At 46.9% G+C, this 123,585-nt stretch overlaps 5 protein-coding genes, 1 long non-coding RNA gene and 1 other non-coding gene across 12 annotated transcripts; 4 read left to right on the top strand and 3 right to left on the bottom strand.

Annotated features, from left to right (window-relative positions):
* Positions 1-1,890: 1,890 nt before the first annotated feature.
* Positions 1,891-19,543, top strand: SRSF11 (serine and arginine rich splicing factor 11). Of its 5 annotated transcripts, none has more exons than XM_027651565.1 (13): positions 1,891-1,926; positions 2,051-2,203; positions 6,758-6,891; positions 10,764-10,873; positions 12,321-12,413; positions 13,647-13,696; positions 14,267-14,394; positions 15,331-15,412; positions 15,747-15,878; positions 16,838-16,927; positions 17,475-17,570; positions 18,175-18,313; positions 18,419-19,543. In XM_027651565.1, exons 2-13 carry the CDS (start codon positions 2,076-2,078, stop codon positions 18,611-18,613), a joined length of 1,377 nt encoding a protein of 458 aa, XP_027507366.1. In that variant the 5' UTR covers positions 1,891-1,926; positions 2,051-2,075; the 3' UTR covers positions 18,614-19,543. The 5 variants fall into 5 exon arrangements, with proteins under 5 accessions (XP_027507366.1, XP_027507365.1, XP_027507369.1 ...); XM_027651564.1 differs by having other exon boundaries at positions 18,416-19,543; XM_027651568.1 differs by lacking the exons at positions 1,891-1,926; positions 2,051-2,203; positions 6,758-6,891 and adding an exon at positions 6,898-10,468 and having other exon boundaries at positions 18,416-19,543.
* Positions 19,544-20,545: 1,002 nt separating this feature from the next.
* On the bottom strand, positions 20,546-43,027 carry ANKRD13C (ankyrin repeat domain 13C). Of its 2 annotated transcripts, XM_027651563.1 has the most exons (14): positions 42,663-43,027; positions 38,490-38,531; positions 36,414-36,518; positions 35,276-35,361; positions 34,184-34,229; positions 32,394-32,460; positions 30,988-31,132; positions 30,194-30,325; positions 29,272-29,433; positions 28,501-28,580; positions 26,572-26,670; positions 25,862-25,962; positions 24,830-24,978; positions 20,546-20,766 (listed from the first exon to the last, which is right to left on the bottom strand). In XM_027651563.1, exons 1-13 carry the CDS (start codon positions 42,967-42,969, stop codon positions 24,848-24,850), a joined length of 1,503 nt encoding a protein of 500 aa, XP_027507364.1. In that variant the 5' UTR covers positions 42,970-43,027; the 3' UTR covers positions 20,546-20,766; positions 24,830-24,847. The 2 variants fall into 2 exon arrangements, with proteins under 2 accessions (XP_027507364.1, XP_027507363.1); XM_027651562.1 differs by lacking the exon at positions 20,546-20,766 and having other exon boundaries at positions 20,768-24,978.
* Positions 43,028-47,477: 4,450 nt separating this feature from the next.
* Positions 47,478-60,288, top strand: CTH (cystathionine gamma-lyase). The gene is made up of 12 exons (XM_027651569.1): positions 47,478-47,704; positions 49,390-49,471; positions 50,008-50,103; positions 51,730-51,839; positions 52,405-52,536; positions 54,301-54,358; positions 55,015-55,092; positions 55,758-55,910; positions 56,200-56,321; positions 57,726-57,778; positions 58,885-59,023; positions 59,675-60,288. The coding sequence occupies exons 1-12, from the start codon at positions 47,555-47,557 to the stop codon at positions 59,681-59,683; spliced, it is 1,182 nt and encodes a 393-aa protein (XP_027507370.1). The 5' UTR covers positions 47,478-47,554; the 3' UTR covers positions 59,684-60,288.
* Positions 60,289-69,934: 9,646 nt separating this feature from the next.
* On the top strand, positions 69,935-70,016 carry TRNAL-AAG. Its single transcript has one exon. It is a non-coding gene; the product is annotated as a tRNA-Leu (tRNA).
* A 15,600-nt stretch (positions 70,017-85,616) lies between these two features.
* On the top strand, positions 85,617-87,703 carry LOC113951051. Its single transcript, XR_003529006.1, has 3 exons — positions 85,617-85,775; positions 87,067-87,338; positions 87,445-87,703. It is a non-coding gene; the product is annotated as an uncharacterized LOC113951051 (long non-coding RNA).
* Positions 87,704-94,200: 6,497 nt separating this feature from the next.
* PTGER3 (prostaglandin E receptor 3) lies at positions 94,201-102,478 on the bottom strand. The gene is made up of 2 exons (XM_027651570.1): positions 101,604-102,478; positions 94,201-97,054 (listed from the first exon to the last, which is right to left on the bottom strand). Exons 1-2 carry the CDS (start codon positions 102,435-102,437, stop codon positions 96,770-96,772), a joined length of 1,119 nt encoding a protein of 372 aa, XP_027507371.1. The 5' UTR covers positions 102,438-102,478; the 3' UTR covers positions 94,201-96,769.
* A 1,160-nt stretch (positions 102,479-103,638) lies between these two features.
* On the bottom strand, positions 103,639-115,037 carry ZRANB2 (zinc finger RANBP2-type containing 2). The gene is made up of 10 exons (XM_027651573.1): positions 114,940-115,037; positions 114,367-114,419; positions 114,142-114,250; positions 112,705-112,787; positions 111,136-111,212; positions 110,660-110,797; positions 109,513-109,685; positions 107,614-107,700; positions 105,839-106,003; positions 103,639-105,324 (listed from the first exon to the last, which is right to left on the bottom strand). Exons 1-10 carry the CDS (start codon positions 114,993-114,995, stop codon positions 105,261-105,263), a joined length of 1,005 nt encoding a protein of 334 aa, XP_027507374.1. The 5' UTR covers positions 114,996-115,037; the 3' UTR covers positions 103,639-105,260.
* Positions 115,038-123,585: the final 8,548 nt, after the last annotated feature.

Here is a 123,585-nt window from a genome sequence, read left to right as displayed (position 1 = left end):
CCGCCGCCATCGCCCTGAGCCCCGCGCGGGGCCCGAGCCGGGCTGGGTCCGCCCGCCGAGCAGGCGGGGCCGAGCGGGCCCCTCGAGCGGGCCCGGCCCAACCCCAGCCCCGCCGCCATTTCCCGCCCCGCGGAGCCGAAATGGAGCCCCGGCACGGCCGTGAAGCGGATCGGGTAACGGGGGTGTTCGACACGGACACACGGGAACAGCAGAGGCGCTTTTGACACCCAGCCTCGATAGAATCCCAGAACGGATTGGCTTCGAAGGGATCTCGGAGCTCATCCCGTTCCACCCCCTGCCATGGGCTGGGACACCTTCCACCAGCCCAGGTTGCTCCAAGCCCCGTCCAACTGTGATATATAAAAATATTCCAGATGACAAACCCTGAGCACCAGTACATGAGATTCACTGGGACCAGTCGCCACTGGGGCTATTTAACCCCAGGCAGAGCTGTCTGCTGCTCCTGCCGAGACGGAAATGATGAAAAAAGAGCGAGGTCCGAGTTTTAATTGTAGCTCTTTTCCCTTTCAAACAGCAGGTTTGTGTTTCAAACACTCCCCTCTTTGAAAAATGCTTCTATGAGTAGTTCCATTTAAATTAAAAGTAATTAGTTAAGGTTTAAGTACATTAAGTATGCGATTCAGGAAACTCGCACTTCAGGCACTTGCTCTCAACTAAGGATCTTGGCCTCATTAATTTTTTACCAGTGTTCTTTCATTCTTTAATTCCCCCCCCCTTTTTTTTCAGTCTGTTCTTTCAGTGGAACAACTGATATTAAAAAAAACCAGTGGTGCTTAAAAATGGCTTTTTAGGACTTCAGAGGGCCATTGCTCTGTCCCTCAGGGCCTCGATAAAAATAGTGTAGGTTGGTTTCATCTAAGTTGCATTGTGCTTTTGGAAATTAGTGTAAATTCAACATACGATACTGCTGACAAATTAAAATTTGGAGTTTAAGTACATTTGTGGCAATTCAGTATGAGACATTGCATCTGTGGTATTTCGTAAGTGGAAATGTAGTTATCTGGTAAGGGAGGATAGTGAATGTGTTCTGTTATGAATCAGGTGTGGTAGAATTTCAGCTTCATTAATAAATAAGGCTTGTTTTAAGTTGTTTTCATGCAGTAACGTTTATGGGGAAATACATTTTATCACATTTATAGAAAAGCAGCAAACTCACCAGGAAATAGTGTGGTTTGTATCATATTAACTGCAAGTAATTTTTTTTCCTCTCTAATATTAAAGAGAAATTCCCACCCCAACCTCACACTGCTTGGGCAGTAAACTGTGTGACAGTTTAGTCTCTGAAATGATGAAGTGAGAAGGAGGAAATAACAGCCTCTCACAATCCCTCGGAGACCCTCATGGTCCCTCACACCCCTCACGATCCCACCGACGCTGGACAGCTCCTCAGACCCTTCATGGCCCCTTCATGTGTCTTCACGTCTCCTCAGAGCACTCACAGCCCCTGATGGTTCCTCACGCTCCCTCCAACCCCTCACAGTCCCTTAGAGCCCTCATGGCTCCCTTAGAGCCCTTACAATCCCCTCAGATCCCTCATGGACCCCTCAGCCGCTTCACAGCCCCCCAGACCCCTCTCGGTTCCCCACGCCCCCCGAAAGCCTGTCAGACCCCTCACAGCCCCCTCACGGCCCTTCACACGTGGTTTCCCGCGCGCAGGAGGGCCCGTGTCCCTCCCCCACCCGCGCCCCACAGCACCCCGCGCACGCGCAGCTCGTTCCCCTGCGCGCGCGCTCGGGGCGGGCGGCAGCCTGTGGGGGGCGCCCCTTCCGCGCACGCGCCGCCCCCGCGCGCGCGGGTGTGTGTGCGCGTCGGTGTCGGCGCGGCGCACGCGCGGGGCCGCGTGCTGTGTCGGCGCGCGCAGGCGCGGCGCGGTGCACTGTGGGACACTGCGGCCCGGGCAGGCTGGTGAGGGAGCGGGGCCGGGACGGGACGGGAACGGGGGGAGCGGAACGGGCCCGGGGCTGAGGGGTCCGGGCCAGGGAAACGGGGGTCTGCGCCGCGCCTCATCCGCCCCGTTGTGTCCCCGCAGCACCGGCGGAGCGGGCGGCGGCGCGATGGCCTCCAGCAGCGGCACCGACGTGATCCAGGTCACCAACGTCTCTCCCAGCGCCAGCTCGGAGCAGATGCGGACCCTCTTCGGCTTCCTGGGCAAGATCGAGGAGCTGCGCCTCTTCCCTCCCGAGTGAGTGCGGCCCGGGCCCGCCGCCCCCCCCCCGCGCCCTCCCTGCGGCCCAGCGCCGCCTCCGCCCGCCTGCACCGCCCAGCCTGGACCGGGCCGCCCCCGCTCCCGGCGGATCCTGAGGGATCCCGGCCCGGGTCGGCCCCGCTCCCGCCCGTGTGGATCCCGGGGGATCTCTTCTCGGGCCGTCGCCGCTCCCGAGGGATCCCGGCGGATTCCAGCCCACGGCCCTCGGCGGATCCCGGCCTCGATCGCCCCCGCGGCCCCCGGGGGGTCCCGCCCGGCCGCGGCCCCCCCTTGCGGAAGCGCTTGGGGAATCTGCGCTCCCCCCCCCGGTCGTCTCCGGCGTTCTCAGGCGGAGCCGCCGCGCACCCCAAAGGGTTTGAGTTCTTAGCAGGAATTACGGGGAGACGGCGGTAATTTAGGGCGTGTGGTTACACGTGTGATCCTCCCAGGAAATGCCCGTTTGGCCTGGGGTTGTTCCCAGAGAGCCTCTCTGTCTAGATAATCTCCAGAACTGTGGCAGTTTGTGGATTATGGCCATAAAACTCAAAATTATATACATATATATGCATTCCTTGCAGAGAATTCTGTGCAAAATGGTCAGGTAACCACTAATATACAAATAATACATATTTATTTTGTGTATATAATCTGAAAACTAAGTTTCAGGTACCTCAGTAATGTGGAAGTATCCACAAACAAAAAAAAATCTAAATTAGTTTTTATGTCTTCACTTGCAATTTAATTCTGATGACACTAAGGCTTTCAGGATCCTTTCTGATGCAATATAGAACTTCAGTGTTAACATTGGTGATGGTTGTGTCTGTTTGATTGGATTTATAGATCTGATGTCATTATCTGTTCCTGTTTTGCATATTCATTATGTAAGTTAATGGGTTCAGTTTTACCATGATGAAAAAGGATTGGAGAATAATCAAACAAGAACTCAGTCAATTATTTGTAATGCCCAAAGGTACATGGATTTTTTATTTTAGAGAAAAAAAGCTATCACATTATATTCTTTTTTTGTCTCACTGAGTCTTCAATTCCTGCTAGGACAAACCAAGGGAAACCCAACCATCCTGACAGCTGGATGTGCACTGGTATTCTTGCAGTGTTTTTGGGTGGGATTTTGGCAGTTTCGGGTTGGAATTGGAATGTAACTGTACCCCAAATCCAGGGACAGTTCCAGCCATGAGTTTTCTCATTCCCAGCTGGGATAACTGTAGTGGGATGGGAGAGAACTCACCTGTAAAAGGTGCAGTTGTTTCATGTCTGCTCTGGGTTTTAACACTTGGTCTCGTTTTTCAGGAAGGTTGTTAGAGGTGAATGGTAAAACTTTGTAGCTTTAGATACTCATTAACTGCTCTGTTAAGAGATTCCTTGTATGGTTTGGTGTCCTTCCCTTTGTGTACCAAGGGCTCTGGCACCCCTGGACCCCCTGGGGTGCTCAGGGATCTACTCTTAAGGTGCTTCAGAGACCCCAGTTCCATTTCACCCATTTTCTAATTGTGACAGGTTCTTTTGCTGTTCCTTTTTCTGTCCCTTGTCCTTTAAATTCCAGGTCCTGACATTTCTCTGCCCATGGTGTTCATCCAGTTTTGGGGGGGTACAGGATACAAGTTATTGTCTGTGAGTTCTCTCCATCATCTGAATTCCTTTGTGTCCTGGATCCTACTGGGATTCTTTCTTGCCTGTAGCATTTCTGAGTAACCAATCCCACTTCCCTTGCTCCACCTCCTTGTTTGATCTGTGTCACTCTGACTCTTCTGTCTTCTCTAGAACTTCCTTTTTCTCCTGGGCTGCCAGATCAGACATAACTTCTCAAGCTTCTCTACATTTCTCTTTCTCTCTCCTATCCATCCCCTTATTCCAGTTTATTAATCACCTGTTTCACATTTATCTTTAATCCACAACCAACTTTGTGACTTCTTCTATTCTTCCTCCCCAAACTCTACTTCCCTCTTCCTCCTGCTTTCCCCCAGCTCCATGGCCTGGTTCTCTTCTTTATTGTATTCCATAAAGCTTCATCCAAACTGAAAAGTGGAGGGAATGGATTCCTGAGTCTCTTGTACTCCAGGCCCATTGTTCAGCCCTAGAAAATCCTCGTGTATCCAGGCTGAGAGACAATTACTGAGTGTATCAATCTCTGCTGAATTACAATAATGATGGATGGTGGCTTTTTTTGGAACTGTTGAGAACATTCAGTTCTTGATGGATTTCATTCAGCTTGGATTTTAGAGTGACTGGAAATGCCATTTTTAAAAGTGCAGCACACAGATGTATATGAGATGTCAGGCTGCAGAGGCATTGCCGAACACTGTCAGTTGTTTGTTATATTCATTATTTTAGGAAAAACTCAGCTATCCCAAAGCGTTCCTTGTGGTGCTCCTGGCTGTAAACAAGATCTGCTAAAGACTCAGTAGAGTCTGCTCTGTGTCCTTGATAACATTCCCATGTTATCACAGACATTTTAAGAATGCCTGAAAATGTTGTACTACTTTTATGTAATGAGTTGTATAATTTTTTTACAACTTAGATGAGTGAATCCTACAACTTTGCCATCACTCCTTGATTTACTTTTCTTTGCAATTTTACTATTTTTGTTAAACACCTGCTTCTTTGATTTTACATTTTTATTGATTATTTTGGGGGTTATTATTAATTATGTTTACTTTTATTTCTTAGTTATTTATCTCTTCTTATTAATAATTATTATTAATAATAATTATTTTATTACTTCTTATTGTGGGTTAAAAAGGCACTATTTCAGCTGTGGATTCCTGCGTCCAAAAGGGCCCAGAGTTTCAATATTTCTATCTCTGGGCTGTTTATCACTGCAGTTCCTTCCCAATTTATTCAATCTGCAAGCTGTTGGAGCAAGTGGCTGTTACTAATTTTAATGCTTTAAAAGCTGCAGTGTGCTGGCTCCAATCTAGTTTCTCAGTTGAGGTTAAATTTAAAGTTATTAAAGTGTGATCTGAGGGACGTTGTGGGCAGTAGTTGAGTTGTGCACATTGGGCTGAGGTGGGGGTGAAGGTGAGAGAGGGTTTGGCATTTGCAGAGACCAAAATAGACCCTGGATTTCTGTCTGGGTGTGCCAGAGTTGTTCCCCTGAATTTTGACAACTCCCAGTGCTGAAAGGCTTGATCAGCTTCCAGCAACCCAAATAAAGCTGTGCTGGTGGGGGGATGCACTGGAAGAGCTTGTCTTTGAATTGTCTGAGAATCCAGTAAGGAAGGGTAGATCCTTGTCAGCAATCAGTGAATGTTTTCTGAGCTCTTCAGGCTGATCTGTGCCCCCGATACTTGATGGCAGAATAAACAGCAACTGTGCCCTGGCCTGGGGTAGGAACAAGGGCTTGAGGACTAGCTGCTGCTTCCTGTGCCTTCTGGAGGCAGCTTTTAACTCATCTGTTGCACAGCTCTGTCTGCAGAATAACTTTACTTGCTCTCCTTTATTTTATACATCCAACTAAAGCAAAATCTGCACCACTTTCAGGACATAGGAACTTTTTTAATCCATTCTGGACCTTTACTGAGTTGACTCTGCATCTAGTTTTTGGGAGTTTGTTTTATTTTGGGGAAGGCACAGTTGTAGTTGTACAATTCTTTCCGTAGTTGTAGGAAGTAGATATTTCTGCGGGGTTTGTTTGTTTGTTTGTTTGTTTGTTTTTCAAATGACTCAATGTCTTGATTCTCTTTTGGACTTTCAGTGTCTGGGATTTTTTTTAAGTAGGCTGGTTCTGAGCTGAGGAGTAGCTGTGTTAAGGAGCTTTTCACTCAGCAGAGTGAACTGTAGCATTGCCTGGCTGAGTTCCTTGAACTTGTGTTTTGTTCTTCACTACTGAAGGAGGGGCACAAGCTCAGCACTGTGCATCCCTCAGGATGAACATGGCATTGCTCTGAGTGGGAGAGGCTGAATGGTGAAGTTTGGTCTAGAAGCTTGTATGAAATTGGGTTGATGAATAAAACAGAATCACAGAATGGTGGCCCATCCAGTTCCACCCCTGCCATGGGCAGGGACACCTTCCATTATCCCAGGGTTGCTCCAAGTCCTGTCCAACCTGGCCTTGGACACTTCCAGGGATGGGGCATGCACAGCTTCTCTGGGCAGCCTGTGCCAGGGCCTCACCACCCTCACAGGGAAGAATTCCTTCCCAGTATCCCATCTGACCCCACTCTCTGGCAGCTTAAAGCCATCACCCCACGTGCTGTCCCCACACTGCCCTTGTCACAAGTCACAGTGATCTTTTAATCATCACCCTCTTTATGTTATAATTTACCTTAATTAGCAATTTGGGGCCTAGATCAGGGAGTGTAAAACCCCTGGGTTTAACTGATACATAGTTGGTAACTTTTTCTCAGCAACATTTTCCTTGGCCTCCTTCCCTTCTCCCAGACAAAAATTAAGTTGCATTTAGGTACCTGCTCATGAATCTTTTGAGCCTGACAACTACTGCCCAGTTCAAGTGAGGCAATAAAGGTTATTTATGCAATTTTGACTGGGTGTGGTGTAACCCCTGGTAACTGCTTCCCTGTCTCTCTCCCACAGTGACTCCCCCTTGCCGGTGTCGTCGCGCGTGTGCTTTGTGAAGTTCCACGACCCCGACTCGGCGGTGGTGGCGCAGCACCTGACAAACACCGTGTTCGTGGACAGAGCCCTCATAGTGGTGCCCTATGCAGAAGGTTTGTGACTTGTTTAATGGCCCACGGAGCCACCTTTGGTGGGGTTTCATTCCTGTCTAGTGCAAAAAACCCAGCGTTAGTCCAATGTCAAACACTCAAATATCTCCATCCTGAAACCCTTGGTATGTTGCCTTTGGCCCCTGGGCTCAATGATTTCATTCACCTCATGAAAGTGGGAAGTTTTGTGTGTCTTAAAGTTTAGAATAATAACATTTTAGGCAGAATTGTTTGCAAATTTTGCTCTGTATCTGTCTCAATGAGACATTTCCCAAACAGACTTTAATGCAAACAGGTTAATATTTTAAGCAACTTTTGCCTTAATAATTAAGCATTTACTACTTTCACTCTCTTCATGAGAATGGTTTGTCCCTCCCTGGAGTGCATGGGAGAGGAACTAGCATTCCTCTGGGATATGCTGTCACTGCATTTATTTGGGAACATCCCAAAAAGGCCCTCGCTCTCCTTGTGGAGTCCAATATACCAAGGGTTTGAATAATTATGGTTTAATTCAAAAGTGATATCTTCCAAGAGGTGCCACATGGGCACTGGTCCTAGTTTTTTATTCCAAGTTTTCTTGTTCATCCTTGATATATTTAATAGAATTTTGCTAAATAATAAACTCTTCTCTCTGTTATTTGTGTGTGTGATTTTTGTAGTGGAGAAGGCAAATGCAAAGCCCTTCCAGATGACTGAAAAACAGTGGGTCCTCTGCAGCTACAGGGGATTCTAGCCATTAACTAAAGGCCAGCAAGCACTCAAGTCCCCAAGTGTTTTCCTGGTGTAACCACTTGTTAACTACATTTTCTCTTCTTCTTTTTATTTTTACATTTTAGGGTGTTACAGTAATTTGAAAGGCAATGAGCAGGGTTTTTGGAACTTACCTTAAAAGCAAAGTGCTGAGAAGACACCTCTTCTTACAGAAGTCTTATTAAACTCTTCTAGACTTGCTTTAGAAGTAACTGATTTCCATTGTACTTGTACTTTTCTTGATTTACTTCTGGGAAAGCTTGAATTTAATAAAATCTTGCAGATTAAGTTTGGTACATGACCTGGGGTCAGACCTGTAATCAAGACACTGTAATGCTGTAGCTGTCTCTTAAAGCCTGGGGAGCTGTCTTATCTTATCTTTGTATTCCTGAAGCTTAAAAGATACGAAATTTAAACTTAACAGATGAAACTTAATCCCTGGAGTGTAGGAATGTGCAGCGTGGCCTTTGAGCTGTGCTGCTTTCTGAGGGTACAGAACCCCCCCCTGCAATGGAGTTACTGCTCCTGCTGCCACTAGTTGAGGTGTAATAGCAGAGCTGAAAGGCATCTTGTCCTTGTCTGTGTGTTAAATACAGCACCAGTCCAGCTGAGTTACTGCTGGAATATTCTCCAAGGCCCATGTGAATACTGTCAGTGTTTAACTCTTCCTACAAGGATAAAACCACTTTTCTCTTGGTCAGTCTCACTTTGTCCACTGTGGATAAATCTGGTACACAGAGAAACCTGCCCAGTAGTTTTGCTTGAGATTGTGTAAAGAAAATCAAATTATTAAAGCAGAATATTGTAATGGGCCTGTTAAATCAAGGAGTTCCTCGTGGGCTGTACCTTGTGGTCTTTGAGCAGTTCAGAATTTGATGGTTTTGGCATACCACAAGAGATATGTTCAGCCAATAAAGTATTACCCCTGGTTTGGTAATCCCATGGTTCTGTCCCTGAGCTGGAGAACAGTTTTCCCTTAAAATTCGGACTGCCAGGGTCCCAGTTGAACAAGCTGAGCACCAAACAGCAAGTTTAAAACCCCAGTGACACTGCTCATGTGCTTAGAGCCAGGCATGTGCTGAACTACTGTGAACGGGGCCCTCCTCTCTCAGATTTTTACTGTGCTGATTAATCTGTGTCAATATTGCCTGTCACTAAAGCAAATGTTTATTATCTGTTCAGTGAAATAATTCCCCCCCTGTCCCAAGTTTTAGCTCACACAGACACTTTGGTGGTGGCTGTTGCTTTGTGTTATAGAACTATACACAAAGGCTACGGTAAGGTTTAGTATTTGTCATTTTCTCTGGGCTATTCCTGGATTTGGAAGGAACTCTTAAGGTTAAAGATGGCTGGGGGGGGTGTTTAGGTTCTTTGGTTAATGTTTGTTTCTTTTGTCTGTTTCTTTTTCTTTCATTTCTACACATTCATGCAGTATTTCATGGTTCTAACAAAGCAGCAGTAAAAAAAGCTCTTGAAGCATGAAAATTAACTGGTGAGGGGCCTCATTGCTTTTTTTCAATTGTAGTTTATTTAAATACTTTTTAAAGAAACGATTAGAGGATCAGATGCATGATTTTTTTTAATGGATGCAGATCTTCTATGAGGTGTCTCGAGCTAAGTCTGAGGATTTGTATTTAGATGCCAGAAATGTTGTAGTTGCACTAATTTGAAATGTTTAGCTATAATTGATAAATATCCTCTGAGACATAATTTTGCATGCAAAACGACCCCGTAATCTCTCTGTAGGTATGTTGATATATTTATGCATTACTGCCCTTTGCCTCCATGACCTTTTTCCCCCTGTCCCTCCATAACTTTGGGTATCTAAATTGCTGCCAGCTCAGTGCCACGGGCCAGATAACAGTGCTGTGTATTGTACGTTTATGTAGATTATCGGCACTTCTCAGTATAGGTGGGAGGAACCATTACCTTTATTTAACAGTGGTTTTTCTTTTTTGTTGTTGTGTTTTACAGTTCTTTTCCCTGGTTCAGCCTGAACTATATACCAGGCCCTGCTGAAAATACCACCCAACAGTTTTCTTCTGCAGCTTATCCAGTTTCTCTTAAGTGCCCTGTACATATTGTATGTTTTATGATGAGATGCAGTTTCTTAATGTGTATTACAGAAACACTACTGGTATTTGCAAATATATAGTAAAATTGTTTTATTGAACTCTCATTTTGGGGGCTTGGGCACATTAACAAATTAATCCATCTGTATAGGGCTTTTGCTGTTGGATAGAGTAAAAATACCTACACAATTGTTTCCTAGTAGGGCCCTTAAAATTCCCTGTGCAGAGCAGGCAGAGAAATAAGACATTTGTCTAAGTTGGCTGCAAGATTTTGGGCCAGAAGTCCCCCCTGCCATGGCAGTTTGTAGCAGCATTCTTGGTACACTAAGCGTGGCACATAATGGAACAAATGCATTTTACTGCACAGGTAAGGAATGTGCCACCATTCCCTGTATCCACCAACCACCCCCAGACACACACACAGCCTTCTTGGAGACCTGCAGGGACTTGCATTTCCATGTGACACGTCAGCAAAAGCCCTACGCTTGATTCAACCCCAAATATCCATCCCTTCTCTTTAAGTTTGACAAAATTTGTATGGTAGGTGTAAAAGAAAACAATAGTGAACTGTACCATATTATTAACCCCTAAATCAAACTTTTTTTGTCTTGTGTATCTTGATTTTTCTGTGTGCTTTGTAGTGAAGCAGCCGACACGAGTCGTTGTTCATAAAACAGCTTTTGAAAGTTGAGAGCACACCCCTGGAGAACCGACTGTGCTTGCTTACGTTTGGTTCATGACTTAAAAATCGAGTACAGGTGATGAAACCTTGGCAGTGTTAACAAAAAAGTAGTGTGTATTGTGCTATTTTTTTGCTCTAGAAACTTAACCTTTTGTAGAGAAAAAGGAACAGTCAAATTTTCACCCATTGAAGTTGCATTCTGACAAAAAAGTTAATGCTAAATATTAATAGCCATCAAGCTTTGTATTTTAGCCAACATAAGTACATTCAACAAACTCAGGTGGTGTATCAGGGAGACTTTGCTGGGTGTATTTGTGTATTTTCTGCCTCTGGGATGGGATGCACTCTAATGCCAGGCTGTTTCTCTGCAGGAGTCATTCCTGATGAGACTAAGGCTTTGTCTCTCTTGGCACCAGCTAATGCAGTGGCTGGGCTGCTGCCCGGAGGTGGACTGCTGCCCACTCCCAACCCACTCTCTCAGGTAGGATCTCACCTGGGCTGGGCCAGGGGAGACCATTGGGTGTGTTCTGCTGGGTTCTCACTTCATTCCTGCTCTTTTTTTCAGGCCTGATGTGCTAATGCCAATTCCTAGAATAGTTCCAAACCCTGATGGTTTGTTACAGGGCAAAACAGTGATTAGTTGCTAAATGGGATCTTCTTATTTCCCTGAAATGATGCTTCTGATGTCTCAGGGCCCTGTTTGTTTCTGTCTCCCATCCCTTTTTATCCATTGTACTTGCAGATTTGCCAGCAGTAGAGATCTCATAGGTTTTAAATTCATGGAGTCCAAGGAGCTGCCATGCTGGGAGATTCCTTTCATTAATACTCCAGCTGAGGGGAAAATTGGAGCCTCGTTATCTGAACCCACAAGAATTCGTGTGGAAGATGAACAGTGAGAGTAATACATTGTGGGAACACACATCTCTTACCAGGGAACAGAGAATCAAAGTCAAGAGGCAAATTAATAATAATAAAGCTTCATTAATTCTGCAGTTCTCAAGCCTACTTCAGCTTAGCTGAAGGATCCCCTTGCCATGGAGCTGCTCAGAAGCTTTTAACCCAATGCGGAGGGGAAATCCTGAATTTAAACTTGGAAACGAAGAAAGGGTTGGAAGAACCAAATACAGCCTGAAAGATTCCGTTCACTGAGAACTGTGTATATGAATTCCTGAAGGTGGTGGTTAAGCCACTTTAATTTTAGCTCTGTCACTCTGAATCCCAACCTGGTCCCAGTGCACTTAATGGTGGAATGTATTTAACACGTCCATGTGATGGGAATTCAGTGAAGTCAGTTTTTTCAAACACATCTTGAAAGTGTTTTTGGTTTCAGTGTCTGTTGATCATCTCAGTCAATTTAAATGGCCAAACATGAGCTGCTTTAATGAGGCTTCTGGAGGAATTTAAGGAATTCAGACCTATGTCATTATCCTACTTGCTCTTCCAGTAGCTTTTCAGCCCATTTGCCAGTTTTAACCAGATCTGAGAAATCTGCAAAGATGTAATACTGTTACATTACCTTTTAACATAAAACATTCATTTCAATCCTAAATTGAATTAGAAATGAGGTGGTTGTCTCAGAAACTTATAAGGAATTTTCATTTTAGCACTGGAAAATCATCTCATTTTAAACTATTCCTTGAATTTGGTGGAATGCTTTACTTTTTTGCCTTTTTCCCCCCCCCCCACACCCACCAGGATCCAGAGGAAGCACAATTCCATCCACTTTCATATATAGTAAGCTTTGGAATCCCTGAATAAGGAATCCTGAAACACTCTCTCTGACCTTTGTATAATGTTACCTGTAGCTGGAAGCTGAAGTAAAGCCCAGCTCAGGTTTCTACATGTCTTATGTGTGGGAATGTTGATTTTCTCCTTGCTAACCCAGGTTTTTATTAATGACTGTGCTCTAATTGCTGTCTCTGTCCCAGATTGGTGCTGTCCCTTTAGCTGCTTTAGGAGCTCCTGCTCTTGATCCTGCCCTTGCTGCTCTCGGGCTTCCTGGAGCAAACCTAAACTCTCAGGTATGGCCCAAAATACCCTTCATTGTCCCCCCTCTTTTCTGTTTTAAAAGTAATTTTCATTTATATACTGCCTGGAAACTCCAGTGATTGGTTTCTTTGAGAACCTGCTTGGAATAAAGAGTATCTGCTTGAATATCAAATTAAATGCTGGAAAGGCCTGAGAAATAATTTGGGAATAGTAATGAAATATTTTAAATGTGTCATAATCAGGCCATGAGCCTGTCTTGTACTTAGAGTAAAAAAAATAGTTTGACTTTTTAATCTTTTAGGTGTAGAAAACAGATAGGAGACTTTTTTAGGCTGTTAAAGCTGAATAAAAAGACTTTATGTACTAAGTAATAATAGAATGTTGAATATATTTATATAAATGTATAAAACTATATTAACATATTGAGCATATACATATATTTACAAATAGAATTTTTAACATATAAGAACCAAATACTGTACAGTAGCAATAATTAAATGCACTGCTGACAAACCCAGCATTTAGCACCCTTTTTATGCATTCCATGTGGAGGAAAAGCAAGTCATGGTGAAAATGAAATTACAAATTGAAAAAATAAATATTTTAAATGCATGTTAGAAAAATCTAAAGTTGGTGTGATGGAGAATTGTCTCCTGTGCATTAAACCAGCTGAATGTAACAAACTGTTGCATATATGTAAAAGAAAATGAGTGAGGACTAAACATTTTGTTAATACCTCACTGGTACAGGAAGTGACTAATCCTAATAACACCCAGATTTTCCTAAGAGCTGTAGAATACATGTTTTCATGGAATTTTTAGATGTTTACTGTTCACAAATTGGCATTGAGGCCTTTAGCGGACAGGAAGCTTTGTTCTCTGAGGGCTCTGTTCTCCTGAATTCACAGAGAAATACCCTGGACACCAGGTTATTAAAATATGTGTGTGTGTATATATATGTGTGCACCAGCAGTGTATTTTTATATATTTCTGGTTTTATGCCCTGATTCTGTCCAGGGCAGGGCCTGTGTTTGGTTGCTGTGGAAAATAAAGCCCCTGAGCACCACTGCAGTGTGATGTTCACACCTTCCCACCATCCTCCAGTTAAACCAGATCAATGTGCCTTTTCCTCTTTGTCTGGGGGTGTTCTGGTCTGGTTTTTCCATCTGTGAAGAATTCCTGCCTTAGCCACTGCTGAGGGGACATTCAAGGCAGATAGTCCTGAGTACACATGATTTTAACTTGTTGGTTTTTTTCCCCTCACAGTCTCTTGCAGCAGATCAGCTCCTAAAACTGATGAGCACAGTGGATCCAAAGTAAGCATTAATGTTCACTAATACTTATATTGCACTGCATGAGATCTGGAGAATATCTGTGGGAATTCAATGTCCAATCCTTGTCCTGCTGGAGGCAACTGGGAGCTTGGATGGGGTTTGGAGCACCCTGGTCTGGTAGAAGGTGTCCCTGCCCATGGCAGGGGGTGGAATGAGAATCACAGAATCAGCTGAGTTGGAGAAGTCCAAGTTGCCTTGATCCAACACCGCCGTGGTTACCAGACCATGGCACTAAGTGCCACATCCAGTCTCATCTTAAAAACCTCCAGGGACGGAGAATCAACCACTTCCCTGAGCAGCCCATTCCAATGCCTGATTACCCTCTCTGTAAAGAATTTCTTCCTAATATCTAACCTAAACCTCCCCTGGCACAGCTTAAGACCCTCTTATCTTACTGGTAGTTACCGGGGAGGTTTAAACCTGAGATGAGGTTTAATGTCCCTCCCAACCCAAACCATTCCGGGATTCCCTGATTCTAAGAACAGGCTCAAACAGTGGACACCTGTATCCTTTGGATTCATCAATATGAATTTCTGGAACTCTGTTCCCCAGGTTGAACCACGTGGCTGCAGGTCTTGTCTCCCCGAGTCTGAAATCAGATACCTCCAGTAAAGAAATAGAGGAAGCAATGAAGAGGGTCCGAGAAGCACAGTCCTTAATCTCTGCTGCTATAGAGCCAGGTAATTCCAGACCCTAGGATGAGCCATTCCCTTCAGGATGCACTTTGACGTGGTACATGGTAGAAGCTAATGGGCTGCAGAATACTGGCTTAATGCTTCTGCTTTGTACTGGCTGCATTTATAGCTGGCAGGGTTTTAATTGACCTGCAGTGGATGCTCCATGTGTCCTACAGGATGGGGCAGGGATTAAGCTATTATTTTTCCCAAAATTCACTTATTTGAAGATTGCAAAATGCCCAGTTACTGTTGCTGTCTCTGAGATTTCGTGGGAACAGCAGTGGCCTCACCAGTTGACACCCCAGTGATGCTTGTTCTCAGGGATGGTTTCTTTTATCTCAGTTCCTAATCCGTGCAGGTTTGTAAATAATTCTCTTTTTTGTAGCTTTTTTGCAGCAGATTTTATTTTAGAACAAGCTGCAGCAGTTCTCCCACAAATGTCAGAACTATCAAATCTGAGAGGCAATAGTTTGAAACACTGAAAATACAATTTTGCAACCTCCTGATGATTTTTGGGAAAGAACAGAACTCCTGTTCTTGACTTATATCAGAAAAAATGTGCTGGTTGCTTTTGCTTTTTTGTGGGAAATTCAAAACAATCATTTGACAGGTTCTTTAGCCTCTCACAAAATGGAGATTCTGGAATTTGCACAAGACTTTCCATAGGCCTGCAGCCACCAGCTTTTAACTGACTTTAATTAAGTCTTTTCTATATTTTTACTTCTTCAGTTTTGCATAAAACTGTGTTATTTTATGTCAGATGTCTCTGTCATGTGTTCATTCTTTCTGTCCTCTTGTGAAGAAAATGGTAGATAAGCCCTAATTTCAGATGTCAAAATTAGATTTTCTTTATCTATTTATATGTATTACATGAAACTCCAGGTCCTTTCCTTTATAAAATCCTTTAAAAATAATGCTTGAGTTTTTTTCTTTTTTCAGACAAAAAAGACGAAAAAAGAAGACATTCAAGGTCGAGGTCGCGCTCAAGGAGGAGGAGGACACCTTCTTCATCCAGACACAGGTAAAGGTATCTCATGGGCTTTAAAAAACCCTCCCAGAGCTGAAAGAATTCCTTCAAAAATACTTCTTGAAAGGGCCCCTTTCATTTGGTTTACTGTTCTGAAGATTTATTCTCATTTGAACATGACTTCCCAGAGTTCCTCTGCAATATGACTGATAATTCTGTACAGTGGGTTAGTAAGGGCTGATTGATTTGAGACTTTTCATTGTGTTCTGTATAATTCTCTGCATTTCTATCTGGTTGTGCCTCACAGTGCTGTTACCACTGGCTCCCTGATGGTGACAGGCCTCTCAGAATGTCCTGTGTCTGACCCTGTGTTGTGTGTTCCTGGCAGACGGTCCAGAAGCAGATCAAGGAGAAGGTCCCATTCCAAATCCAGAAGTAGGAGGCGATCCAAAAGCCCCAGGCGGAGGAGATCTCATTCCAGAGAGAGAAGCAGGAGGTCCAGGAGCACATCCAAAACCAGGTAATGTCTTCAGGAAATCTCTCCTGACCAGGAAATTACCCTGACCAGTGCAGTGCCTGTGTGCTGGGCACTGCTGAGGTGCCTCCAGTGCTGGGCAGTTCTGGGCCCCTCAGTTCAGAAAAGACATGGAATGGCTGGAGCATGTCCAGAGAAGGGAACAGAGCTGGGGAAGGGTCTGGAGCACCAGGAGTGACTGAGGGAGCTGGGGAGGCTCAGGCTGGAGAAAAGGAGGCTCAGGGGGGACCTTCTGGCTCTCTGCAACTCCCTGACAGGAGGGTGGAGCCAGGTGGGGGTCAGGCTCTGCTCCCAGGGAACAAGGGACAGCCTCAAGCTGTGCCAGGGGAGGGTCAGGTTGGACCTCAGGAGGAATTTCCTCCTGGAAAGGGTGTTCAGGCATTGGAAGGGGCTGCCCAGGGAGGTGGTGGAGTCCTTATCCCCGGAGGTGTCCAAGGAACGACTGGGCGTGGCACTCAGTGCTCTGGGCTGGGTGATAAGGTGGGGATTGGGCACAGGCTGGACTTGATGGTCTTGGAGGGCTTTTCCAACCTCAGTGATTCTATGATTTGTGTTAGACTATTTGCTAGAAATTAAATTACCACATTTTGGTGCTTGATTTAAACAAAAAAAGAACCCAGGACAAAATGAAGCAGTGGCTCTTTTTAAAGTCACAGTTTCTTGTAACATCACTCAATAGCTGCCTTGGAAAGCAGGAAATGTGAGCACCTAGACTTGCAGATTTGGGACTGTTGGTACAGAGAAAGTGTAAAAGTTGTGCTTTTATTTTTTCTTCAGATAATTCATTACCATTATTATAATGTGCCTGGCCTCAGAAATCCTGAGCAGATTGTGCCACTCTGTCATTACCAGCACTACCTTCTTTTCCCTATGTAGCAAATTAGGAACTGCTGCTTAAATGTTTTGAAAATGACTTAGCCTGACAATCTCTCTTTTACTAAAAGGGATAAAAAGAAGGAAGAGAAAGAAAAGAAACGTTCTAAAACTCCCCCCAAAAGCTACAGCACAACCAGACGATCCAGAAGCACAAGCAGGTATGTGAACAGGGGATTGATTTTCCTTGGTCTCTCTTTCCAGCATGATTTTGATCCACTTTAATATTAAATAGGAAGAATGTTCTTGCAGTTGAGCAACTGGTCTAGTGGAAGGTGTCCCTGCCCATGGCAGGGAGTGGAATGAGATGGGCTTTGAGGTCCTTCCTGAGCCAAGGTACTCCAGGATTCCATTGGGTGATGATTTCTTTGTGGATATATCTGGTACAGGCACAAAAGCACGTGTACTCTCTGTCTATAAGATACTGTATTCTTCCCCTGAAACTGTTATTTTTGAGGTAAATGCTTTGGGCTTTAACAGTTTCTCCTTGCTTTGTATCAGAGTGTGACACTGAGGTCACTGCTGAACTCTTCCTGATTTAGGGACTAAATATATGCAAAAGGTTACTGTTTCAAAAAAACCTCCCAAGTTTAACTTGTAATTTCAGCAACTATTTAGTACCCTTTGAACTGGGCTGGGTTTGGAGAAAGAGATGTATTTGTAGCTTTAATCATAAATTATTAAAAAGCTTCTGTGTCTTTGCTACAGGGAAAGACGGCGCAGGAGGAGCCGGAGTGGAACACGGTCACCCAAAAAGCCCAGATCTCCCAAACGGAAAATGTCCCGGTCCCCATCTCCAAGAAGGTCAGGGAGTGGCTAAAAAAATGAGTCTAGATGGAAAATTCCCAAAATGTCACCTATAGGGAAGATCCTGGGGTGTTGTGTTGAGGATGGAGTGTGTTTGGGTGGATCTCTGCTGCCTGTTAGCCCTTTTAGCATCATTTGATCAGCTCCAAGCTGGAGCTGCTCTGTTGTTGCCTGGGAATGCCAAGGGTGAGCTGTTCCAGGGGTGGTGGGAGTAGGAGATGCCAGAATTCCCATTCCCTTTGGCTCATTACAGTAGGAATCACCTGATTTGGGGTGGCCCTGGGTGTTTGTGACCCTCTCCCAGAACGGGGAACTCAAGGTACTCCTTTGTAGAACGCTGGCACATTGCTGTTCTTACTCTCCAGGAGTTGAACTCCATGATTCTTGTGGGTCCCTTCCAACTCGGAATGTTCCATGTTCTTAGCCTTGGCTTTGTAGTTGTTGTGCTACATCTGGAGCTAAGAAGTTGGGATTTTGGGAGAATGCGCAGGGTGTTCCCTAAATTGCTTGCTGCCATTTTCCGTTGGGTTTGTAGTGAACTCTGGATGTGTTCCAGTCCTGGGGTGAGGGTGAGTTTCATCCTTCTGCTGTGTCATCACAGGCATAAAAAGGAAAAGAAGAAGGATAAGGACAAGGAGAGAAGCAGAGACGAGAGGGAACGGTCGACAAGCAAGAAAAAGAAAAGCAAAGACAAGGAGAAGGATCGAGACCGGAAATCCGAGAGTGACAAGGACGTGAAAGTATGTTTAATAAACCCCTGGAGCCCCCCCTGCCCACACACCCTGTGTGCCCCACCCCCAGCACCCCAGGGCTGTGCTAACATGTCCCTTTCCCTGGCAAAGCAGGTCACAAGGGACTACGACGAGGAGGAGCAGGGCTATGACAGCGAGAAGGACAAGAAAGAGGAGAAGAAACTGGCAGAGGCCTCTTCCCCAAAGGGGAAGGAACCTGGGGCTGAGAAGGGCAGTGGGGACCTCGGCAGGGAATCCAAAGTGAATGGGGATGACCACCACGAGGAGGACATGGACATGAGCGACTGAGCCCCCCGGCCACCCGTGTGATTCTTTTATCTGTACTTGTTAATCCTCAATCTTAGATGTATCCAGCTCCGAGCTCTCCATGGTCTGTCCATCCTGTACTAACTCACACCCAAAGCTTGATAGAGGGACCTCTGTGCTCCGGGTGGGGGGGACTCGCTGGGGCCGAGGCTGCATGACCCCCCCACAGCATGGGCTGTGTGTGACCCCCCCCTGTCCCCCTGTAGTGTCCCGGGAGCAGGGCAGGGATGCTCCGGCTGCCTGGGGAGTGTGGCACCAACACACACCTGGGGCAGCCCCTGAGCCTGACACGTGACCTCACACCAGGGTCAGCCTTGGATCCCACCAGGTTTTTGTCCTCTTTGGTTTAGTTTTGGTTTTAAGCCACGTGCTGGGATTGGTTTGGTTTGGTTTTCCTGGTGGGTTTTGTTGGCTTGGCCAGAGTTAAAATGCACTGACCTTCCTGAGGGCTCTCAGTCCGTTCAGTGCCCTCTGGGGCGAGCTGGGATGGGTTTCCCTGCCCAGAAGGGAAACCCTGCCCAGTGATGGAGGGTTGGTGGAAGTTCATCCCAGGTGTGGTTGCTCAGGAGCTCACCCGCTGCAGCAAGGGAGTGCATTTTAAACTGACCTTGGTTTGCTTTAAAAGCAAGTCCACCTGATAATGTACTTTTTACTTGATCTCAAGTTGTATAAACTAATGAGTTTGTGTTCCTGTCCCACAGTGTCCCGTCCCTCCCGCACACAATGACCCCATGGAATATGCAGAGTAGTTAGCCAAGCTGTTCCTTAGTTCCAGCAGCTCCAGAGCTTTTACTTTTGTGCAGGTAAAGAGACAAAAGTAGGCAACAGTCTGTGCCATGTCGATGTACAGTTTCGGAAATTGTTTTACAAAACTTTGATAATAAAACCCTGAAACTTAAACTCCTGTTCCTAGAAAACTTCTGGTATTTATTTCTACCACCCAACTTAACCTATAAGGAATGAGGGGACTTTTATTCCATCTACCTGTTTTAAAAGGACCTGACAAGTTAATCTCTTTAAAACCTGGTTGAATATGTTACACTGAAGAATGAGTTGTTTTACTCTTGGGGGGAAATTGGTTTAAATAAGAATCTGCAGTTTTTATGGGACTGCAGAGAAGGACTTGGGAGTGCTGGTGGGGGAGAGGCTGGACATGACCCAGCCCAGAACCCCCTGAGTGCTGTGCTGATCCCACAGTGTGGGCAGCAGAGGAGGGGGGAATTCTGCCCCTCTGCCCCCTCAGGTGAGACCCCACCTGCAGAGCTGCCTCCAGCCCTGAGGAACAACAGCAGAAGGATGTGGAGCTGCTGGAGCAAGTCCAGAGGAGGCCACAGAGATGCTCCCACAGCTGGAGCCTCTCTGCTCTGGAGACAGGCTGGGAGAGCTGGGGGTGTTCACTTGGAGAAGAGAAGGCTCCAGGGAGACCTTAGAACCCCTTGCAGTGCCTAAGAGAGTTGGAGAGTGACTTTGGACAAGAGCCTGGAGGGACAAGACAAGGGAGAATGGCTTCCCACTGGCAGAGGGCAGGGTTAGGTTTAGGGTAGGGAACTGTCGAAGTTTGGGATTTAATAAGTATTTTAAAAAGGAAAGTATTTGCAAAACTGGCTTATATTTCCATGCAACCATGACCACTCACCTCTGAGGAAGGCAGGAAGCCATAAGTGCTTTGTGCAGATAATGGCAACCCAAGTTTAGTAGCCTCACATTCCAGCTGTCACTCAGATCACCAGTGGTTCCAGCAAACCCCCCAAAAAAACCCCAAATAAACCCTCCCGAAACAAACAAAACAAAAAAAAAAAAAGAAAAAAAAAAGGGGGGGAAAAAACCACAAACAAAAAAAACCCAAACCAAAACCACCCAACTGTCTGGAAGGAATAAAACCTCTACAGCCACTCCAGGTTTTGCTCTTCAAGTCAGAACAGAGCCCATGTTGTGTTCAAAGTGAGCCCATTGCTGGATTTGGGAGGTAAAACCTCTGTACTTACTGAACACAGTTCAGCAAACTTGGGTCTCCTTCCCCCCCCTTTCCAGGCAGTGTTCCAACTTTGGATCCCTCAGCTCAAGGCGAGTGCCAGGAGCTGCTCTTTGTGTCCTTCCGCCCCAAAACTTAGGATTCACAGAGGGCCAAGCACAGGCTGTAATGAAAATGCAGGATTTTATTTAAAAAATGACCAAGAAAATGCCCTTGCAGGACTCAGCAGCATGAGCTTGTCCCTCCCCTCCAATCCTGCTCCGAGACGCAGCCACAGCAGAGCTGTCCCGGAGAGAGAAGCCTGGATTGCACAGGTGGAGCAGTTTCAGAATCAAACAGCATATTTTGGTCTTTATTCTAACAAATGATACAACCAAAACTGACTATTAGTGAAGAGAAGATAAAAACAGGGACCAGACGACAGTAAAACGCAAGAGAAGTGACTTGTTTCCATGGGAGTTACAAACTGTCAGGAAAATAAAGAGTGAAACTGCAGCATTACAGGAATTGGTTAATCCGGATTAAATAATGCAGTTCTCCTGGCGGGAATTACAACTCAGGAACAGACATGAAAAGAACAGAGGGTGGGTGGGAATATCAACATAACATGGTGGGATTCCAGCACAAACACACCCGGAGGTTTGTGTAACAATGGAGTCGCAGGGAGGTGAGTGCAGTGGCTGGACAGCAGCTCCTGGAGGGGAAACCCAACACCTTCCCTGTGCCACAGGTGAGAGCAGGAGGTTGGAAGACCAGTGGAACAGTTGGGTTCAGAAACAACCCATGGGATTCTCCCGCAACCATTTCTGAATTTGGTTTAGCAAAATTTGTGGTTGTCTTTTAGCAGCCAAGAAAACCTCAGGAAAGCTGTGGTGGGATGGGAGCACAGCCCTGGGCAGGCTCCAGGCTGTTTTTTCTCCCCACCTGCCCCTGCGGTGTCTGAGTGCAGCAGGACACGGCCATTCCCACTCAGCCCATGCCTGCTCCCTTTTCCATCCCACCTGGACACCCACCCCCAGCTGGCAGGTCCAGAGGAGTGTTCCTGGTCCCCCAGCCGTTCCCAAGCCATGGGGTCTCTGCAGGGATGTCCCTCCTGCCCCTGGGATGAGCTTGAGCTGCCACACACACAAGACTCCGTACAAAGATGGTGGATCTGTACTCCACAGAGCACAGCACTGGTCCCAGGGACCAAACCTTCCCAACACCTGGCCTGGCCTCGAGGAAAAGGGGAAAAGCCAAGCTGAAGTTCTTCTGGATCACTCCTGCCAGAAAAGTGAATTTCCCAGAGACACAGGACCAGGAGATGGGAAGGGGGAGGGACCCTGTGCCCACCCCTGGCTGTGGCTAAGGTTCCCTCCAGACAGGGAACACCTCCCCAGGCACTGCTGGAGCTCCTGGGAGACATTCCCGGCCCACAGACACACCAAGTGTCCGTGCAATATAATCCCGGGGAGAAAAAACAGCTTCAGGGAAGAAAACATGGATATCAGGGTGGACAATTCCTAGGGAACCACAGCAGCACAGCCAGAGCCTGTCCCCAAGAGGGGCTCAGCCCAATGTCCCTCTCACTGAGGATTCCTGCAATGTATCCATTGGGAAACTGTGCCTCAAGTGTCCCTAAGTGTGAGAACTCATCCCTAGGAATGTTTCAGACAGCAAACACATCCCAAGGGCCAGGGGAAAATGTACCAAGAGCAGCTCTGGGAGCCCCCAGAACTGGAGCTGGGGGGCCAATCCCATGGGAGTCCCCTCCCTCAGCTCCACAGGCAGGGAAGGGAGGGAGGAGGAGCAGCCAGGTGTGTTCACTGGAATAATACAGAACAAGGACAGTCACCCAAAGCTGTTCCCACAATCCAACTCAGAACAAGCCTCAACAGCAACTCACTGCAAAACCTTCCTGCAAACCCCACAGGTGTCTGGGGGAGCAGCTGTGTCCTCAGGGGGTTCAATCCCCCAAACCTGCAGCCAGAGGCCACGGGAACCATAGGAAACACTTCCAGGACCCACTGGGGGCTTTGAGCAGAGACCTCATGGCCACAGTCACCACTAGGGAATGTTCCAGAGGCAGATGGAGCCACAGGATCCTCAGTCCCACATGAAGCCACATAAACCCCTTTTTCTGTTCTTCTCCCAGCCCAGCCTCCATCTCTGGCAGTGGCTGCAATGCTCAAGACCCACAGCCCCAGTGATGCTCCTTCCACGTAGCCATGGAAGAATCTGGGATAACTAGAAATGCAAAGTAACACAAACCTGTGGATCCCTCCCTGTAATGCTGAGGAAAGGGATTTCTGACATTCACCTCCTGCCTGTGCTGGAATTCCCAGGAAACTGGGTACTCCTGTGTGGCACCTGCTTCAGCTCCTGGCACAGGTCCGGCAGCTACACAAAACGTTCCGCCCTGAACGGGCACTGGGAATGGCCAGGGCAGCCAGGCCCCACCAACACTCATCCCAGGATCCTGGCTGGCCCTGAGGAGCAGCAGGAGGTGGGTGCCAGCTCATCCCAGAGGTGTGAAACACTTCAGGAATTCATCATTACTTGGGAGATCAAGTTCCATTATTCCCAGTGGATGTTGCACACCTGCCCCAACACAGTACTGCAGGAGCCATGCCCCTTTGCTTGTTTCCCTACAACTTTATTTGGGATTTGAATTTGAATTAACAACTCCAGTGTATCAATCCCAGGCTGCAAAGCTGCACTTCTCCCCTGTCCCAGTGCTCCCTGTTCCCTGCAGGTTTATAGCACAGTTAGGAGAGGATCAACCCCACCCTCCCACTCCAGTGCGCATGGACTTTGCAGACAGTGATTCCCTGGGACTCGTCCTTGTTCTTCCCCATGCAGCCTCTTTGGGATGGATCAGATTCCAGCAGTTTGGAATCAGAGGTGTACCTGACACCTTGCCTTGTGCTGAGCCTGTCCCTTGATCCCTCGTGGGCAGCACAGCTGTTCCCTCCACTAAGCATCGATGATCCTCTTCATTATAAACTTTGATCCTTAACTCTATGGAATTCCAGAAAAAGTTTTGCCTACAGTGCACAAAGAATATAATTTGGAAAATATTTACATTTTTGTACAATGACACCACAGCACTTGAATCTAAGTTTCTTCATACAAACAAATAGCACCATCAGCCTTTTGCACAAATCCTGCCCAACAAACCCCAAGAAGCTGGATTATTGTCAGATGAGGAGACTGGAGCCACTGGGAATGGGAATAAGCTCGAGGAGCTGGAGTACTGAAACATCCATGATGAGGGTTGGACAAGATGAGCTTTAAGATCCCTCCCAACCCAAACCAGTCTGGGAATTTCTGTGATTAAAACACGAAGAGGCAGAAAATTAATGTGGAAATGCCCCAAACCAAAGCTCTCCATGAGCACCACGATAACCCCACTGCAGGGAACCTCCTCCTACAGGAAGGTTTAATGCCTGAGCTTGTCCTGGTGCCTCTGTGCATCCCAGGTTTCCAGGGGCTGCTGAGGGCACACCCAAGCTGACCTGGTGGTGCTCAGCCATTCTGGGGCAACTCTCCCAAGTGAAGGGCAAAATAAGGATTAAAAGGTGCCATTCCTGGCCAGCCAAGTCCAGAGTGCTCCCACACCCTCAGGGACCCCCCTGCCAGAAAGCACAGCAGTGAGAGAAGGGATAGCTGGGAGCAGGAACGAAGGGATCAGACAGGGATAGCACCAGGCTGGGCCTCCCTCCCTGTAGGGCACAGCTGGCTCTGCCCTGGATTGCAGGAAATCCAAGTGTCCAGTGGTGCCCTTTGGTTCATTCATCTACAGCCAAGGCATTCCTTGAGGATACCTCCTGCAACATTCCACGGCTGAGCTGTGCAGCTCAGGAAGTAGGGCTGGGAAGGGCTCCTGGGATGGACAAGCGGGTCAGGGCTCACATCCAGCCACGGCCCAGCTCCGGTGCCGACGGTCCAGCAGGGCCTTGTGTGTCACCAACAGCATAAAAAATTTAAAAAGGAGCGCAGGTCCTCCTGCCAGGGCTGGAGCTGCCTCTGTCAGGGCTGGCTGTGCCACAGGGAACAGCAGCAGGACACTGCTGGAATCGGGAGTGGAGGAGATGCCCACTGTAGTGTCAGTACATCAGCCATTGATGCCTGTTCCCTTTTCTCCGGGGTTATGGAGTTTATCCCTTCCTGTGTGCCCCACGTTTCTATCCCTAGTGTGGGTGCATCCATTCCCTTTCCCTGGGGACGCCGGTGTGGATATTCACCAGGAGCCTTCCAGTTTACTAGAGGTCTGGGAAGCGGCTGGGGTCCTCCTTGTAGTCATCGGGAATCGTGAAGATGGAGTCGTCAAACTCGTCGTAACGGAACTCCTGGAACGTTACAGTGGCTGTGATGGTAGGAAACACAGGGATATCTGGAGAGGGAAGAAAAGAACACAATGAAGGGCAAAGAAATGCCAATAGTGATACCAACCCCCATCCCTGGCAGTGCCCAAGGCCAGGCTGGGTAAGGCTTGGAGCTCCCTGGCCTAGCGGAAGGTGTCCCTGCCCATGGCAGGGGGTAGAGTGGGATAAGCTTGGAGGTCCCTCCCAACCCAAACCAGTGTGGGATTCCATGATCAGCCTGTCCTGGTAGAATACAGCCTGTCCTGGGCTGTCAGGCTCACACACCTCACTGCAATGCCAGACATCCTTAGGATGTCTATCCCTTAGGAAAGCTGTTATTCCTTATGGTAGCCTGTGCTGTGATCACTTATCCCGTAAGTTGATTTATCCATTTCTATCTGTTACAAATGCAATAGCTTTCTATGTATTTGTAACGGGGACACATCACTTGTAATCCTTGAGGAAAAGGAAATGCAAGATTTCTACAAAATACTTCACTCCTGACTGAGATCATCCTCTAATGCAAGAATAATCCAGCATATTCCACTGTTCTTGGAGTAAGGCTTCAACATTTATGTTCTCCTGAAACTACAGCAACACTGTAGGCAAGAGTTCTTTCCCAAAACTCAGACCTTTCATATTGAGGAATAAGTGCACATGTTTAGATCTGGAGAGGATATAAGGGAAAATTTCTTCCTGGAAAGGGCTGTCCAGCCCTGGCACAGCTGCCCAGGGCAGTGGTGGAGTCCCCATACCTGGAGGGATTTAAAAGCCGTGTGGATGTGGCACTTGGGGATGTGGATCAGTGGTGGCCTTGGAAGTGCTGGGGAATGGCTGGACTCAATCTTTTCCAACTCAAATGGTTCTGTGATTTTTGGATACACAAAGCCACAGGAGTTGCTATGTCCTTACCTAATTTGACAGGAAAGCCTGGTGGAAGCTTCATTTGAACAAATTCTCTAAGTTTGTTAAAGTGCTTGAAGGGTGCAATTACTTCTAAGACATTCAACAATCTGCAAAGGAAAGCAAAGCTCGTTACAAATCCTTGTTCCACAGGTTGTCCCTCTAGAACAGGAGAAACATGACCCAAGGGGCAAGTGAAGAAAAGAGGAGATTAACAGTGACAGCATCCTTCTCCATCCATCTCCTCAGAGCTTGTGTCACCCTCACATCCAGTTCTCAGTGATCCATAACTACCACAGGCAACAAAACAACATCAGGATATTCATTTCTTATCCTCATTTTCCACAGGAGACTAAAGGATGTGGTACCATCCCCCTTCTCCACAGACACAAGGAACTGACGTGGGTTTGCATTGGTTTCCAGGACACGATTTTGTGCTAAACTTGTTATGTGTAAAAACATTTCAGAATTCTGTAGAATCAGGTGCATCAGGGAGCAAAGCTCTGCTCTTATCAAGTCAGATAAGAGCCTCGCTCCTCCAACATCAGCCACACCAGTTCCCCAATTTCAAGGGTTTTCTTGCTTCACTGCCTGACTTCACCCCTAGGTTTTACACTGACAGCTCCCACCCTGAGGACATGGAGGATTCTGCAGTTCATAAACACAGTAAAACATTCCCTACACACAAATAACATCCATGGGCAGTAACTTGGACTCACGATTCAATTCCTAAGGGGAATTCCTGGCTCATGGCTATCGTGGCTTTGAAGGTTTTCTTGCTCTCCTTGCAGACCAGCTCCCTGCCCAGATGAGGAGCTCTGTGAGGGAGAGGGGAGAGGCAAAGTGAGTGTTTCCCAGGGAAACTCTGGTTTTAAAGGAAGTAAACCAGACTTGAGTCTGAAAACATCAGTAAAGAATCACTACTTTCAAAGTATTTGCTTTATTGGAAAAACTGTGCACATTAAACGTGAAAAAAAAATCTTAATTCAGATTGGTCTGAGTTCTGCTAAACCAGGAGACAAGACAAAACCAGGGAAAATATTTGCAGAAAATCTTCAAACAATTCCTCGTAACCACTGTATTAGTAAGCACTACAGGAAGTGTTCATTAACAACTCCCCAGAATATGTCCAGCTGATTCCAGCTGTTAATTAAAATAGTCTGTATGTGAACAGAGTATCAAGTTAAACTAGAAAAAGCTTCATTTTTTTCAGTTCCTCAGCTATCCCTGGAAGGCAACACTGAGAAGCCCAGGTAAGCAAATTCTGTTACAGGAAAGGAACAGGCAGGTAACAAATAATGTAAAGTTTCTTTTTCTTCTACTTTTATTTTTGCTGGAAACTTGGATTTCCCATTGAACTCCCATCAGTGAATCAGATTATTAAACAAAGCAAAACCTTATATACACACATATATCTGTCCTACTTATTCTGCTTGAATAGACAAACCTATTTACTCTGAATATTCATTCTCTCTCAAATACATTAACAATTAAATAGGTTAAAAGAACCCAGACAGATCCATGTGCCCTTTTAATAATCTTGTGCTGTAATATTTCCATATCCCCTGGTAACTACAGGATTGTCTAATACCTTTGGAGAAAGGACTTTTATCACTTCTGTGACATACTTAACTCCTTTTTTGGCCCTTCCTGCTGCCAGCAGGTATTCCTAGAAAATAAACTCAACTGCTTGAATCTCCTACAAATGAAGCTCCTGGAAATTCATTTAAGTTACAGCTGTTCCCTCCTTAGTTATACACCTAGAGAAGAACATCTTGAAAAGATCGAGCCAGCACAAGAAGATCCCTCTGTCCCTGCATTCCAGAAGTTGGCATTTCTTTACACTGCCACTGGAGTCCCATTGCATCATACACTTTTATTTTAAACATAGTGAATGGGATTGCTTATTACTATCATCAGATAAATTCATTACAGGAATGAATTTGTTAGAAAACCTTCCTTAAAAATAAAAAAAGCTACTTTAAATGTAGATATTTTAAAAATGTTTCCATTTCAAGCCAAGGGAGTCAGGCAGATGCTTATCCAGTATTTCATCATTATAATTTTCTCTCAGCCTGGAGAAGGCTCCAGGAGACCTTAAAGCCCCCTCCAGTACCTAAAGGGGTTCCAGGAGAGCTGGAGAGAGACTGTGGACAAGGGCCTGGAGGGACAGGACAAGGGGAATGGCTTCCCACTGCCAGAGGGCAGGGTTAGATGGGATATTGGGAAGAAATTGTTCCCTGTGAGGATGGGAAGGCCCTGGTACAGGTTGCCCAGAGAAGCTGTGGCTGCCCCATCCCTGGAAGTGTCCAAGGTCAGGGCTTGGAGCAACCTGGTCTAGTAGAAGGTGTACCTGCCCATGGCAGGGGGTGGGATGAGATAACCTTTAAGGTCCCTTCTAACCCAAACCATTCCAGGTTTCTGGAATTCTAGTTAGATGCACTAATACTGTTCACACACACAGGTATCACCTTTCCAGCCCACTGAGGAACATCGAACACCTGAGACACCAAACCCAACCTTCTTCTGTCCCCCAAAAAAACATAAATAAGAAACATCCACCAAGTAGAGAATACAAAAAAACCAACCAAGTCCCTCACACTCCCAACCCAACCACATAAAGGTGTCCATGAGACAGCAGTACTTACTTCCCACTCTCAGCAGAGATGTACTCCTCCCACGTGATGGTGTTAGGGGACGGCGGGGTCAGGGACTGCCGGCGCACGGGCTGTGCAGGGAAATACATCTCCTTATCCATCCTCACATTCCCTTACATTTCCCATTCAAATCCTACAACTGTCCTTCAGCTTTGGAGAACAGTAACAGTCTTCCCTGGGCTTTTCTATCTCCTGCTCTCAGTCTCCTCTGAGGTATTTGGCCTCCGAGTGCATTTTCTATAGAATTGGGCTGTTATCTTCCATCAGTAATCAGTTAATTCAAGTGTCTGAGTGCCAAGTCACAAGCACCAGCTAACACAGAAATCAATTAATCACTTTAAATGCTCTATGTGTGTTCCCAGCTGATGTCTGGCTCTTTCTGAAGAGCTCTTGATTTCCTGTGCTAATAACAGGCTTTGCTCCATGGTAATGAAACTGAAGAGAAACACAATTGCCTTTCTGGTTTTCCTTTCATTCCAGACAATAAAGATTTGGTCTAAAAGACGTCAAAGTGATTTGCCACAGCCAAACCCCTCATCTCTTTTAAGAGACAAATTAAGCCTGAAATACCCAATACAACCACAGAAATCCCTCAGTGTTACACTAATCAGGACAATTCACCACCATTATACTTGTAGGCTGTGTTTATCATTTTAAAATTAAGACAAAATAAAGACATTATATATTTTGCACAATGACTGGTGTGAAAGATTATTCTCCTGTGCAAAAATTCACATACTGTGGAGGGTTTATCAATTATACCTCAAAATTTTGCTCCATTAAGTTGCCCCCTTTGCTCAGGCTCTCCATGATCGCTTTATTCCGAAGGATGTCCTCCTCACTAAGGTGTTCCCTTCTTTTCCTTGATTCCAATACAAGTCCATTCACCAGATAGAAATCTGCCAAAAAGTTTCCTACTCTTTCCTGCATGAAAGGAATAAGATAAAATATTATACTTATATTATACATTTAAATTATTGTGTATCCAAATAATAGGGGGAACCGGAGATTGAAATGGAATTCACCCAACCACCCACATGAGCTGTCAGGGGGCAATCCCAGAACTCCACCTGGAACAGGTACTTCTATGAATGAAAACTTTAAGAATTTAGGAGTGGGCAAGGGAAATCTGGCTGAATTCCTCTCCCACAGGACTCCCATCCCTGCATTTCTCCAACAGGACTACATGCTGAAATCAGCCTGCAGAGACCGCAGAATCCTATAATAAAGTATTTTTTAGTACAATCTGTTCTCCCCCTGCCCAACAGCTACAGTTTGTCATCTTTCTTCTTATTTTTTCCTTATGAAGGCAGCCCAGCAGAGAGATTCCACATGGTCCAACCAATTGCCACATGGTGACAATTGTGGGGATCCGAGGAGAGACATTTTACCTTCACTCTGAACACCTTGTTCTTTTGGAATCTCAGACTGGTTTGGGTTGAGAGGGACCTTAAAGCTCATCCAGTTCCACCAACTGCCATGGGCAGAGACACCTTCACTAGCCCAGGTTGCTCCAAGCCCTGTCCAACCTGGCCTTGGACACTTCCAGGGATAGGGTAGCCACAGCTTCTCTGGGTAACCTGTTCCAATGCTTTTCCCACTGTTTTTTCATCCTCCTTCCTCCCCTGCCACAGCACCACCAGGTTCTGAACTGTTTTCCCTGTGCAGTTCCCTCTACACTCACAGTTTTGTCCTCCCGGAAGAGCCACCCAGTCTGGGCCCGTGTGAAGGTGATGGATTTGGTGGATAATGTCGCAGAGTAAATGTCACTGCTCATCAAAATGTCAACCTCCTCTTCTGTTTCCATTTCAGATTCCTGGGAGAAAAATCACAACACACTGAAAAGAACTTAAAAAATAATGATCACTTCTTCTAAAAATAAACAAATAAATACAAATCCATAAGCCTTTGGAACTTTTCCCAGAACCAGCATTTTCTGAATTTTCAAACTGTTTCATAAAACCTCTGCCCAAATGGTTTCCAAATAGTTTAATCTTTAATATTAATGTGAATAAAGCATCCCAATGGGATTTATCCTGCAGATCAGCAGCCACACCCTTTCCACAGGCAATAACCCATCTGTTTAAGTAATTGGGGGATAAAGCTGTAATTAAAGACTTCACTAATTACAAGGGGTCCAGTGCGTCAGACCCTCAAACTGTTATCAACCAAACTGGCCACAGAGTGACTAAAAGGATGCAGAGAGAGGGAACAAGTCTCAAAACCCAACACTGAAATTAAGCCCAGTGGAAAGATCAAAAGTAGCACATGTCATAATTTAACCATATTTTTTCAAAATATTCCCGAGCACTGGTTTTCATCACAAAACTTGATGTCCCCCACACGGCTCAAGTTGTACCAACTCAGCAAAAAAATTCTTTGCTTTGCAGTTCTTCGGGTGTTTCTGAGGCAATATTTTTCCTTAATACAGCAAGCGAGACATTCAAAAACAGTCCCACCCCCCTTCCCCAGCATTACCTCATGGTGTATTCGCTGGTAAACTTTTTGCTCATTGTCTAAAACTACAAAAGATTCAGAGGGTGCGGCGTCACCGTTAAAAATGAAGCTCAAATCCCCTCGTTGGCACTTCATGTCAGTAAAGTCTATCAGAGTTGTGTCCAGCCTGTGAAAACACACCCACACTTTAAAAAAAAAAAGACCCGTAAACACTCAAACACACAAGTAAACTGAGTTTTCAAGCAGAAATGTGAATTTTTTAATCGCAGTCAAACACGTGAAGGGCTGAGTTTTCAGTGAATATTTCAGAGTGAAGTCTGGATGCAGAAATGACCACAAAAATTGCTATAATATGTTTTCTTCAGAAAACTGTATTGAAAACTGCCAGCATGAGGAGGTGCAGAATTTACACAGTTAGGATGTGCTGCACATTGAGAACTCCTCAGCACATTATTCCACACGTGGCAGCCTCTGATTTGAGCAACAATATTAGGACATGACCCAAATTCTGAACAGGACTAAGGAAGAGACTTTTTTTTTAGTTTGACTTATTTTCGTTGCTATTTCGTTTTTTCCCCCTCACCAACACAAAGGAAATGCTTCTGCTGCCCTGGATAACTGGAAGAAGATGGAGCCAAGGACAGTTCATATCCATCATTGCTGGAACACTTATTTCTTTAACAAAGGTGGTTAAAGGACCTTAACTGAGTGACCCTTTCAGCACTAAGTGGTGAAGGCTTAAATACTCCTTCATATAATGGCCATTGATTTCAAGAAAGAATCTGGATTTATCTATTTCCCCTCAGTTCAAGTCTCATACAGGTAGAGCACTCAGAAACGAGAAGGAAAATAATGGCCCCAGACTCAAAAGTCACTTTACACACCTCTACACTTTTATTAGAGCAAAACTTCCTACAGATTGAATCTTAGGAACCACATTCACGCCTCTTTGTTTGTTTTAAGCTTTGGAACCTAAAGAAAAAGTAAAAGAATTCGAACCCCCAAACTAGCCCAGTTAAAGAGCTGAGCTTGGAAAGACTACTGAAAACACTGAGTTTGTGAATCTGTCACATTACACATCTAAAAAGAAAAAATACATGATTTTTTTTCAACTACAGACTGGAGCAGTAACATTTCTCTACAAAACACTGGAATTTAATACAATTATTTGAAACTGTGTTAAAAATATCCAACCCCTGGTTTTCACTGGCATGTCTGGTAGACAAAGCCTTATCAGCTGAACTGCTTTTGCTTTGTATTTACTTTAAATTCAGAAGAGAGAAAACCAGCCACCTTGAAGTTCCCAGCACATGTACAGCCACACTGTGTCACAGACACGTGCAGACTCCTCAGGGAATTCTCTGGACCCACTGGAATCCAGGCTTTTCCCTGACATGCAGATATTTGGGTGCAAACCCAGCACTCACCTGATATTTATACCTTGTTTGTGTATTTTACATGCATCAGAAGGCAGAATTCGGGAAAGTAAAGGCACTAAAGAGGGGAGAGAGAAGGAAATTAGGATCTTGAGGTCCAGATCCAGACCACCCAGATCCAGATCCAAACCAGACCATGACTTTGACTCTGGGCGTATTTTAATGCAATTACAGCATTATCCATCATCATCTCAATCAAATACAACAGACTAATACCAGGGTTATTTCTATTTGGTAACTGTAAAATTGATTTGTAATTGTAAAATTGATTTGTAATTGCACTCACTGCTTTCAACATCAGGACATCATTTATATTCAGTCACAGCTAAATCATTTATACATGCTCCTAACTTGTCTTCAAGCTGCTCACAATTTTAATTCTGTGATTTGGCAGTTTATATATTTTACCAACTCAAAGCCTGGTTACAATTAAAGCAGAACAGCCACAAGCAGAAAATATAATCCAAAACACTAAGCTTAAAACATCAACCAAATGTTAAACCACCATTGGAATTGTGAAGTCACGTGGTACCATGACATGGAGATCTACAAGGCTGCAGTTGTCCTTACTCTAAAAAGAATTTACTTTATAATAATAAAACTAAGACATAGAACAACATTTCAACAGTTTCTTCAAAACTGCAAAGAATTAAGACCATCCAAAAATGGACTTAGCTAACAGAGCCAATATTTAGGACAGAAGCACTGCCCACAGCATCTTTTGCCTTCAAGAAAGGAAATATATTAAAGTAAATAAATACTATAAAGAGAAGCACAGTGGCACTCCTGGAACAGAGCACCCCTGGAAGTTGGCTTTATTTCAACTAAGCCTATACTGAAGCATATAAAAATCATGGAATTCCAGACTAGTTTGGGTTGGGAGGGACCTTAAAGATCATCCAGTTCCACCTCCTGCCATGGGCAGGGACACCTCCCACTATTCCAGGTTGGTCCAAGCCCTGTCCAACCTGGCCTTGGACAGTCCCAGGGATGAGGCAGCCACAGCATCTCTGGGCAACCTGTACCAGGGCCTCACCACCCTCACAGGAAGAATTTCTTCCTTATATATTAGTATAAAGTATTATAAATTACTAACTTAAATGTCAACCAGTAGCAGAAGGTACAGAATGAATGCCAGAATGGTTTGGGTTGGAAGGAGCTTAGAGCTCCAGTTCCACTACCCTGCTATGGGCAGAATCACTCCCAGTATTTTGACAGGATTCAGACACGCTGATCATTGTTACTGCATTTTTACTCACTTATTTACATTTTTCTTCTTCAGGTAAGAGGAGGTGGAAATGGAGGCACCACTGGAGGTGACACAAGCACAGCAGAGCAGCTCTGAGGTGGAGCCAAGCCTGAAGCACCTCTCAAAGAGCTGCACTGAACTCACAGTCACCACTCAGAACAGGTTGAAATTGGGGAAATTGAGTGCCCCGAGTCCAGTTGCTCAACTCAATTGTTCAAATTGTTCAGTGACAGCAATGGGCCACATAGAGCCCTTTTAATATTTTACTCTTCTAATCATCAGGTTTTTGAAGCAAGCAGCTTGTTCCCCCCTTTTTGTGCAACTGGATTAAAATAGAATTCAGCTCAGAAAACAAATACGCAAAAATAATTCTGGAAAAAGCTGACTGTCCTTTCTTTATGACTCAGATCTTGAGAACTGAACTGTGATCTTCCCAACACACAAAGCAGGAGAGAAGTGAAGCTTTAGAGCACGAGTATGTTGAAGGCTGATTCCATTATCTCCCTGTGGAAGGCATATGCAAGCCACTCACCCCAACTTTGAAAATCCCAGTGAAGTTCTAGATAGAAGTCACCTAGCTGAGAAGAAAAGAAGAATATATTACCAAGCTTTTAATGCTTAATAACCATAAAATTTCCTGAAAGACAGGTAGAAGTCTGTCTTTCGAACAAGAACACTTTCTCCAATATTGTATTGAATTTATACTGGACTTAAACATTCCTGAAGCTTTAACTGCAGTAGAATCAATGCTAATAAAATCATGTATTTCATTTGACTCTCATTTTTAATTACTTTTAAAAAATTAAAGTTCACACAGCTATTAAGCTGTGGATTGCAGAAGATTTATTGTAAATGTGTGTTTAAAAAACCAAACCTTTGGAGTTTTATGTTTGCTTTGATTGATCACATGCAACTGTATGGAATTATAATTAATTATATAATAATTAATGAGTCAGGTTTCAGCTCAGAGTATTGCAGACACAAATTTCAATTGGCCTTCTGGAAACGTGCTGAAGTCATCAGGTAAAACTTCCTCTGCCTCCACCAACACGTGTCAGGCAGCTCCACAATGAGGGTGTCCAGGGTGGATCACCTCGATTTCCAGAGGGATAATTTAATTAACTTTAGATAAATAGCTGATTTGCCACAAATTGCTTTCCCTAAACTGAGGATTATTTCACTGGGTCCAAGAGGAATTCATTCTGCACGGAGATGGAGAATTAAACCAAAAATCTCTCATTACTAAGCAAGAAAAGCAAGTGTCATTTGTGACTGGTGACTCAACAAACCATTAAATTATTCATCAAAACAAAAGATTTAAGAAAGCCTTAAAAGTGTAATAAAATAAATACAGATTCTTTACATTTTAGATTGCAAAGATGACAAGCAGGACTGTCTTACATAAACCTTTTATTTGAATTTCTAGAAGTGGAGAAGGAAATATTGTCTTAAAATAAACATAATTCTGTGACCCCTCAAAATGGATCCTGTCAGCCAAGATTGCTCTTCAGAGCAGAAGAGATTTGTAAAAACATGTAAAACTTTATTACAGTTTACCAGATTGTCTTTTCTTTGAAAATCAGTCACTACTTTCTATCACATCAGTTTTGACAGCACAACTTACCTCTTTCAGGGCTTTTAATAATCGAGGTCGCTTTTCTTCAACACTTTCCCTGGACTGCTGCTTGAGCTTCCTCAGGAGTGCTGAAACTGAACAGGAATTAACTCCAAGGTCAATCTATTTGTTTGGTAATCTATCTGTTTTTTAATTACAGGTGTTTTACTTAACATCTTAAAAAAAACAACAATGCAGTTTAATATTTCATCAGCCTGTGGAGAAATTAATTTTGAGTTACAGTAATTAAACATCAGTCTGCTCTGATCACAGCAGGAAGAAAGGCCCAACAATTTTATTAACTTACTGTTTATAAAATTATTGTTTATTAAATAAAGCATATAGTCAAGAGGGTTTTTTACACAGGTATTAGTAAATATGTGGGTGCAAATGTATGTCATGGAACATGAGTCTACAGACTGTGTAACATCTACCCCTCTGAGAAAATTAGTAGTGAGGAGCTGACATGAGAATATTGTTGGTATATTACAAATCAGGGCATTAATATATTAATAATACATTTACATATATAATACATAGTGAGTTTTCTGCTATAGGAATGTACCACTACACATGGCAATACTCAATGTTATTGACATCCACTAGTGAGGGGCAGTAGAATGATTTACCCTTTACTACTCCACATCTGAGGGGAATAAATAATATTTGGATAATATATTAAAATACATAAATAAAATACTTAAATATACAAACAAAAAATAACATTTCCCCACTGGCCTGTTGAGATGCAAACTAAAAGCCATATCCCAATGCCAACTGGTGTATCAAACATCCCTGTGACCACAGGGAGCAGCTCCAATTAGATGATCCCACGCAGCTAAAATCCATCCTGCCCATGTCACTCCCATTCCAAACACAGAAGGCTCATGGAGAGCTTTCACAATCATTAAATGCTGAGCAGGGGGAAGATTTTGCTTATGTAACCTAATGCAATTTCTTATCAAGGAAATGGACCTGCCTGATCACACTGAGATACAAAAAAGTTCAGCTGAAGAGAAACTGTTGAGAGAACTAAAAGAGGGGGATGATAAAATAACAGAGCTTGAAGAGCTTTGTTTTCCTGTTCTGAATGAGGCCTTGATTTTGGATTAATTGGGCAAATTTGGGTTAATGAAGAGGTGCTTACTCATCTGTCTGTCTCCATAGCTGATGGCTTCGGCCAGAGGGCTCCATCCCTGAGCATTTTTCACCTTTACTGGAGCATTATGGGCTAAAAGCAGGTGGGCACATTCTGGAACAAAATATTCACGTTATTAACAGTAAACAGCCAGGATGCAGCAGTGTCGGTCATAATAAAGGAAATTATAATAAAGCCAAAGTTGTAGATATTAATATCAGATAATTAAGAGATTATCAAAATACGTATCTGGATTCTGACTCACTTAAACAAACAAACCCATTTATGTAAGTACTTAAAGCACTTCCCTGTTCAATATTAGCACTAAAAATAATTGGTGATCAACCACCAATTACATAACACTGAAGACATGGCCCTTCTGCTTCTTAGAATTTGCTTTTTATAAAGCTGCATTTCTGCATATTCTGTAAATGCACAGCTACATAGGAAATATGTTTAATATATTACATCAACTCTCTCTGCTTCACACCCAAACTCCTGTACAAAGAGACAGCTCATGGCCTTCCCCTCTCTCTTCATCCCCCTCTGCCCAAGGATCCAACTGATGATGGGGACACAGATTTTGGGCTGTAACATCCTGGAATTTAAACATGGAATTTAAAGAGGGTAAACAGGCACCTCTGACCCAGGAAAGCCTGTACACCACAGCTCCACTTGCATTCTCTCTCCACGGGTAAAAGGTGACGGGTGATGAAAAAGAGTCCTTAAAATCAAGGGGAGAAGGAAGTCCTCAGTGTTTCCATGTGATCCTTGGAAATGGTTCTTCAGTTTCCAACCACAAAGTTTCCTGACCACATATCACTAAAACCATCTGACCCATCTGCAGGGGATGGAGCAGGACACAGTTGGAGCTGAGGCCCAGGGAATGTCTCATCATGAAGGATGGGCCTGAGAGAGGGACTTGCTGGGTTATTTTCCTACCACAGGTGTTACAGGAAACTGCACTAGTCATTCCAGATGCAACACCACTGAGTCACTGCAAGCACAGGGACTGGGGAGGAAGAGATACTTCCCTGGTGAATAAACTATCTCCTGTGGTACATAAACAAAAGCCCTGACTAACTCAGCAAACACACTGAAGTATTTTTATGGTTCCTTAAATATAGTGCCTGAGACAAGAACATCACTCTGCAGTGGGCAGGCAAATAAGCTTGGAATTACCAGTCAGATTCCATTTCCACTTAAACAGGTTGGGAGAGCTGGGGGTGTTCATTTGGAGAAAAAAAAGGCTCCGGGGAGACCTTAGAGCCCCTTCCAGTGCCTAAAGGGGCTCCAGAAGAGCTGGAAAGGGACTTTGGACAAGGGATGAAGAGTCAGGACACTGGGAAATGGTTTCCCACTGCCAGAGGGCAGGGTTAGATGGGATATTGGGAAGAAATGCTTCCCTGGGAGGGTGGGGAGGCCCTGGCACAAGAGCAGCCTGGGATAGTGGAAGGTGTCTCTGCCCATGGCAGGGGGTGGACAGAGATGATCTTTAAGGTCCCTTCCAATCCAGGCCATTCTATGATATAACTCTATCTTGCACAAATAATCTTGCTCTAGGCAAGCTGGACAAAGGCTCACCAGGAGCATCCTAAAGGATTTAGGGCTTTATACTTGACACATGACTGACTAGAAAGAAGGCAAGAGGTGAACTGCAAACTGAAATCTAAACCAACCCAATCCAACCTGGCCTTGGACACTTCCAGGGAGGGGGCAGTCACAGTTTCTCTGGGCAACTTGTGCCAGGGCCTCTCTCCTGGTTTCCTTCTATCTCTTTCTGTAGAGAGGAGCTGAGTCCACCCTCTGCTCTTGTTCTGGCATCACATGAGTCCAACTGCTACAACTCTCCCACCCCACCCCAGTCACTACGCAGCTCCTTGATTTTGGTCTGGAGAACAGCTCCGATTTCTTTTCCCACTTTTCTCTTCAAAATCCACATGGCAGCCTCTTTCCAGGAAACCTCAACTTAGAACTAGCTTAGAACACAAGATCACCTTCTGGAAAACGGAAAAATCTTTTTTCCTCTTGCCCCCAAATCTTCAGGATCATTGAAGAGGTAACAAAACAGGTGGATTTACCTACCTTTATGACCCAACATCACAGCAAGATGTAAGGGAGTATTTCCTAAAATAAATCATAGAAATAAAAGATATTAGATTCAAGGTACCAGAGTCCATGGCAATTCCTCCTCAGGAAACTTCAGTTTCTGGTCTAACCAAGGAAAACTCCAAAACCCACCAGAGCAGAGGCATTTTTCCAAGTAACCACTTAGATTATACCTGTCTAAATAAATATATCTTGAGACATGTTTCATGGGCCAAGAGAGGTTTTTAATGATATCTTCAAACCTACCCCAGTCAAAGAAGTCCAGTTGTGTCTTCAAGAAAGACACAACCCAAACCTCTCTGTTCCTCATGGTATGAAGTGTCTGATCCCTTCCCAGACTGACAGATCTGGGTTAAAAGCTACTCGGAGATATGATACTGATTAAAAATTTAAGAGCCTATTTTATGAATTTTTCAAAGATTGAGTACACATTTTTTACTACTCCAGCATTGGATAGACTGAGAAGCAACAGCAACTTCTCTACAAAGCTGCCTTTTGGTTATTTTAATGCCTTGTTTCCAAAGAAAGCTGTGGAGATTATCGACAGACACTCAAACCTGGCCCCATTTTCTTGGTGATGCTCATGACACAGGTGGGATTTCTGTTGTTAAATATTCCTTGTGAGGCCTCCAGAGTTGTTTTTCTGGATTAATGCTTCTACCAGGCTCCTGTCATATTTTATTTATGGAGCTTAGGGATGCAAAATTCTTCAATTTAACTGTATTTTACATGTTTAAACATTTTCGTAGTGGAGTTAAGAGAACAAAATGCTGGAAACCAAATTGCTTTGGCAATTATAATGAACACACTTGGTTTAGGGTTATTTTACAGGATCATGTCAGCAGGAAGAACCTGCTCTGTGCAGAGGTTGCGCTACACATGAGAGAGGCAAACACACAAATGCCAGCACATGGAGCACATGGAATCTTGGATGGACAAGGAAACTCTGCCCTGCGTGCCCAAGTGAGCTGCTCTCCATGTCCTGCAAATCATCTTTTGGGTCACTGGCAGCATCCAGGCAGGCCCATCCCAGCTCATTATGCTCATTAGGACTCACTAACCTCCCTGTTTCTATTAATAGCTGCTCCAACATCTGTGAGCCAATGCATCCCCTGGAATCCCGGATGCAGCCAGGCTTTGTGAGGTGCTGCAAATGTGCTGCAAATAACGTTCCTGAGGATCTGAGCATTAGCCACAGTGTGTGCTCAGGGAATGCAAATTATGAGAGCCAAGGGTAAACACTTTCATAACATCACGGAATCACAGAATCACTGAGGCTGGAAAAGCCCTCCCAGACCATTGAGTCCAACCTGAGCCCGATCCCCACCTTGTCACCCAGCCCAGGGCACTGAGTGCCACATCCAGTCATTCCTTGGACACCTCCAGGGATGGGGGCTCCATCACTGCCCTGGGCAGCCCCTTCCAATGCCTGACCACCTTTTCCACGAGGAAATTCCTCCTGATGTCCAACTTGAGCATCCCCTGGCACAGCTTGAGGTCATTTCCTCTTGTCCTGTCCCTTGTTCCCTGGGAGCAGAGCCTGACCCCCACCTGGCTCCACCCTCCTTTCAGGGAATTGCAGAGAGTAAAAATGTCCCCCTTGAGCCTTCTTTTCTCCAGCCTGGGCCCCCCCAGCTGCTCCTGGTGCTCCAGACCCTCCCCCAGCTCCATTCCCTTCTCTGGACACATTCCAGCCCCTCACTTTCTTCTTTCTCATGCGGGGTCAGAACTGGACACTCTCAAGGTGAGGCCTCACCAGTGTGCAGCACAGACACTTCTATCTCAAAAAGTCAGTGCTCCAGCAGTTCCTGGGATCCTGCACTGCACAGGCAGGCAAACAAGGACTGTTTGCATAAAAACACACACAAAACACGGCACTTGCCCCCAGACATGCACAGCCTTTAACCTCTGGTAAGGCACCTGCAACACTCATGAGGGAGCCAGGGCAGTTTTCCAGCAGTAATTCAGCAAGAGGATTTGTCTACTCCACAATTTAAGCTCTTAAATGCATGTTATAATAGACACATAAGTAATTCAATAGGTGTATATATAGGTTTCTCCCAAGAAACTCATTGTTTTGGGAGTAAGGGCACTGGCCTTCCACTGGGCAGGAGGTTGATTTTAGGGAGCCCGTCAGGCTGCACTCAATTAACACTCAAATTGTTTTAGCAGAACACCAAGAGTCTCCCATTGTACAGGATGTGGCTTTCCTGCACTGATCCACCACCAAAACTGGACCTGGATTATAGACAATAACTGTTCCTAGGAGTTCTCTCTCCCCTCTGTCCCTTCCTTATCCCATCCTAGGATTCCTCTGGCTTATTTCTGAGTAAATCACAAGCTCAATTTCTCTCCCCCAAATAATTCCCAATTCAACTATGCAAACAAGTGACAGATGGACTCAGGCAGGAAGAAAACAATAACACAGAAATCTTAGTCAGGCCTTTGGAATGTCAAGACATCAAGAAGTTTGTTGTGGGGTTTTTTGAACAGCTCAAGTAAAAACTTGGAGGAAGATGATGAGCCAGAGATCCCCAAAGTGTCCCAACTGTAAACAGAGCTGAGAAAGCAGCGAGATGTTAATGGGACATTTGTGTAAGATATATATGGATTAAAAAAGGATGTAATCAATGAGATGCACCTGGAGGGTGACAAAGCAGCAAAAAGGGGTCAGGAAGTACCTCAAAGTAAAGATTTTGAGCTGCTGCTGAGCTACCTTAAGAGGAACTAGAGGAGGAGCAGGGGAGAAGCAGCAGGAATACACTGAGTGGGAAAAATCCTCCCCAAGTCTGCTGCTTTCATCCCACCAGGATTTGCTGCAGGGTTTGGAATGAAGGTGGCAGGATAAACATATCTGCAGCTCTATTTGTAACAACGTCCTGAGGAAAATGTGGTGCCAGTTGTAAGGAACACTCCTGCCCTCCTGCCTGGGAGCTGGGCCCTGGGTTACTCTCTGGACCTCCAGCTGTGTTTCCATGCCCAGTGTTACCAAGGACATGCCTTTAATTCCCAATTCCATTATTCCTGTCATCATGCCAGTCCCAAGACTGCTCTACTTTCATGTTGCTTTTGACTTCACAGACCACAATTGAGAAAAAGCGAGGGAACGTTTCTCTCCCAATCAGAAACAGAGCACAAGTGTTCCCTTTGCCACAACATCTCTGACACCACACACATGTAACTTGGAATTCTCCAGCAGAAAGGGACCATGTTATTCTTGAAATAAGTAGGCAAAATAGAAATTAAAACTAACCATGAAGCTTAAGCTGATCTGCCAGGCTGATTTCTTTTTTAACAATATAAAATATAAAATATTCCCCAAATTAAACATGTTTTAAAATGTCCTGGCAAGACATTAAATATTTAGGCATTACAGAGCAGCACGAGGATCAGATTCCCATCTCTGCCACTGCCACTTCTGTGGACAGAACAAGTTTGCAGAGGAGCAGGGAACAAGATTTTGCTCTCTCAAACCCCAGAATTAAAGCATTTAAAAAGAAAGGGGAGAAAAAGGTTTGTTTGTGTAGCCTGGGGAAATATCAAAGATTGCTCTGCCAACACCCAAAGGAACTGCTCATCATCTCCCAGAGTAAACAGGTGACAGCTTGGACACTTCAAAAAAGAATGTATTTTTTAAATGTGGGGGTTTGGACACAGAGCAACACATGAGGTCAGAAGCAGCTCTGCCAGCACTGGGAGGTAGAGAAGCTGACACTGTCCTCGGTCATATTACAAAAATCATGGAATCCTGGAATACTTTGGGTTGGAAGGGGCCTCAAAGTTCATCTCATTCCACCCTGGTGCCCACAGACAAGGACACCTTCCACTATTCCAGGTTGCTCCAAGCCCCGTCCAACCTGGCCGTGGACACTTCCAGGGATGGGGCAACCACAGTTTCTCTGGGCAACCTGTGCCAGGGCCTCCCCACCCTCCCAAGGAACAATTCCTTCCCAATATCCCATCTAATCCTGCCCTCTGGCAGTGGGAAGCCATTCCCCTTGTCCTGTCCCTCCAGGCCCTTGTCCAAAGTCCCTTCTAAAGGGGACTTGCACATCTCTGGAAAGCTCCCCCGAGTTCCCCATTCCCACTCCCCATCCCCTCTTCCCCCCGCGGTGCCCCGGCCCCGCAGCCCCGGCGGGTCCCGCTCACCGTGACTGTCCTTCTGGGCGATGCCCTGGGTGCGGATGAGCGCCGAGAGCCGCCGCACGTCCCCCTTGAACACGCACTCGTGCACGGGGAAGGGGCCGCGCTCGGGCCCGGCGGTCGCGGCACGGGCGGGCGGGCGGTGCCGGTGATTGCCGGGTCCGCGGTGCCCCCCGGCCCGCCCGCCCTTCCCGCCCGTGAACGCGCCGCCGGGCGCCGCGGCCGCCTCGTCCTCGCCGGCCGCCAGCAGGTCCCCGTCCTCCTTGCTGGGCTTGTGGTCCCTGCGCAGCGAGCGGAGCTTCTCGCCGGTCATGGCCGGCGGTGCCGCCCGAGCCGCCGGGGCCGGTACCGCCCGGAGCCCCCGGAGCGGCCGCAGCTCCGCCCGCGCCTCACGGGCCGCGACTCCGCGCCGCCATCTTGGGCCGCTGCTCTCGCGAGACTGCGCGGGGGGGCTGTGAGCGCGGGACGGGAGTCAGGGAATGGGGCGGGAGGGGAGGGACGGACCGGGAGCAGGTAGCCGCCCACAGCCGGGAACTGAGAGCCCTGTACGGACAGCCCGGGGGGGGGGAACCGCCCACAGCTCCTCACAGGCACCTCCGGTCAGACAGCCCGGGATGGGGGACCCGGCCCCTGACAGCCCTGTGTACAGACACCCCTGTACAGACCCCCCGGGATCGGAGATCCGCCCCAGACCCCTCCACAGTCCCTCCATGAACCTTACGGCGCTGTCCAAACGCTCCTGGAGCTCTGGCAGCCTTGGTGCTGTGACCACTGCCCTGAGGAGCCTGTTCAGTGCCCAACCACCCTCTGGGGAAAGAACCTTTTTCTAAGATCCAACCTAAACCTGCCCTGGCACAGCTCCAGCCGTTCCCTCGGGTCCTGTCACTGGTCACGGGGAGCAGAAATCGGATCTGCTCCTCCAGAGGAAACTGCAGATCCCTGGGGTCTTGCCCAGTCTCCTCCAGACTGAAACAAACCAAGTGGCCTCAGCCGCTCTTCATGTGGCCCCTCCAGACCCTTCTCCGTCCCTGTGTCCCTCCTTTGGACATTCTCCAACAACTTTAGATCTTTTTTATATTGAGGTGCCCAATCGCATCCCCAGAACTCGAGGTGAGGCCACCCCAGCCCAGAGCAGAGCGGGACAATCCCCTTCCTCAGTGCTGTTTTCCACCCTGTCATCCCTCAGCCTGTCCCTAGATCCAGGGCTGCCCCATCCCAGGGGCAGAATCCAGCACTTGCCCGTGTTAAACTTCACACAGCTGGATGGGTAGCTGGCATTTCTACATGGGAATAACAGCTCCTGACACTGCACTGATACATCTGCTGTCTCATGGGTACCATGAGAGAGGATACACCGTGGCCAGGCAGCTCTTGAGGTCCCTGCTTCCTGAGGGACGGCCCTTCCCAGAGGGATGTGCCTGCCTGTGTCCATCTCCTTGAAGCAGCACTGCTGCTCCAGCACAGGATCTGGTCGTCAGGAACTGCTCCCACCCATCTCAGAGGGGAAGAAGCACCATCTCTGGTGCTGTACATCATGAGGGAAGGGCTGAGGTCCTCAGTCCACTGCCAAAATCTGCTGTGATGACTCCTCCGGATTCCTCTGGGATGTGTAAAGTGCCAGGGTGAATCTCCTGATCCATGTTGGTCTGACGCAACGGAGAAATGACCCCGTGTATCTATGCACTGCATTTACACAGAGGTGTAAACAAACCACACACAAATGAGCCAAATCCCAGAAAGAACACGAGCTCGGGGATATTTCCTGTGTCATGGAGGGCTCTCCTTCCATGAATCCCCTTGCAAGCAGTGGAAAAGCAATAGGCCACCAATGCTCCTCTGAACAAAACATCACCCAGACCCTTCAATATTCACCCACTTCCCTCATTTTAGTGCCTATATCCTTCCCTGAGGGACAGGGGAATAGAAGGAAAAGCCCCAGTGTGATACATGACCGTGAAACAAGTTCCCTGGGAACGATGGGACCTGGACAAGTTGTCTTCCTCAAAACCATGTGCAGGGAAAGGGAAAGAGAGGACAGTCACCCTATCCTGGTGTCAGTCCTTTGAGGTGCATTGTCAGCTTAGAAAGTACCTGTTCAGGTCAGAGCTTCCTGATTTCTCACAGCAGCTTCTGCTCCAGTGCCAGTTCTGCAAGTTTCTGTTACCAATAGTAGAATGAATAATTTAAAAACTGATGATGTGTCAAATTCTAGGCACACTGGATATTTTACTAATGCTTCCAGGGGAAACTACCTCCAGGTTGTCAGGTTGATCAGACCTGCTGTGGTACAGAACTGCTTGCCGGGGTGACCTCTGTCTTTCCCCATTTGGCATCCTCTCCACTCATCCTAAGTGTCCAAGAAGAGTTATAGGGAGATTTAGGAACTATGAAATATGGTTTCTGTGATAGCCCAGCCACTTCTCATACACTCCTGATACAGAATTTTAAATAATTCTAGGGAAAACAAAACCCCAAAGTTGCTTTTGCTCTATATTCCATTGGTCTTTTCAACAAGATTTTCTGTCTTTTCTTGTTTTTAGGGAAAATTAAAACCCATTTACAAGGAGGATGTGAGATGTTGTCACTGTCAGCAGGTCTGATATCTTCTGTCTGTTCTCTGGTGCTATGCTGGAAACACACATGGAGCACAGCTGGGTTGTGGAATAGATGGATTAGCTCAGGCTTTAGCTGATGTTGGAAGCTTCATGTTACATTTTTAATTACTGAAGGCATGAAGTCACTGTTTACCAGCTTATTACGGAGTCCTTTTTCAATACGGAAATGTAACTAAGACATTACTCATGGGAAGGGCTCTGGGAAAAACTGGTGCTTGTAGTGAATCTCAACTGTGTAATTATTATGGACCTAAAAATTCTTGAGAACTGCGGTTTTTTTGACCATTTAACAACAGAACTTTGCATTGTTTATATTCTCCATTTTCTTAAATGACTGAAAATTTCTCTGTCTCAAAGGCAATTGGGATAAAAGTAGTAGGAATCGTGCCAGAACTCCATTTCCTACAGTTCCTGGGCTGTGGCTCCAGCAGGAATTCCTCCAGCAGGAAATAAATAATGGAAGAATGATCTCTCATGGGTGCATTCCTCCTGGAAAGATTTAAGGAAATAAAACTTAAGAAAAAGCAGATAAGGAACTTCAAGACATCAAGTGGAAGTGTTGATTCTCCTTGCAGTTCATGCTGTCCCAAAGCACTTCAGGAATTCTTATATGTCCTTATTACACAGGAAAAACCACAAGCTTTTCACTTGGACTGATCCATGGGACTACAATTCTTTTTGTCCTGGCTCAGTGAAGTGGTTCAGCAGGAGGTTTGGGGATATTTGGGCGAGATCTGTGTCCATGAAAGGAGCAAAAGCACCAAGGGACAGGCCCAGCCTCCTCTAGGAATATGCAGAGGTGACCAATGGAAAAAAGGAGGAAGGAATTTTGTATGCCAAAGGAAATAATTCCATTTTCCTTTTGCCTCTGCTTGACTGTCCTGGATTTTATAATAGAAATTGTTATAAAAAGGAGACAGACTTGTTATGGGATTTGGTGGTACCTGAAATGCTGTGACCCGGCAGGACGGTGGGTCCACAGCAAAGCTTCGCCCCTGAGCTTAGTGTAGACATTTTCCATAGGATCTGTTTCCCATAGGAAGCAGATTTGTCACCATAGGGTGAAATTCCTCCCTCCTAAATCTCAGGTTCCTGCTGCATGCTCAGGCTGAGACACTGCCCTGTGCACACCCAGGGGTTTTGCTCTGCTTAGATCCAGTTTTGCTCATATTTTATTTGTATTTTTGTTGTAAAGAAAATGTTTCTTTAAAAAATATAATATAAAACCCCTTTGTACTTGTCCTTCAGCACACTGAACCCACCTCTGTGTGACCTTTACCTTCAGAAGACAAACTGCTGTTCTGGGGATGTCAATCCATGTAGAATAACCTTGGCAGGGAGACACAATGAATTAATTTTTAATCTCAGAATGCAGAATGTGTCAGGCTGGAAGGAACCACAGTGGCTCACCTGGTCCCACCTCCCTGCTCCAGCAGGATCATTCCAGATGGGACAGGATTGTGCCCTGAGTGTTCTGAAATATCTCCAGTGAAGAGACTCCACTCCACTCTGGGCAATCTGTCCCAGTGCTCGGTTGCTGCACAGGGAAGAAGTTCTTCCTCATGTTCAGGTGGAACTTCCTGGGCATCAGTTCCTGTCTGTTCCTCTTGTCCCATTGCTGGGCACCCGGGAGCAGAGACTGGTCCACCCTCTGACACCCTTCCTTTAGATATTTATACACATTAATAAGATATTTCACAAAATCCCAGAATAGCTGGGGTTGGAATGGACCTCTGGAGATCACCCAGTTCAACCTTCCCTGTCAGGGCAGGGTCACCTGGAGCAGGTGGGTTTGGAATGTCTCCAGAGAGGGAGATTCCACACGCTCCCTGGGCAGCTGTTCCAGTGCTCTGCCACCTCCATGGAAAGAAATTCTTCCTCATGTTGAGATGGAACTTCTTGTGTTCTAGTTTATGACCATTGCTCCTTGTCCTGTTGCTGGGCACCACTGCACAGAGTCTGACACCCCTTGGAGATGTTTGTATGGACTGAGGGGATCCTCTTCCCGGATGCTGAGGTGATCCAGCAGCGCTGCCCCCTTTTCCGTTCCCAGCGAAGGCGCCCGTGGATCGGGACGATCCCCCAGGATCGGGACGATGCCGGCTCGCGAGCTCCCCCCGGCGGGCGGGCGCTGCCACTGCAGGTCTGGCCCCGCCCCCCGGCACCGCAGCCAATGGGAGGCCGCGCCGAGGCCCCGCCCTCGCCGTGCCCCCGGCGGTGCCGCCGCGGCTCCGGCAGTTCCCGGGACACGCGGATCACACGGGACACGCGGGACACGCGGCCATGGAGCGCGGCTTCCTGCCACCCTTCCCTCACTTCGCCACCCGCGCCATCCACGCCGGGCAGGACCCCGAGCAGTGGCGCTCCGGGGCCGTGGTGCCGCCCATCTCGCTCTCCACCACCTTCAAGCAGCGGGCGCCCGGCGAGCACGCGGTGAGTGCGGCCGCCACCGCGGCATCGGGTCACCCCCGGGGCACCGAGGCACCCGCGGGGGTACCGAGCCATCCTCGGGGGTACTGAGACACCCACGGGGGCACTGAGCTAGTGGGCACACCGGGGGGACCCCGAAGGCCCGGCGTGGGGAGGTCCGGGAAGCGGCTGCCCCTGGGAAGGGGAGGGAGCTCCCGATGGAAGTGTTTTCCCACGTGGCAGCTTCTGGACAAAAAGAGCATCTTTTTCCCGCTGGAAGCGGTGGTTTCGCCCAGGGGGGGTGTGGAGTCTCCCTCACTGGAGGTATTCTAGACCTGTGTGGACACAATCCTGTGCCATGTGCTCTGGGATGACTGCTGCAGCAGGGAGGTGGGACCAGGTGAACCACTGTGGTCCCTTCCAGCCTGACCCAGACTGTAATTGTGTTTTCCCGGGAACTGAGAGAGTTTGGAATGATTTCCACGTGAAACGAGGAGGAAGGGGAGCAGGGACAGGGATGCTGCTGCCCAGCTCCATGGGCTGCACAGAGCCAGGACTCTCGGAAGCTTTACCTGCCCATTTTCCAGATGCAGGGCCCAGGCAGAATCCATGTTCTCCTTCACACATGTTGTGTGAGAGGTTGCTTTAGTTTTCCTTCCAAAGAGAAGGAAATATTTCATAAGGATTTTGTGGCTGCCCCATAGGAACTACTGGGAAGGTTTGCATTGACCTATCCCAAAGTTTCTGATGGGCCATGGCACAAATCTGCCCCTCCTAAACCAGGATCTGCTCCAAAGGCACAGGCTGAACTGGGCTGATTGGGCAGAAGGGATGTGCCTTGTGATCCCTGATTCCACACAGAATTCAGCTGGGAATGCCTGGGAGCAGGCAGCTGCGCTGGAGAGGTCCTCAGAAGGAGTCAGCTACTGTATTCACAATCCTGATGACCGGCTGTTGGTGTTCCTGCCGGGAGCTTTGCCGGAGGATTGGGAGCAATCCTCAGGATTCCAGAGCACGAGGAAGTTGTCATTAAACAGGAATCCTCAAAGAATGCAAATCCCAGGGTGCTCAGCAGGTTCTCTGTAACTGCTGCATCCAGCATGCAGGAGTGGTTTTCCCCATTAAATCTTCCCAGAATTCCCATAAAAGCTGGAGCAGTGAGTTGTGGAACTTGCCAGGGACATGTTTGGGCTCTCAGGAAGTGACAGGTACAGTTGGCCCTGTGCCATCTCTCAGGCTGAGTGTAGTGGAGATGGGAAAATTTTCCCTGATAATTCCCTCCAGAGAGGTTGTGGAGTCTCCCTCCCTGGATATATTCAGGAGCACTCTGGACACAAATCCTGTGCCATGTGCTCTGGGATGGCCCTGCTTGAGCAGGGAGGTGGGAGCAAATGTCTCACTGTGGTCCCTTCCAACCTGACCCATTTTGGGATCTGAGAGTGAGTGGATTGTGTCAGCCCAAGACCTTTTCTCCAACAGTGACCACAGATAGATGTTTAGGAAAAAGTAGGAGAATGTGGCTGCACCCCCAGTGCGCCCCCAGACAGCTTTTGCTGGTGTAGATGCCCAGTTGTTGTGCCAGGAAACCCTCCTGCTGTTCTGGGAGGAGCTGGATGCCCCCAGTGAGGGCTCTTGAAGGAACCTGGAAGTAGTATTGTCTAAAGCTTTCCCAGTGCTCTCTCTTACATTGTCTCTCACTCCTACCCCAGGGATATGAGTACAGCCGGTCTGGGAACCCAACTCGGGATTGCCTGGAGAAGGCTGTGGCCGCCCTTGATGGAGCCAAATACAGTGAGTAATTCATGGCTTGGAGAGGGCTTGGGGCAACCTGGACTAGTGGGAGGTGTCCCTGCCCATGGCAGGGAGTGGAACGGGGTGAGCTTTAAGTCCCCTCCAACCCAAACCATGCCATGATTCCATGATCACAGTTCTTATCACAGCAAAAGCTGCTTTATGGGGTCAGAGTCCAGCAGTTATTGTTGGAAAGTCCAGCTCAATCCCTAGGCTTTCCATTGTTCTTCCTCACTGTGTTTGATGCCTGAGCTAAGCTTGATCCATCCCTGTGCAGCAGCGCTGGATGCAGTGGGAAGGGGGAGCAGGCAGCCCCTGGTCCCAATCTGTTCCCAGTCTGGCACCAGTGTCCATCCTGGTCCCAAGCTGTGTAAATCAATCTGCTGCTTTAACTGGCTCCGCTCACCAAGTGAGGGAGAGTGAGAGTGACAGAACAGGTTCCTTTGAGAGACAAAGTGAGGGAGGTGAAGGCAGTTCTAACCAGGTTGTATCACATCAAATACAGCTTGTCTGCCACTTACTCTGTTCTGTTCCAGGTTTAGCTTATTCTTCAGGCTTAGCAGCTCTTCTGAACATCTGTCACCTGTTGAAGACAGGGGACACAATCATCTGCATGGATGATGTCTATGGAGGTATGTACAGCACCACGGGGGCTTTGATCTTCACTGTGCAAAGGATAAAATAGAACTGACCTCTCTGAAATTCCCCTTTTCTTCGAAGCCTTTTCACCTTGTGAGAACACAGATCACTCCTGTCTGATTTGGGTGTTAGAAATTCAAGCACTGAAACATTTCATTGGCACAACATGGAGGTTTAAAAATATGTAACAACAAATACATGTTTGCATGAGGGGAAATAGCAACATCTTAGTGCTGCACAGGTTTGTTTGCAGAGCAAGACCCTCTTTCCCTAGGTTTGACCCTTTATCAACCAGCATTTTGTCTGGACTGTTTCAGACAACTGTTCCATCACCTCCTCCCAAAGCACAGCTTTGTCCTCGTGCTTTCTGAACACTTCAGAGAAGCCACAGCCCACTCTTAGGTATTGATCTTGCATCGTATTTATCAACAACTCCCAGTCCAAGCAGATATCCACCTCAGCCAAGTCCTTCAGAAGGTTTAGGTCACCCAGAATTCCTGAGGAGGAACATGCTGGTAAGACATGATGTGACAGTTCCTTGGTGTGTGACCTCTGTTCCATTGGTCAGCAGGGCTGGAGTTTCCAAGGCCTTGAAACAGAGAGATCCAACCTGCTGTGTTATCAAGGGAAGGTTAGAGGCAGGTTTCCCAATCAGTAGCTGGAAAACCTGGAAATCTACTTTCCCCTAAAAGCTCTGAGTGTTTGCCAGTCAGTTCTCTGTGCTTGTGCACATCAAATCTAAACACACACGTTTGCTTTTCACACTGAAGTTCTGTCATGCCAGATAGTATTCTCCAACTGCAGCTGGAGACAGCAGGAATCTCTTCTCCTTTAGCTCACAACTCTCTCACCACAACTCAGTCAATCATTTAACCAGAGTACATGGGCAGTTCCTCACTTCTAAAGGGCTCAGGGGGGTATTTTTCAAGCAAAACTTGTTCACCTGCTCCTTAAAGCCTTGACCTGGGGTGGCTTTTGCAAAGATAATTTTATTGTTTTTCCCCTGATTTTTTTTTCATACTTTTGTTATTAAAAAAGTGTTTCCTTAAACCCTCAAATCACTGAGCTGTGCCAATCTCCATATTCCATCCCTTCATGCTTTGATGGCAAACTGCTGTTGGACAGAAGGGAGTCCATGTGGAATAACCTTGGCAGAGACACCCAATAAATTGATTTTTAATCCAGTCAGTATTTCCAGGTAGTGTGTTGCACATCTATTGATCAGCTGTTTGCTGCTGGATTCTTTTAATCTTCTCAATGAAAGGTTCCAAAGACAGATAGGAAGGAAAGAATCACTTTTAGTGGAATGATAATAAACACAGTACTGGAGTCTTCTCCTTGATGCTTCTCTGTTTAATTTTCTGATCAAAAAAACCCTGTTGATATCAAATACTTCACAAATCACTTTGATCCCATGTTCCCATTATTACTTTGTCATGATAATTAAAACTACAACAATCTTTAAACGTTTTTAGAAGTAAAAACAATACTCATTTGTCATTTACATGCAGCACAAAGCTGTGCCCTCCTGACTTTCCCTGGGTGATACAAAAGACTGGAGAGCAGTGAAGGGAAGTCAAAGGAAGTTGTTTAATTTTGTGATTTTGGATTTTTTTTAGGCACAAACAGATACTTCAGGAGAATCGCCTCAGAAATTGGTTTGAAGGTAGTTTTTGTTGACTGCACAAAACCAAAATGCCTGGAAGCTGCAATTACACCACAGACCAAGGTAGGGGAGAGGGAAATGAATATTGTTAAATAGTTTTATTCTTACTCGTGTTGAATTTGGTCTGTGTCTATCTGAGGGGCTGCAGGGGTTGGGGCACTGCTGGTCCCACCAGGGCATGTGGTAATGTTTGTGCTGCCTCATGGAAAACATTTTAAGAAAACAAAAAAACACCCTGAAGAGAGAGAGGAGGAGGGAAAAAGTACAAAAGAGCAGAGGGAACACTGAGCTCAGAGTTGGAGATGCTCCATGGCACTGGAGTGGATAATCCCTTCCTCCAGGGAAGTGTTTCAGACCTTTGGGCATAATGACTTTTTTCTGGCTCTGTCAGGCCTTCTCTGGGTGGGATGAACCTGGATTTGCAAAAGCTTTGCTGTGCTTCCCATGTTGAGTTTGTGGGGAATCACCTCTCCTAAGGAACCTTCCTTTGCTCCAGCAGGGAAACCTTGTTTTCACTCTGGGAAGCTGGGACTCAATAAATTATCATTGAAAGCACTTCTCACTTAGCCAAGGGGCATCAGCAGCACTGAAAATCTCTGACCTGGTGGTTTCTGTTGGATTTGTGCAGCTGATTTGGATCGAGACCCCCACCAACCCCATGATGAAGGTCATCGACATCCGTGCCTGTGCAGATGTGGCACAAAGACACGGGGATGTTCTCCTAGCAGTGGACAACACCTTCATGTCTCCCTATTTCCAGGTGTGTTCACCATTATCCCATTACTCAGTGTAGTTCAAGAGACATTTTCAAAATGGGAAGCACCAAGGAACTGTAGTTTTATCTTTGCATGTAAAATCACCTGCTCTGTTTCTAGCTGCAGGTTAATTCTGCTGGTTGCATCAGTGGAGGTGTATCTGTCATTCAAAAATCATGGATTTTGGTTCTTTCTGATGAAAATCACAGCAGGCTTGTTAAAAAGTGTCCTGTTTTCTGACTTTGGCCTTTTTATAGCAATTCTTTTGTATATGCTGTTTAAGCGCCATTCTGAACGACTTGGTAGTCTAGAAAAAGTAGTGGAAGAAAAAGTTAAAACAAGCAAACTTTGTTCAATCTTCCTTTGAGACATTCAATATTTCTTCAATATTTTGGTGAGTATGTGGCTTAGAAGTTTATAACTTTGTTTATAACAACTGACATAACTTTTCTATATTGATAAAAGGAAGTGATTTTCTTAAGTTCTGAAAGTGTTTCAGAATAATACACGTCCAAGTTTTGTTGATCTCAATATGGACTGGAAATATACATATAAATTTCCCAGGAGGCCAAGCCAATCCCTTGTGTTTTAGGTCCAAAGTCACCCTTCTAGCAGAGTGCAAAGGCAAAGTGTCTGGTTTTGTTCAGGGTACTGAGATCTTCCTGAATTTAGGGAGCTCTGCACAAAGTGTCAATGCTAAGCTCCAGCAGCGCTGCAGTTGGTCTGGGACATTCCAGAAGCTTGGTGATTCCCCCCTGCAATGTGTTATTCAGTTCAGAATTCACAATTTACTTCAGAAAGGGGGGTGTGAAAGGCACAAAGTGAGCTGGGCTGGTTAATGAGTCTGGGTCAGCCTGGTGCCAGTGCTAATGATTGATTTTGATGAGGGGAGTAGGTAGTGTTGTTAAACCCCTCCAGACCCCTGCTGGTGCTAAGCAAATGAGAATTTCAGAGAGATTTGTGTGTCAATATTGAGTGTAAAAGGCATTTTTCCATGGTGATTCTGGCTGTGCATTGGGAGTGAGTGTTATCCATGTTCCTTGGATGGATGTCCATGTTCAATCTGGCTCAGCAGTCTTTAGACCTGCTTGCTTTGTTACCTTTTAACACACTGATGCTCTTCGCTCTTTGGAATATGTTTATATTATGTGCCAAGTCCCTCAGTGATTAGTTAAAAGAATTACATTGTTCACGACCTCTTGCCCATCAACCCCTTGCTTTGTCTCACCTTCAAAAGGCTTCTGGGAACAAAGCTGGGAGGTGAGGAAAAACAGCTGGCAAAGAAAACCTCCTTTCCTCATGTTTTCAGTTCTTTCAGTGTAATATCACCAGTACTTGGAAAACAATGCAATTGTTATGCTTTTCAGACTGTGTTGAGTCTTAATTTTCTAAGGAAATCCACTTTAGAGAGTAAATACCATTGTTTCTCTTGCCTCAGCTAAGCAATAGAACTATTTTTTCCCAAATATGAACTGTATGTTAGATAGATTGAACCATTTCTCTCCCTGAAGCCAGTGGGAATTGGGCCAGTGCTGTTAAATCACATTTGAGTGTGCTTATCTTGAATCCAGAGTGTCTCCCTGTGCTTTTGGTTTTATCACACATTCAATCATCATTCTCAAGTTTTTGTGTTTAAAGTGTTAAGGTTTTGTGGGTTTTTCTTTAGTTTCTCCACTTATTTTTTGCTGTGTAAGCCTTTTTGGATAGCTGGAAGTGAACCTGGCTGCACACAGGCATTAATCAGATCTGTGAATTTAATTTTGTTTCAGTGTCCTCTGTCCCTGGGGGCTGATATTTGTATGAGTTCTGCGACCAAGTACTTGAACGGTGAGTGTGGGAGTTCAACACCTACTTAAGGCAAGGTTGGATGGAGTATTGGGAAGAAATCCTTCCCTGTGAGGATGGTGAGGCCCTGGCACAGGTTGCTCAGAGAAGCTGTGGCTGCCTCATCCCTGGAAGTGTCGAAGGTCAGGTTGGATGGGACTTGGAGCAGTCTGGTATAGTGGACGGTGTCCCTGCCCATGGCAGGGGGTGGGATGTGATGTTTAAGGTTCTTCCCAGCCCAAACCAGTCTGGGATTCTGTGATAACATGAATTATTATTATTATAAAGCCATGCTGGCTTTAATTTGGCTACAACAAAGCAGGTGCCTTTAGGAGGAGGGGGGTTGGGAGCTGCTCTCCCTGAGCCAGGAGCCTGGAGCTTCTCTCCAGGGCATTCCTGGTTCCTGCAGTGTCCTGGCAGGTGGCAGAGGTGCCCTGGGAAGTGCCAGTGCAGGCGACAGTGCTGAGCAGAGCTTTAGAAACAGCCCGAATCTGCCTTGTGATTTCTTTCTGCACAGGAAGAAAGGCTAGAGCTTCAGGAACAACCCAGGGCCTTGCAAAACTGGGGTTTTAGTAACACCAGGATGGAGAAACTGGGGGGTTGAGGCAGAACCCTGGAGCAGATGGAATGGCTGATCCTGTTCTTGTCTTCATTTGTAGGGCACAGTGATGTGGTGATGGGGCTGGTCTCAGTGAACCGGGATGATCTCTATGAGAGGCTCAAATTCCTGCAGAATTGTGAGTACTAATACAGGAAATACCTGGAAATGAATCCTGGTCACAAACCAGCTCCTGCTGGGGAGCATGGGGATGCACACAAGTGAGAATTCTGCTTAGAGATGCAGCTCAAAAGGGCAGAACTGGAAATAATAAAATAAATTTTTATTTTAATAAATTTTAATACAATTAAAATAATGTTTAAATTAATAAAATAAACTTAATAAAATTAATTACACTGGTCTCCACTTCCTAATTGCTTCTAGAGAACTGATGAGGCACATCCTGGAAGCATCAGGGTCTCTCTGCCTTGTGCACACCTGCAGTTAAAGAGATTTTTTAAACTCACACATAAGAATTTTCTTGTATATGTTGATTTTGAGCATTTTACTGCCTCTTAATTGTCAGGAATAAATTTCTGTATGGGGTTCTGCCTGCTCTCTGCCTACAGCAGAGACAATAAAGGTATATTATGTCTAATAAATAGAACCCCTGAGGCTTCAGCTTGTTAATTCACCTCATTAATTGGCTCCCCACGTGTGTGAGATGAGGAAGGTAGATTGCAGCAGGTATCTTCCCACTTGTCACGTTCTAACTTTAGAAATGTTGTTGATTAGGACTGTATCAGTTGTACTAAAACCCAAACCAGCCCCTTTTTTCTGAGGAATTTTGTCTCCCTTCCCCAGCTCTCGGGGCCGTCCCGTCTGCCTTTGACTGTTACCTGTGCAACCGGGGGCTGAAGACGCTGCACATCCGCATGAAGCAGCACTTCCACAACGCCCTGGCTGTTGCCCAGTTCCTGGAGTCACATTCCCGGGTGGAGAAGGTCCTTTTCCCAGGTGGGTTGGCAGGACCTCTGAGCAGGAAATGTCCCAGAGGGTGGATTTGGGTGCCGTGATGCTCCATGTCATCCTCACCTTCATGTGGTGGCCTTGGAGCTCCAAGGTGTCCACCTTGGAGTGGGCTGAGGGGGAGCTGCTCCACCTCTGCTTGAGGGCAATTTCCTCGGTGACTCCCCAGATTCCAGGGGTGACTTGAGGTGGGTGTCCACCTTGGCAGAGGCTGAGGGGGAAGCTGCTCCACGTCTAAGGGAGGGTCATTCACTCCAAGTGACTCCCCAAATTCCAGGGCTGCCTTCCCACCCTCAGCATGAGCTGATGAAGCGCCAGTGCACGGGCTGTCCTGGCATGATCACCTTCTACATCAAGGGGAACCTCAAACATGCTACTGCCTTCCTCAAGAGCCTAAAGGTAAATGGCAATAAAACACCACCTCAGAGGGACCCGAGACTGTCCTGCTGAGGGGGATGGTGGAAGTGGCTTTTCTTGGTGAGGGGAGAGTCTGTCTGTACTTGCAAAGCTCCTCAAAGCTTTTGGGTGTGACCATCTCTAAATAATAGATAATTTGTAAATGTGAGGCTAATGAGAGGGAACAAAAGATGCCTGAGCTCCTTGGAAGGGTTTGTTTGCACAGCAAGGTGAGGTGTGTCCAGGTTAGCCCAGGAAATGCTGCTGACAAAGGGCCTTTTGCCAAAATACCTGCAGGAGTTGGAAGCAGAGAAGCTGTGGCTGGTGTAACACTGCTGGAATATTTCAAAGTGCTCATCAGGAGAATGAAACATTGAGGAGACACCTGAATCATGAAGCTGAGAGGGAGTCCCTCAGTTTGGAGAATGGTTGGTTGTTTATTTGACCCAAACAACAGGTTTTTGCTGTTTTGCCTTGTGTTCATTCTGCCTGTGCCCTTTGATGTGTTTCTAGTCGTGATCTCTGGTTAATTTGCATCCTGCTCTACTGGATTTGCTGTTTTGTTCTTGGAAAAACCAATCAGTAAGAACTGGCGGAGGTGAATTAGAACTTCCTTCTGCCCCCTGTCTCACTTGCCAGCTGATGTCACCCACTGAAAATGAATTTACTAACAATATGGTTGGCCCGCAAAATATCCTTTGACCTGAGAGAAAGGACTGAATCCTGGCGCAGGAGATCTGCCAGCTTTGACAAGAAATATCAGGGAATGTGTCCCAGGAGAAGTAGTTCCTGACAGTTATCCAAGCCCTTTGACTTGGGTGACCATCAGTTTGTCACTAGGCTTGTCCAAAAGTAAAGTCATTCCAAAGAATCATAGAATCCCACACTGCTTTGGGTTGGAAGGGAACTTAAAGCCCATCTTCTACTACCCCCTGCCATGGGCAGGGACACCTTCCACTATACCAGACTGCTCCAAGTCCTATCCATCCTGGCCTTGGACACTTCCAAGGATGGGGTCTGTTTTAAATCTTAGTAGCTCTTACTTGCTAAATGTACACTTTATTCCTGAATTACACTAATACCATTTATAAAATAAAACTTATTATATAAAAACTTAGGGAAAAAGCCCCCTAAACATTCTTTTTCCATAATGTCCTTGAAGTGGTCATTGCTCCAAGGCTGCCAGAGCTCAAGGAGCATATGGACAATGCTCTCAGGGTCAGGGTGGGATTGTTGGGGTGTCTGCAGGGCCAGGAGTTGGACTCATGATTCTTGTGGGTCCCTTCCAGCTCAGGATATTCCATGATTCTTTGACATCTCTTTCCATGCATCCATGGAAACTTGTTAACTTCTTTCTTTCACACTTCCCTTTCACCCTTGTTAATTTGTGTTCCATCTTTCCCATAGGTGTTTACCCTGGCTGAGAGTCTGGGGGGCTACGAGAGCCTGGCAGAGCACCCGTAAGTCATTCTTCTATCTTCAAAGTCTAAAAAGGCTGCAGAGTCCCCCAAAATATTAGTGGGGGACAGCACAGATATTTCCAGTCCCTGAGGCCAAGCTGTTTTCCATGTAATGGAAAGAATGGTGTGCTGTGTAGCACAAACCTAGCAGAGACTCCAGGAATGAGTGAATTCTGTGAATGTGAGAGTGCAGTGATGGAGGAATTTTGACTGGAAAACTGGAATTTAGGAATTTGTTGCTCTGAAAACAATCCAAGAAATCCGTGTGTGTTGGAATTGTGGAGCAGATGGGATGGAGGGAAGAGCTGTGCCATGCTCCTTGCTCACACAAGAGGGCGTGGTCAGTACGTTCACCCAACTGCCTTGTTTTCCCTGTCAGGACATTTTTTGTGGGAATTTTAGTAACATTTGGCTGCTCCTGTTAAGGTTAAAAGGCTAAAAAGAGGATTTATATGGAATTAGATTCTTTTACCAAAACCAATTTGCTTTTCAAAAAGATACATGGGAATTTATGGCTTTTTGTGTGCTAAAGCATTTCAGGTATTCATTAGAGTAATAGCAAATCTTAAACCACTCCAGCAGCTGGAAGAAATTGTGAGTTGGTTGGTGGAGCACAGGGGAAAATACCTTCTTGCCCATATTATCCAAACCTGCAGAGAGTAAACCCTTCAGTGTAATCTGGTACAGTTTGACAAGAAGAAACCAGAAGTTAATAGAGAATAGGAGATTTTATACTGGAGGTTGTTCACTGCAGCTGCTTCTTCACATGCAGAGCAGAGCTTTTAGAGCAAAAAAAACCCTAAAAAACTCTGGAAGGAAGAGGAATGGGATTTTCTCCTTTTTTAGCTCCAGATTTTGAAGTATCCACTTCTTATTTATAATTTGTAGCTTAGAAGTACTTTCCTGAAAGTCTAAAGTCCCTGACTTCACATCATTTACAGACACTGCCACGAGCTCTTTCCATCTGTGGGTTCAGCAGCAAGTGGCACAGAAAAGGTGTAAAACCTCATGAAATTTTGGGGGTGCTGGCAGAAAACCAGCTGGTTTGGGCTTTACTGAGGAAAGTCCAAAGTTCTTAGGAAACAGGCTGGTGTTTGTCCCTGCAGGGCCATCATGACCCATGCCTCAGTGCCCCAGGAGGAGAGGGAAGCTCTTGGCATCACTGATACGTTGATTCGTCTCTCTGTGGGTTTGGAGGATGAGGAGGATTTACTGGCTGACCTGGACCAGGCCCTGAAGGCTGCGGTGAGTGGGTTCTTACCCCCTAAGAATCATTCCCTCTCTCACTGGCTGACTCCTGGGAATTCTTACCTTTTTAAGCCACTCCTAAGCAGACCTTGGATTTAAAGCTCTCCCTGTCAGGATTCCCTGTACAAGGTTTGTGTCCCGGTCAATCACAGTCTCAACCGATATGGATTCAGGTACAACAGATGTTGGAGTCACGGGAATATCCCTGCTAAAGTCAGGCTCAGGGAGACTCTCACACAGGCCTAGAAAGGCTCAGTGTGTGCTTCAGATTTTTCCTGGCAGGGTTGAAATATATTAAGGAGCTTTAAGAGCTTCTCTCAAACAGTAAGCCCAATTTGAGTACTGCTGTTTCATTCCACTCCTGATGCTTCTCTCCCACAGGTCTGGATTTCAGACAGTGGATTTTTTTGTGTGTGTAGGGTTGGTTTTTAATGTTTTTGTTTGTTTGTTTTTCAGGGTTTTTTTGTTTGTTTTTTTTTTAATGATAGGAAAAGTTATCATCAGTAACTACACATATTTCTGTTTGCCAGCACAGGGCATGAAATTAATTTAATGCCAAAATGTGTCTTATTTATGAAAAGAAGAAGAAAAGTGTGTGGTTGATGAGGGGCAGAACATAATTATCTCTCCTTTCCCTTCTTCTTGCAGTTTGCATAAGCCTTGAGGCTTAAAGAAGGAACTTGGAATTGGATGTTGCAAAGACTGGAAGAGGACATGGAAAACCAAATTGCTCCTTTGATTTGCCTTTGATTTGCCTTTGGGAATTTCAATCTGGATTCCTGGGGAGTCTCCCTGGTGCTGTTGGGTTGGTTCTGCTGCTGTCTGGCTGTGCACGGACTGTGTGTGGCACAGACAGGGCTCTCCTGTGGGTCAAGGTCTGTTGTTGGGAAATCTGTTGGGGTTTCTGGAGTCAGTAATTGTGTGTGAGAGCAGCCATGGGCTCCCTCAGAAATGTTCTCCCTGTTCTCTCAGAGATCAGTGTTTCTTCTGATGGTTTGAGGTCACAGGGAGTGGTTCCTGGTGCTGCTCTTGGGATGCACAGTTCATTCTTCTCTTCCAACCCAACAGCCCATCTTAAAAACATGATTTGCTTTAGATTTATTTTAATTAGGTCAGAAATGTGCTTTAAAGCTTTTCTCCTCTGGATTTTTTAATGCAGTATTGAAAATGAAGCTTTGAAAATGGTAAATAATAGCTTTCTAATAGCTGTTAGTTATGAGAATGATTGAAACAACTTAAATTAAAATATGCTGTGAATTTCCTTGATGTCTTCCTTCTTCCACTTCCATGTGCTACTTATGTTCAAAATCAGGTGATAGAATAACCCTGGAGCTGTTCAGATTTTCCTATGGGAAGAAGATGTCATTGATGGTGTTACTTTTGTCAGGAAAAAGAGATGTAAATTTGGCTGTAGAACAACTTCTCCTGCAAATTGCAGTGTTCGGGCAGGGAATGCTTAGAGGGGCTGGGTGGGACAAAGTGTCCCCTCCCACGTCCTCCCAGGTGACTCTGCTGAAGAGCCACCAAAGAAGCACAAGGTGCTGCAGGTTTTTGTTACAAGACTGACTGCATATATCCTTCTTGGGGGGAACATTTGGCTTTCCTAAGCTAAGTAGAAATTGGACTTTCTGGGGTGTCTTTTTGCTTTGTTTCTCAGATTGAGAGCTGACATGGAATGCGAGCTGGGTGATGTTCACTCACCAGCTGATTCCAGGCTGCCTCAGACTGTGGTCTGGGACAACCCAGCTTATGAGCAGGAGAGGAAAGAAGGCTGGAGCTGAGGCAGGAAGGCAGTTTGTGTATCATCACACAAACAGAAAATAGCCTTCATTATCTGCAGTGATGATATCCTGAGAAAACTGAGGTGAACGTATTCACACCCCAAACCACCTCATTTCATACTGGTTTGGGTTGGAAGGGACCTCAAAGCTCATCCAGTTCCACCTCTTGCCATGGGCAGGGACACCTTCCACTATCCCAGGTTGCTCCAAGCCCTGTCCAACCTGGCCTTGGACAGTCCCAGGGACGGAGCAGCCACAGCTTCTCTGGGCAACCTGTGCCAGGGCCTCACCACCCTCACAGCCAAGAATTCCTTCCCAATATTCCATCTAACTCTGTCCTCTGGCAGTGGGAAGCCATTCCCCATTTTTCCCTTGCCCCTCCGAAGGGTGGGTTACTGGTTATACCAGGTCAGCACCTCATAAAGCCCATCCACAGGAAGTCCCTCAGATCCATGTGTTTTTCTGGGAAGTGCAGCCTCTACCCAGTGCTGTGAACCTACTGGTTGGTCTTTGGCTGCTCCTGAAGGGCAGCAGTGTCTGGTTTCTGTCAGGAGAGTCTCTCATCTCCCATGAAATGAAAAGCTTGTGTGTTTGCTTGTCCTGCTGCTGACGGGAATTTCCCTTATCCCATTTGTTTGGGGAAAGATAAAACTGCCAGAGGTGAAATTCTCAATGAATTGTCCCATGATTTTCTTGACACACAGAATATTGACCTGAAGCTGCCTCTGTGGTTGGACCTGCCAGGAACTGGTCCCTTCATGGGGAGGTTGCAGTGGTAGGAGATGCACTCAGCTGATCATACACTGATTATTCACATTTTATATCATGGCCCCAACCTGGCAGAGCTCAAGGAGCATTGGGACAACACTCTAAGGGACAGGGCAGGATTTTGGGGTGTCCTGTGCAGGGCCAGGAGTTGGACTTGATGATCCTTGTGGGTCCCTTCCAACTCAGGAGACTAGGATTCTATACATGTGAGCAGGAGATAATCCATTGGGATCTCTGTATATATCTCTGTTCATGACTTTCCTGAATCCATTCCCTCTGACCCCAGATTTGGGTTGTATTTCCCATATTCCATCTTTGTGAAGCTAAAAGGCACATTTCATCCTCTGGTTGATGTTGCAGCTGTGAATTCAGATTCATTGGACTTGCAGGGGAATTTCTTTTTTATGTTGAGACTGAGATCCCTTGTATTGGCTAAAGATACATTTTTTCCTGGAAAATAGTAGAGCAGCACTAAGCCTGGAGATAAGACCAGTTAAACCAGAAGCAGAGCTGGCTCCCAGCCCCAGCGAGTGGCAGCAGTGCTGGGGTCAGCTTGCACTCCCAGCCTCAGATTCCCTGGATTTGAGCTTTTTTTGGCATTTCTCGCAGTCACAGCCATTTGATGAAGTGCTCTGTGTTTTCCAGCCAAGAGCTGAACCACATTAGTCAGAAGAGTTCTTAGAAACTTCAACATTCACTTACAGGAAAGTTGCTGTAATTGAGGTCCACTCTTTGTCAGCAGTGGATAAACTTGTCTACCCAGAAAATGTTGGGTGATCCCACACAAAACTCCTGTTCCTGGAGCCAGCCACACACTTTGGCAGCTTTCCTGCTGCCCCTTGATGGACACATCATGAAGATGCTCCAACTCATCCTGCTGCTGCAAGATCTGTGTCCGAGCACGAGCTGGGAATGACAGCTCATATCCCGCATATTTATGGATTTAGTGGGCTCAAAGGCATTAACTCCAGCCAGCAGATACCCTTTGGTACCAGCACAGCTTCCCAAGCCCGGCACTCACGTCTCCATGAATCACCAAAATGAGCTTGAGCTTCGTAAGTGCTTTGTAATTCTTTTATCTCTGTTGTGTGCAGGAGCTGACTTACAAATGCAATTTTTATTCCTCCCTTTTATCATCTCCCTTCAGAAAAATAGTGACTCTCTCATGTCTTGCTGAAGAGCCGGATGTTGGGAAATGGAGTTGGAGATGCAGCTCTCACTCTGCCAATCTCATAGAATCGTGGAAGGGACCCTCAGGTATCATCCAGTCCAGCTCCTGGCCCTGCACAGCACACCCCAACAATCCCACTCTGTCCCTGAGAGTGCTGTTCAAACACTCCCTGAGCTCTGCCAGGGTGACAGATGTGACTTCACCACGGCCAAACCCAGCTCTGGGCCCACAGAGCTTCCCTCCCCTGGCACTCACGGAGGTGAGGGCACCTTGGTCTTTGCACACCCCCAGGTCACTGCAGGGAATCCCCATCCCACCAGCTGGGCCCTGGAATGTCAGAGCAGGGTGGGGGTTTGGAAATGGTTTCCTCCCCAGGTTTTCAGCCGTCATTCCTAGCTCTTTAAGCATGACTGAGAATTTATTTTCCCCCTCTTGCAAACCACATTTTTCACCTCTTTTCTCATATTCCTACTTTATTGGACCCAAAGCCTGAGTCTTCAACCAATTTGTAGGTCAACATCTGCCACCAGAGCAGGGCCAGGCAATATCTATGCACACCTCTCACCCTAATAGACCTTCATCCAGACCAGCTGCAGAATTTGGGTAGGAAAGTTTAACAGTTAAGGTGGTTTTTTTCCAGTATTTCCATGTCTGCCTGTGTTTCCAAGATGCTGTTGAGTTCTCACCATGGCACAATTATTGACACTGTAATTAATGACTTTAAAAGGCTTCATGTGTTTCAGAAGAGCAGTGTGAGATCTGCAGGAACGGAGCAGAATTCCATTTCAGTTGGGAATATTTCCCAAGAGAGTGTGTCACACAGGCTATAAGAATGGAGAAATTATATTTAGATTATGTTAATCATTTATCTTTTCTCCTCTTTGAGGCTTTCATGAGGACAGATGAACGTAAAAGGAATTCTCTCACTTGGACACATGGGGAAGAGCAGAAACAGAGCAGTTCCAGCCCCAAGTCGCATTTTCTGTTCCCAGGATCAGTGTTAAATTGGTGCTGCTGCTTTTGGGGAGGGATTCCATCCAAGCAGCCAGTTCTCAACTTGTTTCTGTGGCATTTTGGATGAGGAGATGGGAAGTTTGGGTTTAAAATTTAGGAACAAGAGATATCACAACAAATATTTGTCTGAAGAGAGAAGCACCCCAGGATATCAGATTAAGATGCTTCTGCTTGTGGCCAAAGCAGAAAAGAGAATAAACAGGGAAAGAAGCAAAGGCAGAGAACAAGTAAAAGTAAAAGCAAAAATAATCAGATAACATAAATAAGAAAAAATTCCCTATTCATTGAACTTGATTTGATCTTGTTGCTTTTCAGATAGGATGTGGTCTCCTGGGCCTAATTTTGTGTTTCCCACAGGGATGTGTCCTGCCTGCAGCCCGAGGTCTGCGGTGGCTTTGGTTGGTGGTAACACCCTCTGTCCTTCACCACTTCCCTGGAATAACAGTAATAACAGGGAACCTCAAAACCCATCCAGTTCCACACCCTGCCATGGACAGGGACACCTTCCACTAGACCAGGTTGCTCCAAGCCCTGTCCAGCCTGGCCTTGGACACTTCCAGGAATAGGGCAGCCACAGCTTCTCCTCTTCCCTCCCCGCCTTTCTCACAGGAATGTCTGAACTCAGAGCACTATGCTGTGTCCTCCTTACTAAGTGGGCTTTTGTCATTGCTGTTTCCTTTTCCAAAGACTTATTTTGGAATCACTTTGGTTCCCAACACCAAATCTTTCATGAGGGCTTTGACACTGACAGTAACTCACAGAAGCTTTCACTGAAGTGATGCCTTTGCCAACAGCCACAGATCTGTTCCCAGAACTGCTGCCTACGTCCAGCAGCTCCTCCTGAAACTCTTCCCAGGAGCTCCAGGCACGTCTCTGGTAGAAGTCCTTGTGTTTCCCATCATACTAGTGCCACTAGAGCCCTGCCCTCACACCTCCAATCCTTGATGGAGCAAACCAGAAGGTGAACATGGAGCACTCGGTGGGACTCATTTTGACCTCAGCACTGCTTGGGAGAAAAGAGAAATCTGGAAAAGGGGCTTTTCTTCTGCAGGCTCTGGGCTGGGCTGGAGGGGAGCTCCAGGACATCTGGCAGGAGGAAGGTTTCTGCATCTTGGTGGGTTTTGGAGACTGGAAGGACCATGAGCAGAAGTGAATTGAGTCTGGTCCGTGCAGGAACAGCCCATCCCCGTCTGAGCTTGGTCCCACCTCAGGTCTCTGCAGGAGCTTTCCAAGTGACCTAAAATTTTCAGAGACCCCTTTCAGGTGGCAAAACTCATTGTTGATCCCTAATCCTGAAGCAAGTTACTTTTTTCTATTGTACATGAAACACCCCTGCAGTGTCTCTTTGGTTTGCTTCTTTTTCCTTGGAAACAAATTTCTTTCCAACTTGGCCATCAGGCCCAGAATAATTAATGAAAACTCCCCTGAGACTGCAAGAAACAAATGCCTCCATTTGCAGTAAAGGTTAAACTCAATTTACTCTGTATTAAATCCATTCTTCAAAGAAAAATCCAAACAAAAGCCCTGCAGGACTTTCAGCACAGGTGGCTGTTGCTGTGCATGTCACCCGTCCCCATCCACAGGGTCAGGACAGGGACATCTGCTGCCATCCCAGCTGAAGTGGGTGTTTGTCCAGTTTGAGTCTAATAATCTAATCTCAGTCTGTGCCAGGGGAGGTTCAGGTTGGACATCTGGAGGAATTTCCTCATGGCAAGGGTGGTCTGGCACTGGAAGGGGCTGCCCACGTCGGTGGTGGAGTCCCCACCCCTGGAGGTGCCCAAGGAATGACTGGATGTGGCACTCAGTGCTCTGGGCTTGGTGACACGGTGGGGATCGGGCACAGGCTGGACTTGATGGTCTGGGAGGGCTTTTCCAACCTCAGTGATTCTGGGATTTTGTGATTCCGTGATCCTATGGCAGGGAATGTTTCCTGGCTGCTGGGAGCAGAACCATTCTCTCTGTTCTATGGATGTGCCTGTGCTGGGAGCCCCATAATGAGCTCAGAGGGGACTTGTGGGGGACAAGAGCTGATCCCAACAATTCTCTGCACTGCTGTAAGTGGACAGGAACCTTCAGTTCATTACCTGGTGAGAAATGAGCCTATTATCCTGGGAATAAAGGAAATGGGGTTCCTATTCAGTGGCAGATAACGAGGCATCAGCTCTCCACTCTCAGCTATTCAGGTACATCACTTTTTACCTCCTTATTCCTTTCTGACACCAAATTTTCCCCTTCAGAAAAGACAAATCCATTTGCTCCAGCCCCAGCTCCTGCACACTCTGTGCTCTCCTTTCCCTCACCACTGCAGAGCCTTTCTGCCTTTGAGGCTTCAACCAGAGCCCCTTAATTTGACAATCACCGTGGGAGCTGATGAGGCTAGAGCCAAGATTTAGTCCTTCCAGGGCTCCAGCAGCAGCTGAGCCTGTGTGGAAGTGAGGGTCCTTTGGCAGCAGCGTTTTGGAGCTGCTGAAAGGGCAGGGCGGGCAGCCAGGCAGGGGGTGAAAGGGTTTCATGATCCCTGTGATCCCTCAGCTGTTCTTTCCCTGAAAGGTGAATTCCTGGGGTGCAGCCTCTGCAGATGCCCTGTGCCTGCTCTAGTTTTCCTGGTGGTATTTCCATCCAGCAATAGCAGCTCCTGCTTAAGGGACTCCTGACCCTGGGGCCACCTTCCTGGTCCCAGTGGTGGCCAGGCCAGCAGTGGGGTGGCCCTGTGGGGTGACACAGGGTGCAGGGGTAACCCTGACCCAAGCAGAGACACCTCTCCTTGATTGTGTTCTGCTCATCCTGGGTCTGCAGGAGCAGGTGGCTCTGAATGCTGATGGATGCTGGATGAGGGATGATGGATGCTGGATGAGGGAGGATAGAGGATGCATGGTGGATGGTGGAGGATGGAGGGCGGATGGGCTGTGCTGCCCAGTGATGGCTCAGGACAGCAACAGCAAGGGCCTCTCCAACATTAAACTGCTAACAAGGAGAAGTGCAAAAGTCTTCCTAAATGTGGAGGGACTTTCTGCAAACAGAATCCCAAGCATCCCCCCTTGGCTCATGGATTCCATGTGGAATTTCTGTAGGTACTCATGGAGTGCATCCATAAGGCTCCATGAGATGGAAGAGGCTTTGCTGGAGGTGATGCCTCTGCACATCTCTCTGCAGCTGGCAAAGCCCAGCCTGGCAAACACACCGTTGATGCTCTGGATTAAGCACGTTTTTCAGGGAAATGTAGGAAAGCTGGTGGCTGATGGGAGAGCCTTGTTTGGGATCCTGTTTGCAAACAGTCCCTCCACATTTGGGAAGGTATGTGCAGCCCTGGCTCAGACTGAGGCTGTTAAAAAGAGAACTAGCTGTTAAAAGATGAATATTTAATATTTTGTTATGTTCATATGTTTTTTATTGAATATGTTTTTTATTATTTCTTTATTAAACACACATTTTGGGAAGCTTTGCTTGGCTGATGGGTGAAAAGCTCTTCAGCCCCCAGGTGCTACAGAGCCTACTGCAAACCAGCTCCGGTGCCAGGAGAGAGACTTTTACTTGGAAATGGTTTTGAACTGAAAAAGGGGAGATTTAGACTAGAGGTTAGGAAGAAATCCTTCCCTGTGAGGGTGGTGAGGCCCTGGCACAGGTTGCCCAGAGAAGCTGTGGCTGCCCCATCCCTGAAGTGTTCAAGGCCAGATTGGATGGGACTTGGAACAACCTGGGAGTGAGATGGTCTTTAAGGTCCATTCAAACCCAAAGCAGTCTGGGATTCTGTGATTCCTCTGAGGTGCCCTGATGCTCCTCTGAACCCCAAAGGAACTTCCCTGCTCACAAACCAGCCAGAAAACTTCCTCTTGATCCAATCCCAATGCCTATGGGGACCCAGCTTTTCCCAGTACCCACAGCATCCCTACCCAGGGTGTATAAATATTCATGAGATGGGGAGAAATCCTTATCCCATCATCTTTTACATAAAACCTCTCATTTGTACTTGCCCAGCTCCGCCCCCTTTGAGCGAGAGCACTGAGAGTGAGGCACAGGCTCATACGAACCCGACTTATCTTCACCCCTCACTGCTGCTTTCCAACTTTGAGATATGACTCCCAGTCCTCCCATTTCCTTTGTTCTGAATCCCAGTTTATGTTTTCTCTAAGAGGTTATGCTAACACCAACCAAAAGCCCCACGAGTCAGTTTGCAAATTTTGCTGCCAGCCCTTAATGACCTGCTAAAAATAACAGGAATGATTCATCTGCTAATCTATGGAAACAGTGGTTATTTGCTCTTGGGCTTGGGCTTGGCTGCTGGAGATGACAAGTGTGAGCAGATCAAGGAATATTGAAGGGATTTTTCTTCTTTGTGCTTCAGGGGAATGACAACATTTTCTACAAACCTAGGTGGGTTTTTTTTTTCTACAAACACAGGTGGGGGTCCCCTGGAGGAGGTCTCAGGGCTTTTAAAACCTGTGGTCCCAAATTTGGGCACGGATATCCAATACTATTAATGTAATTTTTAGACAGAGGTATTTAAACAGAAATCATTTTAACCAGATATACTCCAAACAGTGTGTTTGGGAAGCCCTACAAAGGCTCAATATTTTCTAATCTTTTAATAGGGGCTGCTTAAATGCCCTAATAAGAAAATAAGGGCTGTTATAATCACTTCTTTTTAATTGAAATAATCTCATTGGATTTATTAAAATGATTTAGGTTTTAATTCCAAACCTCCTCAACCCTGCAGCATATTTATTGTGGAGGTTTCCCAACTCCAGCCCTTTCCTGCCCCCTGCCATGCAACAAGGTACAAAATGCCTTAAATCCTGTTCTTTTCCAGCTCTCCTAGGCTGGATTAATATTAGATTTGACTAGAGCAGCTCCAAGTGCCACTGGATTCACACGATCCCACCTGAACCAAATGGAGCTGCAAAACCTACATGGGCTGAAATTTGTTTGCAAATTATTTGGCAGCTGCTGCAAAAATAAATAGACTTTCAGAAATCTGTGGTGGCTTGTGAATGTCCCCTTACTGAAAAAACAGTCTATTTCCTCAAATAACCAATTTATTCTCTGTAATTCAATCACCTCTGTTAATGTCAAGGCTCTTTGCCCATGGCAGGAGATGCTGCAGTGGGCGGTGTGTGGGATCCTTGGGATCTGTTCTAGGATTTGGGTCTAGGGACTCCTAGGATTTGAGCAATGTGGACCAAAAAGCCATGGAGAAAGAAATTAGTCTTCTTGCTTTTTTATCAATGGTTATTTTTATGGTTTGAATCACAAAGTGACTCAGAATGGAAGGATTTGGAAGCACATGTCATGTTTCCAGATGTAGCTCAGGGAGCTGGGGGGTCTCACTGTAGTTCTTACAGCCAGAATCTATTCCAATGAATGAAAAAGGTGCAAAACATGTCAAATCCAAACATCCCTTTGAAACCCTGTTTATTTAAATGTGCTTTTACCGCCGTGCTGAGGAAGGAGAAAGTGCTTGTGTTTAGCTGTGGAAGAAAAATATTTATGTAACTCCAGAACTTCCACTGCTTCCCTGTGTCTGACTCCCAAAGCTTGTCAGGAGGTTTCCTGCATATTTTGGCATCTTCCCTGAGACCAAAGTGGGCAGGAGCTGCGGTTGGCTGCACACTCACTGCAGGCAGAGGGAGCTTGGCCACTTTGCTTGTCACCTTGAACAGGAGATCCATGACCTCATCCCCTTGACCTCCTGCTCTGAGCATTTCTCTGAGTCACTGGGGGCACAGGGACAGGGGGCAAAGGGACAAATCAGACAGTAAAATTGGGTCCTGGGTCTTAATTCCCAACAGGATGGTGAGGTTGCCCTCGGTCATCGAGAAAAGCATCACAGGGATGGGTGTGGAGTTGGTATGGAAAGATCTGGTGGATCTGGTGTTCTCCCTGCTGGAGTGCAGAGACTCCCTGTGGATTTAATCGAGGCTGCCATGGGAAGGGAATGAGAGGAGAAGACATGTCAGAACAGGTACATTCAACAGTGGGAAGGGCAGGAGAGGGTGTGTGTGTGCTGCAGGCAGGGCTTGGTTCTCCTCTGGGCTTTCATGAAGAAAATGAGAATAAAACAGGATTTGCATGAGGTGAGGACAGTCAGGACAGTCCAGTGGTCCAAGGCACTGTGCCCAGGTCAACGTTTCCCTGGATCCCAGGTTCCAGTGCCGCTCCTGGTGCCCCATTCCTTGGGGTAGCGTGGCCGAGCGGTCTAAGGCGCTGGATTAAGGCTCCAGTCTCTGCGGGGGCGTGGGTTCGAATCCCACCGCTGCCACAACTGTTTTAACACCTGGAGGCCATCCAGAGGGATCTGGACAATCTCCAGGAGTGAGTTTTAACCAGACCAAGTGCAGGTGCTACACCTGGGTGGGGCAACCCCTGGGATCAATCCAGGCTGGGGATGAACAGGTTGAGAGCAGCCCTGGGGGTGTTGGTGGGTGACAGACTGGACATGACACAGCCCAGAAACCCGTGAGTGCTGTGCTGATCCCACAGTGTGGGCAGCAGAGGAGGGGGGATTCTGCCCTTCTGCCCCCTCAGGTGAGACCCCACCTGCAGAGCTGCCTCCAGCCCTGGGGTCCAACATCCGAAGGATGTGGAGCTGCTGGAGGGAGTCCAGAGGAGGCCATGGAGATGCTCCAAAGGCTGGAATCCCTCTGCTCTGGAGACAGGCTGGGAGAGCTGGGGATGTTCAGCTGGAGAAGAGAAGGCTCCAGGGAGACCTTAGAGCCTCTTGCAGTGCCTAAAGGGCTCCAAGAGAGCTGGAGAGGACTATGGACAAAGGCCTGGTGGGACAGAATGAGGGGGATTGGCTTCCCACTGCCAGAGGGCAGGGTTAGATGGGATGTTGGGAAGGAATTCTGCCCTGTGAAGGTTTGCAGAGCTGAGTTGGGGTGCAGGGCAGGGATGAGGTAAGAGCTGCTGGTGCTCCTGCAAGAGCTGCCACTGCTGATAAAGCTGCTTCCAGAGATCAAACTGTGCTGTCCCTGGGCACCAGCCAGGATGTGGTGGGTACCCACAGGGGTCAGAGGGGTCTGGCCTAAAACCATGAAGTCATATCCAGAAAAGATTAATTTTGTGATGTGGGAGGAGGAATATACCTTACATTGAGCGCTGGGGGCTGGTAACAGTGTAGTTTCACTGCATCATCTCTACAGGCTCTGGACAGGATATGAGGTTATTTATAAAATCATAGAATGCTTTGACTTGGAAAGAACCTTAAAGCTCCTTGTGATCTTAGAGATCAAGATGAGCTTTAAGGTCCCTTCCAACCCAAACCATTGGGTCCAAATTATTTGCTGCTGGGTCCAAAACAAAAACGGAATTATGTTCTGGATAACATGGATCTTGTTTCCCTTGCTGCTATTTCTACAACCAAAATCTGGTGTGATTATGCTCTGAACACCTTTCCCTGACCAGAACATAATCTCTAATTTTAGATTCTGCTCTAAGACATCTTTTCCTGACTTCTGGCAGCTGCTCATCCATATAACCAGGGAGTGATTCCTCCTGCCCTGCCGAGCTGGGGTGTCAGAGTTCAGTGGGTTTATCCCTCTTAAGTCCAGTTTGATGTGTGGACTGTGGCTCTGTGGCAGCAATCAAGGGTGAAACTCCTTTTATAGCTCCTGCTGAGCCATTTGTGATCCCCATGACAGCTGCCTGAAGAAATCCTGGATTTATTTTATTTACTTCTGCATGACCTCTGTGCAGGAACTCGTGTGGACCCCGCAGTTCTGCAACCAGCTGACACTAACAAAGCTAAATCCCATGGATTTGGGGTTGTTATTGAGCCATCCTGTCTGGATCTGGGGGAGGGACACGTTGGTTTTCCTCATCAGTCTCTCCAGTAGGCTTCTCCTGCCGTGTTCCTTGATGTCTGGGAATACCACAAGGAGGAGGAGGTACTTTATCACCACCCTTGTAGAGGTTCCTTGGCTGAGGGAGCTCGGGGGGCTCAGTCTGGAGAAAAGGAGGCTCAGGGGGAATCTTCTGGCTCTCTGCATGGGAAGAGTGAGCCTGATTGGAGGGTGGAGCCAGATAAGGGTCAGGCTCTGCTCCCAGGGAACAAGGGACAGCATGAGAGGAAACAGCCTCAGGCTGTGCCAGGGGAGGTTCAGGTTGGACATCAGGAGGAATTTCCTCATGGCAAGGATGGTCAGGCACTGGAAGGGGCTGCCCAGGGAGGTGTTGGAGTTCCCATCCCTAGAGGGATTTAAAAGCCATGTGGATGTGGCACCTGGGGACATAGATCAGTGGTGGCCTTGGCAGTGCTGGGGGATTGTTGGATTGGTCTGAGAGGGCTTTTCCAGCCTAAACTATTCCATGTTTCTATGATTCTATTCGATGACTAATGAAATAAAACTGCACAGAGCTGTATTTCCCAGGGATCAGGGAGCTGGGGAACACTTTGCTGTGAGCTGCCCCCACTTCATCCCATCAGAACTGTCCTCATGGACACCAACTGTGTCCATGTGTGGAGCCAGGGGAGACCTGGGGGTGTTGTGCCCCCCCCCCAACCCCAGCTTGCCCAGGCCTGTGTTACCTTTCCAAGAACACCCTTCCATCCTGCCTGGGCAGCCAATCCCTCCCAGCTCCTGGAGCACTGGGACAGAGAGGAGCCACTACAGCCAGCACTTACCACCCCAGGCCATTTCTTATTCCCATTCCAAATGGGTTCTTGAACTGGAAGAAAATGCTGTTTCTTCTTTCCGGACTCGATGAAAAGCAAGAAGCTCATTTTCAGCACAAATTGCAGAAAATATATTAAATATCAACACTAATGAGATCAGCCTGGCTCAGGGCAATATTAATATTAATTGGATTAGGTCGAGTTTAAGAGGAAACTATGTTTAACTTAATGCCTGTAATAAATGAGGAGGAAGGTAGTGAAGCTTTTCCTCCTCCATTAAAACAAGCCAGATCAGAACATAAATAACTATCACTTTTATTTTAGACTCTGAAGGGAGAGATGCCATTGCAGGGGGGTGTGACTTCAGGTCCCTGCACATGACCTATTGTTGACTCTGAAGGGACTTGGCGTGCTGAGCAGAGCCACCCACCCACAGTGCTCCCAGAGGGATTAAGGAAGATAAAAAGGAACATCAGGGGAGAATGGGAGTAAGGCCAGTGGCTCCATGTGCAGCTCAACCCTACCTGGCCCCAAGCCCTGTGGCTGCACATCCATCAGCCCTGTCCAGCTCCAGGCCGAGGGTGAGCTCAGGCTGAGGGCCCTGTCAGACCTTCTGGCGTCTTGATTTATCCTCCCTGACAGTTGTTTTTCTCCTCCTTTTGGCTCCAATCCTTCCTCCTGGTGCAGGTCCAGCAGATGGAGCAGGCGGGTCCGGGGAAGCCTGGGGAGCACCCGCCTGGCAGGATGTGAGCAGGGGGTGATGGCACCTCCACCAGGGACAGTTCAGCATCCCACACAAACCCCTCTGCGTGGGGCCAAGGAAGGTTTGGGGGATGCTCAGAGTGTTTCTTTTGGGGATACACCACTGGTAGGACCTCCTTCACGAGGGACTCCATCTCCAGATGCTCCTGCCCTCACCCACTGGTCCTGGTCCAGTCCCCCATGGCAGGGGGTTGGACTAGATGACCTTTAAAAGGTCCTTTCCAACCCAAACCATTCCATGATTGTAGAGTAATCCTCCCCACACCTGGCCAGGATCAAAGTGCCATCATGTTCCAGTCATCTCCACTGTGCCACACCTGAGATCCCAGAAGGAATTTGGCTTATTTGGTTATCAGTGGATTTTATTGACTCTTTGGCACTTCTTAGAGGGAAAAACTTTTTAATTTCAGTGGAGAAAACTGTCCTTTGGGTTTTTGAGGCTCAGTCAAGTCTGTGGTTTGAATAGAAATATTTAATCCCACAAGTGTGTAGGACCATAACTAATGAGGCCATAATTATGTCCTGTTTAATATCATTATTATCTCATAATAGTGAAAACAGGATATTCCTGCTGCTCTGGGCAGATTTTCTACAAGAGTATGATTTAACTCCACTTTTCTGCATCTTTGCTTCATCAAAAAACTCCAGGGTAATTAATACAGATGTTATTGGAGCAACCTGGTCTATGAAGTGTCCCTGCCCATGGCAGGGGTGGGACTGGATGGGTTTTAAGGTCCTTCCAACCCAAACCATTCCAGGATTCCATGATTAATCTTCTCCTTCAGAGTTTGTTGTTTGCTTTGTGTGTGAGTAAATTTTTTAGTGCACCAACAGTGGGGCTTTTCCTTTGCTCCTTCAACTTTTAAAATTGACTCCCGTGGATATGAAGGGAAATGCCAAGATCATCCCTGGATTCCAGCAGCAATACTTGTCTTGTAGTGCCCAGTACTCCTGTTCTCCCTGCTTTTATAAGCAGAGATAAAGGCTGAATAATTAGCTGCTCATTAAGATGGTGGGACACTGCCATAGCTCAATAAATCATCATGTCCTGTAAACATCCCTGTCTTGCAGACAAACAATGAACTAGTTAATTTATTACTAATTCTTTATGGATTTGCTGATTGATCTGAGTACTGAAGACTAGCAACGATTTCTAATAAATAAGGCTCAGAGTCAAATCCTTATTTTGCTGACATTTTCCTGGGGTTTTTGGTGCTGAATCGAGCAGGGAGTTAGAGCTGTGATGCCATAACCTGCTCCATGTGAGTGCCAAACCACGCAGTGCCTGCTCTGCTGCACGTCCCAGAGGCAGCTGAGGGTCCCCAAAGGGCAAGCTGGGGGCTTCAGTATCTCAGTGTTGCTTTGCAGCTGGAGAACCCTCCATGTGTGGGATCAGGGTGGGATCAGCTCTTGTGCCTTTGTTGGATGTTCCTGTGCATGTGTGACATGGTGCCACCCCACTGTCACCTGGGGGGATGTCCTGAGCTGGGAGAGGGTGTTTTCATAACCCCTCTCCCAGGATTCCTTAGCTGAAAAGTCTAAATATATTGAGATTATGGACACCACAATCTGCTTTTGCCAGACTTTGTTTGGAAACAAGATCTTGGCACTATGGCCCTGATAGCTGAAATCCATAGGAATTCAGCTGTCTAGACAGTCCTCCACATTCAATCTCCACGGGGTAGCATGTTTATCCTATACCTTTCCTTGTTGCTGTGTTGGAAATTCTTCTTGTTTCTAACACAAACCCCTATTTTCAAAGGATCTTAGAGAACAGAAGGAAAAAATAGATAGAACGAAGGGAGAGATCCTGGACATGCACAAAAGAATTCCTTCAGGCCTCAGACGGGTGGTGCTGCCTCCTGCTAAAGGCCACTTGTGTATTCCTCCAGAAATGTATCTGTTCCATGGAGCAATAATGGATATTTACTGCCTGCCTCCTTGTTTTCACACATTCCAGCTAAAATGACGTCATTAAATGTGGGACAGAATGTGCACCAGAACTGGTGGGAAGTGCTGAAGAATTCAGGGCTCCCATGGTTGATGAAGCAAAGCAATTCATTAAGACACACCTTTGAAAGGCCTGGTTTGAGTGGAAATGATCAGAAAATGAGATTTTCAAGTATTATCGTGCTCAGGATCTTTCAGATCCAGGCCTATTCATGTAATTACATTGTAATGCAAGAGTTTCCCTGCTACGGTCCTTCTGAAATCCTAGTAATCATCCTATGTACCCTAATCATGCAGCACTGAATCCCTGCCACCCCAGGGCACCACGGGTGTGAGGCCCATGGGGCTGGGTTTGGGAATGGCATGGGAAAAGGTGCTGAGCAGTTTGGGGGTGGGGTTGCACTGGTGGGTGCTGTGGCTGGGCTGTATTTTATCACAGAATCTCCTGAGTTGGGAGGGACCCACAGGGATCACTGAGTGCAACTTCTGGCCCTGCACAGGATACCCCAACAATCCTACCCAGTCCCTGAAGTGTTTTATGTTGTGTTTTTGCCTGTCTGTGTTACCTCCGACTCCACCTCCCCTTCACAGGAATTTGCTCTGCTATTAATTCCTGCTGTTCCACTCCTCCGAGGGGCTGTTACTCATCAAATTCTCTGCGTTTAAAGAGCTGTTTCACTCTCTAATTTATATAATTTCCATTCCCCTGCAAACTACTCCCTTAAAGCTCATCCAGTCCCACCCCCTGCCATGGGCAGGGACACCTTCCACTATCCCAGGCTGCTCCAAGCCCTATCCAACCTGGCCTTGGACAGTACCAGGGATGGAGCAGCCATAGCTTCTCTTGGCAACCTGTGCCAGGGCCTCACCACCCTCCCAGGGAACAATTCCTTCCCAATATTCCATCTAACCCTGCCCTCTGGCAGCGGGAAGCCATTCCCCTTTGTGCTGTCCCCCCATCCCTTGTCCCAAGTCCCTCTCCATCTCTCCTGGAGCCCCTTTAGGCCCTGGAAGGGGCTCTCAGGTCTCTCTGGAGTCTTCTCTTCTTCAGGCTGAACACCCCCAGCTCTTCCAGCCTGCCTCCAGAGCAGAGGGGCTCTGGCCTCCTCTGGGCTGGCTTTTATTTTTTTTCATTAAAGCATGTCCATACAACAATTGCATTAATGGACTTTTCACTTTAGAGCATTTATTTTATCAATATTGAGCAAATATGGGCACCTCCTCAGCTGGATTGTTTAATAACCTGAATAAGCCTCATTGGCTGTGACTCATGACTCTCATTAAAGGTAATCCTTGATTGTCCTAATGAGGAACATGTGGGGATGGGGTTTGGTGGTACTGGGGTGGAGGGGAGGTGGTTTCCTGAGCCCAGAGGGCAGGGCTGGGGAGAGGTTCTGAGAGTCTTGGGGAGTGTGGTCTGTACAGGGCTACCCCTGTCTCCCCTGTGGCCACTGACCATGAGCGACAGGAACATCTGCTGATCCATCACTCGCTTCCCTCTCACAGCTCCCTCCTTGCCAAACCAAAGCAGAGCCCTGCAATTTGTCTTCCCCTCTGGTTTGATCTTTAAAACAAAAAAAATCCAGACCTAGTCATTACAGATGCAATTTAATAACCTGCACTTTCAGGCTGTGGCTCGTGGTCAGAGGCACAGATATTTTTCCAGGCTTTGGAGGAGCAGGAGCTGCTGAGCTGCACTGGGAGTGGGGGCTGAACTGGGCACAGGGTCACAGCTCCTGTGGGTGCCCAGAGCAGAACAAACCTTCCTGTGCCAGACCATCCGTCAATCCCATGGCGGGACTTTTGGAGTGTCCTGTGCAGGGCCTGGAGTTGTACCCAATGATCTTGATGGATCCCTTCCAACTCAGCATATCCTATGATTCCAAGTTTCCAGGGAAATCCAAGCAGACACAATAAATCAGAGGCTCACTGTTTTCAGAGCTGTTTTTCAGCAAATCCTTGGCTTTTGCAATCCCTCTGTGCTCCATGGTTTGTGGTGTGGCACAGGATCACCTGTGCGTGCTCCAGCTTGGCCCAGGCAGCCCTGTGCAGCTCTGAGTGATTAACTGGAGATAATTTGGCCTCTGTGGGCTGGGAAAAGCAGGGCACACTGCCAGGGAAAACCCACTCCTGTCCCACTCTCTGTGCCAGGACAGGTGATGTTTGAGGTGGGGTCCCAGGGTGCCCAGCTGGGCACGACCAAAGTTTTGGGAAGCTGGGGATGTGGCAGAGCTGGGAGGTGAGTAATGAGCATGGAGAACCTTGCCTGGAAGCAGGGCTGGGGGACAGCCTGAAGGTCCCTGTGACACCCTGAGTTGCTCCCCCAGGTGGGTTTGGGGGGCTGACAGGAGACAGGAGGCCAGAGGTGGCTGTGGGGCTCCACTCCCACTGCATCCCAGCGTTCCAGCCACGGGAGCTTTTGCCTCCAGCTGGAGCCAGCTCAGGTTCTCCTGCATGTTAAAATGTTTAGGGGGGCAGGGACACAGCTCCTTGTTTACCCCTTGTGCCAGCTGTTTGCTCCCTCCCAGGCTGGCAAATTCCCTTCCTCCTCCTGTTTGCTGCTAAAGAACATTTTCCTTCCACTGTTATTATGGATGGAATTGCATTTCTCCCAAACTTGGCAGGGATCTGATGTGATTGGGAATAATTTTGCGCATGTGACAGTAAAAATGTTCCTCATTTGTAACAAAATGGGCTTGTTGCTGCTAATGGAGGGAAATGAAATTTGGAATTTCCAAAAGATATCCAGTTTGTAGAATCGTGAGGAATTTACTCACTGATGGTGGTCTGGGGGGACCCAAGGAAATGAAATTGCTGCTAGTAATAGATAAATGCATATAACAACAACCAAATTTATATATATATATATATATAACAAAAATACAAATATAATGAAAAGAAAACAGAGAATCTGATTCTGATTGTTATTTACAAAGGAGAGAATAACATTGTCCTGAAATGTGTTTTTGTCATCTTCATCTTTCCTTACTGTACATCTGACACACAAGTGAATCCAATAAAAACAGGTTTGGGAGGAGGGACACAAACACTGGCAGCAGCAGGAGCCCTGTGCCCCAGCCCTGTGCTGGGGATTTCTGTTCCTGGTGCCCTTTGAAGTGCAAAAATAATTCACCTTAAGGATGGGGTGAGGAAGGATGTGGCGCAGAGCTGGTTGGATGGACCAGAGCAGCAGAGCTGGAGCTTCATCCTGGGTTTGGCACGAAATGAGAAGGGACTGGCTGTGGGTTTGGTTAATGTGCTGTTTAAGTAAAATAAATGAGTACTTTTGTAGCCTTGTATAGAGACTTTCCTGATGCCCAGGAGGATGTTTTTTTCTTCGAGAAGGAGCCAGGTCCCCACTCCAAATTGGAGAGCACATTTCCCACTGCAGGAATCAGGCTCGGGATTGGGGTGGTGGGAGACTGAGTGCCTGGGAAAAGGGCTGGAGCTCTGGGAACACCTCTGCTGTTAAAAGTCAACCCCAAAGCCACTGTCTGAAGCACCACCGGGATTACAGAGTAAGGGGGAGAAAGAGCTCATGCAAAATTGATGGGAAGAAGAATTTTTCCAAAAGTACAGCAGAGAAGCAATCGCAGGGAATTCTCTGATATCCCAGCTTGAGGCTGCAGCCCAGCTCCAGGCTCCATCACCACAGGGAATGTTTTCTCCAAGCAGAGCTGTTGGAGCAAACAGGAGCAGCACAGGCTGTGGGATTTCTGGGATATTCCAGGGCCCAGGTCTCAGCCTGGAGTTCACATTATTTGACATTGGAGCTGATGCCAAAACCTCCTGGAGATGTTGCAACACCAGCAAGGCTTCAGTGGCTCGAGTGGGGCTGGAACAGAGTTGGAGCACTCCCTGCATCCTGAAGGGATGAGAACATGGAATTTGTGGCTTTGGGGACCCCCAGCAGCCTGCTGGAGGGGGTGGGGTGTCCACAGCCATGAGTGGAGGAATGGTAGGACATGGGCAGGGGTCAGATGGTGCAAGAAAATTCCAGACTGGACATAAGGAAAGCCTTGTTCCTTGGGCAGTGGCACAGGATGCCCAGAGATGATACGCTGTGTCCATCCTTGGAGGCTGTCAAGACCAGACTGGGAAAGGATTTTAATTTTCCCTGAGTGTATAAAACAATTGTTTCAAATCAATCCTCAGTTTTTGTATCCCAAAGTCATCTTCTGAAGGATTTATACTTCTGAGGATATAGACTCAGACTGGAGGTTGGAACAGCTGATTCATTTAAAAAAATGTGTCCTCTAATAAAAGTCAAAGTTGTTTTGAAAATTTTCCTCTGCGAAGTACAACCACAGAGAGAAGTGACATGTTAGCAAATCCTGGGCTTTTTTATCTGGAAAACTTGTGCACGTGGAAATTTCATCTCCAAATGGGGAGGTGATTTTTCCTTACTGGTCCATTGCAAAGTAAGGGAATAAATCTCTGGAACTGTCCAGGTTGTAGAGCTGTGGAGAGGGATGTGGATGAGTTCACTGTTGGCTGGTGATGTCACCTCAGCTGGGGAGCACTGTGGGGATGCTGGGGCATGTCCATCCCTGTCCAACTGGCGTTGGACACTTCCAGGGATGGGGCAGCTACAGCTTCTCTGGACACCCTGTGGCAGGGCCTGTTCCAGTGCTCTCCAGGTTCTCCAAGGGAACTCCGTAAAACAGCTCCACACAACAGCTCCACAGGGACCTGCCCTGCTGCAGGAACTGTGTGTGTGTCCATCACTACTGGGGACCTTTTTTTAGCTGATGATGAATTTTCCAAGCAGATCCAGCTTCCTCTTCCTGCTATGCCTCGGGAAAGCCTCTGGCAGGGCAAGCCAGGACCACTGGCACCAGTGCTTGGTGGCCCTGGTCAGCGTTACCCCCTCAGCCAACCTCTTGACTGGTTCAGGTCACAAAGCTCAGCAAAATACGTCCTTCTTCAGTCAAAGATGGGAGTCAATGACCTTGGAGGTCTTTTCCAACTTTATTCTATAATTCTGTAGTTCTATAAAATCTCTTGTTCAGAGCAGTTTGTTGGGAGAACATTGCGTTATTTCTCCAACATTCAACTTTAACCTTTTGGGTCTGATGTACTGAACCCTCAGTAAAGAGCTGGGAATGGAAAATTTCCTGGAAAATCTGGGCCTTACGGAGGAAAACTGGCACACAAACTCCAGAATATTGAATACTAAATAAACTGAATAATTTAAATAAACTGAAATGAACCAGGAGGGCTTAACTGGTGCTGCTACTGCTTCTGGTAAGTAAACACACCCTTCCCTTGGTGAATCTTCAGCTCCTCTCTGTCCTCTTCTGGTGGAGCAAGGGCTTGAACTTGGAGTCAGAGAGGAGCAGAGCTGGTTTGCACAAGGATGGGTCAGGAACTGGGGGTGGCTTCCCTTCCAAACATGTTGGACTGGTGCTGCTCCAGCTCTGCTGCTCCTCCTGGGTGAGGACCAGACCTGTGTGGGGACATTGGCTCTCCTGACCTCCCCTCTCACACCACTGGAATGTGCAGGAGCAACAGGTCCTGGCAGACACTTCTGCTGGGCCCAGCTCCCCCGTGGCTGTCCCAGTCCCAGCCAGTGCTCAGCTGGAGAGGAGCAGGAGCAGAACAGCCCCTTCTGCACAGGGCAATGGCCCTGGGACACCCTGCTGGGACCCTCAGCTGTGCCTGGGGCTTTCTGGCATCTGAGCTTCCAGTATGCCAGGGAGACCCACCACAACACCCACATCAGTCCTCATGTCTCTGCACTGCTGGGTCTTCTGAATTTCTGCAAGGTGAGACTGTCACATATTGTGTATCTTGGCAGGATATTTAGGAGAACATAACCTGGCTTGCTACCAGTGTGAAAAACCTGTATTTTCTTTTTTTTATTTATTTTAAACAACTTTCTTCACTGCTTTCCATCCCCAGTACACAGATCCTGCTGAACCAAATAGTCTGTTGTTGATTTATAAGGACAAAAACAATCTTCAAGTGCTTAAAGAATACACCAACCTCCCCAGAACCAGCTCTGGAATATCTTTTAAACTATTCCCATATCAACAGACTCTCCACATTACCTCCTCCATCATGCATCTTGTAAAATTAGAAGCGCCGACCTTTCAGCCTGTAGAGAAATAAACTACAGGATATCTCAAGTTACTGAGTTTAAATTAGACCTTTCTTAGAGATTTGAGGTGAAAAGGAATAAGGGGTTCTTCCAGGAGACGCTGTTGTTGGAGACCACTGTTGATGTGATTACTCACTGATGGTTTTTCAGGCTCTGGTGTTGGGGAAGGAAGGAAGGCAGGATATCTGCCATCTCAGCATCTTCCTGTGGCTGAGAACTTGAACGATAATCTTACACTGAAAAATTGCCCTGTGCCAATCCTGGGGACATGGTGATGGAGTCACATCTGCAAAATGGCTTCAGTGTCATGAGGGGAACTGGAAGGGAATTGGGAGTAAAGGATACACTGGCACAGATTTCCCAGAGAAGCTGTGGCTGCCCCATCCCTGGAAGTATCCAAGGCCAGGTTGGATGGGGCTTGGAGCAACCTGGGATAGTGAAAGGTGTCCCTGCTCATGCAGGGAGTAGGACTGGATGAGTTTTAAGGTCTCTCCCAACCCAAAGCATTCTGTGATTCCATGATTCCAAGTTAATTTGGGAATGACAGCCCAGCTGCATCTGTTGGTAGTGATTTATTTATTGATCTATAAATCTATTTACTGAGTTTCCAGCCCCCCTCTCTGTGATCCAGGCCCCACTCAGGTTCATCAGACATTCTGCTTTGAGCAGGAGCTGAGGCAAACACAGACTGAGCTCAATGGCTGGAGCTGTGGAGCTGCCTTGATCCTCACCAGACACTGTCATTAGCGTCTCAGCTGATGAACTCTGAGCTCTGGATGTGCTCAAAGCTCTGGGTGCATGTGCTGATGGGCAGCTGGGCATTCATGTCCCAAATTCGCCTTCTGCCCTCCTCCCTCCAGCTCCTGTGCCTCTGATTGTGCTCTCACATGCCTGGCCTTGTGCTCCTGGGATTCTGGAGATGGTCTTCCGTCTGTTTCCTCTTTCTTCTGACCTCTCTGATCACCAAGACATGGCACTGAACCAGCCAGCTCCTTCAGCCCAGTTTGATCTCGCACATTGGGTGGGGCTTTGAGATTTCAGAAGAAAAACATGTGGTGTGGTGTGTCTTTCTAGTTTAAACCAGAGTCGTAATGTTTCACGTCCTCATTTTTGGGGAACTTTCAGTTCTGTGACCCTTCCCCACCAGCAGTCCCAGTTCTCCCTGGCTCCGCAGGATGGGCTGGGCTGTGCCAAGTCCAGTGAATGGAGCACCAGGCAGATCACTCGTGCTCTAATTAATGCTTTTAGTCCCTTTTATTGCTTTATTAGTTTTAAATTGGCAGCACAGACTCCTGCCATCTTGACACCACAGGGTGCAGCATCTCGGTTCAGCTGGCAGTGTTTTAACCCGTGGAACACTATTTTCCCCATCCCTACAAGTGTCCAAGGCCAGTTTGCATGGGGCTTGGAGCAACCTGGTCTATGGAAGGTGTCCCTGCCTATGGCAGGGGGTGGAATGAGATGAGCTTTAAGGTTCCTCCCAACCCAAACCAGTCTGGGATTCTGTGATTCCACGATTTCTGGGTAATTTACTCTTTTTGAAAGTAATGCTGCTTCAGCTCCACTTCCCACCCCCATTCCCTTGCCTTCCCTCCCAAATCCCTTGCTGTTCTTAGTGGGATCAGGGCTTGGCTGGAAGCTTGAAGGGATCTCCTGGCTCTGCATCCTGTCACAGCCAGAGGTGCCGGAGATACGGCCCATGGGATGGCCACACATCTGTCCATGGACCAGCCTTGGGAGCCTGAGCCTAATGGAAATAAAGGTGGCCTAAAAAGGTAAATTTTGAATAGAAAGCAAAGAATGTCCTCTGAAGAGAAGATGGGGAAGAAACTGGCTGAGATTATCTGGATGGAAAATCTTGAGCTCCTCCACCATAATTGGTATTTATGAACCACGGGAGAGGGCCCTGGCTTGCCTGTGGCTCAGGGATGTTTGGTGCCATGGCAACTGCTGGCTGCAAATAATCAATATCATGCACATAAACAGTGGCAGAGACATGGTGGAGGGAGAATAGAGCCTGTTCTCTCTAGGTTAAAGTGCTGTTGTGCAAAGAGATAAATAAACTGCTTAAAACCAAACACGCAGTGTAATTGTGACAGGGAATTTGTTAAATCTGCTCATATTTCCACGCCTGTGGAAGCTGCAAGGATGGATGTTTGGCTGAAATAGCCACACAACTGCTCTCAACAGCTGATTTTGAGAGTCTTTGATATTTTAAATTCTGAGTGCACACTAGGGTGTGACCACGAATGCTGATGTTTTGGGAGAACTGGGAGGAATACCCTGGGATAACTCGTCACACTCAGGAAAATCATTTTAAACAGTGATGGTCAGGGTCTGCAGCAATAACACAGGGCTAAAAGCTGAGATCTTGAGGGAAATAATCACGGCTATTTCCTAAAAATTCTTTAAATAGTATCATAAAATGGTGTTAAATTCTATTAATCACTTTGGATATTGGAATGAAAGGTGAGAAGATGGTTGTCCCAGTCCTGGAAGTGTCCAAGGCCAGGTTGGATGAGGCTTGGAGCAACCTGGGATAGTGGAAGATGTCCCTGCCCATGGCTGGGGGTGGGACTGAATGAGCTTTGAGATCCCTCCCAGTCCAAACCAGTCTGGAATTCTATGAAGTCAGAGCCCAAGTAACACTGCCCCCTCCCTCCCCAGTGCCCGGAGCATCCCTGGTTACTCCAGGTTTTTATTCAGCAGCTGTAGCTCATTCTGCTTGGCGCTGGAATGACCTCTCTCTTTTATTTGGCTGATTTAACAGGAATGTTGACAGGAATGTTCCAACCTCCTGTGAAGCTCTTTTCAGAGGAGCTGTGGGCTCCCTGCCTGAGCAGGCCATGGAATCCTATGAGGATTTGGATTGGAAATGTGCCACTGCAGGGGGACCACAACCTGGGGCTGGTGGGATCACTGGGGCTTCGGGGGGTGACACCAGACCCTACCCTGGCAGCCCCTGGGGTTTCCCAGGACCCAGCACCCCCTGCCAGGTGTCCAGGGACAGCCAGGTGTTTTGGGGTTCACAGGCAGGAGCAGGAGCAGGGGCAGGATTCCAGAACATTCCTCTGAGCACCACAAGTGCTGCCTGAAACAACTGTTTCAACAGGGAAAGGAAGTGGTTTGGGGATTGGTTTTTTTCAAAGAATAGTGGCTATTTTAAACAGAGGAAATTTTCAAGGTACTTCCTGTTCAAGAACACTATGAGTCAGCGCTTTTTAGTAGGAAGAAAAGTAGTTTAAAGAATAAATGTCCATTCTTGTCAAGTCACATGTATCTGCTGGAGAAATGAAACCAATCTTCAACCGTTTTTGACCAATTTTGCGGGTCGGATCAGATGACCCCCAAAGGTCCCTTCCAACCCAAACTGTTCTATGATTCTATGACCTTATAGAAGGTTGAAGGAAAAGCCTAAATTGTTTTAAGGATGCTTTGGTTTAATAATCCAGCATAGAAGAAAATGGCACAACTGGAACCAAAGAGAATCATAGAATCACAGAATCTCCTGAGTTGAAAGGGACCCACAGAGGTCATTGAGTCCAACTCTGATATTTCACTGGTAGGTGTGTAAATGTTCACAGATGTGGGTACAAGTAAAGTCTAAATATCAAATAGAACAAGAATGGGTCACTGGACGTGGCACTCAGTGCTCTGGGCTGGTTGACAAGGTGGGGATCTGTCACATCACAAGACTTGATGGTCTTGAGGGCTTTTCCAACCTTAGTGATTCTGTGATTCTGTGAATTCTGTGATTCTTTCTTTCTTATTGCTTCCTCTAAAAATGATTTCTCCCCTATTCCCCACACATCCACTGCACTGGAGGGTATGCTGCAGTTTGGGAGGATGCATTGCACCTTCAGGCAGCCACAGGAGCTGAATTTCTCCTGAGAGTTCAGAAAGTCATCCCAAAGGATCAAGGCCAGGCTCGTTTCCTCTTTTACTTCTTGCACAGCTTTAGCTGAGGAACCAAGTGCAGAAACAGCAACAGGCTTGGCCCAGTGTGGCTGTGGGTTACAGAGAACAAGGCTGACTGTGCTGAGATTATCTGGCAGCTCTTCCTGTGTGAAGTGTGTGGGTTCCCACCAGCCCAGCTCCTGCCCTATACTGGCCATGTGATGCTGCAGTTGTTAGAGCAGTGATGGATCCAGACACCTCATCTTGGAATTTAACTCATTTTCCTGCAGTCTGAGGGATCCTGCTGGAGCAATCACGGTGTTTGCAAACAGCAGCAGCTCTGTTGGGCTGAGGCCCAACAGCCCTTGGGGAATCCCTCAGCCAGGAGCACATGCTCATGGCAGGGTGGGAACAAAAGGGGCTTTGAGGTCCCTCCCAACCCAAACCATTTGTGATTCTGTGGTTCTATGACATGGTGGTTGTTGAAGCTGATGGTGCTTGTGGGGTTGGTTGCCCACATGGGACTGAGCCCGAGGAGCAAAGGGAGCAGCTCAGGGGCCCCTCGTGTCTAGAGAGACTGAAAACACAGGTCTCAGCCCCTGAGCCCCTAATGTCAGGTGCAAGTCAGCCAAGGAATGAGGTTTTGAGAAAGGCAGGAGAGAAACTCAGGGGCAATGCCAGGTGCTGACGGGGTCAGTGTGGACGTGGTAGCTTCTGACCTCACATGAGGCCCCACATGGTGCTGCTCAACTGCTCTTAGTGCAGTGTTCCATTAAGGGCATAAAAGCCCTTTAAAAGGCCCTTCCTTTCTGCCTTCATAGGAAATGAATAGATGTGTTTGGTAAAATACACTCCAGTTAATATTTAATGCAGTGTTTGAAAGTGAAAACAAAAAGAAAACTATTAATTTATCTTTCCTTGGTGCTTATAACAGCAGTTTAATTCAACTCTGCAAACGCTTAGAATAAAAGAAACACCTTTCAGATTCCTGCCTTTGGAATTATTAATGGCTTTATAGGGCTTAATGTACTATTTGTGTTCTCCCAGGCTGTAAAAATAAGCCCAATGGAATAATTCAGCTGAGCAGTGTCTGGATTTCCCTGCCCTTCCTGATTGGAAGCATGGAAGTGTAACAGCTGATCTCTTTCCCTCCCGTGGGTCAGCCTGCCCTCTCTCTGCCAAGGGAGGTTGGGAGGAACAGGGCAGGGGCCCATTGGAGCATCCCAGTGTCCATCCCACCACAGGTGGTCCCAGTGGGGTGACCCTGGGCTCTGGGCTGGAGGCTCTGCCCACTCTGAGCACTGCCCTTAGGGAGGAGCCAGCAGCTTTTCCCAGGCCCTCCAGTTCAGCTCTCCCTGGAGAAAAGTCTTTGAAGAAAGACCAGAAAAACAATAGACAGCCATAAAATGTCAACAACTGCAGAATCCAGGGATGCTCAGATAAGGGGCACAGAACCAAACTCAGCCCAAGTGTGTGGGAAGAAGTGCCTGAGGTGAAACCACATTCCATGTGGGCTGATGGTGAAGGCAGAGGCTGGAGTGGCCTTTCTCAGGAATCCTCATGACACGTGGAGGGTGGTTGGGCACTGAACAGGTTCCCCAGGGCAGTGGTCACAGCACCAAGGCTGACAGAGCTCAAGGAGTGTTTGGATGATCCTCTGGGGCACATAGTGTGACTCTTGGGAATGGTCCTGTGCAGGGCCAGGAGTTGGACTCCGTGATTCTTGTGGGTCCCTTCCAACTCATCATATTTTGTGATTCTGTGATTGTAAATCACCATCTGTCATGAAATGGCTGGTTCCCTGCTCAGGTTTCCTGGAAAACACCCCACCAAGGCTCAGCATTTCTTCCTCTCTGATGACTTGGCAGATGTAAAACAAAAGTTGGGACTGGAAGTAGACTAGGAAGTTAAACAATGCTGCAAAATAAGTGGATTTTCTGCTTTTTTACATCTTATTTTTAGTGGGTTTTTTTCCTTTTTTAGGCTGTGCTCATCCTTCCTCTTCCCAAACCAGTCCCAGCTGGATTCTGCAGCCTCTCGAGGTATTCTGACACAAGGACCCAGTGCTGAATGATTTAGTGTCTCTGAGCTGGAGCCAGATAATGCTGTTCTCAGGTACTTAAACTTCCCTAATCAGCCTCTTGAGTTGTTTTGTTTCCTGAGTGGCTTTGAGTCCATAGAACACTGGGGAAGGGAGAAACCTTCTGCTGCTCCTCTCCACTGTCAGCAGCTTTCTGCTTCCAGCAATGACATGGGTAAGGAGCTCACACAGCCCTTAATAGACATGTGAGTCTGAGAAAGAAAAAGGAACAAAGAAGGTGAGATCTGGAAAAAAAGGACTTTTTTCACATGTTTTTTCAGCACTGCCACACAATGTATCAGACAACGGCGATTTGTGACTGTAAGTTGCACTGGGAACTACCGGCCTGCTCTGCCTTGGATATCTTAAGAACTTAAGAAAATGAAATGTACTTGATTATCAAGTGACATTAGAAAATTTAATTAAACCCCCATAAACAAATTGTACAAACAAATTCTCTGCTGACTTGGGCTCAGCCTTGGCGGGTTGGGTTCCCCTCTGCCTTTGGAGGGGGAGGATTTGCAGTGGAGATGTTTTGAAGGAGACAAAAAAGCTTCCCAAAAAAGGAATAAATTGTTGCTCTTGTGCTTAATTTATGGTGCTCAGTGATCCTTCTGGGAAATCCAAGGTGCAGCCCCTGCTCAGCTTGTCCCAGGCTGCGACAGCCCTATGTTGGTGCCAAAGGGAAGCAGGAGGAGTTTCCAAGACATCCAGCGTGCTGCAATACAGTGAATGGCACTGGATTTTAGAGCAGAAAATAGGAATTGCTGTTTCAGTTGTACAATAGGGACAGAACGCAATAGGGACAGGTATTGTACCCAGTTGAGTCTCACCCAGCAAATTCCCACGTGCAGTTTCTGGGGTGTCAGGGTATCTCTGGAGCTCTGGCAGGGGGGGGTCAGGGCCAAGTGAGACCATGCAAGGGGAGGCACACCAGCCCTTGGGAACACCAGCCCTTGGAACACCAGCCCCTGGCACATCAGCTCTTGCACTCTACCCACTCTTTCCCAACTGTGGCAGCTCCCAGTCTGGGAAAGGTCATGCCTGCTCTGAATCCAGGGTGAGTCTCCAGAGATGCAGTGCCGGGAAGCAGATTGGGAATGTCCAATGGGAGTCTGAGCAGCTTCACCCCATGTCTGCCACTGCTGTGAAATCTCGAGGTCACGCTTGCACAAACCTCTCTGATGTGGGACAACAGCTTTTATTTCCTGGGCTATTGCTTGCCCCAGTTATTTTGGGAAGGAAAAGGACATCAGGGTGCCGTGGTATTGCTAAATGTTTATTTTGTCAGTGAGGAGCAGTTTCTTTTCCACATGCTGTGTAGCTCCCACTGTGTTTTTACATGAAACCCACCAGAGCTCTGAGTTTACAGTAGGATGCCAGAGCTGAGGAACATCTCTGGCTGTGACGCTCAGATCTGCTGGCAGGAAAGAAGTCTGGATGCAGGCAGGGAATTGTCCGCAGTGTGCAATGCTTGCCTGGACACTCCTGGATGCAGGGAGGGGGACAAGGAGCCAGGAGGTATCCTGTGTTTATCTTCCCCTACCTTCCCAGGAGATGCCAGGCTGAGAAATGGGGAAAAGGCATTGCAAATGCAGGTGAAGCCAGATGACAAGGTAATAATAAGGTATTTATTTTAATATGCTAATTGAAATGATTTTTTAATGTTCTGTGTAAAAATGAGGGGAATTTGGCCCCTGGATGTTTATAAATAGGACTGGAGAAGATCATAGAATCCCAGACTGGTTGGGGTTGGAAGGGACCTTAAAGCCCATCTCATTCCATCCCTGCCATGGGCAGGGACACCTTCCACTATCTCAGATTGCTCCAAGCCCTGTGCAACCTGGCCTTGGACACTTCCAGGGATGGGGCAGACACAGCTTCTCTGAGCAACTTGTGCCAGGGCCTCACCACCCTCACAGGGAAGGATTTCTTCCCTAAGAAATGTCACCTGAACCCCCCCAATGACCCACTCACAGCCCAAAGTGTGTCATGACTCCTCGGGGGCTCATTCAAAACCACTTATAGTCACTAAATCACTAAAAATCCTCATTATTCTCAGGGGCATCAGTGCTGCCTTTCCTTATTTATTTATTAGGTTTGCTGGGAGCTCCTGTGCTTCCCCCACCACTCTGCTGTGGGGTGTGAGGCCACTTGCACAAATGCCTTTTAATTCTGGGAGCTCAGGATCAGCCGGCATGAGCCGTGTCAGTGATTTCATTTCAGAATTGCATTGCAAGGTGGCATAAATCAAGGATAACTGATGCCCAGGTGGGTCAGGAGCCTTTGGATGAAGTGGGAAACTTGAATTAAAAAGCCCTCATGGCAAAGGGAACCTGGTTGGGTGAGCCCAGTGGCCCTAGTGAAGCCCAGAGCACGGTCCAGCACAGCACAGAGGGGACATGTGGGGACACAGACCCTTCTCAGAGTGACACCTTCTATCCATCTTCAGACACGGCCACTGGGAAACTTCTATCAATCATTAACCAGCATTTCTCAAGGCACTGCACAGGTCTCTGTGCTCACATGCACGTTGCCTTGGACTGGCTCTCCAGAGCATTTCAAAACGTCAGATCAACCACACTGGGGGGTTGTAGTTACTATAATGTTACTCTAAAGTGCCACTGCTGGAGCCACGAGAGGCTTTACTGTCATCTACTATTTTTTTCTCATTTGAGGTGAAAAATGCAAAGAAAAAGACATCTTAGTGTCCCACAGCAGCCACTCTGCACCTGCCCTTGGGGAAGAGCTCTGTGCTGGCTCCCATACCAGCAGGATGGCTGGGGACACTGGGGACACTGGGGACACTGGGGACACTGGGGCCAGGCCTGCCCAGCCACGGTGACCCTAACACTGTGTCCTTTGTTTTGGGATGTTTGGTGTAAATGGGTCATGGAGTGACTAAAACAAACCCCCTCAAGCATGGGCAGTGCCCGCATGGTCGGGTGAAACACTGGCTGAATTATTAACTCTGCTATTGTTACTGTAATCACACAATTTATTGACAGAGCTGCTCTAACCCCTCATTTCCCACAACTGGGACAATTCTGCTGTGTCAACATGTCTGGGAGAGAGGGGAATGGGGCCAAATCCAGAAGCGGTGGGGTGTTATCTGTGTTTTTAAAGTGAGGGAGGGAATGGGGAGAAGACAAAGAGTGACATTGGGCACTTGGCAACCAGGGCCTGTTTGGTCTGGGTTTTCGACAAATTCACATGGATAAACTGGTGGGAGTTGTTGGGTGTCTGAGTGTCTGACAGAGGAGTTGCACAGGACTCAGCCATGATTTCAGACTTGGAGTGGGACTGGAGGTGTTGAAGTTCTCAGGGTGGCAGGGACAGGCTCCAACCTTCGCCCAAGGTCAGGATGGGACAAAACCTTGCCCAAATGTGGGCAAAGGGTTTCCAGGCATGTTTTTAGTCTTTGTCTTTTCAGGTCTGTTCACATTCAGAGCCAGCAAATTGCAAACACATCAGGCAAAATCCAACTGACTCCAACCTGTCACATAAACCACAAAGTGTTGGGAACTGCATCTTCCCACTATAAAGTCATTCCAAATTGGGATGTGCACTTCCTTTCATCTCCAAGACCCAAAGCCTTTAGAAATGCTGAATTTATTCTCCCTAATGGATGCATGTAAGAACTGTGGCTCCTCAGAGCAAACAGTCTGTGTGGGGAGGAGGGGCAAGGCCTGTCAAACCAGCATGTTTACAAAAAGTCATAATAACTGGGGCTTCTATCCCTGGCCACAATGTGTTATTAAAACAAAGCAGCCCAAAATATAAATACATTGTCTTCAACGAAATGCATTTGGGCATATTTGACATATTTCATATTCAAAGCAATTCTTTCATGTTGTGCTGTGGAGTGAAGGGGGGGCTCAGTTCCTGCATCCCCTGTCAGCGTTGAGGCCACTCAGGCTGCTCTGTGCTTTATGACAAGCCTGGTTGAGCACAGGATTAATTCTCCTTTTGACTTCATCCCTGAAACATCTGAACTGCTCCGAGGGAAGCCAGAGCTGGCAGGAGCTGGCCAGAGGATGCCAGGGGCTGGGTCAGCCAGGCAGGGCTCGGAGCCATGGGGAGCTGCACGTGGCCACCCCAAAGTCCTGCTCCGTGGCTGCTCAGACATGCCCAGGACAGGATGCCAGTGCTCCATACTTTCAGAAGTAATGCTGGGGAAAGGCTGGAGCCCCTGCCAGCCTTCCTAGTGCTTGGGCTCATTTTCTTCACCATGTTGGCCTGAGGCCCTGGCACCCAGAGGGGCCCTTCCTAAAGCCCCACCAGCAGCTGAATGGAAAACTTCTCCTGTATTTCCCAGGAGGATGGAAACACGGAGGCAAACAGTACATGGGGTCTTGGCCAAGGACCCCCAGTGTGAGTTCAGCAGCTGGATGAGTACCCAGCACAGGCTCCATGGGGATGGCAGTGGGGATGGGAAAGGCTGAGCTGGCCCCTCAGGGAGCACCCACAGTGCGTGGGATGCAGTGCTGGGATGCTGCTGCAGCCAGGACCAGTTGGGACCCTTCCCAGCATGCCCCGGCCAGTGCCCACCACAGTGCTCATACTTCCAGCCAGGAACACTGGGACCATAAGACCAACAGCCAGTTAATTTATAACCTCTGTTCTCCAGTGAAGTGTGGATTAATGGTGCACAGGAAGGAGCTGGGGCTCAGCTGCCACCTCAGAGCTGGAACCTCTGGAGCATTAATGCCAGGGAGCTGCTTTGTGATTTCTGCCCCCGTAAACTGGTGGGGATCTGCAGGGCCCAGTCTGGAAATACCTTTCTGGTCCCATTGTCCTTGCCAACAGTTTTTGGAAAAGATCCCCCAGTCCCAAGGATGCTGGATCCCAGCAACCAGGGGAGTGATTCACGGGTGGGTGAAAAATGCCCTGAGCAGGGTGTGAGCCTGTAAACACAATTTATACAACACAGGGTCAGATGGGATATTGGGAAGGAATTGTTCCCTGTGAGGGTGGTGAGGCCCTGGCACAAGTTGCCCAGAGAAGCTGTGGCTGCCCCATCCCTGGAAGTGTCTAAGGTCAGGTTGGATGGGGCTTGGAGCAACCTGGGATAGCGGAAGGTGTCCCTGCCCATGGCAGGGGTGGAAGTGGCTGAGCTTTAAGGTCCCTTCCAACCCCAACCATTCTGAGATTCTGTGATATCACACCAAAGCTCCAGAAACTCTGGGCAGAGACTTGTGCATCTTGAAGGAGCTGTTTATCCTGACAGAGCACAGTTTTGGGGAGCTTTCTGCTGTCTCTGGGCAACCAGACCTATCAGCTCTTGCTCTTCCTGCTGCTGTTTAAGATCAGAAAGATCTGCCTTTTGTGATTCCATCTCTGTTTCACAGCCTTCACCACTCTCCCGCAATCTGCTTTTTTAAAACATAGTTTCTGTGTTGCTTTCTTTTTTTAACTGAGATTAAATTAGTTGATAAAGGGAAACTCAAACCCAGACCCCAAACTTCATTAGGGATTCTGACTTTTTCTTTTGGGTAAGTGGCCTTTTAAATTCTAAACATCTTTCAAGACAGGAAAACCATTTCCCTTTCACTTTAAGAAGAAACCCTGAGAGTAGCTCAGTTGGTTGGAGTCTGGTGCTGTTAACAGCAAGGTTGTGGGTTCAATCCCTCTACAGGCCATTCACTTAAGAGTTGGACTTGATGACCCTTGTGGGTCCCTTCTAACCCAGAATATTCTGTGAATTCCTGCTGTACCTCTGAGCACTGTTCACCTCCCTTATCCTCCCCTCTGCAGCAAACACAGCCAGTCTTCACTTACGTGGAAGATTTGGCCTCCTTTATGGGCTTGTTTGGCAAATAAACATCTTGGGCCAAGCCTTTAGTGCAGCAGGTGCTTGGTGTGGAGGTGAAGGGGGGCCCCTGCAAGGAGGAAGCTGAAGACAAGGGCAGCACACCCCCCAGGGGACGTCCCCAGGGGGCCCCCTGGCTCCAGCTCTGGGAGTGGCAGGACCCACCTCGGCAGGGCTCAGGGAGCACTGGGGCAGCTGGGCCAGTGCAGGTCACCAACTGCTGGGCATTTAAATGAGGGAAAACTGCATCCAGTCACCTGCTGTTCTTCCTCCCAAGGTCATTTAAGAAAGGGCAATGTAAGAAAGATATGAAGCCATTAGAGAGTGTCCAAATGAGGAAAATGGAGATGGGGAAGGGCTCTGAGGGGAAGCCACGTGAGGAGCAGCTGAGAGCACTTGGTCTGTTCAGCTGGAGGTCTCATTGCAGTTGCACCTTCCTTGGGAGGGGAAGAGGAGGGGCAGGCACTGATCTCTGCTCTATGGGGACCAGGGACAGGACCCCAGGGAATGGCCTGAAGTTGTGTCAGGGTGGGTTTAGGTTGGATATCAGGAAAAGATTTTTCCCCCAGAGGGTAGCTGGGCACTGAACAGGTTCCCCAGGGCAGTGGTCACAGCACCAAGGCTGGCAGAGCTCGTGGAGCATTTGGATGATCCTCTGAGGCACCTGGTGTGGCTCTTGGGGATGGGCCTTTGCAGGGCTAAGGGTTGGACTTGATGATCCTTATGGGTCCTACTTGGCATATTCTGTGATTTAACTGGGAGAAATACCACGTGACCTTTCCCTGGCTGGACCATGCCCAGTTCTGCTGGGCTGAGCTGGGTTTGCCCATCCCAGTGACGCTACAGACTCATTGCTCTCCTGTGTAAATGTGCTTTAGGAACTCAAAAAGTTTGTGGTAAAGATACAAAATGTAAAAAAAAAAATGGAAAATAACATAAATAATACAATAAAAATATGGGAACAAGCCTTGGCCAGAGATGCTGCAGAGGGGCTGTGGGTCTGGGTTTGGGATTGGTGAGTGCAGGGTCCTGATCCCATGTGCTGTCCTCCGCTAGCATTCGGAATATCTGAGCTGGGAACTGCCTTCAGCAGGATCAGCCTTTCCTGGCAGCACAGCAGGTTGCACCAGGCACTGCCTGGAAGAGTGGGCAGATAAAATCTGTTCTGGGTACACACCATCAGCAGGTGCTGCTCCTGCAGAAACCCAGGAAACCAGGCGATTATTCAGATTTTTTATTCTGATTGATACAACACACATGGATTTGGTACACAAACGAGTGGGTTGAAGGCAAACCATGTCCTCCAAGTGGCTCTTCTGTACCCTCCAGGTCCCATAACACCTTCGACAAAGGTACAACACATCGAGACCAGGTGGGAAAGGCATCGCTAGAGAAATGCGACACAAACACCTTCCCACTCCAAGCACATGGAATAAAAGCTTCCATTTACACTTTGGCTCTTCAAATCCATTTTTGAAAGTGCATTTCTCCAGCCACATCCCATCACACAGCTGTGGCTGGAGAACAGTGTTCCCACTCCTCCCCCTCTGTAAACGAATGGAAAGCAGACATTCCTTCCCATTTTGATTTTTAAAGTAGCTTCTTCATATTACTGCACCCACAGACGGACAGAAAGGCCTTTTTCCAAATATACTGTGAATATTTCACTAAAAAAGGCATAATTTTAAGTGACCTGAAGTGAAACCACCCGTGACTTTAGGAACCAGCAGCCTTAAAACTGGTGGAGGGCCCTTCTCAATGTCGCGTTAGAGCTGCTCTCCCAGTGCCTCGCACGAGACTGACAGTGTTCAGGAGACACAGCACCTCCCGGTCTTAAAAGGAGCTGAGAAATTGGGATGGATTCCCTCTTCCTTGCAGAACTTCTCCCTCTGTATCCCACACGTGATCCCAGATAATCTGTCTGCTTTGGAAGCGCTGCTGCTCCAAGCCAGCCCAGGCTGATCCAGGCAGTTGAGGTCATCCCGACATACCTCCCAAGTGACCGGCTGTGTTTATTTCTTTCCCAAAGCTAATGTACACAGAGGGAACAATACGGATCCTCTGCACAGAGCAGGCTTTTTACAGCCCCAAATAATTAAAAACCCAAAGGCTCTGAAAAGGCACTTCTTCAAGGAGAATTTTATCCACCATGTTCCCGAAAGCACCAACCAAGGTGCAGGTACCTGTAGCTGTTACACTCAGGAGTAGCTCAGCACAGAGCAGGGTGCCGTGGGTCAACTCATACTGAAAAAGGCATTTATTCCATTCAGTTTAGGCTGGCTCTTGAATTAAATCTAGACCTTAGCTTTTAGCTGCACTCAGATGTCATCTGGATAAAACGAGATTTGTGTGGACAAGGAATCAGACCATGTGGCAGCAGAACAAAAATGAGTGGACAGATTCTTTTTCGAGGAGTTACTTTTCTAAACAAAGGAAGAAAAGTAACAATAAAGTTTCTGTGCAAGAAATCCTCCCAGATGCAGGACTACATTTGCCTGGAAGGCCCCTGAATTCCATAGTACCTGGCACAGGATATAACGTATTTTTTTGTATTTGCATTTACTATCATCCCAAAGGCCAGGAGACAGGAGACATTAGAGACTGTGAGCTACAAAAGGGTGAAGAAAATGAGTTAAAAATCTAGCTTATTAAAAAACAAGCATCAGATGTGACCCCAAATGTATTAGACTGAGTTTTTAAATAAAACCTGAAAAGTTACTTTGGGGACAGACCTGACTAATTCACACACTCCCAGTGTGCTTGAGTTTAAAAATCCCCAAAGCTGCCACAGTTCTCCAATTTGTCTCTGTGGGGGAAAGAAGAAATAAAGCATTTGGGGTGCTGGTTTGGCCCCTTTGAAGGACATTTCAGGAATGAAGGAGCTTTTCAGTGGCACCCCTTTTACTTTCAAACCATTTGCTGCTCATTTTACTCCTGGCCATGTGCATTTCCCAATAAAGCAGCTCATAGAGAAACAGTGGTTTTGGCTGTGTGAACCTTTGCCATTAATCTACAGGGAGAAAGGCATGGACTGTTTTTACAGCCTGTTTATCACCCTCTCCCATCTGCTCCCAGCAGCTTTATGGTGTGTTGTGCAAACAGAAATTCCCACTGGTCCTGGGTATTCCACAGGCTGCTAGTACAAAAAAAATCATGGATTTCTCCCTACATCTCAGCAGGTGAGCTCCCTTCAGCTTCCACATGGGTGAGTATTTATCAGGACAAATTCATGTGTCAGGAGACTCATGTTACTTTCAGTTCTTGGAAGAGATGGATGTACCATCACTGGCACAACACAATCTGCTCAGTTCTAAGCCACTGAAATCCAATCAAATCTCCTAATTTTGTTTTCCTTTAATTCCCGTGGTTTTTGCCCCTTTTTTCCCTTGTCCCTCCAGAAAAAAGGAGGAAGAAGGACTCTCTGAGTAGATAATCTCAGTATTAAAATATACACAGGACTGTGTCCCTTCAGTAATTCCATCTGTTGAATCTGTTCTCTGACAGAAAATACATTTTTTCTACCTTAATGACAGAAAATTCCCTTCAGGCTCTGTTTTAAGCACACACAATACCATGTTCTGCAGCTCAGTTGTGAGTGGCAATAAGGACAGGCTGTCTTGCTGTGTCTGAGCAGTTTTGGCACACTGGATAAATAATTTGGTACTGAAGTCCACCAGTAACACCAGTTTCACCCATTCAGGGGATGCGAACATGGAACAGATGCCCCGATTCACAGTAAGGTTTCCAAGTACCCACTGGAACAGCAGTTCCCAAGCCCAGAGCCCAGTGCTCCCTCAGGCCGTTGTCCGTCGGATCTCCTCCGACAAGGTGATTGACCTCTCCTTGCACTCGGTGTTGGAGCACTTGGACACGGCGTTGGCCGCCTGGCAGAACTTCTGGAGGAGGATCTTCCTGAGCAGCAGGTACACCCAGGGGTCCAGGATCTGGTTGAGCGAGGCCAGGCGTACGGCCGTCAGGAAGAAGTTGCATTCCCGGTGCAGTTCGGAGCCTGGACCCTCCCCGGGGACGCCCTTGCAGTGCTCAAATGTGCGGCCCCAGATCATCTTCAGCATTGTGATCTGAGGGAAACGAGGAGGGAAAAAGGATAAATGGTAAGGGAATGTTGTCTGTGTACCACTAGATCTTATGGTGCCCAGAGAGGCTGTGGACTCCCCATCCCTGGAAGTGTTCAAGACCAGGTTGGATGGGACTTGGAGCAACCTGGTCTAGTGGAAGGTGTCCCTGCCCATGGCAGGGGGTGGGACTGGATGGGCTTTAAGGTCCCTCCCAACCCAAACCAGTCTGGGATTCTATGACAGGGATACTGAACACCCCACTTTTCCTGGCAGGTCCTTTTGTTGGTTGCAAGTCTCTCCTGGGTATGGCTTGGACACCCCAGCTGTGAGTGTGCTGCCTAAATCACTGTGGATGGACAGGCAGCAGCTCTGCCCATGGTGCTGTGTCTGCTCAGAATGTCAAGGAGATGGACACCCCCAGCATGGCACCGAGGCGCCTCCATCGCACTGTCTGGGCAGAGCTCAGTGCTCCCATCCTCTGAATACACTGGCCAGTCCTGAAAAACCCTGGAACAGCCCGGGGACAGGCTCATAGGCCATCACTTACAGCCCTGTCCAATTCCTTGGCTTCAGTCCTTGGAAAGAACCAGGACAATCTGCAGCAGTGGCAACACAGGGGGAGTGATCCCACCATGGCTTTCCCACAGAAAGCCTCTTGGGAGCAGTGTCAGCACAAAGGTCACATCTGGGCTGCTGCTGTCCCCACAAACTGGGACAGCCAGAGCCAGAGTGACCAGAAGCAGAGGCTACAGGGGAGGATTTTTCCATTCAGCAGGATATTCTGGGTGCCAGATTAAAAACCATGTGTTGACCTTGGAAAGACTTGGATGAGTCCGGAAGGTAGGGCAGCATAGACAGCAAAGGAGAACTGTTTCTCTTTCTTTAAATAGAAGCTGTTGAGGATTCCATTCACTACATTTCATTTACGAAAGAAACCATGGATAGAGCTTTGTAAAAACTTGGATAGATCCAGACCCAGACCACATCAAGCCACTTGTGCACCAGACCCACACAGCCACAATCCCGCCACCTCCTCGGCCACCTCCAGCTCTTCAGGACACTGTCCCTGTTCCTGTCACAGCATCTGCCTCCCGCGCCCACCCACCCAGCACATCCCAGCTCCTGCAGCATTCCCATGCTGTAAGGAGCAGCAGCGTGATGGAAACATGCTGTGCCCACGTCACAGCCAAAGGGAACCACCCCACACTCAGCATTCCCAGGATTCACATTACTCTCTCTCAGATCAGCTCTTCCTCTGGGAACTCTGCAAGGACCCTGGTTCTGCAGACCATGTTGTCTTTTCTTTAGTTGGTGAACCCACAGAGCTACAAAAACATCAGGTTATAAAATACATTTTCCAAGCAGACAACCACTGCTTATTTTTGGGGCTGTTATATAATATTTCTTTACTGGAATATTTGTTGGACCAACAGTTGCTCCACTGGAAATTTTATTTGTTTGATATCATTAGAGGTTGTTTATTTTATCATGGCCTGTATTGGTCTTCTAAATGAATTAAAGTAAGAGCTGCACAAGCCAGAGGAACAACACCAGGTGGAATAAAGCAATGGAACTATGTAATTTATGCCAATAAAAAATTTTGGCTCAAAATGCATATAGTAATATAGTTGATAATTGTATTTATTCAACTAGAGTACCTCAACTTTACTGTTATCATGATTGTGGTTTTATATGTCTTTAATTTCTGTCTGCCAGGAAGCTTAAGGAGCAGAAGTATTTTAACAGGAAATGCAGCAGAATTCCTGAGCATTTTGGCTTTAAATGACCTTGAAACAATTTTGGGAGGGAATAATTTTGTAGCCTGGAGCTCCAAAAGAGTTATTATGAGAATTCCAGTTTGTGCTGCACAGGTGTTTCTGTGCAATCATGGAACAGCTTCCCCTACTTCCCCTTAAGAGTTATTTGTCTGCTGCCAGCCCAGCTCAGCAGTCATCCCTGAATCCCAGACTGGTTTTGGTTGGGAGGCACCTCAAAGCTCCTCTTGTTCCACCCCCTGCCATGGGCAGGCACACCTTCCACTAGACCAGGTTGCTCCAAGCCCCATTCAACCTGGCCTTGGACACTCCCAGGGATGGGGCAGCCACAGCTTCTCTGGGCAACCTGTGCCAGGGCTGCACCACCCTCACAGGGAAGGATTTCTTCCCAATATCCCAACTAACCCTGCCCTTTGGCAGTGGGAAGCCATTCCACTTGTCCTGACAGTACATGCTCCAAAATAAGCAGAAGATCAGTGTGAACTGGAAACCACATAGGATAAATCTTATTGGAGTGGGGTGTTTTCCCAGGTTCTTGATGCTGAACTCACCCAGATCCTGTGAGTGTACAGAAAAAGGAGGCAGTACGTGCACTGTCTGCCTCCTCCCTTCTTCCCAAGCCACCACAGAGCCAGAATGAGCTCCATGGAGTCCTTCAGAGCAGAGCCACGACTGTCAGAACTTTCACTCTGCAGCTAAATCACATTTGAGTTTGTTGTTTACATCAACGGATCAAGTCTAAAAATACTGTCTGTGTACAAGGGCATTGTTTTCCTAACAGCAACAGCAGCCAGAATCCGTTAGTTCTCAATTACAAAACTCAGATGTCTTAAAAATAATAAAATCACAAAGAACTCCTCTGTAAATCCCTGGTTTTCTGTTTCAACTCAATTTCTTACAACTGCCGAGTGATGCAGCTACATGATAAATGATTTCTACAATCTAGCTTTCACTGAAAATGCACTTGCATTCTCCACAGTCACTCCTCCAAAAACGTGGCATCTAATTCCTAACCCTTACTCTCTGGTTGTACAGAACAGTCGAGGTGTATGTATAAAAATGGAGGGGTATGTACAAACATGGAGGTGTATGTACAAATATGCTCCTTGCAGTCATGACTCTGGATTTTGAGAATATGAACACCTGAGAACACACTGACCAGGCAGAGAAGTTTTGCAGAACTCCATAGAAAAAGTTTCACACTTCCAAGTGCTGCTACCACGGAGGGAAGAGAACTGCTGACGAATTCCCTTGGGGTTCTGGGTTGACTTCTGCCTGCTAAACCCACAAAAATGCCCTGGGAATCAAACCACCAAGAGGAATCCCTGCTTCCTCACTGATTTATCTGAGAACTCTGGTTATGAAGGAGGAGAAAGAGTTCCCTCGTCTCAGATCTTGATGCTGCAAGGCTGGTTAAACCCTCGGGAGAAACAGCTCCGTGCCCCAGGCTGGCCGAGGGAGCAGGATGGGTCCCACTGTCCCAAAAGCATGGGCTGAGCGGGAAACGGGCTTCTTCCATCAGGGTAACGGTTAACTTCTGGAAAATGAAGAAATCCTAGTGTCTACTTTGGGACAAAACACCAGCAGGATGGACTCCAGGGAGGTCACGGTGTGCAGGACTGCAAATAACCACCTCATGGACACAGAGCCAGAGACAGGCTCCTGCTTTCACTGACCAAATCTGCCATTCCATGGGGTTTGAGGAGCAGAACATAACTCTCTGATTCCAAGTTCTCACTAACCTTCACGGTGGTTTCATGTTTTACTTCCATCACTGTTAATGATCTCTAGAAAGTTAACTTAACTCCTGACTGATTTTGGGGCAGTGTTATTTTGAGGATTTGATGGAATTTTAATTCATTTACAAGGATAACATTACTAAATTGAATTGTTTTCTCTTGTCACCTCAGTGGCCGTCAGCTTTGTCAGCCATTTCTCTTGCCACAGCCCCACTCACGAGGGCTCAAGGACAAGAGGGAAGAAAATCCTTCTCCAGCCATAAAGAACCTTTCACGTAAGCTCAGTGATTCCACAGCCAGTTTCAGCCTGGTTCTGCTTAGAGATACCAAGTACAAACTTTCTATTCCCAGACAGCAGAGTAAACCAGCCTTTGGGGATGGGGTTCTGGACCCCCGGGTGTGCCCTGGTCCCACGTGGCAGAGAAACGTGGATTCTGCCTCCTCCCCTCCTACATCATGAGGAGGGGTTCATAAATAAGGAATAACAAAGTAGTGGAAAGAAATGCAAAGGTCCTTAAAAAAAGAGATGAAAAGCCAAGGAGGCTGCTGTAAATCAGGCACAGGGAACAGACGGCTGCAAGCCAGAACGTGCTCGCAGAGCTAGGGGCACATTTTCTCATGAAACCCTAAGTTTTGCTACAAGGTGGAAGGAAATAAAAAATCCTACATGATAGCTGACTGCAGTATCCTGCTCCCAGGCCGACTTCTTACGTCCTGCTTCCCTCCTCTGTACAAGACTTGTTTTCCTTCTTTTGACTCCAGTTCCTTCACCTGATTTTTCCAAACAGGCTGCACTTTTGCTGTCCTCTGGGACCTCTTCCAGCTTCTCTCCTACTAGCTTCCCACTCCAATACCCCCTGGGCTCTGTCCCTGTCCCTGCTTTCCTTCCAAGAGGCTGTTCATGGACACGCTGTCCACAAGGAACAGGAATTTCCAGTGCCTCCCACCCTGCCCAAGCTGGTAGCCACGCATTGTCCCTGCCAAAGGAAGGAGGGAGGAGGATTGGGGTCACCCCACGGTGGTGAGACAGGGACCTACCAGCAGTGGCGACCAGCAGGCCGAGAGGACACACATGATGCCAAGGAGCTGGATCAGTGTCTCCGTGGTGATCCGTCCCCACTGCTTCCTGGAGTGCGCCTCGGTGGCCTTGGTGCGGCAGCGGGACACCAGCGCCTCGATGGTGGCCAGGTTACAGGCCACGGTCACCACGAGGGACAGCAGCCCCAGCACGGCGAAGGTAGCGGCGAAGACAGTGCTGCCGCTGGGGTGGCCGTCGCCAGCGCTGATGAAGCACCATGTGCCGGGCCACTGCAGGGTGTACTGTCCAAGTCCGGCCACGGGCAGCAGGGCGAAGGCAACCACAGCAGCCCAGATGGCAAGCAGGCCGCCCTTGGTGAGCCGCGGGTTCATGTGGCTGGCGTACCAGTGCGGTGCCCGGATGGCCAGTGCCCGCTCCACGGCCATGGTGCTGGCGATGAGCAGCGGGCACAGCCCGAACACCGTCATGCTAAAGCCGAAGAAGACGCAGAGGTGTCCCGAGGGGTCCACGGCCTCCCAGGTGCGGTTGGCCAGGTAGACGGAGATGACGATGGGGCTGGTGAGCAGCTGGCCCAGCATGTCGGTGAGTGCCAGGGAGCCGATGCACAGCAGGAACGATCTCTTCCTGCGGCTGCCCTTGGCGCGGTAGCTGCAGGACACGAGCAGCATGGCCAGGGCATTGCCCACCATGCCCGTGATCATCATGGTCAGCGGGATGGCCACGGACACGGTGCCGCAACCCTCAGCCGCCCGCCCCATCCCGCTGCCTCGCTGCCCCACGGCGCCGGGCTCGGTGGCGTTGGGAACGGGCTCGCACCGCTGCCAGGGGTTCATCCTGGCGCCGCGGAGCCGAAGCACTGAGCACGGAGCTTGGCAGCGAGCGGGGAGCCGACGGAAAGCGTGGGCGGACACCTTATAAGGGGGAGGTGGCTCGACCCGCCCTGAGGCGGCACCGCTCGGTCCCGACCCGCCCCTCCGAGCGAGCCACCTCAGCCCGGGGCGGGAACGAGTCCCACCATAAACCGCACACTGAGGGGCTGGAGCGTGTCCAGAGAAGGGAATGGAGCTAGGGAAGGGTCTGGAGCACCAGGAGCAGCTGAGGGAGCTGGGGAGGCTCAGCCTGGAGAAAAGGAGGCTCGGGGGGACCTTCTCGCTCTCTGCAACTCCCTGACAGGAGGGTCGAGCCAGGTGGGGGTCGGGCTCTGCTCCCAGGGAACAAGGGACAGGACAGGGGGAAACAGCCTCAAGCTGTGTCAGAGGAGGTTCAGGCTGGATATTGGGGAAGCTGAAGCAAGACGCTTACAGAGAATGGAACTTCCATCCCCTCCCCTGACAGCCCACAGAGTCCAGGGAATCCCGGAGTCCATCAGTCAGTGCTTGATTTTCAAAATTTACTTTTTAAGAAGGCTTTTCTGATACCTGAGTGAAAGACACCAGGTATCCAAGAATCCCAGACTGGTTTGGGTTGGGAAGGACCTTAAAGCCCAGCCAGTTCTGCTCACTAGACCAGGTTACTCCAAGCCCCGTCCAACTTGGCCTTTAACACTTTCAGGGATGGGGCAGCAGTGACTTAGAGGATTCTTACAGGGTGAGGGACAGACTGAACCTTACTCTGTCATTTCATCCATTCAGGCTGGATATCAGGAAAAGGTTCTTCCTCCAGAGGGTGGCTGGGCACTGATCAGGCTCCCCAGGGCAGTGGTCACAGCACCAAGGCTGCCAGAGCTCAAGGAGTGTTTGGACAACGCTCTCAGAGACAGGGTGGGATTGCTGGGGTGTCCTGGGCAGGGCCAGAAGTGGGTCCCTCCCAACTCAGAATATTCCATGTTCCTATGGAAACACCCTGAAGCTTTGTAAAAGCTCAGTTTGAATGCACTGCTGTTGAAAGCAAGACATTTCCAGAACTTAAAGAACTGAACTGATCTGAAAACACGCGATCTATTGGCCAGCTAAGTGGGACTCCAGTCATGGAGTCCCTGCCAGTGCAGGGTGACAATGAGGGTGTGTGTGTCCCCCCAAGACAAAGCACTCGCAGCACAGTTGACTCACAGGTTTTATTTACACTTGTCTACAGCATCATTTTGCCTTACACATTCTCTAAGCCAAATGAACCCATTGTTCTCCTTTGCCTGTGGCCTATGAGTTGCTAACTTTAACCCCCCTCATCTGTTAAGTACAGCAACAATTGGAATACAAAGCACAAGAAAACCCCAATGCTAACAACAGAGCGTCTACTTGATCTGAGTTGTACACTTTAGTAGTTGGACGTTGAAGTCAGAGGCACAGTTACAGACTAATCTGCTCTTGTGCAACCTACACACGTTTAGCATCAAAATTAGAGAGAAAAGAAAGCATTAAAGAAACTGCATTTTTTTTTCTGCAAAAAGATTACCAAAATACTCCTACACCAAAAACATTTCGCTTCTAGACCAGTCCAAAAGACGTCTCAAAAAAAAAAAAAAAAAGGAAAAAAGAGCAGAATGGAGTTTTTAAATGTTGCTCCGTTTGTTTCTGTGCAGTTTACTGAAAAAAGCAGCAAATCTGGGTTTAGGAGTTTTACTACTGAAATAAATGCAGATATATTGCTCTTTGTTTGCTTAAAACGAATTTTCCTCACCATACTTACCTTGTGATGGCACTGAAGACTTAAACCTTTCTTAACCAAACGGAGCTCAAGAGAAACCAAGTTTTATACTAAAATGGATTCCACAAAGCATTTTAAGCCATAAATTATGTTGCAGGAAAAAAGAATGATTGATGAAGAACACATTTAAGAAGCCAGAACCTTCTACACAGTTTATTCATTCTCATTTTTTGAAAGAAAAATAAAATTGAGATACCTTGAAAATTTTAGTCAGCCCAAAAGGGAATTTTACATACGGCCTGCGGAAGCTTCCCTTGATTCCAAGGAGCTAGTTCCAAACTCCTCCATGGCAGGACCAGATCCTAAATAATCCATTTGTAAAAGGATCACGGAGTCCAGGGTTAGGAAACCACCACAGCCAACAGGGCCTTTGCTGGCTGCAGCAAAGAACTTCTATCTCCAACATCCTCGCTTCCCACGAATGAAGGCTAAATTCCCTCTACGGAATCATGATGGACTGGGGGGGTCTAAGAGCTGCTTTGCACTGAGCATTGCTAGAGAGGGGTGTCCATCTACACTGGTACTTCAACATGGAACAAGAACAAATCTTAGCCCTAAGCCCTCACACTGTCCCCAGGTGACTCCAGCCCTACCCTATGCTGTGGTCCCATGGGAGCTCCATCGCACGCTCCGGAGGCGGCTACACAAAGCTCAGGGGGTTCTCCTCACATGGCTTTAGTCCAGGAGCAGAGTGGGATCAGGACATTCCCAACCTGCTCCTACATCTGAGGGAGCCAGAAATGGAGAAACTGATCTTTAAAAGTAATAATCTTCCCCCCTCTCACACCACAGAACCTCCCGCCTCCACTGGGGGAGTTTATGGCTTAAAATGCTACCTCACGTTTTGGATCATGGATGAACAAAGCTGCAGTTTGCCAGAAAGCAAGGACAGACATGCACCTCTACTAGCAGATTTAGCACTTCTGACCAAGTAAGACACCAACTTCTTAAAAATGTCTCATGCACTGACTGGAATTTTGGTGGTTTTTTTTGTAAATGTGAGCTTTAATACATTATTTCTTTTTAGAACTTGTACGGGAACCAGAATGGGAGGATCCGGAGGATGATCTGCGGCGTCTGCAAGATACAAATGGAGAAAGCATGCAAAGAAATAAGTGGAAATGAATTTTGGCATCTACTCTGAGCAGTCTGTATCCTACAATAGCTGGAAGCCAAGTATATCTGATAGGGGCCTTATTGAGTAACTTTAAGCCACTAATTTAATACTAAAAGTCTAAGTTTAATACTGAGAGTAGAATACAATTTCTAAATGCAATATTTACTTATGAAAATAATTCAATAATGTACACAGTAACACTTTCACACACTGAAAGAAGGGTAAGCCAGGTCTTTCTACGGAACATGCTCCTACCAGGAGGAATTTCATTGGAGGGGGGGAAAAATAATTAAAAAAAACAATTACAGAGGGTTTAACAAGAAGTAAGAGTAGGGGAAGTGAGAAAGCTATTTTTACTCTCAGAATAACTGATTAGATTCAATTCCTTCCCAGTGAATTTCAGTCCTTCAGAATAAATAAAATAAAAAATCACACATTTCAATACACCCATTCTTATTCTACATAAACCCAAACCTTTCGGGTGACCGTGATCTCGATCGTCTTTTTTTGCGATCACCAGATGAAGAGGATCTAGAGCGGCTTCTCTTCTTGCCTCTCTCGGGGGAGGATGAGGAGCGAGAGCTTGAGTAAGATCTTTTCCTTGGGGTGGAAGACCCCCTGTAGGACCTGGAGCTGGATCTTTATTGATTAAGAAATAAATCAGATTTAATTCTGGTATCACAGAGAAAGCACAAAGAAAGAACAGACAGAGACAGTTTTCATGAACATTCACTACTCTACACCAGTGCTCTGTAAAGCAAATGGGGGGGCTTCCATACTTACTCCTGAGTTCTGCCAATAAAACTTCCGCCAGGTACTTTCCTGAATAAATTTTGCTAAATAGTCTTTCTTGATAAATGGGCCACCACTGGTTTGCAAAGCTTTTCCCAGCATTCACCAAAATGACCCATTCTGACAAAAAAAGCATTGGGAGACTGGGCCAGGAAACTGCCTCTGTAAGGACCTTCCTCAGCAGTTAAATTCAGAAAGCGAAAAAAACCCCGAGATCTAAAGCTCATTTAATCCTGTTTCATTTCATATCTTAATGGATATTTCACACTGGAGATTTGACTAAAACAGTGAAAAATTTAGAAAGTATATTTACAAATCTCAGAATAAATCTGTGTAGAGATTGAAATCTTCCTCCACCAAAATAATGTAAAAAGCCTTTTAGAATATAGTAAAAATATTTTAAAAAAGGTCTTAGAATACAGTAATTTTGACATTAAAAAAAATTAAAATGAACCATCTTCACTTACAGTACTCAAAAATCACTTTGGCTTTCAAAAAAAAAAAAAAAAAACAAGGAAAAAACCACTTGTGGAAAAAGTAAGAGCTAAAAAGTCCTAAACTGTCCTTTCAAAATGACATAAAATACCTAAAATGCCAAGCTAATGTGCTGGGGACACTCTGTAAATGGCCATGTGGCACCTCAAACAACCCAGCTCAGCTGAGCAGCCCCTTCAGCCTCCAGTGGGGGCACAGGGACCCTTTTCCTCTTCCCAAAAGCACAGATTCCATCCTGTGCTGACCCTCACATGACAATCCACAGCACGCTCCTGCCACCAAAGGATGGTTGCACCATTTGTGATCCTTCTTCCCAACTCAAGCTTCCTTTAGAGTTTTGGGATTCTCTCTCTGCGTGCATGGAAAAGGGACAGTTCTTCATCCATCACACAGGGAATGTTCTGCCAATGTGCAAGGACACCTCCAGTGTGCTCCTGTTACTCTGCCCTGCACAGCTCAGTGACAGCTCTACTGAACTCAGCTCTAATTGCTCTCAGCTCCTCACAGCATTTGCCATCAACCCTTTCACACAACCCCCAAGTTTATAAGGATGACGGCCGCAGTGCCTCGTGGAAGGTATGGAATTAGCACTAAACACAACACCACAAGTACAGTGCAATTTCTAACTCTCTTCCACACCAAGCAGCCAAAGTGGAAACAATAAAAGCACCCAAAATGCCTGGAGCAGGACCAGGCACTCAAATCCTTCTTCCTCCACACTGCAGATCTGTGGCGTCCGCTCGGCTGGCTTAGGCTAGACTTAACCTCTTCCACCAAAACCTCGCCTTCTCCACAAACACATCTGTGGTGGCAACAGCCTCGTGCAGAGACCCCAGGGATTCTGACTTCCAAGATAAAAACAAGTTAATGTTTCTCTGACCAGCACAACTTTACGATGAACTCAACAAGGTTGGTCCTTCTGCCCTTTCCTCTCTGCAAGGAGAGAGCGGTACCTCATTCACCTGGATTTCGACCCACGAGATCTAGACTGTTCTCTGGAACTGGAACGAGATCTTGATCTGGAACTGGAAGAACTCCTTGAATGGGACCTGCAACAACATGGAAGATTTTTTTCCAGTGTCTGACTTGCATTTAGCAGAGTAACTGCTCTCTGAGCAGAGACATGATGCAGCAACACAGTTTGAGTTGCTAAGGTGACAATTTCTTCCTGCCCCCCCATATCACCACAGCACATTTTAAACCAGACACCTTAACATAGTAAGATGATGTATTAAATATTTATAAAGTCAGCTTTAGATTGTGTTTCCTAAAACAAAGCACAACAATTAAACAGGATTGCAGTTACTTGGAAAAAAGAAATAACTGCTTATCTATTAATTATTTCATGAAGTCAGTGCCTTAATTTGTGCCTTAATTGGAAAACCATCAGTTTCTTTGAAAAGCAGAGCAGATAAGAGCATTAGGAAAGGCCAGCTCAATTTTTCCTCCAGTCAGCTCTCACAAGCATTTTGTAATCAACTTCTAATTTACATAAAGATTTTCCCCTGCATTAAAAATTAGTAGTTAATTTGGGGCTAAAACACAGCCAGATCTAACATGACTTGTAACTGACCAAAACCACATTCCAATTTTTCACTGATGGATTTTTTTTTAAAGCACAAACACAAGAGATATGTAACAATGGCAGAGGACTCACAGCAATCATTGTAAAAGGAGGCTTTGCAATCAAATTCTAATAGTATTATCAGGAAAAACATATTCTACTTGCTGTTAATCTCTCAGTTTATACTGTTACCATGGCTTTCTCACTTTACTGGGCAGGTTAGCAAGCAGTGTGAACACATGCTAACTAGAAAATACATTAAAATCCTTTTAAAACCACAGAGGAGTATCCACAAATGGCCCTGATATTTCCATTAACTGCAGTCAAAAGCAAAATATTCAACAGGAAGTTGAAATCTTACGATGAACTACTTTTTACTTCACATTTGCAGTGAGAGCAGAGAGGGGCAGTTAAAAACCTGGGAAGATTAGAAGAAACTTGAACTTTATATATATATGAATTTTATGTATAACCCTGTGAGCTAGTATATATTTTAGGTCTTAAACCTATCAGATTCTTCTTGTATTAGTTACAGGGCAGCTCAAAAGCTACACCATGATTTCCATCACATGTTTACAGAGCACTGATTGAACTGTTCATTTATTACTGAATGTAAAGAGTAATGACAGAACTTAAGTCTGCCTTAAGCAGAGCTTTGTGTGGTCCCACATAAACCTTCAGTGTTATTAGAGAATCCCAGATTGGTTTGAATTGGGAGGGAACTCAAAGCTCATCCCGTCCCACCCCCTGCCATGGGCAGGGACACCTTCCATTAAACCAGGGAGCTCGACGCCCCATCCAACCTGGCCTGGAACAATTCCAGGATGGAGAGGTTCTGACAACATTACCACCGTACTTTAAGATTTGTCACTTGCCATCAAACTGAGTTCAAGTTTCTTGTCTTTATTCCCAGGAATTCCATCCTTTCACTGAACCTGCCTGGACTGCACCATCACTGCCCCTTCTGCCACATCCTCCCACTCCAGCAGTGCCACCCTCTGTTCAACAACTGAACCACACATGGCCAACAAGCCTCAAAAACCTGAAAATAAGTTCTATTTTTAAAATTATTTGGAGGATTTCATCAAACATCAACTTAAATTCACTACAACAAGCAACAAGACCCACAAAGCCTCCCCAGAGGGCAGAGAGAGCATCGTCCCCCCTTCGTAAATCCTGTACACAGAATCATTCACATCATTAACTACAACTGTAAGGCAATCAAGAAAAACAAGTAAAGAAGGAAGTTAGATACTGACATTTTGCCTGGCGTTACCCTGGACCTGTACCCGTTTACCTGGACCTGGACCTTGAGCTCGAGTGAGAGGATGAGCGCGAGGAGGAGCGGGAGTGGGACGAGCGGGACTTGGAGCGGCTGCGCCGGGTGGGCTTCTTCTTCTTGGTGCTGTCCTCCTCCTCACTGGCATCCAGGTTGTACTTGGACAGGTCAGCATCGTCCTCATCCTCATCCTGGGAAAGGCACAGACAAGAAACACTTCAGGAATGGCTTTATTTTTTCTTCGCTTAGCGGTTTGTACTTATTCTATGGTTTATTTGTGCTTTCCAACCTTTGAAAATTAAATTGAATTTATTTAGATCTCCAAATTTTAAGGAGTGACTGAAAATTTGTGTTTCAATGTAATAAAACCCCTGCAAAACCCCCACATGAAATCACGTTTTTTGTTATTGAAAGTTAATGAAAAAACATTTTTACCACTTTAAAAATGAGTGCCTGGAAGAGTTTTCAGACTCAAAATCAATAACCAAAGATATATATATATACTTTTATTTCTGTATATATATCTATATCTATGTGTATATTTTTATTTATATATGCCTATTTTATATTTACACATGCATATTTTATATTTTTATATGTATATTTTTTATTTATATATGTATATTTTGTATTTATCTATATTTATCTATAACCAAAGTTAACCAAATCTGCCAATTCTCCAGAGACTTGCTTCACATGCAAAATTTGGTGACTGATGTACAAAACACAGCCATATGCACATGTTTCTGCAGGACTCTTATCTGAAGATGTGGACAACCCAATAAGTGATGCTCATATATTTCAGTAAAGATGAAAAAAACCCCTGAATATTTTATTTCATTTTATAATGATGTGCTTTTAAAAGCCTAAGAAGAAAACTCAAGAGCATTCCCTATATATGGTAACCACACATAAAGGTTCCAAATAAAGACATTGGAATTTTGGATTCTGATCTCAGATAAGCTTACAATTTATGACTTAAGAAGTTATAAATTTCTGGATGCAGGTATTTAGAACAAAGTAGAGCTTGTGCTCATCTTTTACAGCAGCTTTGGGCACTGTTATTCCAAGGGCTGCTGCTCTAAAGACAGCTAAAAATACAGACCAGACCTTCCCCACTATAATAATGATTAAAAAGTAATTAATTTAAAAATAACCATCCTACCTCATCCAATTTATATTTGGAGAGATCTTCATCCTCATCCTCCTCATCCTCCCCTTCAGATTCCTTATCTTCCACTTCCTTCAGGATGGACGCAGGACCCACTGGTTTCCCTCGGTACTTTTTCTTTTTGCGTCCAAACTGCAACATTTTAATGCCACCAGAATATGATTTAATCAAAAAATAATCACCAACTGCATTTCGTGATAAAACTTCAATGAGAAAAAAATTTACATCAATTTAAAATAAGATCTTGCTCAAAGGGAAAGGGGAGGATCATGAAACATCAATTAGCAACAAGAAACTTTTTAGAAAGAGAGAGAGAGATGCTTGTCTTTGGGACAATTAGAATCAACAGAGAAGATGAATGGAAATCTGAACATTTTATATTTTAATTTTACGGAATATCCTTAGAAAACACTGTTGAACATCTGGCACAACACGTGTCTCTCCAGAGTAATCCCTGCACCTTCTCTTACCTCATCATACTCTCCATCGGATTCTTCCCGTTCTATATATTCCACATTCTCCCGTTCATTAAATCCTCCTCCATAACCTTTAAAAAGGGATAAAACAGGACAATCTCTTGAGCTGCACCAAATTCAGCTGCATCAAACCCATAAACTTCCACAGAGGCTCTGGAAGCCTTCATGGAATTATAAATATGCCACAAGGACGTAATAGGATCTCAGGAGGAACATGAATTGTTCCCACACACGTTTATTAAATACAGTTCCTCGGAAACCTAATTGAGAAAATGGGTTAAGACACACAACCAGCACAGCAGCAACAACGTTTAAAGGAATGGAAAAAGAATAAAAACTATTTCAGGATTACAGCTGTGATAAGCAACCAGCTTCCCAAAGGGCTCTGCAGTGTCTCCAAGGACTGGGAATAAAGGGCACCATCCTCAAAAACTGGAATCTCACCTCAGAGCAGCCAACTTGGGAAAGGAGTGAGAGGAACACAAGGGGAGTGCGTGTGTATATTTCCATATATATATATATATATGTATATGCAGCTGCACAGAGTTCTACAACTGCCAAAATTTGCCTAAAGAATATTTCTGTTCCTTTCCTGTTTCTTTTCACAATGGAGTGGAAAATTCCAAGGGCTCATTGTCATTTCAGCTGACTTTGTAATTTACTGCTAGAGTGTGTAACGTGCTGGGTGTCCTGCACGTGTCTGCCAATGTCCTCTGCAGGAAAGCAGAACTCCAATAATTCATTAAATACTAAGTATCAGGGAATCCCAGACTGGTTTGGACTGGGAGGGACCAAAGACCTTCTCATTCCTTCCCCCTGCCCTGGGCAGGAACAACTTCCACTGGAAGTATTTTATCAATTTAATTATTAAACACTTCAATAAATTATTTAATAAATACTTTAATAAATTGCACATCACAATAATTATATGAAATACAATTAAATTATATTCTTTAATATTTACCCTTTCTACAAAAATAAATAAGAATATTAAAATATTGTTTTTCCTTTTGAATAATGAGCTCTGGGCTCTTCTCCAGGCTTCTATTTTTTTCTATGCATTTGTGTTCCACTCTGTGCAGTAAGTTCCCTGCCTTGTTCCACTCTGTGCATTGAATCCCCTGTCTGATCCCACATGGAGAGGGAACAGTGTCAGAGAGCTGTAAGGAGATCCTGCTCCAGTTACCTCTGGGCTCATGTTCCTGCAGGAGGAGCTGAAACTGAGTCCTGGTGTGACCAGCCCTCCTGGGGAGATAACAGCCTTATCTGCAGAGCCTCAAACCTGCCCTGGGACAGCCCAGCCCTCTGCACATGGATATCACACACACCCCAGGCCTTTGGGACAGGAATAAAACATCGCTCCCAAATGTCCTGGCATCAAAATCAAACATGGAGGCGGTTTAAGCTGAATATTCCTTGATTTTCCACATGAAATCATCACTTCACACACCACCAAAACTTATCGTGGCAAAGAACCTAGCTGTGAAATTACTTAACTTCCATTCTGATTTACAAATCTATTTTCTAACAGTAATTTCAGGATTTAATCCACAGAGATCTCACCTGTCCTCTCCTCTAGCTTGGCGTACTTTGGGGTGTTGCACATGTTACACTCTGATCTCCTGGCCCAGTTCACGTTGCCACACCTTCAGGGAAAAAGGAACAAAACAGGAATAAGAAACGTTTTGTTTCAGATTGGAAATAAAAAGGTGAAGTGATGAGACACTTTGGAAGGTGACTGTACTGGACAAATCAGGGGAAAGATGTGCAATCACCAGGCAAGTGGGCAGGCACATGACCAAAGACAAGATTACAAAGAAAGCATTAAAATTTCTCATTATTTCCACACTTCAGATGAGTTAACAAAAATGCTACCATAGGAATAGTGGTCATGGAATCACAGAATAGTTCGGGTTGGAAAAGCCGTCCGAGCCCAACCATTCCCCAGCACTGCCAAGGCCACCACTGACTCATGTTGCCAAGTGCCACATCCACACAGCTTTTAAATCCCTCCAGGGATGGGGACTCCACCACTGTCCTGGGCAGCTGTGCCAGGGCTGGACAACCCCTTCCAGGAAGAAAGTTTCCCAATATCCAACCTGGACCATCCCTGGCACAGCTTGAAGCTGTTTCCTCTTTTCCTGTCCCTTGTTCCTTGGGAGTAGAGCCCGAACCCAACCGGCTCCACCCTCCTGTCAGGGAGTTGCAGAGAGTGAGAAGGTCCCCCCTCAGCCTCCTTTTCTCCAGGCTGAGCCTCCCCAGCTCCCTCAGCTGTTCCTGGTGCTCCAGACCCTTCCCTAGCTCTGTTCCCTTCTCTGGACACACTCTGTGGTCATGCCCCAGTGCACAGCTGTAGTTCTCTGCTTCCACCTCTGCATTTCCCTCTTACAGCACCCAGAAGGCACCTTTCAAATAATGTTTGACTGTCATTCTCTAACACAGACCTTAATTTTTTCAGTTGATGGCCTGGAGAAACATCCAGGCCTTCACCTGTGTGACAAACTCCGCTCATTATTTAGGGAACTTCATGGAATCTCAACTGGGTTGGGTTGGAGGGGACATTAAAGCCTATCCAGCCCCACTCCCTGCCATGGGCAGGGACACCTTCCACTAGACCAGGTTGCTCCAAGCCCTGTCCAACCTGCCCTTGGACATTTCCAGGGATGGGGCGGCCACAGCTTCTCTGGGCAACCTGTGCCAGGGCCTCACCGCACTCATGCAGAAGGCAGCTCCTTGCCCTGCAACGGGAGTGTTACTCCAATCTCCACATTCTCTCCAAACCTGGGAAGCTTATAAGCTGTCTCAGCTTATCAAGGACAAACTTGTCCTGTTACCTGTGCAGTCCTGACATTTAAACCCTTTTGCTGCCACATTACTGAGGTGCTGTGCAGCCAACGAGAGGCACCCCCACAGCTTCCCCCCTGCTGCGGGTCTGCTCTCTGGTATCAGCAGCACAAGGACTCACAGCCCCCCAGGGTGTGTTTGGTGTCGGGGCCATACGTTTTGCACTGCCAGTCGTTGGCACTGAACAGCCCCCGACTCTTCTCTGCCAGCGTCTTCCCGATCTCTGTCCCTCCCGCCTTCATCATCTTCGCCTCCGTCGTCTTCTCTGGGGAGGGAAGGGAACAAAGGGCTCTCAGACAGTCCGGGGCTAAAGGGGAAGTTTCAGCGCTGTTTTAGGGGGGCGGCAGTGCAGGGGGAGGAGGGCTCTGTCCCGGCACTCACCTCTCCCGCATCTGTTACAGCTGGTCCTCCTGGCGAAGTTCACATTCCCACACCTGGGACGGGACAGATCACGAGGAAGTGGATCAATAACGCTGGGAACGGCACACGGGGGGCTCGGACCCCTGGGGGTGGCCCAATTTAACCCAATTTGTCCCGAACCCAACGCGAAATTGCTCGGTCCCTACCTGGTCAGGGCTGTGACACCCCCGAGCCGGCGGTTCCCCCTGCCCCGCTCCTGCTCCCTGCCCCATTCCCAGTCTCGTTCCCATCCTCTGCCCCATTCCCGGTGGGTCGGTCCCGTTTCCGTCCCGGTTCCTGGTCCTGTTCCCGTTCCCCGTCCCCCATCCAGTCCTCATTTCCCTCTCCCATCCCCCGTTCCCGTTCCCATTCTCATTCCCATTCCCTCACTTCTTATCGGGACAGATCCAGTTCCCGTTCCCATTCCCCATTCCCCGTTCTCGTTCCCATTCTGATTCCCATTCCCGTTCCCTCACGTCTTGTCGGGACAGATCCAGTCCCCGTTCCCGTTCCCATTCCCCGTTCCCGTTCTCACTCCCATTCCCGTTCCCTCACTTCTTGTCGGGACAGATCCAGTCCCCGTCGCTCACGCGGAAGTTTTTCGCCGCCATCTCGGGCCGAGCGGGGCCGGGCCGAGCGAAGGACCCGGGCCCTGCGCCGCCGGGCTGCCCGCGGCGCGCCTGCACCCGCGCCGCGCCCACACCACGCCTGTTTCTGTCAGGCAGCGCCGCGGACGCCTGAGACCCGGGAAGAGGGAGGTGGGAGCGCGAGCGCCCCCTGGCGGAGGGAGAAGGGGGGGAGCAAAGGGTCTCCGAGAGAGAGTTGGGAACAGGGATCAGGGACACCGGGAAGGGCTTCCAGTGCCAGAGGGCAGGGTCAAATGGGATACTGGGGAAAAGAGGATAGTGCAGCCCTGGCACAGGTTGCCCAGAGAAGCTGTGGCTGCCCCATGCCTGGAAGTGTCCAAGGGCAGGTTGGACGGGGCTTGGAGCAACCTGGTCTAGTGGAAGGTGTCCCTGCCCATGGCATGGGGTGGAACTGGATGGGCTTTAAGGTCCCTCCCAACCCAAACCATTCCAGGATTCCAAGGAAGGCAGGGAAGATGAGGAAGGGCTCTGAGGGGAAGCCGTGTGAGGAGCAGCTGAGGGCACTTGGTCTGTTCAGCTGGAGGAGACTGAGGGGAGACCTCATTGCAGTTACAGCTTCCTTGGGAGGGGAAGAGGAGGGGCAGGCACTGATCTCTGCTCTGTGGGGACCAGGGACAGGACCCCAGGGAATGGCCTGAAGTTGTGTCAGGGCAGGTTTAGGTTGGATCTCAGAAAAAAGGTTCTTCCCCCAGAGAACACATGAGGTTGGGGCTCGTTTCCCTCTGTGGTGGCCCCAGTGAAATCCACATAGGAACAGACAGAGCATTCCAAATATCACAGAATCATGGAGCATCCTGAGCTGGAAGGGACACACACGGATCATCCAGTCCAACCCTCAGCCCTGCATAGGACCATCCCCAAGAGTCACACCGTGTGCTCCAGAGGATCATCTGAACACTCCTTGAGCTCTGTCAGCCTTGGTGCTGTGACCACTGCCCTGGGGAGCCTGTTCAGTGCCCAACAACCCTCAGGGAAGAACCATTTCCCAATATTTGAATGACAAATTGGGATGACTATTGATGTTAGAGTGTCCAAGGAAATTCATTATTTAAATAAATATTCTTTTATTTTGACCCATCCCATGGTTTGCTGGTGGGTTTGTGTCAGTGGTGGGGCACCATTCCTTGTTCCCTGTGTGTGCCCAGGCTGGGTACTCTCTTGGCAGCTCTTTCCAAACACCTCTGATCCCTCTTCTTTGTTTTTTTTTTGACTGGGAATGACCTGCTGTGTTCAAGTGGACCAGCATTACCTAATTACACCCATGCAATATGTTTATTTATAGCAAATGCTACTTTCCTGGCAATTTTTATTCCCCCTCCTTCTTGTAGCCACATCCTGTGAAAAAATCTGGAATCTGGGTATGGAGCTGGTTTTTATCACATCATGAGGCAAGGTGATATTGCTGGTTATTTATAGAAGTATAAACCAGTGTGGAAAAACATGCTGGGGCATCTGCTGTGCCAGAGGGGCTAGGAACAAATTCCCATTTAGGGAATGTCCATAACAGTCAGGAAGGACAGAACCTGTGATTCCCTGCTGCTGGAGAAGTGCTGGATTTTGGAACAAGGCTGTGAAATGCTGGAAGAGTTCACTGTTGCTGTGTCCTGCTTCAGTCAGTACAGCAGGTGGCACTTGAGGAACATGTGTTTTCCATGAAAAAAAACCCTGCTTTTTCATGGAAGTCAGGGGAGATGTTTCAAATCCAATATATTGGTAAGTCTAATAAAAAATATCCTCAGTGTACCCATGTGTGGTTGGCACTGGGAACTGAGCACAAGATTGTTTTGGGCTGCACGTGGCACAGGATATGGAGCTGTTGGGATGCACCAGGACTACCCAGGACGTGCCTCTGATCAGGATTTTCCCAGTATTCCCTGCCTCTTCCTGACAAACAGTCACCACCCAGCTGCTCCTGTGGTTTCCTGGGGGAGGCTCTGCTGGTGTCAGGAGGGGTGGAGGGAGGGAACAATTCTGACTGTTGGCTCCGGCAGTTGATTCATTCTTGCGTGCCTTCAGGGAAGAGCCTGTCACAAAAATGGGAATATCTGCCATAAAGTGTAATATCAGCGGCACAAAAGTGTCTGGTCTTAGGGAATAAATTAATGAGTGATGGAAGGGCTGCTTTTGTGATGCCCTTCTGTATAGCAAAAAAGCTGGAATGTTGGAGGAAAAATTGGTTTCTGTTGACATCAGTGAGAGTTGAATTGAACTTCGATATGCTTGGAATCATGGAATCATAGAATCATGGAATCATAGTATCATGGAATCATAGATTCATGAAAACATAGAATCAAGGAGTCATAGAATCATAGAATTTTTAAGGTTGGAAAAGACCTTGAAGACCGTCAAGTCCAAGAAATGAACCAGAATAGACCTTGTTTAAAACCAAGCACAGGCAAAGCTGCCTTTCACCTGGTAATAATTTCAGGTTTAAATGTTATGAAAGTTACCACAATAAGAATATTTAGTAGTGTTTGTTTTCTGCTGGAGGAGTTGCCCGGGGAGGCTCTGGCTGGGCACCCTTGGTAATTTTGATGTGCTTCCCTGTGTGTGACGAGAGAGTGGTTTTGTAACCTCTGTTTGTTCAATTTATTTCCAAACTAGAAATATTCATACAATCCTAGAATAGTTTGGGTTGGGAAGGACCTTAATCTTGTCCCACTCCATGCCATGGGCAGGGACACGTTTCACTATCCCAGGTTGCTCCAAGCCCCGTCCAACCTGACCTTGGACACTTCCAAGGATGAGGCAGTCACAGCTTCTATTAAAAGCTGAAAAACCAACAAGGAACTGAAAAATAACCAAAACTTTTAATTTATGACTAAAACAAGGCCCAAGTGGACAAGGTAGGACCTGGAGTCCCTCAGTGTGGAGGGACACCGTGACCAGACACAATCTGCTGTTCAAGCTTTATCCTAGATTTTTGTTGTGCCGCTCTTCTTTTCCTGTGTTTCTCATCCAAAGCTCCATTTCAGTGTCTGGTCCCTGTTTCCCAATAGCTTGTGAACACTTTTATTGGATTCCTGTTTCTATCACAGTACATTTGGCCTTCAAACGAGGATAAAGAATTGATAATAACCCAGTAAATGAGAAATACATCAGCCATCATTTTAACGTAATGAAACCGAGCAGCTGAGAATGAATCAATGTGCAGAAAACTGGTTAATTGGCCCAGCTCTAGACAGCCAATTCCTCCCAACAAGCCCTGAAAATCAGTTTCCTGAAGAAAAACTAAACGGTACAAAGGGCAGGGAGATCAAAGTCAGGTAATTAAACAGAGCTTCTGTTCCTCCATCCCTTCCCATCCCTTCCTTTGTGCTGTGTTCATACCACGATCTTTACTCGGCAGCTTGGGGCTCCCAGGTTTTTAAGCATCACTTTAAAGCACTTAATACATCGTTGATGCTTTCCAAGACACACTAATAATAATAATTCAAGCTCTTGGAGCTAAAGGAGTGTAGTGTGCTTCCATCAGGTGCAGTGTGACTATTGTGAGACCCCATTTGTGTTGCTGTAATTTCACAGGCACTGAATGACATGGAACAGGGGGGGCTTGACTGTTTGGATTTCAACATCACAACATGACAGATCCTTGTTTAAACGAGGAATGGGGAAGATGTAGTGCCTGTGTTGGGAAGTGCAGGTGTATAAACCACCCAGGACACTCCCGGGCTTGGGGTTTACCATGAAATCCAAGGAATGCTGTGCTGGAAAGTTTTAGGATGCACCAGGGCAGCTGGAGAGTTGGTCTTCCACGGTTTGTTTCAGTTTTCAGGTGTGACAGATGTTTGATCATCGAGTTTTCCAAGCAAATAATGAGGCTTAGATTTAGATCAGATATTGGGAAGAAATTCTTGGCTGTGAGGGTGGTGAGGCCCTGGCACAGGTTGCCCAGAGAAGGTGTAGCTGCCCCATCCCTGGAAGTGTCCAAGGCCAGGTTGGACTGTGCTTGGAGCAACCTGGCATAGTGGAAGATGTCCCTGCCCATGCAGGGTGTGAAACTGGATGGGCTTTAAGGCCTTTCCCAATCCCAACCAGTCTGGGATTCTGTGATGATTCCATGTCACTCAAACTGATTGTGCTTTTGGAGGAAAGATTTCCTTCAGTATGTGACTTTTCCAAAAGTTAAACACTACATGTCATTTGGTGATTTAATAATTAAAGGGTGATTCGAGCTTGCTGAGAGGACATAATATCACAAAATAAATGTTAGAAATAATTGTTGAAATATTTTAGTTACAGTAGAGTTGGCAAATAGACACTAAATCCCTTAAGCCTGGGTCTAGAAGGGTCTTGTGGAGGTGTTTCAGTCTCTGCCTGGCTTCAGGGTAGGCTCAGGTGAAGGAACCAACCACAACAACCACAGGCCCTCCCTGTGAGCCCTGACTCAATTTGGGTTGAATTCCCTCTAACTCCTGTCACATACATGTCACACAGTCCAGGCCACAGGTGTTTCCCAAGTGAGGGTGGATCATTCCTGGCTGTTTCCCTCCTCCTGCTGAAGATGCTGAAAGGAGTGGAAGGAGGTTGAACAGAATCATAGAACCAGTTACCTTGGATCTGCAAGTCTTGATTTACATAAACCTTCTATTTTTAGCTACTATGTTGTCTTCTGTTCTGCCAGATATTCAGTATTTTGCATGTCTTTGGTAAGGCAGTAACAGGAAATACTTCACCTGAGCAGAGTGTGAAACCACTTCAGCTTTGAAAAGGAGAAGCCTTGACACCTTGCCCACAGGTGCTCTGCTCTGAACCTTTACATCCACCAGCAGAGTGTGATAGAGGGATAACAGGAAATTTCAGTAGTCAAATGTGCAGGGATGATGGGGATGGATCATATTTCATAATTAAATGTTTACTCCCAAACAATACAACACATTCTCCAACCATTGTTGACAACAGCCTTTCCTGCAATCACAATTTCATACAGATGTGTTATTGTCTCCAGCAAATTCTGCCTGTCAGGCAGTTTTTTAGTTCCAGTGCTCCTCCTCAGGAATAAATCAGGCCTCATGATACACTTCACTTCTCTGACAGGAAGATCCAAACATATATTTGCCCACAATTTACTTGACATTGGCAGCTCAGGGGAGGAATTTCTTTTAGAGCCACAGGAGGAGTGCTTTAGATTTTAAAACTTAGTCTTCAGAGCAGATGTGGAATAAAGTCATGTTTTCTTTATTGTTCAGGAGAAGTAACCAAGCTTTGAGGGCCCTCCCAACCTAACCCAACCCAGTCTGATCCCATGGTTATCCAATGAACTGCTCTGTGGTTGCTCGTTGCTGTTTTTCTTTCACTTTTTCCTCTGTCTCCTCCTCTTTTTTCTGACCCACTGGTATGTCTTTCAGGAAAGGACTGCAGGGTTCCTGTCTAGAATCAGAGGAGTCTGTCAGACAAGAAAAAAGCCCCAAAGACTTGTTATTTTGTCCTTTTCCAGCTAGTTTCTGGTGCCTCATGATCTCTGCAGGTCATTGTGTGAGAACACGGAACCTCCTTCCTCTGGTACCTTTGGAAAACACAAAAGGCATTTGCAATGTTCCCACCTGACAGCGCAGGGAAGCAGGGACTGGTTCAAAAGATGACATGGGTGTGATGTTGGAGGGGGATGAGCATCATCCCTTTCCCTCTGCTCTTCTGACACTAAAGGAACGAGACTCCCAGCAGGAAAAGCAGGAAATGCTCTCCAAACCTGCTGCCCAGAGGATGGTGATGTGTTTGAGAAAAACATACATAAATAAGCCAATATTTATCATTTTCAAAAGTGTATTTGGACACTGTGTAGGTGAGATGCAGAATAAATCATGCCCCCATTGACATTAATTACTGTGGTTCAGAGAAGCTTCTTTTGAATACAAATTTCTGGGAGCGAAAGCATTTAATGGGCATTCATATTTAATGTAGGAATAAAGCTGAGGAATGTAAAAGTATCTAATATATATGTATTTTAAAGCCAGGTTAGAAAAGGTTCCTCATTTAAGGAGTCATCATTTAAGGCTTTGCAGATCAGGGTACTCCTACAGATTTCAAGTTTACTCCTTGAAATTTGGTGTTAAGCCGACAAAAGTGTAACTTGGTCCCAGAAATAATTAACCCCTTCATATCAGTTGATTTTAATTTTGTGCTCTGTACATGTAAATGAAATGTATTTTCCAAAGTATCTCTTCCTTTGGCAATCTGCCTCTCTAAACAAGTGATATGGTCTGTTCACACAGATCCCAGTTGATGGAAATGTGCCAGCTGCACATTTAAAGGATAAGGAACAATTCCAAAAGAAACCGTACTGACAAATTTTTGTACTAATTTTAACTATAGTATTACTGTTCTGAGCCATGTTCTTGTTAAAGGCCATGGAATTGCACCTGTTTAGGACTCTGAAGTCAGAGTTTGGCTCCTCTGGTTGCTGAACTGCCTCCTTCCCCATGGAGTTCACTTTTGCATCTCACTGACATGGAATATTTTGCTTCTTCTCCAAACTGTGTTTTAACAAAATGAAACAAAAAAATAAATTTAAGAGATTGGTTAGGTAAGGAACTGAACAATTCCAAAGAGTGAACAGTCCAGAGGGTCCTCCATAGTTTGCTGGGTCACTTCCTAGAGATGCATCCCTGTGTCCTGAACCTTGGGATGTCCAAGGAGAACCAGGAGTTTTCCCACCGATCAGGATGCAAAAGCAATTTCCTGTTCTCATTTTTACAGCCAGTTCTCCTTCAGATCCGCCCATTTCCGTGAAGACAGTCTCCCTTTTTCCAGGATACCCAATTACACTAACGTCAGACACAGAGTCATTGTAAGAGTGCCCTATTTCCAGGGAAATGAATGGCCAATGAGGAGAAGAATCTGCTTTTTTCCTTATTTCTTTATTTTAGTGTAGAAGAAAACTCCTGAGTAAATTTTGTTTTCTTTAAGTTACAATTATAAATAGAATAGGGAGTTCCAAATGCAATTTCAGTTCACTTCAGGCTCAAATCAAACCAAAGAGAGTCAAGTGAATCCAGACTTGGAGCTCACTCCAGAGAGGGGCTAAGTCTCCTGCTCAGGAGGTGGAGAGATTTCGGTGAGCTGACAGCTCAGCACCTCCACAAGACAGAACGTTTTTCCCCAAAAACTTCCTGAGGTGTATTAATCACACTTTTCCATGAGGTTGGATCAGATTCTGAGCTCAACACAAACTCCTGGCAGTGGACAATGCAGGCACTGATTGAAGCAGAGGCATGGATTTATATCTGTGGGCAGGAGGGGTTTCTGGAAGGTCTCCACCTGAAGCAGGTCTGTGGAATCAGACCAGCCATGGCTTTGTCTGACTCCAAATCCTACAGCAGAGTCCAGTACAACCCCATCCCCCAGAAGCAGAACCCCACTGGTCTCCAAGGTCCCTCCCAACCAAAGCAGTCTGTGATTCTGATTCCTTATTGTGTTACAACTCTGCTTTTTTGTTAACAACAGGAATTCTGAGTGCTGTGCAAACTCTCCACGTTGCTATGGTTACAGCACAGCCATTCTCAGAGCCTCCCTAGAAATGCCAGAAATCCAAGGGCCGCTATGGAAGCAATCCCAGCATCATGGGGGTTTCAGATGTTCCTCTTGCTGTCAGTGGGATTGGAGGTGACAAAGCAAGGGAGTGCCATTGCTGGGATCTGGGGAATTAAAATCCACTGACAGCTGGAAACTTTTCAATTTAAATTACCTCCCAGGAGGTGCCATCAAAGCTAAAGGTGTCATGGAATCACAGAATCACAGATTGGTTTGGGTTGGAAGAGACCTTAAAGCCCATCCAATTCCACCCCATGCCATGGGCAGGGACACCTTCCACTATCCCAGGTTGCTCTAAGCCCTGTCCAGCCTGGCCTATGTATTCTCTTACCTTCCCTCTTTCCTTCATCTCTGTGTTCATGCTCTCCTCTCTCTCTGCTGAACCCCAGCAAAAGAAATGAACCCCATGTTGGAAATAATATAAATTTCCTAATTTTTTAATGGGTTTAATTAACCTTTTAATTAATTATTTTAATTCATCATAAGTGCTGTCTTAGACCTTAAATCACTTTTAGCCAGTGTTTAGCAAAAAGTTGTCATAAGCTCCTCTTACAAGAACACAGCTTGGGAAAAGTACTGAAACTGTAAATACATTCAAGGAGTGTTTGGATGATACTCTGGGGCACATGGTGTGACTCCTGGAGATGGTCCTGTGCAGAGCTATGGGTTGGACTCGATGATCCCTGTGAGTCCCTTCCAACTCAGCATATTCCCTGACTCTGTGATTTCTAACACTGAAAGGACGATGTTGGAGAGTTTTATTTGTCCCGATTTTGGAGTATTTGGCAACGCTAACACTGTGAGTTGAGCTGGGAAGTGGCTCCTGTGGTCCGTCGAGCTGCATCCACACCCCCCACCCTCCCTCTCCCCGTGGGGCACCCAAGGGTGCCCAGCCCAGGCCCTGTGCTGGGTAATTGCTGTGCCAGGTAATGGAGACTGACAATTTCATCTTTAAGCCATTTATCAGCCGTGCTCGGTGCATCAGGTGTCACAGGAACATGACAACTCTTGTCAGGGAAACAAG

The sequence above is a fragment of the Corapipo altera genome, unplaced genomic scaffold (genome assembly GCF_003945725.1).
Source record: "Corapipo altera isolate COAL_440 unplaced genomic scaffold, ASM394572v1 57, whole genome shotgun sequence".
NCBI classification, from domain to species: Eukaryota; Metazoa; Chordata; class Aves; order Passeriformes; family Pipridae; genus Corapipo; species Corapipo altera.
Note: the sequence above shows the minus strand (reverse complement) of the source record. Positions and strands in the feature narration are given on the sequence as shown.

Coding starts and splice junctions, on each gene's coding strand:
- ZRANB2 (XM_027651573.1), bottom strand. CDS start 114,995: ATGGCGGCGAAAAACTTCCGCGTGAGCGACGGGGACTGGATCTGTCCC. Junction 110,798..111,135: donor CCGATGGAGAGTATGATGAG/GTAAGAGAAGGT, acceptor AAAATGTTGCAG/TTTGGACGCAAAAAGAAAAA. Junction 109,686..110,659: donor CCAAATATAAATTGGATGAG/GTAGGATGGTTA, acceptor TGCCTTTCCCAG/GATGAGGATGAGGACGATGC.
- SRSF11 (XM_027651564.1), top strand. CDS start 2,076: ATGGCCTCCAGCAGCGGCACCGACGTGATCCAGGTCACCAACGTCTCT. Junction 12,414..13,646: donor GAGCAAACCTAAACTCTCAG/GTATGGCCCAAA, acceptor TTCCCCTCACAG/TCTCTTGCAGCAGATCAGCT. Junction 16,928..17,474: donor CGATCCAGAAGCACAAGCAG/GTATGTGAACAG, acceptor TCTTTGCTACAG/GGAAAGACGGCGCAGGAGGA.
- PTGER3 (XM_027651570.1), bottom strand. CDS start 102,437: ATGAACCCCTGGCAGCGGTGCGAGCCCGTTCCCAACGCCACCGAGCCC. Junction 97,055..101,603: donor CCTGCTGGTCGCCACTGCTG/GTAGGTCCCTGT, acceptor CGTTTCCCTCAG/ATCACAATGCTGAAGATGAT.
- CTH (XM_027651569.1), top strand. CDS start 47,555: ATGGAGCGCGGCTTCCTGCCACCCTTCCCTCACTTCGCCACCCGCGCC. Junction 50,104..51,729: donor CATGGATGATGTCTATGGAG/GTATGTACAGCA, acceptor GATTTTTTTTAG/GCACAAACAGATACTTCAGG. Junction 57,779..58,884: donor GAGAGCCTGGCAGAGCACCC/GTAAGTCATTCT, acceptor TTGTCCCTGCAG/GGCCATCATGACCCATGCCT.
- ANKRD13C (XM_027651563.1), bottom strand. CDS start 42,969: ATGACCGGCGAGAAGCTCCGCTCGCTGCGCAGGGACCACAAGCCCAGC. Junction 32,461..34,183: donor CTGGGATTTTCAAAGTTGGG/GTGAGTGGCTTG, acceptor TCCCCTCTTTAG/TGCCTTTACTTTCCCGAATT. Junction 29,434..30,193: donor TCTTCCGGGAGGACAAAACT/GTGAGTGTAGAG, acceptor CCTTTCATGCAG/GAAAGAGTAGGAAACTTTTT.